General features: G+C 38.4%; 7 protein-coding genes and 1 pseudogene across 7 annotated transcripts in view; 3 read left to right on the forward strand and 5 right to left on the reverse strand.

The window, feature by feature from the left end:
* Positions 1–13,620: 13,620 nt before the first annotated feature.
* Positions 13,621–14,574, reverse strand: LOC103127591 (olfactory receptor 5V1-like). Its single transcript, XM_007538484.1, has one exon. The coding sequence runs from the start codon at positions 14,572–14,574 to the stop codon at positions 13,621–13,623; it is 954 nt and encodes a 317-aa protein (XP_007538546.1).
* Positions 14,575–33,599: 19,025 nt separating this feature from the next.
* LOC103127590 (olfactory receptor 8U9-like) lies at positions 33,600–52,130 on the reverse strand (annotated as a pseudogene).
* A 985-nt stretch (positions 52,131–53,115) lies between these two features.
* LOC103127588 (olfactory receptor 5V1-like) lies at positions 53,116–54,063 on the reverse strand. Its single transcript, XM_007538483.1, has one exon. It carries the CDS (start codon positions 54,061–54,063, stop codon positions 53,116–53,118), a length of 948 nt encoding a protein of 315 aa, XP_007538545.1.
* Positions 54,064–73,998: 19,935 nt separating this feature from the next.
* On the forward strand, positions 73,999–74,885 carry LOC103127587 (olfactory receptor 14I1-like). The gene is made up of 2 exons (XM_007538482.1): positions 73,999–74,074; positions 74,200–74,885. The coding sequence occupies exons 1-2, from the start codon at positions 73,999–74,001 to the stop codon at positions 74,883–74,885; spliced, it is 762 nt and encodes a 253-aa protein (XP_007538544.1).
* Positions 74,886–108,986: 34,101 nt separating this feature from the next.
* Positions 108,987–109,928, forward strand: LOC103127586 (olfactory receptor 14A16-like). The gene has a single exon (XM_007538481.2). The coding sequence runs from the start codon at positions 108,987–108,989 to the stop codon at positions 109,926–109,928; it is 942 nt and encodes a 313-aa protein (XP_007538543.1).
* A 6,898-nt stretch (positions 109,929–116,826) lies between these two features.
* Positions 116,827–117,750, reverse strand: LOC103127585 (olfactory receptor 5AP2-like). The gene has a single exon (XM_007538480.2). It carries the CDS (start codon positions 117,748–117,750, stop codon positions 116,827–116,829), a length of 924 nt encoding a protein of 307 aa, XP_007538542.1.
* A 10,124-nt stretch (positions 117,751–127,874) lies between these two features.
* On the forward strand, positions 127,875–128,816 carry LOC103127584 (olfactory receptor 2W3-like). Its single transcript, XM_007538479.1, has one exon. It carries the CDS (start codon positions 127,875–127,877, stop codon positions 128,814–128,816), a length of 942 nt encoding a protein of 313 aa, XP_007538541.1.
* A 2,375-nt stretch (positions 128,817–131,191) lies between these two features.
* Positions 131,192–144,179, reverse strand: part of LOC103127583 (olfactory receptor 14L1-like) — a 15,964-nt gene continuing 2,976 nt past the window's right edge. Inside the window, exons 2-3 of the mRNA XM_060197079.1 lie at positions 132,153–133,092; positions 131,192–131,303 (exon numbers count right to left, since the gene is read on the reverse strand). Of these exons, the coding sequence (XP_060053062.1) occupies positions 131,192–131,303; positions 132,153–133,092 (1,052 nt within the window). The remainder of the gene's footprint in view (positions 131,304–132,152; positions 133,093–144,179) is intronic.

The following is a 144,179-nucleotide window of genomic DNA, read 5'->3' on the forward strand; positions in this document are numbered from 1 at the left end:
TTATTTAAGAAAGGATTAGTGAACAAAAGCAAAAGGTAGGAGGGGTACAACTCCATACAATTCCCACCACCCAATCCCCATAACCCACTCCCTCCCATGGTAGCTTTCCCATTCTCTATCCCCCTGGGAGCATGGACCCAGGGTCGTTGAGGGTTGCAGAAGGTAGAAGGTCTGGCTTCTGTAGTTGCTTCCCCGCTGAACATGGGCATTGACTGGTCAGTCCATACCCCCAGTCTGCCTCTCTCTTTCCCTAGTAGGGTGTGTCTCTGGGGAAGCTGAGCTCCAGGACACATTGGTGGGGTCTTCAATCTAGGGAAGCCTAGCCAGCATCCTGGTGGCATCTGGAACCTGGTGATTGAAAACAGAGTTAACATATGAAGCCAAACAATTTGTTGAGCAATCATGGATCCCAAGCTTGGAATAGTGGAGAGGAAGTGTTAGGGAGGTACTCACTGCAAACTCTAGTGTAATCCTGCTTTCAGGTATATATTTTGCAGTAGTTTATGGATACGTGTGCACATACGCTCTCTCTCACAGAAACTGGTGTATATCTAGGTTATGGGACTTTGTTAGAAAGTGAACTACCTGAGATGAAATTAGAGTGTACGATTAAAGGAAAGGTCTCACCCGAGTAATGAAGCTGAAGGGTTGTCATACCACACGTGAAGTCTCTGGATACAGTCTGAGGTGAAGCATGTTGAGATGGCAATCGTTGCTTTGGTTAGGTTGTGATCGGCGGATGCAATATTATTTGGTTTGGATTGGGAGATGTATACGGGAAAGTGGGCCCTATCCAAGGGTTCCAGGACTGGGGGAAGTAGGGGCTCTATAGTGAAGATGTGAGGTTCCTGCTGTCTTAGGGTTCAAAAAGACAATCAATAGTTAATGTTATCATCACATTATTTGTTAATTGGGTTAACTTTGAAAAGTCCCTTTGTTATGGTTTGCTGGACAGTACCCAGTATCTTGTATATAGCTGTGCTATTGGAAGCTTCTAATCTACTTGGTCTAGGCTTTTGAAAGAGTCCGTATATCAAATACATAGCCTATATATTAAAAAGATTCAGTTTGTGTTTTGAGAAACTTTGAGACATACAATTGATTTCCCCTTCTCATATTAATTAACTACTGATTTATATGTCTACATTTTGCTAGGAGTGTACATAAACACCATTCCCACCACCAAAGGACTGTGACCCATCCCTCCCGCCCACTCCCACCCCCCACTGGCCCAGGAAGCTACATGTCTACCCCTCACCACTGGGTTTTTACTTTGGTGCCCTACTTACAATTTGATCAGGTTCTGCTTTTAGTTTCCCTTTCAGATCTTCTAAGTCAGCTTCTGTTGATGAGTGGGATCATCCCATACTCATCTTTATCTTTCTGACTTAGTTCACTTAACATAATTCCTTCTAGCTCTGTCCAAGATGGGTCAGAGAAGGTGGGTTCATTGTTCTTGATAGCTGCATAGTATTCCATTGTGTATATATACCACAGCTTTCTCAGCCACTCATCTGGTGTTGGGCACCTGGGTTGCTTCCAGGTTTTAGCTATTATGAATTGTGCTGCTATGAACATAGGAGTACACACCTCTTTTTGGTTGGGTGTTATGGAGTCCTTGGGGTATAACCCCAGGAGAGGAATTATTGGGTCATATGGAAGGTCCATGTCTAGCCTTCTGAGAGTTTTCCAGACTGCTCTCCACAGAGGCTGTACCAATTTACATTCCCACCAGCAATGTAAAAGGGTTCCTCTGTCCCCACATCCTCTCCAGCATTTGTTGCTGCTGTCCTTTTTGATGTATGCCATTCTTACAGGAGTGAGGTGGTATCTTAGTGTTGTCTTAATTTGCATTTCTCTGACAATCAGTGACCTAGAGCAGTTTTTCATATTTATTAGCCTTTTGCATCTCCTCTGTGGTGAATGTTTTGTTCATTTCCTCTGCCCATTTTTGGATGGGGTCATTTGCTTTTTTGCGGCTAAGTTTGCTGAGCTCTTTATATATTTTGGTGATTAGTTTCTTGTCTGATGTCTGGCATGTGAAGATCTTCTCCCATTCTGTGAGGGGTCTCTCTGTTTGTTTAATAGTTTCTTTGGATGTGCAGAAGCTTTTCAATTTGATGTAGTCCCATTGGTTTGTTTCTGCTTTGGTCTTCCTTGCAATTGGGTTTGATTCATCAAAGATGTCCTTGAGGTGTAGGTGGGAAAGTGTTTTACCAATGTTTTCCTCTAAGTATTTGATTGTTTCTGGTCTGACATCTAGGTCTTTGATCCATTTGGAGTTGATTTTTGTTTCTGGTGAGATAAAGTGGTTCAATTTCATTCTTCTGCATGTTTCAACCCAGTTTTCCCAGCACCATTTATTGAAGAGAGCCTCCTTTTTCCATTTAATCCTTTGGACCCCCTTATCAAAGATTAGATGCCCATAGGTGTTGGGATTTACTTCTGGGCTTTCAATTCTATTCCACTGGTCTGTATGCCTATTTTTGTTCCAGTACCATGCTGTTTTGATGATGATGGCTTTATAATATAGTTTAAGGTCTGGGAGTGTGATGCCTCCATTTCTGTTTCTTTTCCTTAAGATGGTTTTGGCAATTCTAGGTGTTTTCAGGTTCCAGATAAATGATTGTATTGTTTGTTCTATTCTCTTAAAGTAGCCTGGTGGAACTTTGATGGGTATTGCATTAAATTTGTATATGGCTCTGGGGAGAATATTCATTTTGATGATATTTATTCTTCCAATCCATGAGCATGGGATATCTTTCCATTTCTTGGTATCAGTTTCTATCTCCTTGAGTAGCAACTCATAGTTTTCAGCATACAAGTCTTTCACTTCTTTGGTCAACTTTATTCCTAGGTATTTGATTGATTTTGCTGAAACAGTAAATGGGAGTGATTCCTGGATGTCTTCTTCTTCAGATTTAGTGTTTGCATAAAGAAATGCCACTGATTTTTGTACATTGATTTTGTAGACTTATACCTTGCTATATTGCCTAACAACTTCCAGTAATTTTCTACTGGATTCTTTAGGTCTTTCTATGTATACTATCATATCATCTGCAAATAGTGAGAGCTTGACTTCTTCCCTTCCAATCTGTATCCCTTTGATTTCTTTCTCTTACCTGATTGCTATGGCAAGAACTTCCAATACTATGTTGAAGAGTAACGGAGACAGTGGACAGCCCTGTCTAGTCCCCGATCTGAGGGGGAATGCTTTCAGCTTCTGTCCATTGAGTATGATGTTGGCTGTAGGTTTGCTATATATAGACTCCACTATCTTGAGGAATTTCCCATCTATTCCCATTTTCTGTAGAGTTTTGAGCATGAATGGGTGTTGGATTTTGTCAAAGGCTTTCTCTGCATCTATTAAGATAATCATGTGGTTTTTGGCTTTTCTTTTATTGATGTGATGAATGACATTGATTGATTTACGGATGTTGAACCAGCCTTGCATTCCTGGGATGAATCCCACTTGGTCATGATGAACAATCTTTTTGATGTGTTGCTATATCCGGTTGGCCAAGATCTTGTTTAATATTTTGGCATCTATGTTCATCAGAGACAATTATCTTGAGACAATTAGAGAACTGAAAGCTGAAATAGCTGTAATGAAGAAAGAAGCTGAGGCAAGGGAAAGCAGACTAACAGAAGCAGAAAACAGAATTAGTCAGACAGAGGATGAGTTAGAGAAAACTAAGAAAGAGGTGAAAGAGCTTAAAAAGAGATTGAGAGACACTGAAAACAACAACAGAGACATATGGAATGATCTCAAAAGAAGTAACATTCGCATAATTGGCCTGCCAGAGGAAGAAAGAGAGGAAGGGGAAGCAAACATTCTAGAGGAAATAATACAAGAAAACTTCCCAGACCTGAATAACAGAAAGGATATCAAGGTGCAAGAGGCCCAGAGAGTACCAAACAGAATCAACCAAGACCTGAAAACACCAAGACACATCATAGTCACAATGAGAAGTAGTAAGGATAAAGAAAGGATCCTAAAGGCTGCAAGAGAGAAACAAAAAGTCACATACAGGGGAAAACCCATAAGACTTTCTGCAGATTTCTCAACTCAAACTCTAAAAGCCAGAAGGGAGTGGCAAGATATCTATCGAGCCCTGAATGAAAAAGGGTTTCAACCAAGGATAATATATCCTGCTAGACTTTCATTCAAGCTAGATGGAGGGATCAAAACCTTCTTAGACAAACAACAGTTAAAGGAGGCAACTATCACCAAGCCGGCCCTGAAAGAGGTACTAAAAGACCTCTTATAAACAAGAACATAACTATAATACTTGCAATATGTCAGAGTAAACAAATTGTTTTTTAGAACAATGGCACTACAATACATTAAATCCATAATATCAATAAATGTCAATGGCTTAAACTCACCCATCAAAAGGCACAGGGTTGGGGGATGGATCAGAAAACATAACCCAACCATTTGCTGCTTGCAAGAATCCCATCTGTCACAACAAGATAAACACAGACTCAAAGTGAAAGGATGGAAAACTATCATACAGGCTAACGGTCCACAAAAAAGGGCAGGAACAGCCATTCTCATCTCAGACGATAGATTTTAAATTAAATAAAGTAATAAAAGATAGGCAAGGACATTACATAATGATTAGAGGATCAATCAACCAAGAAGACTTAACAATTATTAACATCTATGCACCCAACGAGGGACCATCTAAATACATTAAGCATCTACTGAAAGAATTTCAAAAATACATCAATAGTAATACAATAATAGTGGGAGACTTCAATACCCCACTCTCACACTTAGACAGATCAACAAAGCAGTGAACCAATAAAGATACAAGAGAATTGAATGAAGAGATTGACAGACTAGACCTCTTGGACATTTTCAGACTCCTCCACCCCAAAAAACTGGAATACACCTTCTTTTCCATAGATATCTTGCCATTCTCTTCTGGCCTGTAGTGTAGCAGAATATGGAGAAGTCTGCTGCTAATCTTATGGGTTTTCCTCTGTAGGTGACTCTTTCTTTTTCTCTAGCAGCCTTCAGGATTCTTTCTTTATCCTTATTACTTTCCATTCTAAGTATGATATGTCTTGGTGTCTTTAGGTCTGGGTTAATTCTGTTTGGGACCGTCTGGGCTTCATGAATCTTATGTCTTTGATGTTGTCTAGACTAGAGAAGTTTTCAGCTATTATGGCCTGGAAAATGCTTTCTTCCTCTCCTTCTCTTTCTTCCTCTGGTATGCCAATAATACGTATATTGTTTCTTTTGAAGTCATCCCATAGGACTCTGTTGTTGTATTCAGCATCTCTTAATCTCTTTTTGAGATCTCTTACTTCTTTCTTAGTTGCCTCTAATTCATCCTCAATCTTGCTAATTCTGTCTTCAGCCGCATTGATTCTATTCTCTCTGCCCTCTACTGTTTTCTGGAGTTCTTCTATTTTGTTGCCCTGTTCTGATACTGTTGTAGCTTGTTCAGCTAGTTGCATCCTTAGTTCCGCGATTTAGCTTTCAGCTCTCTAATAACCATGAGATAATTAGTATTTTCTTCCATAGTCTCGTTTGTTGTTCCTGTATTTCTGATTACAATTTTTTCAAATTCTTTACTAACTCCTGTTATTATTTCCTTAGCTAATGTTTGGATGTTGAATTTGTTATTTTGTGCTTCACCCTCTGGAGGACTTTTAGCTGGACTCTTATCCTGGTTCGATTCTCCAATATTTCTTATTGTTGTTTTAACCATTTTATATATTATGTTATGAGTTCCCTTTATCAATACTTTTAAAATTACTGATCACTAGTGCCTGGATTGACTTGTGTCTAAGTAAGTTAATTAAAGGGTTCACAGTGGTAGAAGTTAACAGCAGTTGTTTCAATAGTATTTTAATCCCTGAGTTGCAGCTCAGTGGTTCTAAGCCTTTTTTTTTCTTCACTGTAGGCTATGGGAGTGACTAAATAATGAGATAGATAGATAGATGATAGATAGATAGATGGATAGCTGGATGGATGGATAGATAGATAGATGATAGAAAAATAGGTGTGTGGATTGTGAAGGGGGGAAATGTGTTGAAAAGGTGGAATTACAAGGAAGCAATGACAGGTGGGCAGTCCTCCCATCAGAGAGGAGAGGAAGAGAGGATTGTATGTTATATCCTGAAAGTTCTCCAAGATAGCTCTCTCCCTTATATCAGGATGATATTGCAGTACTTTGAAATAACTCAACTTAGTGCTTCCTATGATGTGTGTGTTTTTCATCAGCCTAACTAAATCTTTCACCAAATCTATTCTATTTTTGTCTTTTTTATATTTTGGAATATTATAGCCTTAGTTCATGATTTTGTGAATCAGTGCAAGCTGAGTGTAAGCTTTAGACAATAAGGGGCTGAGCTCTGGTGCACCAGGCAAAGCACATGTGTTATAATATGCAAGAAACTGGGTTCAAGCTCCTAGTTCCCAAGTGCAGGTGGGGGATTGGAGTGGGAAGCTTCATGAGCTGTGAAATAGTGCTTCAGGTCTTCCTCTTTCTCTTACACTCTCCATCTCCCTCTTGATTTATCTCTATCTCTATCAAATAATTAAAACTTTAGTTAACTAAGCATCTTCCTGTAACATAATAGAGATGAAAAGCATGTGTTTCTACACTCAATAAAATAGCTGCTCCAGTTTTATTTAAATATCTGCTCTTGTTTTATTGATAGTTCAATCTAAGATTTACTAGGAATGCAATTGCCACTTAAAATATTTAGATAAGAGTAGCTATGGGTCTAGAGTTGTTTTATAAAGATGCTGACATAAGTAGTAATGCAAAGGAAAGAGGGTGGATGTCCTTGAAGTGATAGATTTGTCCCAGTGACCATCATAGTGTGCAAAGAGCCCTCATGAAACAAGAGCATAGTTATTCCATGAGCACAGCCACCAGTGAGACCTCATTTATCTGTTCTTTGCTTCAGATTAATGAGAACCTTATTATTCTCATTCTCAATACACTTGTGAACAGACACAGAACCTATAATGACCAGAAAACAGTCAACACATTGTATATGAGAACTACGTCTGATCCCAGGAGAAACCAAAAACTTTTTCTCAAAGTTGCCCTTTGGTCTCACTGCAGCCAAATTTCCCTTAAGTGTGCATGAGACTTAATTATAGCCAGCCTTCTGAGAAATCTGAGTTTGAAACCCAAGGGATGTTTTACAAGTTCTTCTCCTGGAATCCAGCTAACAGATGCAAGTGCTGTCAATTGCCTCTATTCAATTATAACTTTTTAATTGTCCTAGTGTAGCTTTCTAACAAGTCCCCTGGCACATGCAGAATATAACATTAGCTGGAAGAACCTCCAGCTCCCATGATGGTGTCAAGGAAATAAAAGGGAGCTGCTCTCAATTATTCTTCTTGTTCTGTAAGAGATAATTTCTCACTGAGTCATCATCCTTTTAACCTGCCCTACTTAGTAGTGTCTGGACTCACAGAGAGGTCAGGTAATTATCAAGTCAGCAAACCAAACTACACAGGAAAACATCTCAATAATGTGTCCATCAGAAAAGTACTCACAGTTGGAATTCCAAACACTGGGACAAACTGATACTTTTCCTTTGCTCTCAAATAGTTATTTATTTATTTATTTATTTATTTATTTATAGATGACCTAATTATCTGTTAGAAAAATATGCAATATTTGGCGCAAAGCACAAGGACCGGCATAAGGATCCCGGTTCGAACCCCGGCTCCCCACCTGCAGGGGAATCGCTTCACAGGCGGTGAAGCAGGTCTGCAGGTGTCTATCTTTCTCTCCCCCTCTCTGTCTTCCCCTCCTCTCTCCATTTCTCTCTGTCCTATCCAACTACGACAACAACAATAATAACTACAACAATAAAACAACAAGGGCATCAAAAGGAAATAAATAAAATGAATATTTAAAAAATAAAAAAAAATTTAAAAAAAGAAAAATATGCAATATAAATATCACTGAGTCCTCCATTATCAGATAAGCTTCAGAAAAAAAAAGGTTCCTACACTTATTAACTCAACTATCTTCAGAAAACCAATTTGGATTTTTCAGTCTACTCATACTCCACCCCTTTCAAATCAGCTTTGTTTCTGCTTCTTCAAATCTAAAACAAACAACAACAACAAAAAGACTGCGTACTAGACATAGACCAAAATATGTAAATAGCTGATTTTTATTTGTATCTTAAGTAGAATTGAAATATAATAACTGGACACTCAATCCACATGAGCAGTGATAGAGATGACTTTGTAATAGTTGGACTCAAAATGTTCCTGGGGGATAATGAAAGCTTTATCTGAGGGTTTTAAGGTGACCACTTTCATATATGCCAATGTTCTGTAGTCCTTAAATGCTTGTTTTAAAGAATTTACATATATTCAAGAAAATTTTCAGAAAAATTTTATATATATTTCAAGATTATACATACACACAGATGGTTAGTTTATTTACAGGGTATAAAAAACACACTATTCAACTTCAATTATTTTTTTTGTACCAGAGCACTACCCAGTTGTGGCTTATGGTGGAATAGGGCATTGAACATGGGACTTGGATGCCTCAGGTATGAAAGTCTCTTTGCAAAAACATTATGCTATCTCTCCAAAATGAGCTGCATTTATTTAAAAATTTTAAGAGCAAAATTCAACAAATGGTGTCATGTGGCTGAGTGTATATATGCAAATAAAATCAGATGTGAACTTCTCATTATTTGGATAGTTTCCAGACATAGTGTAAAAATACTATATTGATCTTTTTTTAAAATTTTATTTTACTGAGAAAATGCTGTTTTGCAAACAATGTAGTCTCTAGGGTATAATTTCAGATCTTTGCTAATATGTGTTAATACACTTCATCCTTCACCAAAATGCCAAACCCTCTCCACTGAATAGCATTGTATTCCTCCTCCACTATACTCCCATTTCCCTTTCTCTTTAGCCTCTGGTCTTCAGGTATAGATCAAGGATCTATTAATATTTCACCCTTGGGTATTTCTGGAGGCTAAAATTCTGTACCTATTCTGAATGGCAGGTACCAGTCTGGCAGTTTGCAAGTTGATGCACTACCTCTGATTTGAGTTTTATCAAAGAAACACTGCTGAAGGGAGGAGAACTTAAGCCTCACCAACTTTCAACTGTGGGTCTCTATTTCCGTTGCCCCTGAGGGGCTGGAGCAGCATCAAGGAAGCCTTTTACTCACATTGGGGGCCAGAGAACTGGCCTGGTGTCTCAGGAGAAAATCTATACTTCTGGTGCTCAGGAGGTTTGGCTATATATTATGGGCCATTTCTGATCATTGTTGTGATAAATTAGGAAAATGAGTGAATAATCCCTTCAGAAATCAGGATATATTAAGAAACAGAAGGTTACAGAGTGCAGGTTGGCTTGGCTCTAGCTGGAGGTGGAGCTTGGATTAGGCCAGGACTTTGGATCTCAAGGCATGGGAGACTCTTTGCATAACCACTGCATTATCTTTCCCCCACACTGTTTTTTTTATTTATTTATTTATTTATTTATTTATCTATTTATTTACTTGTCTCCAGGCTTATTGCTAGAGCTTGGTGCCTGCACTACAAATCCACTGCTCCTGGAGGTTATTTTTTTTCCTTTTGTTGTCCTTGTTATTTATCATTGTCGTTATTATTATTGTTATTGCTGTCATTGTTGTTGGATAGGACAGAGAGAAATTGAGAGAAGAGGAGGAGATAAAAAGGGGGAGAGAAAGATAGACACCTGCAGACCTGCTTCACCCCTTATGAAGTGAGGCCCCCTGCAGGTGGGGAGCTGGAGGTTCAAGCTGGGCTATGTGTGTCAATCCTTGGGCTTCACAATATGTGCACTTAACTAGCTGCACTACTGCCCCCGCCACAGTTTTATCTCTTGGCCACAGGTGAGTGATTAAACTACATAATCTACTTATAGTTAAAAAGGCCCCATACTCCTGTAGTCTGCAGACAAGATAAAGAAGATAAAAGGATTTAACAGCCACTGTGCCTCACCTCAGGGATTGAGATAGCATGGAAACAATGGTTAATTTCCACAATGGGGAACTCTTTAAGTACCTTATTAGACACAAGTCAATGTAGGCAAGTGTGATTAGTGGATTGAAAATTGCCGAGAGAGGGACCTCATAACACACCATTTACAATGGTTAAACCAGTAAGAAACATAGAAGAAATTAACCAGTATGAAAGCCAAGGTAAAAGGCCCCAAAATGTAGAAGAAATGTAGAAGAATGAGGACAGCATACAAACACTAATTGAGACATTAGTTACAGGAGTGAGGAAAGCTTTTGATAATAATATTTCATCCCCTCTTTTGCCTTAGTTTGTTTCTTAAGTCCCACATACAGATGATATCACTGGCTGTTTGCTTATCACTGGCTCTTGGATTATTTCACTTTGGTTTCATACTTACTGTTGCAGAAGGCAAGGTCTCATCTTCTTTTATAGCTGAGAAACATTCTATCATGCACACATGCCACATCTTTATCTGCTCATCCTAACTACTCATCCTGAGTACTTAGATTTTTTGCAAATGAGAGGAGTCATAGATTAAGAGATCAGAAAAAGATGATGCTACAAAGTATTGTAGTGAAGATTCAGTGAGAAATCTCTAATGTAGGAAATACCTTGGGTCCATGCTTCCAGATGGGTGGGGAATGGGAGGGATATCGGGGGAGGGGGTAGGATGTGGAGATTGGGTGGTGGGAATTGTGTGGAGTTGTGCACCTCCTACCCTATGGTTTTGTTAATTTATCCTTTCTTAAATAAAAAATAAATAATAAAAAAATTTAGATAGGGGGGTCTATGAAAGTACAACATTTTCATGAGAGGTATTTTCCAGACAGAATATTTTTAGTGAGGAAAAAAGGGAAGTCTCTTTTTCTTTAGAAAAGTCCAAGTTCACATATCTTTTATATGCTTTTAATACAGTGTGTCACTTCCTGACTCCACGTTCAAATTTCTATGTTCACTAAGCTGGCCTTTGTAGACTTCACCCTGAAAACAAGGTAACCAGTACGTACACAGCTAAATAAAACTATTCAAAAGAGTTTTTCTTTGTCTCAGTGCTTCAGGACCCCATGAAGGGTTTCTACTGTTAACACTTGATGATAATACTTTTTGTATTAGCAGTTTTATGGATTAATCTGTACATTTAGACCCTTTATTTGACTGGAAATTATTTTGGAATGAACAATGAAATTGAGATCCTTATGTGCCCTTCCTCAGAGGTCAGAAGTCTGATAGCAAATATGCTAACCTCTCTGGAAATGCCAATATTTGATGACACCTTCTCAAGATTCCTTAAAACGTCTCTTGAACTTCAAAACTTGTGATTTTTTAAAGTATATTTATTGACATATGTGTTCATTGAAAAACACATTAGAGCACTATTCTAGCATATGCAATAGTTGTGGTCAAATCCAGGGTCCCACCAGTGCAAGCCCTGGGCTCTGCCTGGTTAGCTACCGTTCAGTTGCCATCATCTTTGATATAAATTTGTAAAAATTATAAGCCTTGACCGACCAGTCAACGCCCATGTTCAGCAGGGAAGTAATTACAGAAGCCAGACCTTCTATCTTCTGCAACTCACAATGACCCTGGGTCCATGCTCCCAGAGGGATGAAGAATGGGAAAGACATCAGGGGAGGGGTGGGATATGGAGATTGGGTGGAGGGAATTGTGTGGAGTTGTCGCCCTTCCTACCCTATGGTTTTGTTAATTAATCCTTTCTTAAATTAAAAAAAAGGAAAAAAAAGTTATAAGCCTTTTCATTTTTCTTCTTACTGATTTATTCTATGTTAGAAATGATGTTAGGCATATTATTGCAAAAAATAAGACTTCTCTTAGACTTTGTTATTGTTGTTCTTAGGTCTCATGTATGGAAAATGAAAAATGATATTTATTTTTTATTTCTGATTTACAAGTTTACAAAACTACAAGATTATAGTGTACAGTTCCACATCATAACCATCACCGAAGTTCTGTATCTCCACCCTCCCAACTCACAAAGATAACCACCATAGTTCTCAAAAGTCTTAGAAACATTTTTCTTTCTTCTTTTTTTTTTCTTTTCCAAAACATTGACAAATTTGTTATATTTTATTTCATTCCACATGACATTTAATTTAACAAATTTTATGACTTGTTCTTTTATACAGTGAGAATTAATTTTTATCACACAAACTCTAGAGTATAACATTGAGGAGGAAAAAGAAAATAATAGTAATATGAAGTCACTACTCTAGGTCTTTCTGTTTGGTCTGAATTTCTTGTAATATATATAACTAAATAAGATATACATGATGTGAACCACTAGTGTGATAATATACCACTCTTATAAACATAGCTTGAATGATAAATACATATGGGGATATTGCTTAGATTTAGAACATAAAATTAGACCAAAGGTACCACATCTTAAAACGCTAGAATCCAAGGAGTCAGGCAGTAGCACTGAGGGTGAAGTGCAGGTGGTGTAAAGTGTAAGGACTGGCATAAGGATCCCAGTTCAAGCCCCTGGCTCCTCACTTGTAGGGGTTTCGCGTCACAGGTGGTGAAGCAGGTCTGCAGGTGTCTGTCTTTCTCTCCCCCTGTCTGCCTTCCCTTCCTCTCTCCATTTCTCTCTGTCCTATCTAATGATGACATCAATAATAACAACAATAATAACTACAACAATGAAAACAACAGGGGCAACAAAAGGGAAAATAAAAAAAAGTGCTAGAGTCCTGCTCATACAGTACACATACATCATGTGGTTATTATTTGCTAAAATATTGATAATGATTGAGAGATCAATGTCAATTCCATGGAAAGAACACAGCATCCTTGAACTAGTAATGTGGTCTTTTTAATTAGTGACATAAAAGGAAAGAATGTACATGAGAGGTAAATAGGACATTGAATTCCATAGAAGGAAGAGAAAAATCTTTAGATATGCAGAGGAGTCAAAATTATCACTTGACTGGGTTCCAACATTAGAGGAAATCATTACTAAAGGTCTAGGTAGTTTCACATTAAAGTATTATAATGCAGCAATCAGGCAGGTGACTCAGCAGACAGAGTACAGGACTTGCATGTATGGGACTCTGGGTTCAATCCTCAACACAATATAGAGCACTGGGATTGTGCCTTTCCCTCTCTCATAAAATAGATAATGTGTTTAAATCATTACATTGCATAGACATATGAGAAAAATAAAAGAGTCCTAATTCTAAATGAATCAAGAAGAGGGAGTGGAGGAAAAAATTGTGTATCAATTCTTATCAAAAGCTACACCTCTAAATAGAAACTCTGGCACCAGGAAGGCAGTCTTGTTTCACCACCTTTAAACTGAGTATATGGCAAAATGCAAGGTATCTGAATATATGTGTGTGTGTTAGAAATGAGTTTTGTCCTAAATATTTGAGGCTAAGAACAGTATGAAGGTTAACTGATATCTCTAATTTAGAACTACAGAAAGGCAAGTGCTTCTCATGGAAGCATGGAAGAAATTGAGACCTGGCAAGATCCACAAGAAATTCGAAAGAAAAAGTCTATTTGGGGATGCTGACTTTTCTAGGGAATAACAATTCAATTTGCTCTATGAATTCTCCCCAGGAATACATCCAGGAGAATTGGACATTCTGCTTAATATCCGCCTTGCTGAGATAATGTTCTACCACAAAAGGCTCTTCTGAGAGCTCCCTTCACCTCCGTGTTCCTCAGGCTATAGATGATGGGGTTTAGCATTGGGGTAATAACTCCATACAGCATGGCGATGAGTCTGTCACTGGCTGGAGAGTGTTGGCTGGAGGAGGGACGAATATAAGTAAATATTGTTGTGCCATAGAACAAGCAGACCACCAGGAGGTGGGAGGCACAGGTGGAGAAAGCTTTGCGCTTCCCTTCCCCAGACTGGATCTTCAGGATGGTGGAGATGATATAGATGTAAGAGATGAAGGTGACCAGGTAGGCACCAACCCCCAAGACTCCTCCTATCACTAGAACCAGCATCTCTGCAACATACGTGGATGAACATGAGAGGGCCACAACTGGGGGGATGTCACAGTAGTATTGATTCACCTGATTGGACTTGCAGAAAGTCAGATTGAATGTAGCCACCGTGTGAATTAGAGAGTTGAGAAATCCTGCTGCCCAGATGCCCTCTGTCAGCTGGATACAGCGAACCCAGGTCATAATGAGGGTGTAATGGAGAGGAAAACAAATGGCCACATACCTATCATATGCCATGACAGCAAGAAGGAAGACTTCAGTTCCTGCCAGTGCCACAAGGAAATAGAGTTGCAAGGCACAGCCAACAAAGGAAATGTTGTTCTTCTCAGTCAAGAGGTTTTCCAGCATCTTTGGTACAGTGGCCGATGGACAGGATATGTCAAGGATAGACAGATTTGCCAAAAAGAAGTACATGGGTGTATGCAGTTTTTTTTCAATTCCAATGGCCAAGAGGATGGCCCCATTTCCCAGTAACGTGATTTGATAGATGAGGGCAAAGACCACAAAGAGAGGGTAACGCACTTCAGGAAGGTCAGAAAGACCTATGAGGGTAAACTGAGTCATGGTGGTGATATTGTAGGCCTCCATCTCCTCTCTCCACTGCCTTCTTTCTGAGGAGAATGGAGGCAAGACCAAGTTAAAGAAAAATGTCCAGGGCTTCCCAGAAGATGACGGACTGAGAAGCTGCTAGTGGCTGCGCTCTGACCACATCTGGAAACAGTAGGATTTTCTGCCTTTAGCAGGCCAGCCAATAAGGGGTCCTAGCGGCTACACCAAGGAGGTGACTATAACTTAATTTGGGTTAAGAATTAGAGTAGGGAAAAAAGGGGAAAAAAATTTTTTTCTTCCTTTTAATTTTCAAGCATACCTCCTTCCCGCCCCGCCCCCCATAACCAGTCCCTGGGGACCAGCTCCTAGCAGGAGCTCCTTTTCTTTACCAAATTCCTGCCCCACCAGGGAGTATCATTAATTCTAAGTCTATATCCTTCTGAAACCTCTGGCCTTTTTTCTTTCTAAGTAGCAAACCACCCCACCTCACCCCATATAGCTAATTAAATAATTAAGAATATATACAAAAAAAAAAAACCCTTTCCTTTCACTGCCCTTTTATGACTGTTATTTTTCTTATCTTTTTCTTTTTTCTCTCTCTATCTTTTTTTTTCTTTTCTTTTTCTCATTCTTGTCATCCCTTCTTCCTTAATCCTACAGCTTCCAAAGTCACAGCCCCCAGCCCGCACACAACAGTGTGCTTTTTGGAATTTACTGATACACATTTGGGAATTTCCTTTCACTGCTCTTTAATTACAGCTCTTTTTCTTATCTTTTCCCTTTCTCTCTCTCGTCTCTCTCTCTCTCTCTCTCTCTCTCTCTCTCTCTCTCTCTCTCTATTTTTTTAATCTTGTCATATACTTCTTCCTTCTTCTTTCCCTTTCTGAATTTGTGAATTATTTTGGGGAAGAAATCTGACTCAGAGTGGACTCTCTATGTGTGTATCTCTGCTCTAGTTCCCTTTCCCCTCTTGTTACACCTAGAATATACAGTGGATAATAGATTTGCATAACTGTCTATTCTTGCTATCCTTTCTTACTTTTCTCTTTCTTCACTGGGATTTGGTTACTATTTTTTCACGGATTGGAGAAATTGTTTGGCTAACTGGTAACGATTAAACTCCTTCAATACTTACTTCAGTTGCTACGGTTATTCCGGAGGTTGGTGAGTGCAATTGTCATAAAGGTATTTAGTACAGGGTTACTTGTACTCAAGACACAACAACTGAGAAACAACAGAGCATAAAAAAAGAAACACATAAATAAAAAAAAATGGGTAGATCAAAAACAAATAAAACTGCTAACCCAATGAATGAAGACAAGAGCCCAGAATAAACTAAAAATCAGCCAGAAGTAAACATAGATAAGAAAAGTATGCAAGCAATAATAAACTTATTAATCACAGAAATGAAAATGACATTTGAGGAAAGGAATGGCAGTATTAGGGAAACAATAGTTGAGACCCCCAAGGAAAATACTGATTATCTTGAGGCAATTAGAGAACTGAAAGCTGAAATAGCTGTAATGAAGAAAGAAGCTGAGGAAAGGGAAAACAGACTAACAGAAGCAGAAAACAGAATTAGTCAGACAGAGGATGATTTAGAGAAAACTAAGAAAGAGGTGAAAGAGCTAAAAAAGAGATTGAGAGACACTGAAAATAACAACATAGACATATGGGATGATCTCAAAAGAAGTAACATTCACATAATTGGCCTGCCAGAGGAAGAAAGAGAGTAAGGGGAAGCAAACATTCTACAGGAAATAATACAAGAAAAATTCCCAGACCTGAATAACAGAAAGGACATCAAGATTCAAGAGGCCCAGAGAGTACCAAACAGAATAAACTCAGACCTGAAGACAAAAAGACACATCATAGTCAAAATGAGAAGAAGTAAGGATAAACAAAGTATCCTAAAGGCTGCAAGAGAGAAACAAAAAGTCACATACAAGGGAAAACCCATAAGATTACCTGCAAACTTCTCCACTCAAACTCTAAAAGCCAGAAGGGAGTGGCAAGATATCTATCGAGCCCTGAGTGAAAAAGGGTTTCAACCAAGGATAATATATCCTGCTAGATTTTCATTCAAACTCGATGGAGGGATCAAAACCTTCTTAGATAAACAACAGTTAAAGGAGGCAACCATCACCAATCAGGCCCTGAAAGAGGTTCTAAAAGACATCTTATAAAGAAGAACATCACTATAATACTTGCAATATATCAGAACAAATTTTTTGAACAATGGCACTACAATACATTAAATCCATAATATCAATAAATGTCAGTGGCTGAAACTCACCCATCAAAAGGCACAGAGTGGGGCGATGGATCAGAAAACATAACCCAACCATATGCTGCTTGCAAGAATCCCATCTGTCACAACAAGATAAACACAGACTTAAAGTGAAAGGATGGAAAACTATCATACAGGTTAATGGACCACAAAAAAAGGGCAGGAACAGCCATTCTCATCTCAGACACGATAGATTTTAAATTAAATAAAGTAATAAAAGATAGGCAAGGACATTACATAATGATTAGGGAATCACTCAGCCAAGAAGACTTAACAATAATTAACATCTATGCACCCAATGAGGGACCATCTAAATACATTAAGCACCTACTGAAAGAATTTAAAAAATACATCAATAGTAATACAGTAATATGGGAGACTTCAATACCCCACTCTCACACTTAGTCAGATCAACAAAGCAGTGAACCAATAAAGATACAAGAGAATTGAATGAAGAGATTGACAGACTAGACCTCTTGGACATTTTCAGACTCCTCCGACCCACAAAACTTGAATAAACCTTCTTTTCAAATCCACATAACACATACTCAAGGATAGACCACATGTTAGGCCACAAAGATAGCATCAATAAATTCAAGAGCATTGAAATCATCCCAAGTATCTTCTCAGACCACAGTGGAGTAAAACTAACATTTAACAACAAACAGAAAATTATTAAAATACACAGAATTTGGAAACTAAACAACATGCTCCTTAAGAACCACTGGGTCAGAGACTCACTCAAGCAGGAAATTCAAATGTTCCTGGAAACTAATGAAAATGAAGACACAACCTATCAAAATATTTGGGACACAGCTAAGTCAGTATTGAGAGGGAAATTTATAACCATACCATCACATATTAAACACCAAGAAGAAGCTCAAATGAACGACCTTACTGCACACCTCAAGGACTTAGAGGAAGAGGAACAAAGGAACCCTAAAGCAACCAGAAGGACAGAAATCACTAAAGATAGAGCAGAAATAAACAACATCGAAAATAAAAGAACCATACAAAAGATCAATGAAGCCAAATGTTGGTTCTTTGAAAGATTAAACAAAATTGACAAACCATTAGCCAGACTCACCAAACAAAAAAGAGAAAAGACTCAAATTAATAGAATTGTAAACGATGGAGGAGATATCACAACTGACACCAAAGAATCCAGAGAATCCCGTGAAACTTCTATAAAGAACTATATGCCACCAAGCTAGAGAATCTGGAAGAAATGGAAAAATTCCTAGAAACCTATGCACTTCCAAAACTGAACCAAGAAGAACTACAAAATCTAAATGCACCAATCACAGACAAAGAAATTGAACCCCTTATTAAGAATCTCCCCAACAACAAAAGTCCTGGACCAGATGGCTTCACAAACGAATTCTACAAAACTTTCAGGAAACAGTTAATACCCATACTTCTTAAGCTATTCCATAAGATTGAAGAAACAGGAATACTCCCTTCCACCTTCTATGAAGCCAACATCACCCTGATACTAAAAGCTGACAGGGACAGAACAAAAAAGGAAAACCACAGACCAATATCTCTGATGAACATAGATGCCAAAATATTAAACAAGATCTTGGCCAACCAGATACAGCAACATATCAAAAAGATTGTTCATCATGACCAAGTGGGATTCATCCCAGGAATGCAAGGCTGGTACAACATCTGTAAGTCAATCAATGTCATTCACCACATCAATAAAAACAAAGCCAAAAACCAGATGATTATCTCAATAGATGCAGAGAAAGCCTTTGACAAAATCCAACATCTATTCATGCTCAAAACTCTACAAAAAATGGGAATAGATGGGAAATTCCTCAAGATAGTGGAGTCTATATACAGCAAACCTACAGCCAACATCATACTCAATGGACAGAAGCTGAAAGCATTACCCCTCAGATCAGGGACTAGACAGGGATGTCCACTGTCACCGTTACTCTTTAACATAGTATTGGAAGTTCTTGCCATAGCAATCAGGCAAGAGAAAGAAATCAAAAGAATACAGATTGGAAGGGAAGAAGGCAAGCTCTCACTATTTGCAGATGATATGATAGTATACATAGAAAGGCCTAAAGAATCCAGCAGAAAACTATTGGAAGGTATTAGGCAATATAACAAGGTATCAGGCTACAAAATCAATGTACAAAAATCATTGGCATTTCTTTATGCAAACACTAAAATTGAAGAAGAAGACATCCAGAAATCACTCCCATTTACTGTTTTAGCAAAATCAATCAAATACCTAGGAATAAAGTTGACCAAAGAAGTGAAAGACTTGTATGCTGAAAACTATGAGTTACTCAAGGAAATAGAAACTGATACCAAGAAATGGAAAGATATCCCATGCTCATGGATTGGAAGAATAAATATCATCAAAATGAGTATTCTCCCCAGAGCCATATACAAATGTCATGCAATACCCATCCAAGTTCCACCAAGCTTCTTTAAGAGAATAGAACAAACACTACAATCATTAATCTGGAACCTGAAAACACCTAGAATTGCCAAAACCATCTTGAGGAAAAGAAACAGAAATGGAGGCATCACACTCCCAAACCTTAAACTATATTATAAAGCCATCATCATCGAAAAACAGCATGGTACAGGAACAAAAATAGGCACACAACCAGTGGAACAGAATTGAAAGCCCAGAAATAAAACCCCACACCTATGGGCATCTAATCTTTGATAAGGGGACCCAAAGGATTAAATGGAAAAAGGAGGTTCTCTTCAATAAATGGTGTTGGGAAAACTGGGTTGTAACGTGCAGAAGAATGAAATTGAACCACTTTATCTCACCAGACACAAAAATCTACTCCAAATGGATCAGAGACCTAGATGTCAGACCAGAAACAATCAAATACTTAGAGGAAAACAATGGTAAAACACTTTCTCACCTAAACCTCAAGGACATCTTTGATGAATCAAACCCAACTGCAAGGAAGACTAAAGAAGAAACAAGCCAATGGGACTACATCAAATTGAAAAGCTTCTGCACATCCAAAGAAACTTTTAAACAAACAGAGAGACCCCTCACAGAATGGGAGAAGATCTTCACATGCCAGACATCAGACAAGAAACTAATCACCAAAATATATAAAGAGCTCAGCAAACTTAGCACCAAAAAAGCAAATGACCCCATCCACAAATGGGCAGAGGATATGAACAAAACATTCACTACAGAGGAGATCCAAAAGGCTAACAAACATATGAAAAACTGATCTAGGTCACTGATTGTCAGAGAAATGCATATTACGACAACACTAAGATACCACCTCACTCCTGTAAGAATGGCATAGATCAAAAAGGACAGCAGCAACAAATGCTGGAGAGGTTGTGGGGACAGAGGAACCATTTTACATTGCTGGTAGGAATGTCAATTGGTACAGCCTCTGTGGAGAGCAGTCTGGAAAACTCTCAGAAGGCTAGACATGGACCTTCCATATGATCCAGTAATTCCTCTCCTGGGGATATACACCAAGGACTCCATAACACCCAACCAAAAAGAGATGTGTACTCCTATGTTCATAGCAGCACAATTCATATTAGCTAAAACCTGGAAGCAACCCAGGTGCCCAACACCAGATGAGTGGCTGAGAAAGCTATGGTATATATACACAATGGAATACTATGCAGCTATCAAGAACAATGAACCCACCTTCCCTGACCCATCTTGGACAGAGCTAGAAGGAATTATGTTAAGTGAACTAAGAAATATAAAGATGAGTATGGGATGATTCCACTCATCAACAGAAGTTGAGTAAGAAGATCTGAATGGGAAACTAAAAGCAGGACCTGATCAAATTGTAAGTAGGGCAACAAAGTAAAAACCCTGTGGTGAGGGGTAGACATGCAGCTTCCTGGGCCAGTGGGGGGTGGGAGTGGGTGGGAGGGATGGGTCACAGTCTTTTGGTGGTGGGAATGGTGTTTATGTACACTCCTAGCAAAATGTAGACATATAAATCACTATTTAATTAATATGAGAGGGGGGAAATCAATTGTATGTCTCAAAGTTTTTCAAAACTCAAACTGAATCTTTTTAATAAATAGACTGTGTATTTGATATGCGGACTCTCTCAAAAGCCTAGACCAAGCAGATTAGAAGCATCCAATAGCACAGCTATATATAAGATACTGAATACCGTACAGCAAACCATAACAAAAGGACTTTTCAAAGTTAACCCAATTACCAATTAATGTGATGATAACATTAACTATCGATTGTCTTTTTGAACCCTAAGACAGCAGGAACCTCACATCTCCACTATAGAGCCCCTACTTCCCCCAGTCCTGGAACCCTTGAATAGGGCCCACTTTCCCGTATGCGTCTCCCAATCCATACCAAATAATATTGCATCCGCCGATCACAACCTATCCAATGCAACGATTGCCACCTCAACATGCTTCACCTCAGACTGTGTCCAGAGACTTCACGTGTGGAATGACAACGCTTCAGCTTCATTACTCGGGTGAGACCTTTCCTTTCATAGTATACTCTAATTCCATCGCAGGTGGTTCACTTTCTAACAAAGTCCCATAACCTAGATATACACTAGTTTCTGTGAGAGAGAGCTTATGTTCACATGTATCCATAAACTACTGCAAAATATATACCTGAAAGCAGAAGTACACTAGAGTTTGCAGTGAGTACCTCCCTAACACTTCCTCTCCACTATTCCAAGCTTTGGGTCCATGATTGCTCAACAATTTGTTTGGCTTCGTATGTTAGCTCTCTTTTCAATCACCAGGTTCCAGATGCCATCAGGATGCTGGCCAGGCTTCCCTGAATTGAAGACCCCACCAATGTGTCCTGGAGCTCAGCTTCCCCAGAGACCCACCCTACTAGGGAAAGAGAGAGGCAGACTGGGAGTATGGACCGACCAGTCAACGCCCATGTTCAGCGGGGAAGCAATTACAGAAGCCAGACCTTCTACCTTCTGCAACCCTCAGTGACCCTGGGTCCATACTCCCAGAGGGACAGAGAATGGGAAAGCTATCAGGGGAGTGGGTGGGTTGTGGAGATTGGGTGGTGGGAATTGTGTGGAGTTTTACCCCTCCTACCTTATGGCTTTGTTAATTAATCCTTTCTTAAATAAAAAAAAAGGATTAACCATCAAAAAAAAAAAAAAGAATTCTTAGTCTACAGTTAAATTAAATGTCAAGACACATTTGGGCCTGAAAAGATAAATAAAAGGTTATAAGTGTCATAAAAATATGTCCAAGAGCCTAGGGATGATAAATTTGGAAAATAGTTGATTCAGGCTGCTGCTGAATTTTTATGTTAATCTGATTATAATTAGAGATCTCACTTACTAGAATTTCTGTTAAAAGTTTCCTGTAATTGAGTAAATTGTTTTGGAAACATATCCTAAATGAGAACACTATACAAGCAATAAAAATAAGTGAAATTATTCCACCTGCGAGTGTGTGAAAAAGCTTGAGGATATTATGGTAAGTAAAATAAATCAAAAGGCAAAAGGCAGAAGAAATAAAGAAAATGAACTGATAAAAACTAAGCAGAAACAGAGTGTCAGGCTCTTGACCACTGAGTATTAAGTATCACATGGACTTGGTAGAAAGATTTGATTGGCTGATTGGTTGATAATGGATTGTGACTGGGCATTAGGCAGTAGTCATGGTGTGATATTGTGGTGCTGAGATAACTGTACAGCTGAGATGTAGTATTACACACCAAATATGGACCTCAGTTTAACTAATCTGTGGTCATGATATTCTGGTCAATAATCATTCCCAGCCTTCATGATCTAAATATCTTTTCCTGTACTATCTCAATTCCAAATGTTTTGAAAGCTGTATATTACTCCTTAGTATGTAAACTGATAAATGTGCACAATCCGAAGTCAGATAACACAAATATATTTATCCAAATAATCTTTGAATCATGAGAATCAGTTGAAGTAAAGCATTTCTATAGGTAAGGAAAGAATACTGAGATGAATTTTAAAATTTCCTTTTATTTCTAATTATTTTGACAGGAAGATGAGACTGGAGAGATAGATAGCATAATGGTTACATTAAAGCCTTTTATGCACCATTAGTCTCAAGTTTAATCCTCAGCACTACCATAAACCAGAACAGAGTACTGTTCTGGTAAAAAAATAGTAACAATAATAAAATAAAAATAAAAATAATAAATAAAAAATTTTCCACAAAAGGAGAGTTAACAAAATTAAATGAGTTGGAAAATCATAAATAAAATCTTGCCTGATAATGTCTTAATGTGGCCCAAACAATTTTTTTAAATCCTTATAAAAATGAATGATGAAAGTAATACCAACAAAACAAAATTTACATGCACAAATAGAAAAAAATCACTTTCTGTCATTTTCCCACCATTTATTCTTTTTCTTTTTTTCTGTGCAGTATTACAGTAGGCGTCTCGAGTCTCCTTGGGAAATACTCTTCTTCCCTTAGGTATCACCTGTCTATGACTGTTTCAGAAAAATATCTGCTATTATTGATGATACTTAGGTAATAAAACAGGAAATAAAACTTCCAGAAAAACCACAGTTTGGATATAATTATTTCATCATTCAGAGAGGTTTGGTGAATACAGTATAAAGATTGAAATAAACATCTTTTTTTTTCTAATCCTGTTATTATAAATTACCAGGGAGGGGAGAGATAGTGAGAGGAAGAGAGAGAGAGAGAGACAGAGAGAGAAATAGAGAGAGAAGAGAGAAAGAGTCTCTGCATCACTGTGGGACATAGGGTTCCAGGAATTAGGATCTCATACTGAGTATTTTTAAGGGCTGATGAGACATCATAATGATTATGCAAAAGGCTTTCATGTATGAGGCCCTGAGGTCCCAGGTTCAATCTGTTACCACCATAAACCATCACTGAGCAGTGCTCTTGTCTTTCTCTCTTTATCTTCCTATATATTGATCTCATTACAAATAAATAAATAAAATACTTAAAAAAAAAACCCTGCTCATCTATGCTTTTGAAGAAACTCAGGATTTTGAATCTGAGACCCAGTAGCTTCAGGCATGAAAATATTTCCTATAACCTCTACGCTATCTTCCCAGATCTGAACCTCATGTTTTTGTTGTTATTGTTGCTTTATTTTGTTTTTTGCTTTTTGCATTCTTTTTTCACTTTAATTTTTTTTATTCATAAAAAGGAAACATTGACAAAACCATAGGATAAGAAGGGTACAACTCCACACAGTTCCCACCGCCGGATCTCTATTGGGGAGGTTTACTGATTTACAGTAAAGTTACTGACAGTTGGGTAAAAATTTATTATTTTACCATAATAGGTGTCTGCAAAACACTCATCCCCTTCTTAGCTCCTTTACCACCATTATGTACCTGGACCTCAAAGCACACCCTCCCCAAAACCCTCCTACCCTCCTTCCCCATGGTTTTTTTTGCTGGAACTACTGAGGTCCACGTGTCTACATCTTTGTATAACAATATTCTGAGAATAAATCAGTAAATGTTAATTTGTAAATTTACTATTAAAAGCAAAATCAACATGTTGAGACAATAAATGTTAATTCACAATTAAAATATCATTGTCAGTGCTGGGTGGTGGTGTACCTGGTTGAGCGCACATATTACAGTGTACAAAGACCCAGGTTCGAGCTCCCAGTCCCCACTTGCAGAGGGAAAGCTTTGCAAGTTGTGAAGCAGTACTGCAGGTATCTCTGATCTCTCCCTCTCTATTACACCCTACCTTCTCTATTTCTGGCTTTTTCTATCCAATAAATAAAGATAATTTTAAAAATTTAAAGAAAAATCTCATTGCCCTTTACAGGGAAATATTAAATATTATTTCACTTAAATATTATTTCACTCATCTTTGTGAGCAAAAGTTACTAAAAAATAGGTAAAAAAAACATTTTGATAAACTCAGCAGCTGATTCTACAACAGATTATATAGCTAATATGCATCCTTGAAAAAATAATGTTTTCCCTTAATTTTGTACTTTCTTGCTCATATTTGTTAAGCCTGACATAAGATCTTCATTTATAGAAAATACAATTGTTAACTTGAATAGAAAAATGTTATTTATATTGCTCACCTTCTCTACCGAGCCAAACATAGTGATCTTAGATATTTTAGCATCTAATTTGAAAGAGGGGTCTTCTTTTGTTGGAGGTTGCTAAGCACATATACTACAACATTACTAGACTCCAATAGGGCAGTCTGCTACCTGATTTGTGGGATTGTTTGGTGCAGATACAAATTTTTGATGACACTGAGAACATACCCTGAACAGCTCTTTCTCATAAAATAATCAAGTATATTGCTAATCAAGCAAAGACTGTATGTCAAGAATTACATTTCTATGATACATTACTCAGAAATCAAGTTTCTTTATGAATTATAGGACTTACCTTTTTAGATATGGCCAAAAACAAGTGATATAAAATCTTTTCTTTTCAGCAAATTGTTATTTCAAGTGTACACTATATGGCCAAAAAAGGAAAAGTGTTAAATTAATCAAAAATAGTCACAGGTAATTTTTTAGATCTTAATATAATTCAAAGCTCATTAGTTAGTACACTTGTATCACAGAAGCTGATTTTCAATTTTTCTTTAAAGATGGATAATTTTCTTTTTAAAATTTTTTAATATTTATTCCCTTTTCTTGCCCTTTTTTGTAGTGATTGATGTCGTCGTTGTTGGATAGGACAGAGAGAAGTGGAGAGAGGAGGGGGAGACAGAGGGGGGAGAGAAAGACCCCTGCAGACCTGTTTCACCTCTTGTGAAGCGACTCCCCTGCAGGTGGGGAGCCCGGGGCTCGAACCGGGATCCTTATGCCAGTCGACCTTTGCGCCACCTGTGCTTAACCTGCTGAGCTACAGCCCGACTCCCAAGATGGATAATTTTCATGTAAACTGTAACATCCATAAAGATATTTCACCTGCATAAAGATCTCGGTTTGAGCCCCCTGGCTCCCCAACTGCAGAGGGTTCGCTTCACAGGTGGTGAAACAGGTCTGCAGGTGTCTATTTTTCTCTCCCCACTCTGTATTTGCCTCCTCTCTCCGTTTCTCTCTGTCCTATACAACAATGATGACACCAGTAACAACAACAATAATAATTACAACAACAATAAAAAGGATATTTTATAATGTTGCCTTTATTCTTTTATGTCCATTCCTTTATTTTTGCCTGTATAGATTTTCCAAAACTATACTCTTACTCAGTTTCATAATATGTTCTGATACCTTAATTCTTTCTTACTGAAGCTCTGCTGACTTGAAATAAAAACAGTCATTTTACTTTTCTTTCATCTACATTGAAGAAGTGTGGTGTAGTTAAAATCCAACTTTAATAACATCCTTGAATTTTGATCCATACTTCCAGTGGGATTAAGAATAGGGAAGTTTCCAGTGTAGCAGATGGGACACAGAACTCGGGTTGTGGGAACTATAAGGAATTATACCCTGTTATCTTACAATACTGTTAAAATTATTATATAACTAATAAAATTTTAATAACATTCTATAAATGAAAAAAAAACAAATAGAGATTTAGAACACATTAGTTATTACCAAGAGACAAGAGTAATCAAGAAAGGCCTCAAGTTGAATATCCCCAACTGCATTGTGACAAGTCTATTTCTTTTCAGACTTAGGAATTCATTTATAAGGACATGATTTCAGATCGGTGAGTCAGACTTTACATCAGATATAGCAGTGTTTCACATACAGATACAATTCTATTGGCACACACACAATTCATAACTGGAACTAATTTATGTTAGCAGTTATTCTGACTCCAATGCCCTAATATTTAAAATTTTACCCTTTGAAACTCATTTAGAACATAATTTTAACTTGGTTCTTAAAGTTGCACATTTTCACATTATATTAACATCTTTACAGACATAATTTAATTAGCTTAAAATTCTAAATTTAACATACAATTTCCTTGCTCTTTCAAATTCAGAGGTTTCATTGTTCATGGAAAGTTTCAGTAAAAACAGAAATAATATAAGCAATACCAGCATTAGTAAATAATAGCAAACATCTCACTCTTATATAGGCCACTATCATTCTATAGTTTGTAGAATGCTCACTTTTCCCTTAGGGGGGAAGCAATAATAAGGTCTCTAGAGTGAATATTCTTCTCTTCTACATAGCCCTAAATTGCTACCAGCTATAGTATGAACACTTATTTTTATAGGGAACTTCTGGGAATTTCTTAATATACTGCTACTATTACTTGGCATTTGTTTATTTTTTCTTTTCTTTTTTATTGACTTAATAATGATAAACAAGACTATAAAATAAGAGGGATACAATTCCACACAATCCTCACCACCAGAGTTCCACAGCTCACGCCCTCTATTCTTTTGCCCTCTGGGAGCATGGACCCAGGATCATTATGGCATAAAGAATGTGGAAAGTCTGACTTCTGTAATTGCTTCTCTGGTGGACATGGGCCTTGGAAGGTCGATCCACACTCCCAGCCTATTTCTGTTTTTCTCTAGTGGGGCAGGGCTCTGGAGAGGTGTATGGTCCAAGACAGACGTCTGCCCAGGGACGTCATGGTAGCATGTCATGGTAGCATCTGCAACTTGATGGCTGAAAAGCAGCAAGATGTAAAGCAGAAAAAATTGTTTAATAATCAGGAACCTAAAGGTAAGAATAGAGCAGATGAGACTGGGGGTCTCCATTTTGGAAAAAGCTAGGAAGTATATTTTTGTTATATTCCAAGAGCCCATTACTTTACTGTTTTTCCTGAGCCTGACAGCTAACATGCAGGTGGGTTAAAGGTACTGTATGGGGAGATGATGTCAGAGTTGGAAATGGGAATAGAAAGCTGGATCAGGGAAGAGTATAGCTCCCAAATACGGAAAAATTATATAAATATTAACTGTAAACCCCATAAAACTGATCTGGGACTCATATTCAGCATAGGATCCTGTGTAACCTCTGCATTTCAGTAGGTCTGAGCTCATATTCCCTGGTCATAACTGGGAACAATTCAGGCTGCCCTCATTTCAGGACCAGTCTTCTTGGAGTGGCAGACTATGTTGACCCAGCCTCCCTTCAGAGATTGGGGCAATCCCAACCATTGTTCTTCCACACTGAAGGAAAGGTCCTATAGAGGCCCACAAGGATGCCTACTATGCTGTTCCTGATGGAGATGACCAGTGATGATGGAGAGAGGGGTCTCTTAGAGGTCTAAGTCCATCATGTCTAATGGGAATTCCAGTGTTACCTGACTAGGGCCCCGGATGATGGAGAGGCCTAGTAATGACCAAAAGGGCCATCCTTAAAGTGTGAAGGTCTCTTGCCTTCATCCAGCTTTTGTAGTCCTTACTTTATCTAACAGGGTTAGTTCTGTAGTTGAGGGAAATTAAATAAGAAATAGGTGAGGAGGGTATCTAGGTCTAAGTGGAAACTATTTGATTAAGTACTTTATGGTCTCATTTTTAGGTCTATGTGCTTGCTGCAGTTATTGAGTCACTGCAAACTATTGTGCATGTTTACTTTAAGGTATATATTTCCCCCCAACTTATGAATACATGCACACATGCGTTCTATCTCATGGGCCCTATTCTATATGTAGATTCTATGGCTTGGTTAGGAAGTGGAATTAAGTCCTATGAGCGAATAAAGGTATCACTAAGAGTTATAGAGCTGAAAGGTTGGCATTTTAGGCCTGCTGTCCCTGGACACAATCTGAAGTGAAATGTGTTGCAGTGGCACTGGTTATGTTGATTTAGTGAGGTCAGTAGATGCACTACAAAATGGTCTGGATCAAGAGAAATATAAAGAAAAACAAGCCATGCTCCAGAGTCTGGGAGAAATATGGATTTTATAAAGAATGGGGAAGGTTCCTGCTGTCTTAGGGTTTAAGAAGGCAATAGATATTGTTATAACCAAGTTATTTGAGAATTTGGCTAACTTTGAAAATCCTATAGTTAGGATTTGCTGGTTCATACAAGACTTCACCATGATTTATGTCATTTAATGCTATTTACAAATAGTTGTATCATATACTGGCAAGATCATTTGCTTCTGGTCTCCCCAGTCTAAGATTATAGGTGATTTAATGTTTCAAAGATAATTTCATTATTAGGAATGTACTAATGATTTAAGCCCACTGTTAAAATTCAATCAGGTTACAAATGTGAAACCTTAAAGTGCCTAGATTGAAGGAATGTATACTCAGAACTGGGATCTAAGAATCAAAATAGTTGAGACATCCAATCTATTTATCCCCTCTCATATTGATTAAATAGTGATTTATAAAACAATATGTTAATAGGAGTGTATATTAACACTATTCTCACCACCAAAGGTCTGTGTCTTACCACATCCCCTAGAGTGAAGCTGATAATCTGCCTTCCCATATCATGAGCTTTTTTTTTACTTTGGTGCAATACTCCAAACTCAGTCAAATTATGCTTTGCATTTCCTTTTCTGTTCTTCTTATATGTCCCTAAACCTCTCCCCCCACACACACACATAAAGACACTCTATAGTCTGCCTTTGTCAGAGCCTGTTAGTTTGAAATAATGATAAAATTTGGGAGTCAGGTTGTAGTGCAACAGGTTAAGCACACGTGGCACAAAGCGCAATGACCAGAGTAAGGATCCAGATATGAGCCCTGTCTCCCCACTTGTAGGGGAGTCGCTTCACAAGCGGTGAAGCAGGTCTGTAGGTGTCTATCTTTCTCTCCCCCTCTTTCTTCACCTTGTCTCTCCATTTCTGTCTGTCCTATCCAACAACGATGACAACAACAGCAACAATAACTACAACAGCAATAAAAAACGATAAGGGCAACAAAAGGGAAAATAAACTAACTAATTAATTAAAAAACATTAAAAAAGAAATAATTTAGGTTCTACAGTGGAAATGTGAGGTTCCTGCTGTCCTAGGGTTTGAGAAGACAATGGATAGTAACTGTTATCATCACATTATTTGGTAATTGGGATTGCTTTCAAAAGTCCCTTTGTTAGACATACAGTCAATTTTTCCCTTTCTCACTATTAATAAATAAATATATAAATCACTAATATATATATATATATTATATAAATATAATAAGATAATATAAATAAATAAAAAATAAAATATAAATAAAATAAGATTATATATATATTGATATATATATAATATATATCACTAATATATAAATCACTATTAATTAAATAGTGATTTATATTACTACAATTTAATAGGTGTGTACATAAACACCATTCCCATCACCAAAAGATTGTGTCCCATCACACCCATCCACCCCCCGCCAGCCTGGAGCTCAGCTTACCGAGAGACTCACCCTTCTAGGGAAAGAGAGAGGAAGAATGGGAGTATGGATCGACCAGTCAAAGCCCATGTTCAGCGGGAAAGCAATTACAGAAGCCAAACCTCCCACTTTCTGCAACCCACAATGACCCTGGGTCCACGCTCCCAGAGGGATAGAGAATGGGAAAGTTTGGGGAGGGGATGGGATATGGAGATTATGTGGCAGGAATTGTGTGGAATTGTACCCCCCCATCCTATGATTTTGTTAATGTCTCCTTTCTTAAATAAATAAATTAAGTTAAAAAAAGAAATAATGATAAAATCAACCAATGGGAAAGTCACACACTTTCCTTAGCATCAAAAGTTCTTTATCCTAACCCTTAAGGAATAACCAAAATCATCCTTGATATTCTTCTGCCAATTTCCTGATGCTCCTTCCTAAGCATAGGGCTGCCTTGCTTGGATCAAGGCAGAAGAAACTTTGAAATCATGCTACCGTACTTGTCTCCAATCTAGAATTAGAATTGATCTGTTACTTGCTATAAAGCTTCTATTATTGAAGATACAGGGTAAAACATACCTCCTTTGATGTACCTGGTGGTAGGACTGTGCACCACATGGAGGCACATACATAAGTACAATGCACTATGATCTACGTAGGATTCCCTTTGTTTCTGCTACTCTGCCTTTCTCTGAAGTATATCTCAGAGTGTATTGACTGGCGGGTGAAGAACTTGATGGTTGGAACAGTTTTATTCTAAAACTGGGAAGTTCCTTTGCCCAAGGTGCTGTATAAAGAAGGTGCCCTTCTTTCCCAAGTGTAGCAAATACACTTGCCTCCTCTGCCATGACTTTTAACAATTAACCCTGGTTTCCACTGAAAGATTGTGGCTTGAGTGGTATTCCTAAATCCACAGCACCATTTCCCAACACTAACATGCCATTCATGGTAGAAGTTAAGAAATATACAGAAAATTAAATAAGAAACAGTAACAGGGAGAACTAAGGGCTCAATAATTGAGGCTGACTCCAGTGAAATTTTGGATTCTAATATTGGTAAATATCTCTGTGCACCTGAGGTGATGTTGATATGCCAAGAGAATGACATGATAAAACTCAGGGTGAACAGTGGAAACAAACAGATATGTATTTGCATAATATAGCTGTTACATTTTTTTCTGTGATATCCTCTCCATTTCATCTAGCATTTTGTATGTAATGTGTAGGTGATGATTCAAAGAAATTTTAAATTTCTTTTTCATAAATAATGTCATTAAAATAAGGAAAATGCAAAGAAAAACATGTTTAGTTTGTAGCTTTTGTATCTTCTATATAGCTGTTGTATGCCATTCCTCTATATGAATTACTAAAGTACATTAATCCATGCAATGTGGAAAAAATACTTGAGTTTTTTCTTCTTTTTCTTTTCCATTTCCTTACTTCTTAAAAATAATGATGGTTCTGGGGGTCAGGCAGTAGCGTAGCGGGTTAAGCTCACATGGCACAAAGCGCAAGGACCAGTGTAAGGATCCCAGTTCGAGCCCTGGCTCCCCACCTGCAGGGGAGTCAATTCACAGGTGGTGAAGCAGGTCTGCAGGTGTCTTTCTCTTCCCCTCTCTGGTTTCCCCTCCTCTTTCCATTTCGCTCTGTCCTATCCAACAACAGTGACATCATCAACAATAATAACTACAACAACAATAAAAACAAGGGCAACAAAAGGGAAAATAAATAATAAAACATTTTTTAAAAGAATGAATGATAGTTCTAAAGATTCTAGGAAATGTCTTTTGGGTGGCATACACATATGTTTCTGTTGGGTAAATATGTAGAGCATAGAATTATTTTTAGAGTAAACAATCTATCTACCAAGCAAGTTCTGACCTACATTTTTTCTCATATAAAACCTTAGTGTGTTTCACATACATGGTAACACTTAGCATTATCACTGATTTTGATCTTTCTGGTGGGGTTATGCTAGGTTCTCACTGTGGGTTTAAATACCATTCCTTCAGATCTAGAGAAGTCAGATTCAAAATTAATGATGTTAATACCGTGCCCACATATATCCATTACTTCCAGAATGACAGAATCTTACCATAATTCTTCATGAATCTCATAGATACTTGCATCTAGTCATAGGAACCTCCTGAGCTGGACAGAATTGGGGTTTAATTCCCTCAGGGGAAAAATAAACATGTACAACGTTTCTAGAAAAGCTTTATTTTCTTGCTGTGTTGTTGAAGCAATGTAAAAGTCTCCTTCAAGGGGGAAAGGTGGTGATGCACCTGACTCATTCCACATGTTACCATGAGCAAGGATCCTGGTTCAAGTCCACACACCCCACCTGCAGGGGGACTCTTCAGGAAAGATGAAGCAGATCTGCAGCTCTCTTCTCTTTCTCTCTCTCTCTCTCTCTCTCTCTCTCTCTCTCTCTTTCCCTACCTCCCACAGCCATCTAAATTCCTTTTTCCCCTGTCAAATGAAACAGAAAGAATAAAGAGAGAGAGAGAGGAAATAAAGAAATAAAGGAAGAAAGAAGAGAAAAAAGAAATGGAAGGAAGGAAACGGTGGGGGAAATGGTTGCTGGTAATAGTAGATATGTTGTGCCATAACAGAGTCCCAGTGATAATCCTGGTGGCAATTGAAAATAGTCTTCTGAAATCAATAGCTTATCACATATAACTCACTACATCCATTATCCTCTGAGATGGTTGTGAGAATAAAATAACATATATATGAACAAATGTTTTAAAACCACATAGCTTTTGAAATTCTATCACCTTGTACAGCACTAATGTTCTTGTGTACATTTAAAGTTGGTGAACATTAATTTTGTGTGTTTTCTTACAGTCCAAATTATTACCTTTATTTGTTGATATATTCAAAGTTTTATCACACATATACTGTTGTAAAGAGGTTCTCATAATCTCTGAGCTCTACTCCATTTCCTGAACTCTTGATCGCACTGTCTCTAGACTTGGTCCTATCATGAACAGCGGAGTTTGACTCCCATCTTCAGAGCAACTTGAACATCCTTATTTCTGAGACTATAGACCAGAGGATTCAGGAGGGGTGTGAGGGTCGTGTAGTGAAGTGAGAATAGCTTATTCAGACTCAGTGCTATTTCTGAGGGGGGCGTTATATATACCAAAATCAAGGTGCCATAAAACGCACAACAATCAGATGGGAAGAGCAGGTGGAGAAGGTGTGGTGCCTCCCTGCTGAAGAAGAAATTCTCAAGATGGCAGACAAAATGCAAACATATGATAACAAGGTCCAAAAGAAAGGAGACAGGGATAGGAATGACAAGACAAAAGCCACCTTCTCCACTACAGTGGTGTCTGTGCAGGAGAGCTTGACCACGGGGTAGAAGTCACAGAAGAAATGGTTGATAAGGTGGGGGCCACAGAAGGTTAAGGTGGCAAACAAAATCAGCAAGGCTCCCAGAAACAGACTCCCAGCCACCCAAGATCCCACAGTTAGCTTGGTACAAATTCTATTGTCCATTAGGACTGAGTATCTCAGTGGCTAACAGATGGCCACATAGCGGTCATAGGACATGAAAGCCAGAAGGAAACACTCCACAGTGAGTAGGACACCAACCACATACAACTGGACTATGCAGGCAGTAAAGGAGATGGTGACTCTACCACTTAGAACTTCCTGCAGCAACTGGGGGATGATGCAACTTGTGTAGCAAAAATCCACACAGGATAGGTGGCACAGGAGGAAGTACATGGGGGTCTGAAGCCGGTGACTAGTCTGCACAGCTAGGATCAGTAGCAGATTACTCAACAGTGTGACAATGTAGAGGCTGAGGAATAATGAGAAAAGTACAATGCCAACCTCCTCCAGGTCCCCAAATCCCAGCAAAATGACATAAGCGATAGTAGAGATGTTTCTGCTCTATTTGGCTTCCTTCTGTGAACAACAGATAATAATAGATACAGAAGTAGAGTGAGGTTATTCCAAAAGAATTATTTCCCAGTGGTGGGGGTGGTGGGGAGGAAGGGTTGTTATTACAGAGCCACCAGGGATACAGCACTGCCCAGCAAGCTCAATAATGCTATTATTCTACAAAGTGCCATTCAGGAGGGTAGTGTTAGTACCACATTATGAGATTGCATGTCCCCAATATCTAGAATCCAAGTTAGTTTGAAGGAAACACTGAGTTGATGAAGGAATATTTTGCAATCTGACTTTTATTAATCTTGATGATTCACACACTTTTGGGTATTTAACTTGTACTCTACTTCAACTTGAATGGGGGGGTACCCAAAACTTTCTCTTTCATAGGTCTCCTTAAAATGGCCAACACAAGCAGTGTGAGACTAAGATTCATTCATATCATTCATTATAGATCTTGTCCTGGGGATAATTACAGAGTGAGTTACATGGTTTCTCTCACATTCATCTCATCTCTGCTATTTTCTCCCACAACTCCTCAGAATGCCGCTTGTCTTAACAGGTTCCATCTTGAGGGGCAACCAAAGAAAGAATCTGGCCCAAATGAGAGGCAATCTCCAAAAGTACATCTGGAAATAGTTCAAGATGGCTCCCCAAGCCCAGGACTTTGGCTACCTAAGGTGTTTATATTTACTGTAAACCAGTATTAAATCATTAATTACTTGGGGAAAAAACCTCAGGCTTATACAGATTTCCAAATATAGCACTTTTAAAAATCTCTGGGAATGCATTTTATTTGTGTGGCTGAGTCCTTTGAGACTTGGCTGGCGGTGTCTTGTCTTTGATCATTGTAGTAGCCAGCCACCTAATACATTGTCTCTTTTTCATGCTCATTCTAACCACCCTTCAGTTTCTCTCTTTTAATTAGATTGGGAAATTCCACAAACCTAACTTCCATATGTATTTAGAATTGATACTGTATAATTATCAAATTTAAATTTTTAATGAGTTGTACATTGAAGATGCCAAAATATTCTAAAGGGGCAGGTGTGAAATAGAATGTCTGAAGAATACATAGTATGTGTTCTCAGGATAAATAATGTGATGTCACTACAAAACCTTCCACAAATGCATTGGAATATTGATGAGATGATATTCTTATTCAAGCAGTTTACTTTGGAACTTATTATTCTCCAAATTATAAAGGAAAACTAGTAATGACTAAAACAATTATTTTAAAAAATAATTAGAAATATATTATTATATTATGGGGGGTCAGGTGGTGGCATACCTGGTTGAGCACACAGGTTACAATGTGCAAGATTCTGGGTTCAAGCCCCCAGTCCCCACCTTTGAGGGAAAAACTTTCCGAGTGGTGAAGCAGGGCTGCAGGTGTCTCTTTATTTCTCTCTCACTCTCTATCTCCTCCTTTCTCTTGACTTATGACTGTTTATATCCAATAAATAAAGATAATTTTAATAAATAAATATGGTAGATACTAAAAATTTTTAATAGTAAAAAAATTCAAGCAATATACCATTTATCAGATATACTACTTATCTAGTATTTGGCATACAAAAAGATTCTGATAAGATATACCTATAATTAGTGAAGAAAGGAAAGATTTTTCAAGAAGTTTCTTCATCACTATTCTAGTACAAATGAAGATAAATATAGGTAGAGGAAAAAATTAAGATTTTAAATAGCAGCATAATGACATGTCAAAAGTATAGACGAATGTTATGACAACTGTAAGATAATTTAAACCTAAGTAGGATATCCATTAAGGAAATAACATATTAAATCAGAAAGTATATTTCTATTTTTCAGGATTATCAAGATATAATAGCTATGTATTGTTATGTATTTTTAAATATTCAAAGTAGCACTCTGATACATACTTATATTATAATATGATCACCGTCATAGTATTCGGTAGCACCTCTACCCATGTTATACAATTGCCACTGAAAGTCACCCTATTATTATTCAATAATCTGTTTATCCAGTACTCAGTCCTTTCATATGTATGTTCTAGCAGTCTTCTTTTTCTCTGTGTAATAAAATAAATAATTTAAAAAAAAATAATCAAGTGGAATTTTTAACCAAAGTATTTGATCTCATCTTTCCCTAGATGTGGTGTGTGTGTGTGTGTGTGTGTGTGTGTGTGTGTGGTGTGTTTCATTTGGTCTACGCCTTAAGTACTTTATCTAGAGATAAAGACAGCAGTCCATATCATAATTGAATGGTGAATTTCCAGTGAGGCACTCATAAATGATTAAACACTTTAATCTTGTTTATCTGCTTTTTACTAGTCTAATTTCCATTTCATTTTGTATTGAGGGGATTGTTGAGTTCTCAAAATTTTATTTGCTTGATACGGAATTTATGAAGCCTGTATTAAAAGAAAACTTCTTGCAAGTTTAATCTTCCACTCAACTTCTACCCACCCTCTGAACAAAAAAAAAAAGATCACCTGAAATCCATATTGGCTGATTTGTGTTTGGACAGCCATTACTGGTTCATGACATTGTGCTGAGCTAGAAATTTCCTGATTTATGCTTCTCTTAGAGTATATACTTGCTATTTATCAACAGTAAAGTAAGTGATACTATTAATCTTTTTCTGTTTAAGTTTTATAGTTACGATCTTTAACCCCCTAACTCTCAGGATGCATAGAAAATTATAAATATATTCTAACTGGGGAATTCCACAGAGTTTTAATTTACCAAGAGAATTCATGGTGAGAAAGGTCAGAGTTGTTTACCATGTATATATTTTTAAAGGAAAATAAGTAAATCTACCAACAAGACAATAGTTTTATCTTTAAAATAATTATTATTGACTACTTCCTAGACTGTATACTTGACAATTATCTTCCTCCCTTTCTTTTCTATATCTTCTTTTATCTTTCCCTCATAGTATTATTTTAACTCCTGTTACTTCCCTACATTCTTTTTTTAATTTCTCAACATATCTGATCTTATTTGGGCACGCAGTAAACCTGTAAGAGATAAAAGATTAACAACAACAAATTTTATTTTGAGAGGGAGAAAATATTTCTCAAGAACATTTTAAATTGTTGCATCAATTAACTGTAACTGTTTTTTTTATTCAAGGACCCAATAGACAAATAAAAAAGATATTGATTAAAATATGTGATCTAAAGAAATCTCCAAGAAGAGTCTTAGAAAAAAAAACTGTCTGCAGTAAAAACCAAATCTTAACCAATAAATAAATAATAAACCAAACAAATGAAAAAAAATTCTCTTATAAGCTACCAGAGAAAGCACATACAGGTTGAACATGCTGGTAAAAGTCAACACAGACACATATTCAGAATATAAACAAAACTTCATAATCTGCAAGGAAGGTACATCAGATAGGAGTCAAAGTACTGTATCAGAACATCTCATTCCATTACAGCAACCTTGTGTTTCATTGAAAAGGAGAGAAAAGAGAGCAAAAGAAAAAGAGAACTTATGCATAGAACCATCCAGTAAATTTATGAAGAATGTTATATTTCATGACAGTACTGTTTCTCCAGAAAAAAAAAAGTACAAAACCAAGGAAAATAAAACTACATAAAAGAACTCACATCCTTCTACAAGAATAAACTTCTATGACAAATTAATATAAATTAGAATAGAGTTTGTATTTTTTTCCTTAAAGTGATAGGAATCTTCCAGATTCTGGGCCAAAACATTTATTATTATTATTATTATTATTATCTTTATTTATTTATTGGATAGAGACAGCCAGAAATAGAGAGGAAAGGGTAGATAGAGAGGGAGATATACAGAGGGACAACTAAAGCCCCACTTCACCACTTGTGAAGCTTTCTCTCTGAAGGTGGGAATCAGGGCTTGAAACTTGGTCCCTGCACATTGTAAGGTGTGTGCTTAACTAAGAGTGCTACCACCCATCCCCCCTGGACCAAAAGTTTTCAAAAGAGATATTTTTAATTTAAAGCTCTTAATCTATCACAGGTCAAATATAAAGGTGTACAATATTTTTTATTTATGAAAACTCATGAAGTTTGTGTGTTCTTTTCTTTTTTTTTTATTGGGAGGGATTAATGGTTTACAGTCAACAGAAAAATGCAGTAACAAAAAAAAATACAGTAGTTTGTACATGTGTTACATTTCTCAGTTTTCCACATAACAATTCAGCCTCCACTGGATCCTCTGACATCATGTTCCAGGAACTGAACCTTCCTCCACCCCTAGATTCCTTCACTTTGGTGCAATACACCAAACCCAGTCCAAGTTCTACTTTGTGTATTTTTGGTTTTTAACTTCTTTTTCTCATTTATTATTGGTGATTTAATAATGGTTGACAAGACTGTGAGACAAGAGGGGATCAACTCATAGAATTCCCAACACCAGCATGTAATATCACATTCCCAGATTTGGAAGCCTCCCTATTCTGTATCCCTCTGGGAATATGGACTAAAGATCTCTGAGGGGCATTGTTGTATGCTTCACATAGATTTTGGTCTCACCCCCCCCCCGCCTCTGGGAGATTGTGGTATGGCCCCTACTAGTTTCGCGGGTGCCCTTCTCCCTGCCCCCAGAATCCCTACAGAGTTCGGGGGTTCTGGCCGGGCCGCCGGAAGAGAAGGATGCAGGACAGATCTGTGTGGTGATTGGTTTGGGTTACTTTATGAATCACTGTTCGTGAATAAAGAAAGATAGCTTCTCAGCTCAGCTATGTGTCTCTGGTTTTCTCTGTCTACCCCCACGAAGCTAGCCCGGCCTGCTGGAGCTCTGAACTTTAACAACATATGGCTCCCAATGTGGGGCTGACCTGCACATCTTTCAGATAAGTGAAGACAATTTGGCTACCTATGCAGTATGGCCTTTTCTTCTGCTTTTGAAGAGATCTCCAAAGGCCTCTGCCCTTTTTTGATGAGACTGTTTCGCTGTTTCTGGAACATTTATCTCTTGACCACTCTGTGGTTTCTGCCCAATGCCAGCCTGCAGGAGCCCAACGCCAGCCCACAGGAGCCGGCTTTCTGCCGCATGGCACAGGGCATTGGGCGTGGGCTCCTCCCATGCTGCTTGGCTGCCGACAGCAGGCCTCCAGACATGACAGGCAAAGCTGCAGCCTCTCATGGCCGCCACCCCGGGGCACCTCGGCCCATGCCTTCTGCATGGCTGGCCCCCCCACCCTCCTGGTATGAAGTCTGGACAGATCCCAGACTACCTGGAGACCCCGGGCTCCCTGCCAAAACTAGGCCCCCTGGCAGAGATCCCAAACTTGTGTCTGAAGGCAGACGAGCTAGAATATGCAGAGATTCGTCCAGAGATTGCAACCTACAATTCCTAGAAGTGGAGCTGCACGAGAGGCTACCTCTAGATGGTGTTCCCCCCCAACAACTAAGACAGTATAGATCTAAATTCATGTTTAAAATGACATGTCTTCATAACAAAGGTTTCTCTCCTTGTGTATTATAGACCATGTTTACGTGTGTGTTTAAAGTTTGGTAAACATCAACTTTAAGGTTAGAAATGTAACTTTAAGGCTATATTCTTACCAGACAGGGTTAAATGAAAAAGGGTTTCAACATAGCTCTCATAAAGGTAAAATTAACTTAGATTTAAAGTCTGAGTTAAAAGTTAGTTAAAAATCAATATATTTTAACTAAGTGAGTCTAAAAAAAAAACCTGCACACACCTAGGGTGTGTCTCCATCTTGAATGGGTGTCACAAAAGGTTAAATAGACTTATTGATATGTAAAATTCTCAAATTCCTTCTCAATTAAAAAGTTAGATTGTGCTATTGTTATGCTAATGATTGTAATAGAGTTATCAATTGTGATAAACTTCTAACCTGCTACAAGTTTTGTTTCATAGTAAGTAAATTGCAGCTGCCAAGTTCTCTACAGAAAAGCAGAATTCCAGCAGCTGACCTAAATAAAACATTCCAGCCCCTGGCATTCTTCCGTGGACATCTGCTTTGGACTCACATTTCTATCGGACTCACTGGTACACCTCTTGGACACTTTGTAGCTTCCCTTTATGCTGCTGGGTTTCTCAAAGACTGACTGCAGCCAGCTGCCTTGGGACTCTAGGCCGTTCCTCACCCCCATGCTAGAAAATGCCCATCGAGGTAAGTAACGCCCCCCCCCCCAGAGGCAAAAAAAAGGTCCCCCTCAGGCCTTCTTTTGGCAGCAAACTGGTTCTTGTTACTTTCTTGCATGTTCCTCCATGTTTGTGCCAGTTTCTTTTAAAAAAAAAAAATGCCTGTACGATATAGGTTTCTGTTTACCCCACACCCCTGATACTATGGTCATTTAGTTAAAAAGAAAAGGGGGAATTGTTGTATGCTTCACATTGGTTTTGGCCTCCCCCCCCCCCCCCCGCCTCTGGGAGATTGTGGTATGGTACCTGCTAGTTTTGTGGGCGCACTTCTCCCTGCCCCTGGAACCCCTACAGAGTTCGGGAGTTCTGGCCGCAGCCGCAGGAAGAGAAGGATGCAGGACAGATCTGTGTGGTGATTGGTTTGGGTTAGTTTATGAATCATTGTTCGTGAATAAAGAAAGATAGCTTCTCAGCTCAGCCGTGTGTCTCTGGTCATCTCTGTCTATCCCCGTGAAGCTAGCCCAGCCTGCTGGAGCTCTGAACTTTAACAACGGGGCATAGAAAGTCAGAGGTCTGGCTTCTGAAATTGCTTCCCCACTGGACATTGACATTGGCAGGTCCATCCATATGCCTAGCCTGTCTCTACCTTTCCTTAGTGAGGTAGGGCTCTGGGGAGATGGGTTTCCAGGCTTTGTCTAATTTTCTAATATTTACAACCATTATGTTTAGTGGGAAAGTTCTACATTGGCTGTTGTATACAAATTCCTACCTAAATTAATACAATAAGACTGACTATAGTAGAGGAATTTCATTAGACCAATTTTATGCTGCTTCAGACAGATTCTTATCAAGCTTACAAACAAGCAGACTAAAAGGGATGGAATGACCAAAGATTCCTAACAAAGCCTCAAATCCTAGATGTAGAGCACTGCCCATGAGATAGGGCTTATGTACACATGTATCCATAAGTTAGGGGGAAATATACACCTTAAAATTGAGTTAATAAATTCAGCAAGCAAGTAGGAAGACCTAAAAAAGACACTACAAAGCACCTAATCAAATAGATTCTACTTAGACCTAGATACCCTCCTCACCCACTTCCTATTTCACTTCCCTCACTCACTCCATAGCTAACCTTGTCAGACAAAGTAAACAATATGAACACTGAATAAGAGCAAGATACTGGTATAATTTGATGATGACTCTTTAGTCATTATCAGGCCACCCCATCACCTGGGGCTGTATTCAGGGAATCCTGGGATTCCCGCACAGACATGATGGGCCTAGACTTCTAAGAAATACCTCTTTCCACCATCACTAGTCATCTACATCACGAACAACATAATGGACCCCTTTGTGGACCCCTATAGTACCTTGCCCTCAATGTGGATCAACAATGGTAGGGAATGTCCCTTTCTCCAATGGAGAAAAAATTCTACCACCCAAGGAAGATGGGTCCTGAAACCAGTGTAGCCTGGAAAGTTCCTAGCCATGAACACAGAAAGCGAGCTCATACCTACAGGGATGCAGAGGTTACACTGGCTCCTGTGCTGAATATGGTCCCCAGATCCCATTGATGGGGTTTACAGTTAACAATATTTATATACTTTTTTCCCCATATTTGAGAGCTACTCTTTCCCCTGATCCAGCCTTCTAGTCCTTTTTTCAACTATGACACCACCTCCCCAGACAATGCCATGGGTCCACCTGCACGTTAGCTGTCAGACTCAGACAAAATCTAATAAAGTCATGGGCCCCTTGGAATATACCGAAAATTGACTTATTAGTTTTTTTCCAAAATGGACACCCCAAATCTTCATGTGTAATATTCTTGCCTTTGGGTTCATGATTAGTCAACAATTTGCTCTGCTTTATATCTTAACTCCTTTTCAGCCACCAGGTTCCAGATGCTATCATGAGGCCAACCTGACTTCCCTGGGCAGATGACCTCACCAATACGTCCTGTGGAATCCCACCTTCCCAGAGCCCTGCCCCAGTAGGGAATGAGAGAGACAGGCTGAGAGCGTGGATGGACCTGCCAAAGCCTGTGTTAAGCAGAAAATAAATTACAGAAGACAGACCTTCCACATTCTGCACCCCATAATATTCTGGGTCCACACTCCCAGAAGGATGAAGTATAGGAAAGCTATGGGACACAGAGTTCTGGTAGTGGGAATCGTGTGGAGCTTTACCCCTCTAATCCTATATTCTTGTCAATATTTTCATTTTACAAATATTTTTAAAAGATATCCATGCACTAGAAACTGAATTAAAGCAGCAGTGTTAGACTTTTGTCAAATAAAAAACAGGTCATAAGATAAAAAAAATTCACAAGACAAAAATACAGACTCATATAATTCTAAAGAGTAATATTTATCAAAACCCTATTGTTGTCAGGTGGTGGTGCACTTAGTTGAGCTCATCCATTACAATATACAAGGACCCAGAATCGAGCCCCCAGTCCCTGCCTGCAGAAGGAAAACTGCAAGTGGTGAAGCAGGGGTGCAGGTGTCTCTGTCTCTCTCCTTCTCTATCTCCTCTCTGCCTTTCTATTTCTGGCTGTCTCTATTCAACAAATAAATAAAGATAACAGAGAAACAATCTATAACAATAGTTAAGTATGAAGGAGTCAGGCTGTAGCACAGCAGGTTAAGCTCAGGTGGCTCGAAGTGCAAGGACCTGCCTAAGGATCCAATTCCAACCCCTGTCTCCCCACCTGCAGGGGAGTTGATTCACAGGGGGTGAAGCAGGTCTGCAGGTGTCTATGTTCCCCCCCCCCCGTTTTCCCTTCTTCTCTCCATTTCTCTCTGTCCTATCTAACAATGATGACATCAATAACAACAACAATAACTACAACAACAATAAAAAGTAAAGACAACAATAGGGAAAATAAATAAATAAATAAATATAAAAACAATAGTAAGTATGCATTTAGCATGAGAGTAGCTAAATGAGTAAATACACAATGCTAAATAACCTGAAAGGATAAATTATAGAAATATGTTAATTTTCAGGCACTAAATATCCTTTTCAATAATGAATCAAACTCCCAGACATAAAATCAGAAAGGAAAAAAATGTTTTTTAAGTATGCGATGGATACATTAAACCGAACAGAAATATCTAGAGAATTCTATGTAATAGAAGTATAACACCCAATTGTTACATCAGTAACATATATCATTTGTCAAACCATAAAATAATTTTAACAGATATAAGATTAAAATTATTCCCAGAATTATTTCAAACCACAATGGCATAAAACAAGAAAATAATGAGTTGAAATTACTCATATAGGTGAAAATTAAAACAGCACATTCTGTGGGGCTGGGTAGCACACCTGGTAGAGCGCATGTGTTACAGTGTGCAAGGACCTGAGTTCTATCCCCAGTCCCCACCAGGCTTGGGGAAAGCTTTGCAAGTGGTGAAACAGCACTGCAGGTGTCTGTGTCTCTCTTCCTATCCTCTCCTTCCCTCTCAGTTTCTGGCTGTCTCAATCCAATAAATAAAGATTAAAAAATTTAAAAGAAAATAGCACACTCTAGAATATTCAGTAATTTTAATAATTGGATAGAAGGAAAAAAACTTATAATCTTGCTATGTTCATACAGAATAATTTTTAGGTAACCCTTATTTAATTTATTTATTTATTTTTGTATTACAGAATCATATGTCAATGGAGGTTTGAATCTACACCATTGCCACCACCAGAGTTCTGATTCTTCAGTCTCCCCAGTGTAATCCACCACAGTTCCCCTAAGGTTGCAGACATGGCCATCCATCATCTCTACAACTATCTGTCCACATTTATACATAGTTGACCCCTTTTATCGGATTCAATCCTCTCTTCCCCTCCAAGTCACTTATAACAACATAACTACCTCCATATGTTCCTCTCCTTTTCCTTCTCTCTCTCTGGGTGTGATGGAGCTGGAGTTCAGAGTCCTCTTATCTTCATCAGAATATTTTGTAATAGCCAGAGCATCCCAGGTATCCAACAATAGATGAGTAGCTGAAAAAGTTGGGGTATATATACAAAGTGGAATACAACTCAGCTATTAAAAAACAATTAATTCACCTTCTTCACCTTATCTTAGATAGAGCTTGAAAGAATCATGTTAAGTGAGATAAGCCAGAAAATGAAAGATGAATATGGAATTATCTTACTTATATGAGCAGAAAGGGAAAAACAAAGCAGAACTTAGACTGGGTTTGGTGTGTTGCACCAAAGTAAAGGGCTCTGGGGTGGGGAGTTTGCAGGTCCCGGTGCACAATGATGGAGGTGAACCAAGCAGGAGTGTTAGAATGGTCTGGCAAATAAATAAATAAGAAATTTAACACATATAGCAATAAATATAATTACTGTTGAATGTAAAGCACTAATCCCTTCAATAAAAAATAAAGAAAAATATCTTGAAGTAAGTGAAAATGAAAATATAGTACAACAAAATTTAGAGGATGTAACAAAAACAATTCAATGGTAGAAATTTAAGGTGATAAGTGAATAAATTTTTAAAACTCCAACAATTTACATAAAAATTTACATCTCAAGCCATTAGAAAAGGTGATCAAACTATGGCTCAATTTATTAGATGGACGAGAGTAGCAAAGATCAGAAATGAAATAAGTTTTAAATAAGTAACAGAATGAAAGTAGAAAAAAATGAAGAAACTAAGCTGCTTTTCACATATATATAGAGTTCAAATATGTGTGTATATATATATATATATATATATATATATATATATATATATAGAGAGAGAGAGAGAGAGAGAGAGAGAGAGAGAGAGAGGAAGATAGAGAAAGAAATGGAAAGAGAAGGAGGGTGAGGAGGAGGAGATACATCAAAGAGAAAAACACCTGCAGCACTGCTCTGTTGCCTGTAATGCTTCCCTCACCCTCAGGACCTCATGCATGATAAAATGTGTTCTACAATATGAGCCACCACTGAATCCCCCAAACTAAGATTTTGTAAAAAAAAAAAAAAAAAAAAAAAAAAGTTTTATTTATTTATTATTGATTAGAGATATAGAGAACTTGAGAGGGAAGGGGAAGGAGAGAGAGAAAGAGACAGAGAACACCTGCAGCCCTGCTTCACCCCTTGCGAAGCTTTCCCCCTGCAGGTGGAAACCAGGGGCTTGAACCTGGGTCCTTGTTACTGTAATGTGTGTGATCAACCAGGTGCACCATCACCTGGCCCCCAAACTAAGAATTTTTAGTAAATGAAATTGTCATTTACATTCTATGTAGAAGTACATTTACATTCTATGTAGAAGTAGCACAAAAAATAGAAAATATTCTAATGAATTTTAAAAAATGAAGAGGAGACATTATAACGGATACAAATACAATGATAAGAAGAGCCTACTATAAACTAACACAGGATGGGAGAATTAGGTCACCAGTAGAGGAAAGGAGGCTGGGGAAACAGCCCATTTGGATAATGACTAGGTCTAAGCCCTTTCTTCAAAATGTTGAAGGAACCTTCAGTAATGTTTCCCAACCCCCACCCCCTTTCTCTCTGGTTCCTTGCATATGCAGCTTCCTGGGCCAGTGGAGGGTGGGCGTGGGTGGGAGGGATGGGTCACAGTATTTTGGTGGTGGGAATGGTGTGCATGTACACTCCTAGTAAAATGTAGTCATATAAATCACTAGTTAATTAATATGAGAGGGGGAAAATTAATTGTATGTCTCAAAGTTTTTTAAAATACAGACTGAATATTTTTAATATATAGGCTGTGTAACTGATATATAGACTCTCTCAAAAGCCTAGACCAAGTAGATCAGAAGCAACCAATAGCACAGTGATATACAAGACACTGGGTACTGTACAGCAAACCCTAACAAAAGGACTTTTCAAAGTTAACCCAATTACCAATTAATGTGATGATAACATTAACTATCGATTGTCTTTTTGAACCCTAAGACAGCAGGAACCTCACATCTCCACTATAGAGCCCCTACTTCCCCCAGTCCTGGAACCCTTGAATAGGGCCCACTTTCCCGTATGCCTCTCCCAATCCATATCAAATAATATTGCATCTGCAGATCACAACCTAACCAAAACAATGATTGCCACCTTAACATGCTTCACCTCAGACTGTGTCCAGAGACTTCACGTGTGGAATGACAACCCTTCAGCTTCATTACTCGGGTGAGACCTTTCCTTTCATAGTATACTCTAATTCCATCGCAGGTGGTTCACTTTCTAACAAAGTCCCAAAACCTAGATATACACCAGTTTCTGTGAAAGAGAGCATATGTTCACACCTATCCATAAACTACTGCAAAATATATACCTGAAAGCAGAAGTACACTAGAGTTTGCAGCGAGTATCCCCCTAACACTTCCTCTCCACTATTCCAAGTTTTGGGTCCATGATTGCTCAACAATTTGTTTGGCTTTGTATGTTAACTCCCTTTTCAGTCACCAGGTCCCAGATGTCATCAGGATGCCAGCCAGGCTTCCCTGGACTGAAGACCCCACCAATGTGTCCTGGAGCTCAGCTTCCCCAGAGACACACCCTAATAGGGAAAGAGAGAGACAGAGAGTATGGACCGACCAGTCAATGCCCATGTTCAGCGGGGAAGCAATTACAGAAGCCAAACCTTCCACCTTCTGCAACCCACAATGACCCTGGGCCTGGGTCCATGCTCCCAGAGGGATAGAGAGTGGGAAAGCTATCAGGGGAAGGGGTGGGATATAGAGATTGGGTGGTGGGAATTGTGTGGAGTTGTACCCCTCCTACCCTATGGTTTTGTTAGTTAATCCTTTCTTAAATAAAGGGGAAAAAAAAAAGAAAAAGTCATCCAGGAGCAGTAAAGTGTGAAAGATGACAAAAGAACATAGAACACAAGGCATGTAAGTCTGTGACCTAAAATTCAATATACAGCATTGCATTTTCCATAAATGAGTGCTATTAATATTATATCATTAATATCTCCCTCCCTCACCCCTCCCTCAACATTTTCTCTTTGAATTTTATAAAATTAAGGATGTGCATGAAACCTTCTCTCTGACTCTACTGTTTTACCTCTTTCTATATGTTATAATTGGGAACTGCTTGTAAAAAAATAATTATAAGAGAAAGGCTGGGAGTACGTATTAACCTTTCAATGCCCATGTTCAGTGGGGAAGCAATTATAGAAGCCAGACAGACCTTCAACCTTCTGCATCCCACAATGATCTTGGGTCCATACTCCCAGAGGGTTAAAGAATAGGGAATCTATCAGTGGAAGGGATGGTATACAGAGCTCTGGTGGTGGGAAGTGTGTGAAGCTGTACCCCTCTTATCCTATGGTTCTGTCAATGTTTCTTTTTTATAAATAAAAATAAATTTAAAAATTAAGATAATTAAATTAATAATAATTATTATTATAGGTTGTAAAGATAGCATAGTGCTTTGTAGAGAAAGACCTTAATTACTGGGCACCAAAGATTCCAGGTTCAAACTCCAGTCTCCCCAGAAGTCAGAGTTGCGCAGAGCTCTAGTCAGAAAAAAGAAATAATAGTTATAGGTCAACAAACTGTTCTTTCTCTCTCCTCCTATCTTTCTAATAAGTTTTTTTTAAAAAAAGAACAAAACATAAGCACATTAAATGCAACAGCCATTAAAATGACCATATACCATGACTAAATTGTATTTATCCCTGTATAAAGCAATTCAAATATAAAAGAAAATAATGTCCAGACAAATGACTGAGTTGTAAACTTAAGACTTGCATCTCTGATATTTCCAGAAGAGTTGCCAGTGACACATTGTCTTATGGTGATTTAGTTTCTCTCTCTCCCTCTCTCTCTCTCCTCTCTCTCTCTCTTTCTCATGTTCACATATGATTTGAATAATAAAGCTAATATTTAAAAATAGGCAAGTTGGACTGCAAGATTTTAGGAAAAGTGTCAGGCATGTCACCCAGTTTGAGCCCCATCACCACATGGGAAATGCTATGGTAATATAGGAAGCTATCATTCTGTTGTGTTTTCCTTTCCTTTTACTGTCTCTGTTTCTACAAGATTGCAAAAACTGTGTATATTGTGAACTGAATTAGATCTATAAATTAAAGATACAGAAATATAAGCATTCTCCATGAAAGGATGAGGAGAGCAGAAATTGGACCACAGAAAGGAGAGAGAAGCAGAGAAAACAATTAAAAGCTAAAACTGAAGAAAGGATGGTACAGTAATATGAGCAAGACTTCTCAGCATGAGAGATGAGTCAGATAAGGGAATGAAGTAATAGGAAAACACAGAGAGAGATGGTTTATGTCTGATATAAGAACATATACGTAGCATAAATACAAGGGTGGGTAGAGAGGGCAATAATCATGAAACTTAATATTCCCAGGTTATAGCCCCACTAATAGTGCAATTATTAATTGTCATTTGCTGGTACTGGAAAATTTCTATTTGATGAAAATATATTCTAAATATCCAGTGGATGGAAATAGACTGAACATCATTCATTTTGTGAATCCCCCCGCAAAAAAAATGCACTTCACAGTAGAGAATTTTTTATTTTATTTACAGTCTTTCTGAAATGATGCTCTATTACACACTACGCTTCTGAGAACCCCCTTCACCTCCTTGTCCCTCAGGCTGTAGATGATGGGGTTCAGCATTGGGGTAATAACTCCATACAGCATGGTGATGAGTCTGTCTCTGGCTTTGAAGTGTTGGCTGGAGGAAGGACAGATATAGGTAAATATTGTGCCATAGAACAAACAGACTACAAGAATGTGGGAGGCACAACATAAGTGTAGAAGGCTTTGCTCTTGCCTTCCACAGACTGGATCTTCAAGATGGTAGAGAAGATATAGATATAAGAGACAAAGGTAACCAGGTAAGCACCATTCCCTAGGACTCCTCCTGTCACTAGAACCAGCATCTCCACTACATAGGTAGATGAGCATGACAGGATACTAGAGGTGAAATTTCACAATAGTATTGATTAACTTGATTGGACTTACAGAATGTCAGATTGAAAGTAGCCACCCTGTGGATGAGGGAGTTGAGAAATCCTGTTGCCCAGTTCCCCACTGGCAAGTGGATATAGCAAATCCTGGTCATGATGAGGTTATAACAAAGGGGAAAACAGATGGCCACATGCCTGTCATATATCATGACAGCAAGAAGGAAAAATTCAGTTCCTGCCAGTGACATAAGGAAATAGATTTGCAAGGCACAGACAACAAAGGAAATGCTGTTTTTCTTCATCAAGAGGTTTTCCGGCATTTTTGGCACAGTAGTTGAGGGACAGAATATGCCAAGGAGAGACATATTTGCCAAAAAGAAATACATGGGTGTCTGTAGCTTCTTCTCAAGAGAATTGTCCTATTTCCCAGCAAGGTGACCTGATAGATGAAGACAAAGGCCATGAAGAGAGGGTAGCACGACTCAGGGAGGTCGGAGAGCCCGATGAGGATAAACTGAGTCACTAAGCCTAACCATGTCAGATAAAATAAGGACTACAGAAGCTGGTAAGTGCAAGAGATTGGCACATTTTTTAAATTTTATTTCTGTTTTTGTTTGCTTGTTTTGTTTTTTTGCTTCCAAGATTATTTCTGGGGCTCGGTGCCTGCACTAATGATCAACTGTTCCTGGACCCCTCCCCCCCATTTTGCTGCCCTTGTTGTTGTTGGGTAGGACAGAGAGAAATGGAGAAAGGAGGGGAAGACAGAGAGGGGGAAAGAAAAACACCTGCAGGCCTGCTTCACTGCCTGTGGGGGGAAGGGAACCCCCTGCAGGTGGGGGGGGAGCTGCGGGCTCCTACAGGGATCCTGATGCAGATCCATGTGCTTTCCACCATGTGCGCTTAACCTGCTGTGTCACTGCCCGGCTCCCAAGATTGGCACACTTTAATGATGGCCCTTCTGGTCATTACCAGGCAACCCCATCACCAGGGGCCTTAGTCAAGGAATCGTTGTATTCCCACAAAGATATGATGGGCCATTTAAGTTGCTTCCATTCTTTGGCTATTGTGGACAATGCAGCTATGAACATTGGGATGAATATGTCCCTTCAAATCAGTGTTTCACCGTCCTTTTGATAAATACCTCAGACTGGTATTGTTCAGTCATAATGTAATTCAATTTTATTTGCTTAAGGACTGTCTATACAGTCTTCCAAAGGGATTATTCCAGTTTGCATTCTCACTCTGTAGTAGAGTTCCTTTCTCCCCACAACCTCAACAATACCTATAATTTCCCAGTTCCACTATCATTTATTAAAAAATTCTAATTTTTCCATTTAAAGTTCTGGTTCCTCTGTTGTAAATTAACCCTCCATAAGTATAATGGATTATTTCTGGACTGACAATTCTATCCTATTGATCTGAGTGTCTACTTTTGCTTGACTACTATTCAGTTTTAATTATTATAACCGTCTATTATAGCTGCAAATCAGGAAGTATGATATCCCCATTCTTGTTATTTTTCTTACAATTGCTTTTGTGATTCTGGGACTTTTGTAGTTTCATATTAACTTCCAGATCATTTGTTCTATTCCTTTTAAAAAAGTTATTTTGGAATTATAATAAGGATTACTCTGAACGTATATGTTATACTGTCATTTTAATTACATTACTTTTCCCAATCCATTATTTTTCCTGTTATTTTTCCACACTTTATTTATTTTTTATTTCCTTTCATGGCAAATAAAAGTTTTTAAAGTATAAGACTTCTGCTTCCTTTAGGAAATTTATTCTTAGAGGCAGTTACACAGTGAACAAAGCCTTGGAATATTAAGCATTAAGTATAGAGTTCGATCATATGGTTCTCTCTCTTCCCTTTTCTTCCAGATAAATAAATAAATAAACAAAATTACTTTTGATACTATTTTAAATGGAACTGTTTTCATTTCTCCTTCTCTTTCTTCTCTGTCTCCTCTGCTATCTCCACTTCCTCTTCCTCCTAATTTGACAGCTTGCATAGAGGAAAGCCAATGATTTCTTTGTATTAATTTTGTAATCTTCCTCCTTACTATATTGTTTCGTGATTTCTAAGATTTTTATTCTGCATTCCTTTGGATATTATTTTCTATGTATACCATTATGTCATTTGCAAATAGTGATGGTTTTACTTCTCTGCCATCTTGAATTGAGTTCCCTACAGAGGAGGAGGATGGATTGATGGTGGGTGACATGCATTAACACCTATATTATGGAAATGTTCCCTATGACAACAAAAAGTCTTGTAAATCAGTACTTTCTTAATATAGTCATATTAAATTTTGGAAAATGGAAATACATTACAATCCCATGACAATACATCTAGATATGTAATCAACAGACATGAAATTACTATTTTGAAAGGCTAAATCACTCCTGTGTTGATAGCTGCACTGTTAATGATAGACAAAGTATAAATCAACCTAAATTTGCATTGAAAATGACTAGATACAGAAGATATATGAGATACAATCAATGGTATATTTCTATGCCATTAAAAGAGATAAAATTGTGACATTTGGGCAGGGGAAAATGGAAAGAGCTGAAGGTGATTGTGTGAAAGGAAACATGATAAATACAAAAAGAAGTGAAAACAACTACCAGATGGATTCACAGATGTGGAATATAAATAACTAGAACAAATAAACTTTCAATAATAATGATGATATGATAATAACAGTTGACTAACTTTAGTTTAAAAATGTATTTATTTATTTATTTTATACAAACAGAAACAGGAAGAAGGGATATAGAGGAAGAGGAAAGAGAGATATCTGAATCACTACTCCACAGATGAGGCTTCCTCCCACTCCCACAGGTGGGAGTCAGGGGCGTGACCCTTATTCATAGGAGAATGTGTACTCTACCTGGTGCAACTTGGTGAGATGCAAGTTTCCTTCCTTCAGCAGCCTTTTTGTTGATAAATTTCAGACCTGAGGTGGTGTTTCAACTGGCAGACTGTCGGACAGGTACCAGTCGTTCCCAAGTACTTCCAGTCCCAGGAATCTCTCTCCAAGTCCCTTTGTCCACAAGTCACATGTGTTTGCACTCACCTAATGCTTGGTTGGTTCCTGGAATGATCCCAGTCTTGTTGCATTCTCAAGTGATTCTCTTTGCTATTCATGTGCAAACTATTGTTTTGTACTGGGAACTGTATATAGTTAACCACCAATAAAGAAATTTTAAAAGAAGAAAATGATTCATTCTCTGAATTCACTATAAATAGGACATAAATCCAAAATTAGGTAACAGACAGTTGATCCAAATTAAATGGGCATTTTGATTATTACAGAGATATACAATTGGTCATTACTAACTTTTGGGAAATGTGATTGATCCCAAAACATGACATCACCACTTCTATATTCTAGCTCATGTGAGGATAAGCACAAATGGTGACCCTATCACTTGGTAAAGTAATGAAAATGACTACGTAATCAAGGACTTTTGAGAGGAAAGAACTTCAGGGTAGTCTTGAAGTTGAGATATACACGGAAAGGAAGGATGTAGAAAAGAGGAGGAGAGAATATTCCATCTCATATAAATAAGTGAAAATTAGGCATGAAGAGAGGGGAGATAGATTACATGTGGTTTCTTGAGTGTAGTCTATATTGGACATCCACAATTGTTGTAAATAATAGACAAACTATAGATGTTAAAAATTCAAGCAGTATATGTATAGGCATGTGACAAAAGAAAAAGGCTCATTGCTTTTTAATGTTGTTTTATCTTTATTTATTTACTGGATAAAGACAGCCAGAAATCAAGAAAGAAGAGGTGATAGAGAGGGAGAGAGAAAGAAAGACACCTGCAACACTGTTTCACAAAACTTTCCCCTTGTAAGTAGAGACTGGGAGCTCCAACCCAGATCCTTATTCATTGTAACATGAACACTTAACCAAATGTGCCACCACCCCACATCAAGGCTCTCATCTTTAGAGGCGACAATAAGATGAGCTGGATCAAAGCAATTTCACAGACTCAGGTTCTGTCTTTTCTAACAGTTTACTTATTAGCAAATATCCGCTAGATATTAGAAAATGTCTGTTAGGGGATTCTGTGAACCCTCCACAGAACACATCCCAGAGAGTTGGTCATTGTGTTTGATATCAGGTTTGCTGAGGTGATGTTCTGCCACACAAGGCCCTTCTCAGTGCTCCCTTCACCTCCGTGTTCCTCAGGCTATAGATGATGGGGTTTAGCATTGGGGTAATAACTCCATACAACATGGAGATGAGTCTGTCTCTGGCTGGGGAGTGTTTGCTGGAAGACGGGCGGACATAGGTAAATATTGCTGTGCCATAGAACAAGCAGACCACCAGGAGGTGGGAGGCACAGGTAGAGAAAGCTTTGCGCTTCCCTTCCGCAGACTGGATCTTCAGGATGGTGGAGATGATATAGATGTAAGAGATGAAGGTGAGCAGGTAGGCACCGATCCCCAGGACTCCTCCTATCACTAGAACCAGCATCTCTGCAACATAGGTGGATGAACATGAGAGGGCCACCACTGGGGGGATGTCACAGTAGTATTGATTCACCTGGTTGGATTTGCAGAAAGTCAGGCGGAATGTGAACACCGTATGGATGACAGAATTAAGAAACCCTGCTGCCCAGGTTCCCACTGTCAGTTGGATACAACGAACCCTGGTCATGATCAGGGTGTACTGAAGGGGAAAACAAATGGCCACATACCTGTCATATGCCATGACAGCAAGAAGAAAGACTTCAGTCCCCATTGTGGCTACCAGGAAATAAAGCTGCAAGGCACAGCCAATGAAGGAAATGTTACGCTTCTCAGTCAATAGGTTTTCCAGCATCTTGGGGACAGTGGCTGATGGACAAAATATGTCAAGGAGAGATAAATTTGCCAGAAAGAAGTACATGGGTGTGTGCAAAATTTTTTCTTTGCCAATGGCCAATAGGATGGACCCATTTCCCAGCAAGGTGACCATATAGATGAGGACAAAGACCACGAAGAGAGGATAGCGCACCTCAGGGAGGTCAGAGAGGCCTATGAGGATAAACTGAGTCACAGTGGTGAGATTGTAGACATCCATCTCTTCTCTGCGCTTCTGTTTTTCTGAGGGATATGAAAGGAACAAACCCATGTTAGAGCAAAAGTACAGGTGTCTAGAGTAACAACTTAGAAAATCATGAAATTTCATGATAAATAGTATTAGCTCATTAGCTCTATTTTAATAGAGGTTTTACTTACTGAAATTGTTATTAAATTCATATTCTGTAGTTTGGGACATGATGTAGTGTAAGAGCACAAAAGTATGATCAGGAGGCTACAAATTTGCTCACCAGCACTACTGCTGCATATGTTAGATTGATGCTGTAGCTCTCTCTAGTCTCCCCCTACTGAGTGTATGTATGTGTATATATACACACACCTTTTTAGGAAGGGGCCTTATGGTGGCTTATTCAATAGAGGACACATTTTCATGTATATGGACCAGGGTTGAGTTCCTGTCCTTCACCTGCAGGGGCAAAGCTTCAGGAATGATGGAATAGTGTTGCAGTTGTCTCTCCTACTCTCTCTCTCTCTCTCTCTTTCTCTGCCTCTTTCTTTCTCTCACCTTCTATAGAAAAAAGAAAATGATTGTCAGGAACGGTGGAGACATACAGACTTTAAAACATGGAGATAATCCTGGGAACAAATATAATTTAATAAATCTAATAATGTTACCACTATTTTTAAATACTGTATATATATATATATATATATATATATATATTCTGTAAGTATTACTATGAACTTGAACTTTATTGGGGTTTCTAGTTCAATGATAAATAGGTGGTTTTATTATGCCTGCTTAAGCACTTACCTTATGCAGCCTTACATGATCCTATGGCACTGTTTCATGTTTTATGTCAGTTCTGAGCTTTGTTAAGTTAGTAGTTGCTTATTAGCCCTTTGTGTATACATTTTACTAGCTGTTAATAAGTTGCTAGTATATGAATATCCATAAAATTGCTACTTCAGTAAAGAATGAGTAACATGCTATCTGTTTGGAAAATACATTTCATCGAAAAGAATGATGAGAATAGGGGGGTTCCCGGAAGATGGCTGACTGAGAAGCTGCTAGTGGCTTGAGCTCTGACCATATCAACAGGAAACGGTAGGATTTTCTGCCTTTAGTAGGCCAGACAATAAGGGGTCCTAGCGGTGACACCAAGGAAGTGACTATAACTTAACTTGGGTTAAAAAATAGAGCAAAATGAAAGGGGGAAAATTTTTTTCTCTTAAATTATCATTCCCAAAGCGCACCCCTCCCCCCAACCCCCCCCCCCAATAACCAGTCCCTAGAAGGCTTCCCTGCTGAGCTTCTTTCTTTACCAGGGAGTATCATTCATTCTAAGTCTATTCCCTTCTGAAACCTTTGGCTGTTTTTCTTTCTAAGTAGCCAACCAGCTGCCTCTGCTCAGGCAGCTCTCCTCCCTCCCGCCCCCGCATAGCTAATTAAATAATAATAAATAAATAAATAAATAACTCTCCCTCCCCCCTGCATAGCTAATTAAATAATAAAAATAAATAAATAAATATTTTCTTTCACTGCTCTTTTATTACTGTTCTTTTTTATCTTTTTGTTTTTTCTCTCTCTCTTTTTTTTTTTCTTTTTCTCATTGTCATCCCTGCTTCCTTAATCCTTCAGCTTTCCGAATTCACTGATACATGTTTGGGAATTATTTTGGGGAAGAAATCTAACTCAGAGTGGACTCTCTCTGCGTGTATCACTGCTCAACTTCCCTTCCTCCTCTAGCTACGCCTAGAATATACAGTAGATAGCAGATTTGCATAACTGTCTATTTCTGATATCCTTGTCTAGTCCTGAGGGTTTTTTTTTTTTTCTTCTCTTTCTTAACAATCAGTTGCCTCTGCTCAGGAGGCTTGAGGCAATCTGGGACAAGGTTTTTTAACCTGCTCTATTTTATTATTAATATTATATAAAGGCATATATCTCCCCCTCTTTAGGTTGATCAGAATTAACTCTTAGGGTATCTTTCGTTGCTAGGGTAGTGGTCATCTTATCTATTGTGAGAGGAACTTGTCTCATTACTCCTACCTCCTCTACAGACTCTCCCCTTCTTCCTTCTCCTAGCTAATTAAAAAAAAAGAAAAAGAAAAAATAAAGCAATCTAATAAAAAAACTTTCTTTTCATTTCTCTTTAATTACAGCTATTTTTCTTATCTTTTTTCTCTCTCTTGTTTCTCTTTTTTTTTTATCTTGTCATACACTTCTTCCTTCCTTCTTCTTTGCCTTTCTGAATTTGTGAATTATTTTGGGGCAGAAATCTGACTCAGAGTGGACTCTATGTGAGTATATCTGCTCTACTTCCCTTTCTCCTCTTGTTACCCCTAGAATATACAGTGGATAGTAGTTTTGCATAACTCTCTATTCTTGCTATCTCTCCTTTCTTTTCTCTTTTTCACTTGACCTTGGTTGAGATTTTTTCATGGACTGGAGACATTGTTTGGCTAACTGATAGTGATTAAACTGCTTCAATACTTGCTTCAGCTGCTATTGTAATTCCTGAGGTTGGTGAGTGCATTTGTCATAAAGATATTTAGTACAGTGTTGCTTGTACTCAAGACACAACAACTGAGGAACAACAGAGCATAAAAATAAGAAACACATAAATAGAAAAATGGGTAGATGAAAAACAAATAAAACTGCTACTCCAATGAATGAAGACAAGAGCCCAGAAGAAACTACAAATCAGCCAGATTTGGTCACCATAGACAAGAAAAGTATGTAATCAATGATAAACTTATTAATCATAGAAATGAAAACAACACTGGAGGAAAGGAATGGAAGTATTAGGGAAACAACAGTTGAGACCCCCAAGGAAAATACTGATTATCCTGAGGCAATTAGAGAACTGAAAGCTGAAATAGTTGTAATGAAGAAAGAAGCTGAGGCAAGGGAAAACAGACTAACAGAAGCAGAAAACAGAATTAGTCACACAGAGAATGAGTTAGAGAAAAAAGAAAGAGGTGAAAGAGCTTAAAAAGAAATTGAGAGACACTGAAAACAACAACAGAACATATGGGATGATCTCAAAAGAAGTAGCATTCGTATAATTGGTCTGCCAGAGGAAGAAAGAGAGTAAGGGGAAGCAAACATTCTAGAGGAAATAGTAGAAGAAAACTTCCCAGATCTAAATAACAGAAAGGACATCAAGATTCAAGAGGCCTAGAGAGTTCCAAACAGAATCAACCCAGACCTGAAGACACCAAGACACATCATAGTCACAATGAGAAGGACTAAGGATAAAGAAAGAATCCTAAAGGCTGCAAGAGAGAAACAAAAAGTCACATATAAGGAAAACCCATAAGATTATCTGCATACTTCTCCACTCAAACTCTAAAAGCCAGAAGAGAATGGCAAGATATCTATTGAGCCCTGAATGAAAAAGGGGTTTAAACCAAGGATAATATATCCTGCTAGACTTTCATTCAAACTAGATGGAGGGATCAAAACCTTCTTAGACAAACAACAGTTAAAGGAGCAACCATCACCAAACTGGCCCTGAAAGAGGTTCTAAAAGACCTCTTATAAACAAGAGCATCACTATAATACTTGCAATATATCAGAGCAAACAAAAATATTTTTTGAACAATGGCACTATAATACATTAAATCCATAATATCAATAAAAATTCAATGGCTTAATCTCACCCATCAAAATGCACAGAGTGGGGCAATGGATCAGAAAACATAACCCAACCATATGCTGCTTGCAAGAATCCCATCTGACACAACAAGATAAACACAGACTTAAAGTGAAAGGATGGAAAACTATCATACAGGCTAACAGACCACAAAAAAGGGCAGGTACAGCCTATCTCATCTCAGACACTATAGATTTTAAATTAAATAAAGTAATAAAAGATAGGCAAGGACATTACATAATTATTAGAGGATCAATCAGCCAAGAAGACTTAACAATTATTAACATCTATGCACCCAATGAGGGACCATCTAAATTCGTCAAGCACTTACTGAAAGAATTCCAAAAATACATCAATAGATATACAGTAATAGTGGGAGACTTCAATACCACACTCTCACACTTAGACAAATCAACAAAGCAGAGAATCAACAAAGATACAAGAGAACTGAATTAAGAGATTGACAGACTAGACCTCTTGGACATTTTCAGAGTCCTTCACCCCCAAAAACTGGAATGCAACTTCGTTTCAAATCCAAATAACACATACTCAAGGATAGGCCACATGTTAGGCCACAAAGACAGCATCAATAAATTCAAGAGCATCAAATCATCCCAAGTATCTTCTCAGACCACAGTGGAGTAAAACTAACATTTAACAACAAACAGAAAATTATTAAAATTCACAGAATTTGGAAACTAAACAACATACTCCATAAGAACCACTGGGTCAGAGAGTCACTCGAGCAGGAAATTCAAATGTTCCTGGAAACTAATGAAAATGAAGACACAACCTATCAAAATATTTGGGACACAGCTAAGTCAGTACTGAGAGGGAAATTTATAACCGTACAATCACATATTAAACACCAAGAAAAAGCACAAATGAATGACCTTACTGCACACATCAAGGACTTAGAGGAAGAGGAACAAAGGAACCCTAAAGCAACCAGGACAGAAATCATTAAAACTAGAGCAGAAATAAAGAACATCGAAAATAAAAGAATCATACAAAAGATCAATGAAGCCAAATGTTGGTTATTCGAAACCCATACTTCTTAAGCTTTTCCATAAGATTGAAGAAACAAGAATACTCCCTTCTACCTTCTATGAATCCAACATCACCCTGATACCAAAAGCTGATAGGGACACAACAAAAAAGGAAAACTACAGACCAATATCTCTGATGAACATAGATGACAAAATATTAAACAAGATCTTCGCCAACCGGATACAACAGCATATCAAAAAGATTGTTCATCACGACCATGTCGGATTCATCCCATGAATGCAAGGCTGGTTCAACATCCGTAAGTCAGTCAATATCATTCACCACATCAGTAAAAGGAAAGCCAAAAACCACATGATTATCTCAATAGATGCAGAGAAATCCTTTGACAAAATCCAACACCCATTCATGTTCAAAACTCTACAAAAAATGGGAATATATGGAAAATTCCTCAAGATAGTGGAATCTATATATAGCAAACCTAGAGCCAACAACATACTCAATGGACAGAAGCTGAAAGCATTCCCCCTCACATCAGGGACTAGACAGGGATGTCCAATGTCACCATTACTCTTCAACATAGTATTGGAAGTTCTTGCCCTAGAAATCAGGCAAGAGAAAGATATCAAATGAATACAGATTGGAAGGGAAGAAGTCAAGCTCTCACTATTTGCAGATGATATGATAGTATACATAGAAAAACCTAAATAATTCAGCAGAAAACTACTGGAAGGTATTAGGTAATATAGCAGGGTATCAGGCTACAAAATCAATGTACAAAAATCATTGGCATTTCTTTATGCAAACACTAAATCTGAAAAAGAAGACATCCATAAATCACTCCCATTTACTGTTTCAGCAAAATCAATCAAATACCTAGGAATAAAGTTGACCAAAGAAGTGAAAGACTTGTATACTGAAAACTATGAGTCGCTACTCAAGGAAATGGAAACTGATACCAAGAAATGGAAAGATATCCCATGTTCATGGATTGGAAGTATAAATATCATCAAAATGAATATTCTCCCCAGAGCCATATACAAATTAAATGCAATACCCATCAAAGTTCCACCAAGCTTCTTTAAGAGAATAGAACAAACACTACAATCATTTATCTGGAACCTGAAAACATCTAGAATTGCCAAAACTGTCTTAAGGAAAAGAAACAGAAATGGAGGCATCAAACTCCCAGACCTTAAACTATATTATAAAGCCATCATCATCAAAACAGCATGGTACTGGAACAAAAATAGGCACACAGACCAGTGGAACAGAATTGAAGGCCAGAAATAAATCCCCACACCTATGGACATCTAATCTTTGATAAGGGTCCCAAAGGATTAAATGGAAGAAGGAGGCTCTCTTCAATAAATGGTGCTGGGAAAACTGGGTTGTAACGTGCAGAAGAATGAAATTGAACCACTTTATCTCACCAGAAACAAAAATCAAGTCCAAATGGATCAAAGATGTGATGTCAGACCAGAGACAATCAAATACTTAGAGGAAAACATTGGTCAAACACTTTCCCACCTACACCTCAAGGACATCTTTGATGAATCATATGCAGAAACTAGTTCACTTTCTAAGAAAGTCCCAAAACCTAGATATTCACTAGTTTCGGTGAGAGAGATCATATGTTCACACGTATCCATAAACTACTGCAAAATATATACCTGAAAGCAGAAGTACACTAGAGTTTGCAGTGAGTACCCCCCCTAACACTTCCTCTCCATTATTCCAAGCTTTGGGTACATGATTGCTCAACAATTTGTTTGGATTTGTACGTTAACTCTGTTTTTAGTCACCAGGTTCCAGATGCCATCAGGATGCCAGCCAGGCTTCCCTGGACTGAAGACCCCACCAATGTGTCCTGGAGCTCAGCTTCCCCAGAGACCCACCCTAATAGGGAAAGAGAGAGGCAGACTGGGAGTATGGACCGACCAGTCAATGCCCATGTTCAGCGGGGAAGCAATTACAGAAGCCAGACCTTCCACCTTCTGCAACCCACAATGACCCTGGGTCCATGTTCCCAGAGTGATAGAGAATGAGAAAGCTATCAGGGGAGGGGGTGGGATATATGGAGACTGGGTGGTGGGAATTGTGTGGAGTTGTACCCTCTTACCCTATGGTTTTGTAAATGTATCCTTTCATAAATAAAAAAAATTAAAAATAAGAATGATGTGAGTACTCCTAATCTTCCTAGTCATAATCACTTATACATAAATATTAACATCTGATTCCACAAAGAATATACTTTAGCAAAACTAGTCTGTAAATATAAAGAGAACTTGGATGGTAATACTCAAATTTGTCCTAAATAAGTAGCAAATAATTTTAAATTCTATTTACTTCTCCTTAAAATTCATATGTACAGGCCTGGGGAAATAGCAGAATGGTTATGCTGAAGACTTTCATGCCTGAAGCTTCCAGGTCCCATGTTCCATCTACAGCAACATCATAAACCACAGCTGAACAATAATATGGTCTCTCACTCTGTATCTTATTTTAATTGAAACCCTACTGATAAATATCATATACAATTGAAATGTCAAATAAACAAAGACTATAAAAAAACTTCAAAAGTCACTTTCTATGGTCACCCTTCAACATTTATTTTGACAGCTAAAAAATTTTTACTCTTTGTTCAGCTAAAATGCATAGTATAAATGGCACAGATTATACATAGTCATCTGTATAAAGAAATTAAAATAATGAAACATAACCATTCATATTAACAGTTGAGAATAAATTTCTTTCTAATATATATATACATATATATATACATTTTAGTAAAAATCTTCAAGCCTATTTAGGAGAAGTTATTTCTCATTTCTCAAGAAGTTTCATGCCTATACTATTCATAAAAATTAACTTTTCTTAATAACATTAAAGTCATGAAATATAACACATGAAATCATGACAATAGTTACAAAGTATTTCAGTATCACTATTCAATAAAATATATTTAGTAAGTGAAGTTAAATGATTGATACAAAAACACAAAACAAGATAATTCTTAATTCTCAGTCTCTTCAGAGTCCTTTAATTGTCTGTCTCTTTACAAACTAATACTATGAGCATAAAAGTAGTAAATTTAAGAAATTTGGAATGATATTTTCTATTGAAATAACACTTAATGTCATGTTTCTAAAATATATACATACCTAAAAAATCCTTCCTAGCTTCTTTTCAAGCTATGGCCCCTATTTTCAACTGTTCTATATCTATTTTTTGCTTCCTGTTTATTAATTATTTTGTCCTGCTTTGTATCTTACTATCTTTCAGCCACCAAGATGTAGATGCTGCTGTGATGCTATCCTGCCTTCCCTGGGCAGACAATCTCACCAATGTACCCTAGAAACCACCCTCTCCAGAGCCCTTCCCTACTAGGGAAAAATAGAAACAAGTTGGGGGTGTGAATCAACCTGTCAATGCCCATGTCCAGACAAGAAACACTTACATAAGTCAGACCTTCCACCTTCCACTTAGAAAGGAAGTGAAAGCAAGACCATTAAAAAGTGAGTACAAATAGATAGGTATAGATATAGGTGACTAGATGATAGAGATTAATATAAATAATTATAAGTTCAGCCAGTATCTGTGACCTGGAGAGAACTTCTGCAGTTTCTGATGGAATGGATAGGGACACAGAATTTTAGTGATGGGAATGATGTGGAGTTATAACTCTATTATTTTATAATTTTGTAAATCAATATTAAACCACTAAGAAAAAAGAATAAACGAAAGAAGGAAGGAAGGAAGGAAAAAATGGAGGAAGGGAGGAAGGAAGGAAGGAAGGAAGGAAGGAAGGAAGGAAGGAAGGAGGATAGGAAGGAGGGAGAGAGGGAGGGAGGGAGGGAGGGAAAGAGGGAAGGAAGGAAGGAAGGAAGGAAGGAAGGAAGGAAGGAAGGAAGGAAGGAAAGGAAGGAAGGAAGGAAGGAAGGAAGGAAGGAAGGAAGGAAGGAAGGAAGGAAGGAAGGAAGGACCAGGGTCAGTAAGACTATTGCAAGACATCAAGAACAGTCTGAATATTCACATAAAACTACCTTTTCTAGGGAGTAGGGTGGTAATGCAGTGGGTTAAGCGCATGTGGTGCAAAGCGCAAGGGACCAGAGTAAGGATCCCAGTTCCAGCCCCAGCTCCCCACCTGCAGGGGAGTCACTTCACAGGCGGTGAAGCAGATCTGCAGGTGTCTTTCTCTCCCCCTCTTTGTCTTCCCCTCCTCTCTCCATTTCTCTCTGTCCTATACAACAATGACAACAACAATAATAACTACAACAATAAAACAAGGGCAACAAAAGGGAATAAATAAATATAAAAAAATCACCTTTTTCTAAAAATAATTATGTTGATGTTTGTTTGTTTTAAAGATTTATTTATTTATTTATTTATTTACTTACTTATTTATTATAAAGATAGGAGGAGAGAAGAAGAACCAGACATCACTCTGGAACATGTGCTACTGGGGATCGAATTCAGAACCTAATGCTTGAGAGTCCAAAGCTTTATCATTTCACTACCTCCCAGACTACTGTTGTGATTAAACCTAATAACACTTCAGTGAACACGAGAAACAGATAAAAGGAGAGTAGAATGTTTAGTTTTTGCAATTTGGATAAAAGAGAGATAAAATAAATACCTAATACCTTGAGATAATAACTTTAAGTTACATATTAAAATTGAATTCTCTTCTATACCCATAGTTGTTTATTTCACTCATTTTTGTTTTTATGCCAGAAGTAAGTCAAACACATCCTTATGAACCCAGCAGACAGTTTATTTGGTCTAATTGCATTCCATTCAAAAATAATACTTTCGAGCTGGGGAGATAGCATAAAATTTCTGCATAAGGCTTTCATGCCTGAGGTTCTGAGTTCCCATGTTCAGTCCCCAGTCCTACCATTAGCCAGAACTAAGGAGTGTTCTGGTGGATCTCTCTCCCTCTCTTTCTCTCTGTATCTCTCTCATGAAAACTAAAAAGTAAAAAAATAAAAAATAATACTTTCTCTAGATTTCTACTTTATTGCTTAATTTAGATAAATCTGATTTGTAGTCTATTGGCTTATAGATTGCAAAATATAACTTGGTGAATAAACTTTATATTAACAATTTTCCTCTTTAAAGTCAACAATAATTCATCTTTGGGGTTTGAAGTCTAGTGAGAAAATGAACTGTACATTTGTTGAGGAAGAAGTGACTATTCCAGGTACTAGAACATCATCAAAATGTTTTCAGATGTGTAATCACTCACCTGCTTGATGAGACCAGCTGGTGTGAATATAAACTTTGAAGTATATGAAGAATAAACCCTGAAACCAGAATTTGGTTAGAATCATGTGAATCAAGCAAGGGATGTAGGAATAGGCTTTGGTTGGAAATTCCACAGAAATTAAGCTTCCTTATTATTTATATGAACATGAACTATCCGTCCGCATATAGTCTAAATAATTATAATACATACAAAGCTTTTCTCTTCCACAAATAGTTGCTTCAAATTGCCACTATGAAAAAAAAAGTAACTAGATATTTAGGCAACAATTCATTACATTAAAATTATAAGATAATTTAAAATTTGTGTTGTACTTAGTACATCAGAAGTAAAGAAATTTATCTTTAAGTTCTTTAAAAGAGAGGAGGCTAAGTTTCATTCAAGTTATATTATCTGAAAAGAGAACTTATAGCCCTTTAAGCTCAGTTATAGATCAAAGAACTATGGTTAATATAATCTCCATACCTGTTTTGTTTCTTGTTTCAATTCAGGAGACCATTTGCCAGGGAAGTGCATTCAGGCCTGTAGGTCAAAAGCATTCATCAGGGGGCCTGGGGTATGCACAATATGCACAACATATCACAAAAAAATTTCCACACCTGAGGCTCTGGGGTCTAGGATTCAGTCCACAATGAAACCAAAAGCAAGAGCTGAGCAACTGTTCTGTTATAAAAAGAAGAGTGAAAAGGAGAGGAAGAGGAGGAGGAAGAGGAGGAGGAGGAGGAGGAGGAGGAGGAGAAGGAAGCGTTCATTAGATACACAGAGACATTAGTTAAACACACTTGTGTTGGCATATGCAAAATCTAGGGCTAAAACTTCTATGTTAGCATTTATTTATTTATTTATTTATTTATTATTTATTTAGCCAAAGCACTGATCTGTTCTGGTTTATGATGTTACAGGGGACTGAACCTAGGAGTTTTGAACCTCAGGCTTAAAAGTACTTTTTTGGGGGGAGTTGGGCTGTAGCTCAGCGGGTTAAGCGCAGGTGGAGCAAATCACAGGGACTGATGTAAGGATCCTGGTTTGAGCCCTGGCACCCCATCTGCAGGGGAGTCACTTCACAGGTGGTGAAGCAGGTCTGCAGGTGTCTATCTTTCTCTACCCCTCTCTATCTTCCTCCTCCTCTCTCCATTTCTCTCTGTCCTATCCAACAACGACGACAACAATAATAACTACAACAATAAAACAACAAGGACAACAAAAGGGAATAAATAAATACACTTTTTAAAAAGTATTTTTGTCACCACTATGCTATTTCCCCATGAACTATCTACATTAGACTTTACGTCTATAAATATTCTATAATATCTGAAATCTATCACTTTAACCCATTTAAAATTCAGTTTTAATCTGATATTTAAATAAGATATTAACTTTGCAAGTATATCATTATTTACTATGCTTAAAGTGCTGAAATTGACATACAATTATCTTGCCTTTCAGTTTCAGAGGAGTCTTTAACAAGGAAAAAATTTCAGTACAAAGAAAACAATGACCCAGGCAAAACCAACATCTACAAATAAAGACAAATTTCTCTCTCTTATAAGTATAAGGCACAAGTTACATTTTTTATAGTTTGTAGTATGCTCACTTTTCCTTAGGGAAAAAACAATAATAAGGATTCTAGAGGGAATATTTTCTTCTTATTCAAAAATCTAAATTACTATTTTTTTTTCACATTCAGAACTATAACCTGGAGTGAAGTTGGGACCTTGGAGTTTTAGGTCTAAGCGGCTTCTGCTTAATCATTATACTATCACCTGGGCCCCAGACTAATGATTTTGTGGTTGCTCAAAAAACAGCAGTATATACTCTATAGTTAATCAATCTGTAATGCAATTTGAAAAAGAAAGCTAAAACACACTAGAGTGATAAGTTTGTTACTTGTAATGATCCAATATAAGATTGAAAATGTTTTTTCCAGAAGTGCACTGCTGGACAAAAGCAATATATACATATATATATATATATTTATAATATATATGTTATCAGATATATTTTTATATATCTGATATTTTATATATATTTTATATTTATAAACCAGATGTATTTTTCTATCATAAGATTAAAAATTCTGGGACTGGGCAGTGGCACATTTGGTTTAGCGCACGTGTCAGCAATCATAAGAACCCAAGTGCGGGGGAGCCGGGAGTACAAGTGGTGCAAAGCACCAAGACCAGCATAAGGATCAGGCTTTGAGCCTCAGGCTCCTTACCTTCAGGGGGTTCACTTCACAAGTGGTGAAGCAGGTCTGCAGGTGTCTATCTTTCTCTCCCCCTCTCTGTCTTTCTCTCCTCTCTCCATTTCTCTCTGTCCTATCCAACAACAATGACATCAGTAACAACAATAATAACCACAACAAGGATAAAACAACAAGGGCAACAAAAGGGGAAAAAAAATTAGCCTCCAGGAGCAGTGGATTCATGGTGTAGGCACCGAGCCCCAGCAATAACCCTGGAGGCAAAAGAAAAAAAGAAATAATAGAGTTCACACAGGTAATGTCATTGCCCCCTATACTGATGAAAAAGCCAAATAGCATTGGCACTGCCATTACTCTGGCTTTTAATTAACGGTTACCATACACAAGTGTACCTGACAACTCTGAGTCCTATGGCTTTAGCCAAGTGATACTCTCAACCAACACCAGTTACCACAATATCAAAGGGCAGGCAATTTCAAAACAGCATTTATTTTATTTTATTTTATTTACCTTGTACCAGAGCTCTCTTAAAACTCCTTTTATTTTGGGGCCAGGTGGTGGAGTACCTGGTTGAGAGCACACATTACAATGCATAAGGACCCAGTTTTGAGCCCCCAGTCCCCTCCTGCAGGGGGGAAGCATCACAAACAGTGGAGCAGGCCTGCAGATGTCTCTCTGTATCTTCTTCTTCTCTTGATTTCTGGCTTTCTATATGAAATAAATAAAAATACATAAAAAATTGATAGTCTAACAAAGGGAATTTTCAAAGATAATCCAATTATCAAATAACGTGATGATAACAATAACTATCCATTTTCTTCTTGAACCCTAAGACAGCAGGAACCTCACATTTCCACTATAGAGCCTAAACTTCCACCAGTCCTGGGACCCTAGGGTAGTGCCCACTTTCCCGTATGCTTCTCCCAATTCTTATCAAATAATATTGCTCCGCTGATTGCAATCTAATCAACGCAACAAGTGCCACCCCAGCATGCTTCACTTCAGACTGTGTCCAGAGACTTCAGGTGTGGAACGATAACCCTTCAGCTTCATCACTCCGATGAGACCTTTCCTTTCATAGTATTCTCTAATTCCATCCCAGGTGGTTCACTTCCTAACAAAGTCCCAGAACCTAGATATAGACCAGGTTCCAGGAGATAGAGCATATGTTCACATGTATCCATAAACTAGGACAAATATATACCTGAAAGCAGTAGTAAACTAGAGTTTGCAGTGAGTATACCCCCCAACACTTCATCTCCACTATTCCAACCTTTGGGTCCATGATTGCTCAACAATTTTTATGGCTTTATATGTTAACTCTTTTCAGCCACCATGTTCCAGATGCCATCAGGATGCCGGCCAGGCTTTCCTGGACTGAAGACCCCACCAATGCGTCTAGCTCCGCTTCCCCAGAGACTCACCCTACTAGGGAAAGAGAGAGGCAGACTGGGAGTATGGACAGACTAGTCAATGCCCATGTTCAGCGGGGAAGCAATTACAGAAGCCAGACCTTCCACCTTCTGTAACCCACAACGACCCTGGGTCCATGCTCCCAGATGATAGAGAATGGGAAAGCTATCAGGGGAGAGGATGGGATATGGAGATTGGGTGGCGGGAACTGTGTGGAGTTGAACCTCCCCCCATCCTATGATTTTGTTAATGTTTCCTTTCTTAAATTAAAAAAAAATCATTTTCTTTCATAGGGAAAATAAATAAGAAAAACAGAAAAGCCATAATGTCAGGAAGTTCCAACTGAATTGGTATTCAGGGTCCCCTTCGACCTAATCTCCCCATTACAATATATAACATGGAACAAATGCAATATTATTCCTCACTGAAAAGTAGTGCACTTTCTTTTTTTTTAACTATTGTTTTTTTTTATTTTATTTATTTTTTATTTAATTTATTTATTCCCTTTTGTTGCCCTTGTTTTATTGTTGTAGTTATTATTATTGTTGTCGTTGTTGGATAGGACAGAGATAAATGGAGAGAGGAGGGGAAGACAGAGAGGAGGAGAGAAAGATAGACACCTGCAGACCTGCTTCACCGCCTGTGAAGCCACTCCCCTGCAGGTGGGGAGCCGGGGTTTGAACCGGGATCCTTATGCCGGTCCTTGTGCTTTGCGCCACCTGCGCTTAACCCGCTGCTCTACAGCCTGACTCCCAAGTAGTGCACTTTCAAGCCACAAAAGTACATGGAGGAAATTTTAAAAGCTTATTATGAGATAAAATAAGAATCTGACAAGGGTATTTATGATAATAATACAAACTGTGAGCATTTTGGGAAAGAACACAGATGATAGATACAAAAGTTTGCCAGGAGTTAAGGACTGTCTGGAAGGGATTCATTGGTGGAAGATCTGTGGGCCATTAAGTAATTCTGTATGATTCTATAATAGTGGAAACGTTTTACCACTCATCAAAACTCAGAGATTGTACACAAAAGGTGAAGCCATGTCAATTTGAACACTGATGATGAATCAATGTAGATTCACCTGTTCCCACAAACACATTACTGTGGTAGGCAATGTTGACAGAAGGACATGGTGTGTGTGGCGGGCAGGTGAGGGTGGCTGAGGGATGGAACAGATATTCTTTAAGAAACTGTTTGGGGAGGGAGAAGGGAGGTGGTGGCACACCCAGTTGAGCGCACTGTATTGTCCACAAGGATGCTGGTTCAATGTCCCAGTTCTCAGCTGCTGGGGGCTGGGCATAGGGGGACTTCAGAAGAGCTGAAGCAGTGCTGCAAATGTTTCTCTGTCTCTATTCCTGTCTATCCCCCCTTTCCTTCACTTTTTATAAAGATTTTTTTATCTTTATTTGTTTATTGGAAACAGCTAGAAATCTAGAGGGAAGGGGGTGATAGAAAGGGAGACACACACCTGCAACATTGCTTCACCACTTGAAAAACTTTCCCCCTGCAGGTGGGAACTGGGTTCCTTGCACTTTGTAACATGTGCATTCAACCAGGTGAGCCCCAGCCCCTCTTATTTTTCCTTCTCAATTTCTCTGTTCCTATTAAAAATTTAAAAAGAAGAAGAGGAAAAGAAATAAGAAGCAATTTAATGTTCTAAGACAAGACCTCCCTTCTCATAAAATTAGTGTTTACAGAAACAATGCATTTGCATAAAAATATTACTTCACTAACCCTTATTTGTAAGTGACATGAACATTTAAATGTCTGTTACTGTAGCTTTGACTATAGTACATATATATACATGAACATATACATATACATATATCCACAAAGAGGGAGAGTTCATTGCTGACATGTTGTAGTGGGGTGAAGAAATTTGAGTTTTGAACCTCCATTTCCTAGATTTCTCATGGAGCTTCCCCCTCTCTTCCTTACTGGAGATATGCAGCCACTAAGAACTCCCAGAATATTTACAAATTATATACCCCTTCTCTTCTCTACAAGAACTGCCTCTGAAGGCAGTAGATAACATCTGGGAAACATTCAACTCCCTTTGAGTATCAGAACCAAGCATTTATGGTGAATTAAAGGCCTACTCTGTACCATGATTCATTCTTCCTTTGCTTCCTTTCCTTGACATTTTAAAATGGGATCCCTTGACCAGGGAAATAGCATAGTGGTTTACACAACAGTCCCAGATTTAATTCCTATAACTACCCTAAGCCAGAACTGAGCAGTGCTCTAGTTAATAATAATAATAATAATAATAATAATAATAATAACCCTTTTTCTGTAGTTTAGTAGTGGTTGGTTTACAGTGAATTTTTAAACAATATTTATTTATTTATTTCCTTTTGTTGCCCTTTTTTACTGTTGTAGTTATTACTGTTGTTGATATTGATGTCATCATTGTTGGATACAACAGAGAGAAATGGAGAGAGGAGGGGAAGACAGAGGGGGGAGAGAAAGATAGACACCTGCAGACCTGCTTCACCGCCTTTGAAGTGACTCCTCTGCAGGTGAGGAGCAGGGGGCTCAAACCGGGATCCTTATGCAGGTCCTTGTGCTTCGCACCATGTGCACTTAACCCACTGAGCTACCATCTGACTCTTCTACAGTGAGTTTTTAAAGAAATGCTTTGACATGTTATCATAATTTGTTATCATAATTTTGACATATTATCATAATGACAGTTATCATAATTTGAATTCAAATTTTGAAAAACAATTGCATTGTGAACAATCTGAGTCACTCAATTTATTATAATGAAAGGACTACTTTGATAATCAGACAAGAATTTGAAAGTTTATTAACTCTTTAGTCATATGAGAATCACTCAAGAAACCTTATATAATTCTTTACAAGAGTTAAAAAAAAAGAAGTCTTTGTCATTTTTATTGCTAAGGATCATGATTAAAATGTATCTATCAAGGGGCCAGGTGGTGGCTCACCACACCTGACTAAGCATACACAAGGACCCAGGTTCAAGCCCCCCGTCCCCACCCGCAAGGGGAAAGCTTCATTAGTGGTGAAGCAGGGCTGCAGGTGTCTCTCTATCTCTCTCCTTCTCTACCGTCCTCTCCCCTCTAAGTTTCTCTCTATCTCCATCCAAAAATAAATAAAATAAAGTAAAAATGTGTTCATCAGTAAATCTCTACAGGGTAGCCTAGAACTGCAAGCAAACTACCTTCTGGAGGTTGGACTCACTACTTCTCTTGGGGCTTTCAGAAGTGGACCAGGTACATGGTTATAAGGGATCCAGAAGCAAACTGCTGCTGTGATCAATGGTAAGTGAATCTCTGGAAAAACTGACTCTTGGAATTTTACTCCCTTAAGAAAATAAAAAATTATCATTTATTTTCAAGTTATTTTAAATAGTACAAAGCAATATTTTTTTTTAAAGCAAAGGAAGAGATTCTTGAGTTGATTTAGATGGGATGTATTGAGAATCCAGAGAATAAGTAAGTAAGAAGTAAGACAATAGTAGTAAGAAGGAAGAAGGAAGAGAAGAGAACAGTGGACTTTGGTGACCAGACATGGGATTGATATCAATTCTTGCACTAGTGGTTTGGACAGGGCAATTAGAATTAAGATAAACATTCAGTAGAGGGACCTATTATTATTAGGGAAAGTAAACTTGCACCTAACTTCATTGGCATTTTGTTTGTTTATAGTGCTTAAAAATGACTACTGAATAATTAATTCATCAAACTAGCTGTGAAATGTCTAAAGATGACTGCTCCTTCCCCTATGACAGATGTACATTCATGGGATAAACTGAGAGCTTCTGATTTTGTTGTTCATTTAGGTGGTTTGTCTTCAAAAGCGATAACTGAATCAAATTGGCTTGCCTAAGTCAACATCTTGAATCTGGAATTAATGAAAAATCCCTAATAACTGAAATATTACACAGTGAACAAAATATTTGTGGATGGATTTTAACAGATAGTTCTGATACCTACAACCATTTCATGGAAATAATACTATGTAAGTAAAGATATTGTTTACAATATTGAAAGGAGTGTCAAACTGGCCATTAAAGTAATTATAAATAATTTCTCATAGCTTCTTCATGTGAGGAGCTGATGAAGCTGTGTGATGATCCTTTAATACGTTATATTTCATCTGTTTTTCATTCATCGAAAGATGAGCAATAAGCTTTTAGTCCACATTTAAAAATGATGAAGTAAACCATTTCTAACCATTGCTAAACACAATAACAAAGAAGGGAGATTGAAGAAGGACCTCTGAAGACCAAGAATAATCGTCTTTATTTCACCATGGTGACACACACCAGAGATGTTTAGCAAAGGAGAACTTGTGGGTGTTTACAAACCTAACAGACATAGCTTGCAATTTGAAAGTCTGAGTTTGTGAATCTTAATTCTAACAGCCAATAATTATTGCATGGTTTTCACAAAGCCAATTAAAAAGAGCTGTAAGACTACTTTGCTTTAGTGCCTTAGGCCACATGTCAGTTATAATCAGTCAATCTCAGAATAATCTTAACAAGATGTTTATAGGCTGATCTTTGATTAATAATGTGAGGATAACCAACTAGTTCACAACTAATTAAGAGGATTATATAGAAAAAACTTAAATTATTTATGCAAAATTCATCTAATAAATCAGTTCAAGCAACTCATTACTGTTGATGTCAATAATAGTGAAATGGTGAGTCCAAGCACATTTTTTAACAAAATAAATTCAGATAATAGAATATTCATTATCTTGAAGTTAAAACTTGACAATTCTAGGGCTTCATAGAAGATAACTAACTGTATTGAATTTAATTCTACAAAAAAAAAAAGCTTTGAATATTAAAGGAAAACTAAGGTTGTCCTGACAATTCAAAGCACCAAACAAAATGAATTTGCTGAAATTAAAATTGTATTCTCTGAATGAGATATCATCAAAATGTAAAAAATCAGAACCAAGAAGGTCTGGGTAAAAAACTATCTCTGCATTCAAAGGTGAAACACATTTGTGTCAGGAGATAAAACACATATAGGAAAATGGTGTCAGCTTTGTGGACACTGTGTGAATTTGAGACTGTTGGAGGGCAACAGAGACATGGCCTCCTGTTGCCCACAGGCACCTGGGATGAGTTAGAGATCAGTCAATCAGATGATTTTTGCACAGTGTTTCAAAGAAAGGAAGAAAGGAAGGAAGGAAGAAAGAGTTCCTACACTTTGGAAATAAAAATGAAAGAAGCTCGAGGCAAAACCTGATGGTCTCATTTGGACTAAAGCTGTTGGCAAAGTTCAGAGCCCCTTTTTAAATCTGAATATATATATATATATATATATATATATATATATATATATATATATCTCAGAATTATATATAATCAGAATTATATATAATCAGAAATATATATGTATATATACATAGTTTTTTATCTTTTTGGAACAGTTTACTAGGGAAGAGACAGAAGTCATCCTGGGGGCTCAATGCAGAACAGAATGTATAACAGTAAGACAAGTTAACTCAACACAAGCTGTCAGGGAAGCCCTCTCCAATATTCAGGATGACCACTCTGCACAAGGAAATGATCAAGACTTTAATGATCCAGGCAGTATCTGAAAAGATATGCTACAGAAATAAGGTCCAGCCCAAATCCAGTGTAGAAGCAATTACAGAAGCCAGACCTCCTACCTCATGCACCTCAAAAACTAATTTGATCTATATTCCCAGTGAGGGAGAGTAAGAGGGCTCTGAACTCCAGCTCCATAAGGTCCCAGAGAAAGAGGACAAAAAGGGGAGAGCTATTTGGATGCAGTAATAGAGTTATGTGTGGCCTGAAGAAGAAAGGATTGAACCTGGAAGAAAAAGGGGGCAATTATGTACAAATGTAGACAGGTAACTATCGAGATTACAGTTAACCCATGTCTGAAACCTTGGGAAATCCACAGTGAACTGCAATAGAGGGACTTGGGATTTAGAACTCTGGAGGTGGGAATAGTCTGAAATTATACCCATGTTGACATGTCATTTTGTGAATAAATATTGAATTGCTAATAAAAATTCAAAACAAGAGAAATAATGTCCATGTCCTCAATAACTATAAAATATAGGTTTATGTTAGAGTCTCTATGTGCCAAGTTCTGTGCTCCCAATGTTTGATGAAACTAATGGCACATCTCAACAAAAATCATAAAGGACCCCTGAAACAATCAGGTAATTTGTTGATTTCAGAAAATTTTCTTATTTTCTGTTTCCTGGATCCATCTCTCCAAGTAGAAGCCATGGGGTTAGTCCAATTGCTACTTTTACTTGGAAGGATATGAATTTCCCATTTTCCATTTCTCCTACCTCCTACTTATTTTATCTGCCCCCACCACACACCACCTATTTTTTTCAGCTTCCTGAAAATCTGAAAAAAAATCATATTTCTACAGGACATCAGCAGACATGGACAATCTCACCATCTTCACAGAATTCCTCCTCATGGATATCTCAAGTTCTCGGGAGCTCCAAATTTTGCAAGGTCTGCTGTTCCTGTTGATTTGTCTAGGGGCGCTGACGGGAAACCTTCTAACCATCACCGTCATTGTGACTGACCCCTGCCTCCACTTTCCTATGTATTTTTTTTCAGCAATTTATCCCTCATAGATCTGTACTGCATCTCAGTCAGTGTTCCCAAATTGATTGTGAATTCCTTGACTAGCAGTAAGTCAATTTCACTCCAAGAGTGTGCTGTCCAGATTTTCCTGTATCTTTTCTTTGCCTCCATCGAACTTGCTTTCCTGGTGGTGATGGCCTATGACCTCTATTTTGCCACTTGCTTCCCTCTGCGCTACAAGCTGACGGTCACCCCGCATGTGTGCACACATGCAGCAGGTGGCTCATGGGGCACTGGGGTGGTTTATTTTGCCATCCACACAGGTTACATGTTCAGGCTACCCTTCACCAAGTCCAACGTGATTAATCAGTATTTCTGTGATGTGCCTCAGGGGATGAGGATATCCTCCTCGGAGGTTCAGTTCACCGAATCTGTGATCCTTGCTGTAAGTGCTGGCATTGTCTTAGCCTGTTTCACATCTTTGGTTCTGTCCTACGTGAATATATTTTCAACCGTGCTTAAAATCTGTTCAGGGGAAGCCAGCAACAAAACCTTGTCCACCTGTACCCCACAGCTGATTGTTCTTCTTTTGTTTGTAATTTCCGGGTTGATTGCTGTCTTGGATCCTATTGCAAATGAAGCTTCCCTTAAAAACCTGCTGATAGCTGTGTTCTATGTCATGGTGCCACCATTTAATAAACCCCATTATCTACAGTCTGCGGAACCGGGATATTAACTCAGCTCTAGGCAAAATGCTCAGCAGATATGTTGAGTTACCAAGCATGCATTTGCTTGATTAAAGCTTGCTTAAGAAGACAGATTGGACCAAATTGGACTAGATTTCAATGTATCCTTGTAGATTTTCTAGTGTTAGACGTTTTTATAATTCTTGATCTCAACTATAATGATATTGAACTACAAACTTTACTAAACTTACTGTCCCAACCCAAAGCAATATTTCTGTAATGAATGTGTGCTTCTTGAGAGCTCTATAGCCTGGTCCCATATTGTTGAAGCATTTGCGGGAAAAAACATTCTGATTTTGAACTAAACACGACAAAGAATATCATCTGGACAGCCAGTGTTTATGTATTAGTACCTTGGTGCTCAAACACTGGGAAGATCTTCAGGGCACTGGACGCTGCCCACCTGGGGAAGAATATTAATTGACTTTGGCAAGAGATGCTTTGCATCTTAGGTATTCTCTTCTGTTTTGCCATTGCACCAAGACTGGACTAAGTAACACAGTGGTTAGAGACGGGAGATAGAGGAAGAACTGAACACACAATAAGGAAGGAGCACAGAGATCCCTCCCAGAATTTGAGACATCATCTCTTGTGTTCCTGAAAGCCTTCAAAAAGTGCTTTTCACTGAGAAAGATAGTGGACGATGAAAGCACTGGTCTTCATTGCTGCATATGGGCAGATACATGTGTTCCTTCCCTGACCTCTGGATGAAAAGTGTATTATGCTTGATTCATATAAAGTTTCTGAGAAAGGAAGAAAAATAAATCAACATTTATGATGGAGGATGATGTATCAACAAGTTCTATTGGGTTTTACCTGAAGAGAACCAACTATTTCTTGTACTAAATAAGACAGTCTCTACACAAAATGTGGCTTACAATTAATCCTCTCAAAATTTAGTATTTTACTTTTCTTACCCACAGAATGATAGATACCGCTCTTGCTAGAAAAGATATTAAGTCTTTTTTTTTTTCTAGATCTGGTGACTCGTACAAGCAAAATCTTAGCACTCTGGGCCAGGTTTCATTCAGAGAGAAAGAGAGAGAGAGAGAGAAAGGGAGAGAGATGGGAGAAATGTCACAGAAACAATGTTTCCTTTGGCACCATAGCATTTCCCAAGTGGTACAATGACTTGAATCTGGCCCTTACATATGGCTATGTCATGCACCTCATTTGGTGAACTATCTCTTTGGCTTAATATCAAGTTTCTTTTTTAACTATCTACTTTAAAATTCCAACCTAATAAAAGTTCAAAATTTAGGAACAATAATACTTAACTGTGTCTCTGAACTAATTCCACAGAAATATCAGGCTTATGACAATTCCAGACATTATTTAATATAGAAGTAAGGATGAACTTTATTTATAGATTTCGTGCTTACTAAAACATAAAAATCCTTGAGAGGCTTTGAACTCTGGTTCTATTATTCCACTTCCTACAATAATCTTCATGATTTCCACATTTGATAGTTGAGGACTTTGTGGTTTATTTATAACATATTTGTTTTGGCCTTTATTTCTATTTATGTCTCCTTAAGAAAAAAAAAAAACACCATTGCACACTTTTTGGCTCCCATTTTTTGTTTCTTTTAAAAATTCATTTATAAAATAAAAAATATCAACAAAAGCATAGAATAAGAGGGTTACAATTCCACACAATTTCCACCACCAGAGTTTCATATCCCATCCCATCCCTTGAAAGCATTCCTATTCTTTGTTTCTCTGGGAGCATGAACCCAGGATAATTATGGGGTATAGAAGGTGGAAGGTCTGTCTTCTGTAACTGCTTCTCTGATGAACATGAGCATTGGCAGGTCAGTCCATACTCCCAGTCTGTTTCTATGTTTCCCTGAGGGTCAACAAATTCTACTGCTTGGGGAAGATGGGTCCTGAAATGAGTGCAGCCTATAATGCTCCTAGTTATGACCACAGAATGTGAGTTCAGACTTACAGTGATGCAGATGTTACACATGCTCCTACAGAAAATATAGAACTCAGATCAAGCCTATGGGGTTTACAGTTAACAGTATTTTATACTTTTCTCATATTTGGGAGCTACTCTCTCCTATTGCACAATTTTATGTTTAAGTATGACTCAAAAATTGGGTATTATTTTTCTTGTTATTTCCATAGTCTATTATTTTGAATACTTATTTGTATATTTATTTTTGTAGTGCTCTAGAATGACTTTTTCAGACACACACACACACACACAGACAGAGAGAGAGAGGGAAAGAGAGAGAGAGAGAGAGAGAGAATGAATAATACTGAAGCTTCCTTCAAAGTGGTGATGGCCAGGCTTGAACATAGGTCTTGCACAAGGCAAAACAATGCCACTATTCAAGTTAGCTATTCTGCCAGACCATGAATATTTACTTGTGTTTAAGTATGTATTATTAGGGTAGAGTATACAGCACTTCAAAGAAATAACAGTAACTAAGAAAACTGTCCTCCAGGTGCGGTGGATGTGTAGTGAAGGCACCAAGCACTGGAGGCAAAAAGACAAACAAACAGACAAAACCTCTTCAAGGGTGAGGAGATTCTGTGGAAATTGGAGAGCACTGACTACCTGTGAAATACCTGTAATAAAGAAGTCAGTGTTTCCTGGCTCTTTGGAGATTAATGCACCATCACGTAAGTGCCATTTGGGGGGGGGGGGTAAAGATTATTTTCCTAGCATAGTATACAAATAAACTGTTAAATATGGATTTTTCAACAAATATTTGTTATAAAATGTGCTAGACTTCATGGATAATTACAGAACTAAAAAAAATACCTCGGGAGTCGGGCTGTAGTGCAGCGGGCTAAGCGCAGGTGGCGCAAAGCACAAGGACTGGCATAAGGATCCCGGTTCGAACCCCGGCTCCCCACCTGCAAGGGAGTCGCTTCACAGGCGGTGAAGCAGGTCTGCAGGTGTCTATCTTTCTCTCTTCCTCTCTGTCTTCCCCTCCCTCTCTCCATTTCTCTCTGTCCTATCCAACAACGACAACAACAATAATAACTACAACAATAAAAAACAACAACAAGGGCAACAAAAAGGAATAAATAAAATAAATATAAAAAAATACCTCAGCTTTGTGTTGTTAAGTGATTTTTGAACATACAAACATTCATTCACACAAGGAAGAAAGTAGAATTAGATGTATGTTCTAGAAAGTCATTTTGCTAAATTACAATCAGCTCCACTGAATTTAACCAAATGGAATTTTTTCCTGTCCTGGTGAATTCAACATGGGGAACCAAACCTGTGTTCTTCATTTTCACTTTGATTCCTAAAATAGATTATTCTGTGAGAATATTCTCCCTCTTCTAGTCTTCTCTTATGAAGGAAATGGTCTGCCAAATGTATTGACACCACAGAGCTTTGGAAATGTTTATTCTGAGTCTTTCTTCCTTCAGGGTGATACTTTATCCAAAGCTGTGTAAAAGAGTTATTTTAATTGTGGTAAACTGCACATAACATTAAATATACAATTAATTACTTTAAATGCATGGTTCAGTCACACCAAGTACATCCTCATTGCTCTGCCACCACCATCATCACTCATGTCTAGAACTGGTTCATTTTCACAGACTTAAGGTCAGTGTAAGCACTGGTATCTTCTGCTTTGTCTGCATTTTGTATTTGTATATCCACATTTCTACAGTCTTACACATCTCCTCCAAGTATGAAAGGTTCAAAGCCCTGTCCACCTGCCTCCCTCATCTGGCTGTTGTGACTTTGTTCATTTCTTCAGCAATGGTGGACTATGTGAATCTGGCTTCTAACCAGACATCTGCTGCAGATATCACATTGTCCATGTTTTACACTTTGCTGGCCCCATTCCATGAATTCCACCATCTATAGTTTCAGAACTAAAGACCTGAAAATGACTCAGAGGAAAGCTCTTAGCATCATAGTATTAAAGGCAACTTAAGGATCTTAGTGTAGTTAAGAGAGAGTGAGAGAGCCCTCTTCATTACTAAGTGATAGGTTATTTTAAGATTATTAATGTTTATACAATTGAAAACTGTCTTTGCGTTAAAATGGTGACTAGAAGTTTTGGACTTGGTGTGAGAGTTGTCTTTGCAGAATGGCCTAGTCAGTGAAGCATTGTATGTATCCTCTAGAAGTCTAATCCTGGTTAGTTTAGCAAAATAAAATTATTTAGCAGTGTAAAAAAATTGCAAATGGTCATATCTTACTTGTTTTCTTTTGTAAAACATGGGAGTCACCTGTGTGTTTCCTTAAGGCTTATTTTTTGAATAGTCAGAAACTGAGAGGGAAGGAGAAGATATAGAGGGAGAGAGAAAGGGAGACACCTGTAGCATTTCTTCCTGCTCATGAAGCTTCCCACCTGCAGTGGGGACTGAGGCTTGAATCAGGGTTTCTGAACCTTGTAACATCTATGTTCTAGCAGGGTCACCACTGCTCTACCCCAGTCATAACTTTCTAATTAAAATTTCAATTTGAGGATTAACATTGTTATGATTTTATTTTGTTTTTAATGGCTCCTACAAGGTATAGCACCTGTAATATTATTTATTAGAATAAAAATTCATTTATGAGAGCACAGAGTTCTCAGTACAGTCTGAACTCTTCTCCCAGAATGACTCTCCATGTAGAAAGTTTCAATGCTGCTGCACATCCTATAAGAGGATGAAACTACTCAGCTATGATTCACTTCACTTTTGTAACATGACATAGGTGTGTAGGTATCTTCTGTCTGAGGAAGTCAACCAGACATCAGATATTAAGTGGAATATATAAAGCCTGATTATTAGGATATGTCTTGTCCTCCTCTCTCCTTCATATACCTGGAAACTATGTTTTTCACAATGGGAATATTTTGTAGTTTTATTCTCCATATCTATCTACTATGCTTCAAAACTCCTTTAATTTCTTGGATGTAAAACCAGAAAATTGTCAGATACTTAGAGGAAAATATTGGCAGAACTCTTTTCCATGTAAATTGTGAAGACATCTTCAATGAATTGAATTGAAATACAAAGAAGACTAAGGCAAGCATAAACCTATGGGACTACATCAAATTCAAAAGCTTCTATACAGCAAAAGAAACCACTACCCAAACCAAGAGACCCCTCACAGAATGGGAGAAGATCTTTACATGCCATACATCATACAAGAGGCTAATAACCAAAATATATACAGAGCTTGTCAAACTCAACAACAAGAAAACAAATAACACCATCCAAAAATGGGGGGAGGACATGAACAGAATATTCACCACAGAAGAGATCCAAAAGGCCAAGAAACACATGAAAAAGTGCTCCAAGTCTTTCATTGTCAGAGAAATGCAAATCAAGACAACAATGAGATACCACTTCACTCCTGTGAGAATGTCATACATCAGAAAAGGTAGCAGCAGCAAATACTGGAGAGGTTGTGGGGTCAAAGGAACCCTCCTGCACTGCTGACAGGAATGTAAATTGGTCCAACCTCTATGGAGAACCGTCTGGAGAACTCTCAGAAGGCTAAAAATGAAACTACCCTATGATCCTGCAATTCCTCTCCTAGGGATATATCCTAAGGAATCCAACACACCTATCCAAAAAGATCTGTGTACACATATGTTCTTAGCAGCACAATTTGTAATAGCCAAAACCTGGAAGCAACCCTGGTATCTAACAACAGGTGAGTGGCTGAGCAAGTCGTGATATATATATATATTACTCAGCTATAAAAAATGGTGACTTCACTGTTTTCAGTCTATCTTGGATGACCTTGAAAAATTCATGTTAAGTGAAATAAGTCAGAAACAGAAGGATGAATATGGGATAATCTCCCTCTTAGGCAGAAGTTGAAAAAACAAGATCAGAAGAGAAAACACAATTAGAACCTGAACTGGACTTGGCATGTTGCACCAAAGTAAAAGACTCTGGGGTGGGTGCGGGGGAGAATACATGTCCAAAAAGGATGACAGAGGACCTAGTGGGGATTGTATCGTTATATGGAAAACTGGGGAATGTTATGCATGTACAAACTATTGTATTTACTGTTGAGCATAAATCATTAATTCCCCAATAAAGAAATTAAAAAAAACTATTTTAATTTCTTTAAATTTCACATTACTGAAGAAATACTTATTTATAAGACTCTTGGTCTTTTCCAAGTCTAAGCAGATCTTCATACAGGTAAGAATATAAACTACTCGGCGTAAGGATCCCAGTTTGAGCCCCTGGCTCCGCACCTGCAGGAGTGTTGCATCAAAGGCGGTGAAGCAGGTCTGCAGATGTCTTTCTCTCCCCCTCTCTGCCTTCCCCTCCCCTATCCACTTATCTCTTTCCTATCCAACAAAAACAACATCAATAACAACAATAATAACTACAACAATAATAAAAAACAAGGGCAACAAAAGGGAACATAAATATAAGAAAATAATATAAACAGCTTTAAAATACTTTTATCAGAGTGACTTAGTGATAGTTTACATTATGAGATTCTAGGATAGCATGGGTGATTCTATACTTCACCCACCTATCATCAACGTTCTGTGTCACCATATTTGTCACAAAATGTTTAAGTCTTTATCACACAGGTCAATTTTTTGTAAGCTCATTTTTTTATTCTGCATATTTCATATATGAGAGAAACCATTTATCTTTAACTTCCTTACTAGATTCCTAAGCATAAATACCCCCAACTCCATTTATCTGATCCCAGGGTATACAATGTCTTCTTTTTTATTTGCAGAGAAGTATTCCATTGGATATATATTCCATAATTTCTTTACACATGTGCTGTCTATGGACAAGTAGGTTACTTCCCCACCTTGGGCCTTATAATTAAAACAACTATGAACATAAAGGTTCATTTGTCCCTTCACATAGAGCTTTCATGTAATTGGAACATCTGCATGGGAGTCTTATTGTTGAATCATATAGTAGTTCCAGTTATTCTTTGACAGCTCTCCATAATCTTTTTTATAGACAGTGTACCAGTTTACATTCCTACCAACAGTGTGTAAATTGTCCTCTATTTTTTTCAAATAAAATCTATTTATGGACACCTTTGTTAATAACTATATATTTGGGTGATTAGAGTAGTTTTATAGATGTAGATTTCTAAACTGGTTGACATAATTAACATTGGCAGGAATAACCAGAAAAAAATCTAGTACTTTCTTAAAGACAAATAGCTGTTTTCCTTTCCTTTCTTTGTTTTATTTATTTATTTATTTATTTATTTATTTTTGTAGTTGGGATGATTGCTGGGGCTAGGTGCCTGTATGAAAAATCAACTGTTCCCTGTGGCCATCTTTCTTTCTTCCTCCCTTGCCTTATTTCTTTCTTTCTCTTTCTCTATCCCTTTCTCCCTCCCTTGCTGTCTTCCTTTCTATTTTATTTGATAGAACAGAGAGAGACTGGACGGGGAGGAGTATATAGGGAGAAAGAAAGGCGTCCTCAAACCTGTTTCACCACCATTCATGAATTGCCCCCCGCCCCCCGAGGTGGGGAATGGAGGCTCAATCCACGTCCTTGTACATGGTAATGTATGCTCTCAACTGATATGCCACCACTGGGCCCCAATAACTACTTATTCATGGTACTTCTGTTAGAAGTATTATATTATAGATTTCCACATAAGAAGCAGAGTCAACATCTTCTATAACATGTCAATGAATCACATCAAAAAGATAACTGAAGAGAAAAAATAGTCACTATTAGTTTCATTATGCTAAAACAAAATATATATATATAAATGTATATATATATATATGTTTAGCACAGTTCAGTAAAACTTACTATCCCTCTTCTAAATCCCATTCATTTATTTAATTCCTTATTCTATAGAGTTTAAGGTATGTATAATGGATACATAAATAGCACTTCAGTTTAATAAATGGTATAAAAAACAAATATTTTTTTATTTTTATTAACTTTTTAATTTTTTATAAAAAAAAACATTGATTAAACTATAGGATAAAAGGGGTACAAAACCACACAGTTCCCACCACCAGCACTCCGTATCCCATCCCCTCCCCTGATAGCTTTCTTATTATTTTTATTATTATTATTTAAGAAAGGAGACATTAACAAAACTGTAGGCTAGGAGGGGTACAACTCCACACAATTCCCATCACCCGATATCCATATCCCATCCCCTCCCCTGATAGCTTTACCATTCTCTATCCCTCTGGGAGTACGGACCCAGTGTCCTTGTGAGATGCAGAAGGTAGAAGGTCTGGCTTCTGTAATTGCTTCCCCGCTGAACATGGGTGTTGACTGCTCGATCCATACTCCCAGTCTGCCTCTCTCTTTCCCTAGTAGGGTGGGTCTCTGGGGAAGCAGAGCTCTAGGACACATTGGTGGGATTGTCAGTCCAGGGAATTCTGGTCGGCATCATGCTGGCATCCGGGACCTGGTGGCTGAAAAGAGAGTTAACATACAAATCCAGACAAATTGTTTAACATTCATGGACCTAAAGGCTGGAATAGTGCAGATGAAGTGTGTGTGTGTGTGTGTGTGTGTGTGTGTGTGTGTGTGTGTGTGTGTGTGTGTGTCGGGGGGTACTCTCTGCAGACTCTTGTGTACTTCTGTTCTCAGGTATATATTTTTCCCTGGTTTATGGAAATGTGTGAACATATACTCTATCTCAGGGGACCTGGTCTATATCTAGGTTTGGGGGCTTTATTGAGGAGTGGACAATCTGGAATGGAATTAGAGAATACTATAAAAGGAAAGGTCTCACTGGAGTGATGAAGCTGAAGGGTTGTCATTCCACACCTGAAGTCTCTGGACACAGTCTGAAGTGAAGCATGCTGGGGTGGCACTTATTGCATTGATTAGGTTGTGTTCAGCGGATGCAATATTATTTGATATGAATTGAGAGAAGCATGCAGGAAAGTGGGCCCCACCCTAAGGTTCCAGGACTGGGGGGAATATAGGCAAGTATTTTGAAGCAGAAACTACTGGTGATTTTGAGATTATAATTATTCCAACTTATTACCACTCAGTGATTCAATTTCCTTTTCCACTCATGAATTTTTTCATTATGATATACACAGCATATTTATTTTTCTCTCATGATGGTGTTTCCTCAAATTTCTTGTACACAGGAGCTCCAGGTAACATTTTAAGTAAAAAAGGTACACACACACACACACATTGAGAGAGAGAGACCAGTGCTTTTCCAAAAGTAGGAAGGAAGAGTATAATTTATATCTAGTCATAAGCATGGCCAATCAGACAACTTCCGAGATTAGTTGTTACATCAACCTGCTCTTACTATGCCTTTTAAACAACAGAAACTCTCAGCTATAATAGAGGCAAAGTTATCGGTCTTTTTTGTTCTGAGTTTGTTTCTTTAATGTGTACTTTTTAGCTGATATACTATATTATTTGCCATTGTTCATATCTAAAAGTATTGTATTTTTGACATGGATACTTAATTTTTATTACTTAATTAATTACTTTTAATTACTGGAACACTGCTCAGCTTTGGCAGATAGTGGTGTAAGGGATTGAACCTGGGGCCTTAGATCCCTCAGTCATGCACATCTTTTTTCATAACCACTATCCTATCTCCTCCACTCAAGATACTTGGCTCTTAAACTTACATCCGTGTGTTTTGTGAGTTGGGACAAATCTTATTTGAGTACATATTATTGTACAATTGCCCAAGGACCATTTACATTGTCAATCTATTGCACGCTAACTCTGCCATATTTTAATGTTCGTTTTTGGAATTGTTCTGTAAATATGCCTTCATTTCATGTGCTATGGTCTCTATTTCCACACTCCCACACAACTATTTACTTAAAATAGATTATAACAATTGTGACATATTGTGTAAAAATTATATTTCTCCAGTTGTCCCCATTCTTCTCCCCTCAATGAAAGCAATGGTGACATCAATGAAATAACTAAACAATAGACAATGCTTCTAAGAGAGAAGACACAGGCAGATATGACATAGTTAGGACTGGAGATTGTCGAAGTAGAAAGATTAAATGAACTCCTTAACACATCTCACATATTAAAAATATTTGACTGAATTTATTTGTCTATATCAGAACAAAGTAGAGTTCTAGTAAAGATGAATCAGTATTTAATTTTACTGATAATAAATAATTTCTCCTTGACAGATATTGTATTGTGATTATTAGGCAATTTTTCACACTTTTTAAAAAATATTTATTTTATTTATTTATTCCCTTTTGTTGCCCTTGTTGTTTTATTGTTGTAGTTATTATAATTGTTGTCGTTGTTGGATAGGACAGAGAGAAATGGAGAGAGGAGGGGAAGACAGAGAGGAGGAGAGAAAGATAGACACCTGCAGACCTCTTCACCACCTATGAAGCGATTCCCCTGCAGGTGGGGAGCCGGGGTTTGAAACGGGATCCTTATGCCGGTCCTTGTGCTTTGCACCACCTGCGCTTAACCTGCTGCGCTACAGCCTGACTCCCAATTTTTCACACTTTTATGTGCTGAAATGAATACTTTAGAAATCCTATACCTCCATCAGGTGCTTACTTAAACAGAAATGACTAATCTATCAGCTAAGCATCAGAAATTTAAATTCACTTAGATATTTCCAATTTTAGCATTGATCTCAGTGGTTGGGTCTGTCTGTCTGCTTCCCCTATGCATCTGAACCAAATGAAAATTGCCACGGAGTATACCTCTGGGCTTATTCTCCAACTCTTATTCCCCAGGCTCCTGGACTACAGACACTTCTCCTGATATCTTTGCTCAATTAGTCCTCTCCATGGGGTTCTTAGGTGGGCAGATATCACAGCTGTGATATCTAGACTATTGACATTATTCTTAGTGCCTTGAGGTGGTTCATTATCTTAGTGAAGATAAAAGGTTTTCCCCAAATCTGTTGGGATAAAGCATGGTGCTCCTTTCTGTCACACTGAATGAAAGCAAATCTTTATGGATGAAGAGATTCTGTGGACATTGGAGAGCTCTGAACTTGTGAAATACCTGTTGGAAAGTGTCCCGGCCAGGAACAGGGCCTAGGAACCCACGAACCTGGAATGAATGGAACAAGAGACACGAGAAATGACAGCAAGACAGGATTCTGATCAAGCTGCAAAATTTTATTGTGTTCATGGGCATTATAATGCTTTGGGGAAGGAGAAAGTGCTGGAGGAGGAGTAGGAGGAGGAGGATCAATCATCAGGGTGGAATGTTCCTTGCAACATACAATGGCCAAAATCATGTTTGTTACTATAACTATGTGGTGTGTCACCTGATTCCTGATAAATGGCCTACCTGCAGGGAAATAGAAACTTGTCTCAAGGGCTTCCATTGTTTCAAAGTTTATCTTCTATCAAGCAGAGAAATGGCTCTTGGCATCTCCTCCCTTCATTACAATTTAACTGAGGGAGGAAATTGAGGGTGAGGGGTAAAGACCTTAACAGCAGATTTGGTGGGCATTAACCAGAGGGGAGAAGTATTGACCCAATTCCTCCCGCGGGGTGAATGCAAAACCAATCTTCCCGCATCTTATAAGACTCTTGGTGTCTTTTAGGGAGGGGAGGCAGAGCCACAGTTTCCAGGCAAACAATGTTGCTGACACCAACCTCCATGCAAATCAGGTTTGCTTCACGGGGGACTCAGAGGCGGACTATAGGGTCCTCCCCCTGCAGTTCTTTGCCTTGCACCCCTTACTTGTGTCCTTGCCCTGTCAAGGATGGATGTCTCAATGCATAATTCTGAGTTTATGCCATCCGAAAGGGACGTCTGTCAACCTCAGGTTCAGCCAAGCCTTTTTCAGCCAAATCAAGTGTATGATAATGTATTTGTAAGGGTTTTGATGCCAAGGAGTCAATTTGCCATTTTATAAAATCAGTAATCTTATTAAAAATAAAGGGTCCTAAGGTAATCATTAACAAATGATTATCAGGGGTCCCACGACTGATGGCAGCCAAGTAAAAAAGGTGGGATTCATCCATGATTGTGCAGAGGAAGGGTCATATCTATTTCTCAAATCTCGACTAAGTGTTTGTAGGTTTTTAACATTTTCTTATATAATTCCTGATTCATTAATATAGAAACAATGGCAAAAAAGGGAGGAACCTGCTTAGCTTTACAAGAAGAATGACTCGTCTGTTCTGTAAAGTAACCTTTGCCAGAGACGTGATCTGTCTCTGTAGTGACTCTAGACTGTTTGTGGTGGAATCTATGACTTGTTGTAATTTGTCAGAAAAGTCATGGGAGAAGTAAATAGAATGTCCTAGTGCCCCACCAGCTATGCCAGTAGAGGTAGCTAAACCTATGCCAACTATCAATGGGAGAAAAACAGCTCTTTTATGAGTGGTGTGTAGGAGCCATGCAAACTCATCAGGTTCATATAAAGTGAGTTGGGGGACTATAGCTACCATGAGGCAGGGCCCAGGGGTAGTGGTATTTATGCTAGTCAGAAGTGTCCCACAGCACCAGAAGTAAGCTAATGGTGGTGCTGCATGGACTGCACTTACAGAAACATTACGGGTGCAAGTGAAATTAACAGGGCCCGAGTTGCTGGTATAAAGGCACACCAGTATGAATGAATTGCCTATGTGTTCTAGAAAAAACAGGACTGAGGGGACGGAGGGATGGGGCCCCATAGGGAGGTCCTTTTTGGTGGCATCTAGGAAAGTTGGAGGTGTGTTGTTTAAAGGTGCTGCTGCAAGAATTGGTCATGAAAGGGATGCACACAGCAAGCAACGGGAAGTGTTGAGAACAATCTGAGGATAATTTAAAAGGTTAATTGCATATTGGAGATATAGGGGCCAGGTAGCCCTTTTTTTAGTGACTTCCATGGCTGAATTTGTTTGGAAAGCCGAATGGAGCTTATTTTCTGTTTCTATAATGACTTGATTTACTTGTTCTCTATGCTCGACCAACGCCAATTGTCGGGAGATATGTATAGTTCCTATAGGATATGTGGAGTATCCATCATTATATAATTTCCCTGTAACTCCCTCTTGCCAATGGGTATCCCAAGGATCAGAAATCTGAATAGTAAACTGGGACCCTTGTAATCTGAGAATACTGGGCTTTCCTGTTTTGGTTTTTGGCGAGTGGGCATCATGAAGAATGCAGGATCAATAGCGGCAGCCCCCATAAGTGGAAACATCAGTAAGGCATCCGATCCTGTCTTTATTATCAAAGGAAAAGCAGGCATAAGGCTGATTGGTGCTAGATATAGTCTTGGGAGAAATATTAATAACAACAGTCTCCCAGCAACCTTTAGGAGGACAGCGTGCCATGCCAATGTTTTGTACTGTAGTGTGTGAGTCTTTGGTTTGTGTCTCTCTAACCTGGAATTCCCACTGATTAACAAGCGCTGTGAAGGTGGGAATAGCCAATATTAGGGGCATGTAGAGAAGACAAGGAAGCATCACATGGTTGGACTTCTTTGGAGCCATCTTCAGAGTTTAGTGTTGTTTTTCTGAAAAACAAAAGAAGAAAAAAGGGCCTCAGGAACTTACATTCTTGGGCACGGAATACATTAGTAACTCTTGGGGCTTTAGGGAAGTATATCAACACTGTTTTTAGGAAGAGCAGGGCAATCTCCCCTTGAGGGTGAGATTCCATTGACTTGTCTAACAAGCCTTTCAGGAAGCCACCTAGGAGCTCCTTCATTTTGATCATATATGCAGGCTGAGCCACATCCCCAGATGAGGACAGGGTTGGGACCTTTCCATTGTGAGGTCAGGGGGTCACGCCACCTGACCATGGCTTGTCTATTATGGGTCTCTGGATGCCAGATAGGGTCAGCAGCGGATCTTTCTTGTGCATCGAGGTTGAGAAAATTAAGAACAAAAAGATCATGGTTGAGGATATTACATGGCATTCCACAGGTTTCATAGAGGGAAGTCTTTTTGAGTTTATGCAGTGTTTCCTTGAGCGTTTGGTGAGCTCGTTCTACAATGCCTTGGCCCTGAGGGTTATAAGGAATGCCAGTCATATGTTTAATACAGAGGCTCTGGCAAAAGGCCTGAAAGTTTTTTTCCAGTATATCCCGGGCCATTGTCTGTTTTGATTATTTTAAGTTTGCCTATAACTGAAAGGCATTGAAGGACATGAGCAATAACATTTTTGAGGCCTCTCCTGTATGAAGGGAGGCAAAGATAAAGCCACTAAAGGTTTCAACAGTAACATTAATGTATTTAAGTTTTCCAAATTTATTAAAGTGAGTAATATCCATTTGCCAAATTTCACTTGGGACCAGTCCACATGGGTTAACTCCAACGTGAGGGACTGGGAGTGAGATAGAACAGTCAGGGCAATTCTTAACAATTTCACGAGCTTGGTCATGGGTAACCTTGTATGCAAGGTGAAGGATCTGAGTTAAGGTGGTGGAGAGAATGGGCCTGTTGTGCTAGGGAAACGGGGTCAGTAAGTACAGGGAAGGTTAACTGAGTGGCAGCATCTGCCAGTGTATTTCCTTCAGAGAGGGGACCAGGTAACAGTGTGTGTGCACGCAGATGGCCTATGAAAAAAGGGCAGGTTTGAGCAACAATTAGGGAGTGCAATGTTAGAAATAAGGGAGAAGCATTGGTGGAGGATTTGATAAAAGGAACAGTCTCTAACAAGGGCACTGAATGAGCATCATAGGCACTGTCTGTATATAGGCTGAAGGGTTGGGAATGCAGTTTTTGAAACCTTTATAATAGCTTAAAGCTCAATAAGCTGAGCTTAAGTATAAGGGGAGGGGCAGGAGGTAGGATTCCCATCAATCACGTAGGCTGCAATTCCACTAGCAGAGCCATCAGTAAATACCAAGGAGGCCTTATCAAGAGGCTGGGTAGCTGTTACCCTGGGGAACACAAAAGGATGCACAGCAGCAAATTGTAGCATGGGATTGTTGGGATAATGATTATCAATGGTGCCTGAGAAGGAGTCACATACAATAGGCCAGTCATCAGAGGCTTGGAGCAACCAGTCAAGCTGGTCTTTAGTGTAGGATAAGATAAGAGAGTCAGGATCTTTCCCAATATATTGATGGCTCAATTTTCGTGCTTTTATAATCAGCTGTGCAACCAGGAATGGATATGTGGCAAGCACTTTTTGAGGGGAAGTGGGCAGATGAACCCATAGTAGGGGGTGTCCTTTATCTTTGGTTTTAAATGAGTTTTGCCAGAAAACACCAGTGGGTGTATGAGAAGTGGAACAGATAACAAACAGCAGGGGTATATTATAGTCAATTTGAAAAACAGCCTGCTCTTGTATAGAGCGGTTTATAAGGGTTAAGGAAGATTGGGCTTCAGGGGAGAGCTTTCTGGGGGACAATGGGTTGGGATCACCGTTAAGGATTTCATTTAGGGGGAGCAAGGCGTGAGTGGGTAATTTTAAATATGGTCTAAGCCATTGAATATCACCTAGCAGTTTCTGGAAGTAATTTAAGGTCTGTAAATGGGAGGTGCTTAATTGAATTTGAGGGGTTAGCATGCGATGGTGAAGCTATTCATATCCTAAATAAGTATAAGGGAAGGGTCAGCTATTTGTACTTTATCGGGGGCAACTTGAAGTCCTCTATTTGAAAGGCTGGCTGTCAGGTCTTCTAGGCATTGAAACAGGCTGTCCTTTTGGGCAGCAGCCAAAAGTATATCATCCATATAATGAAGAATATATATGGAAGGCCATCTCTGTCTAATTGGAGCAACAGCTTGATCAACAAATTTTTGACAAAGGGTAGGGCTATTTGCCATGCCTTGTGGTAATACTTTCCACTGATAATGGGGCATACGGCCCTGAAAATTTATTTGGGGTATGCTGAAGGCAAAATAGGGCCTGTCATCAGGGTGTAAGGGAATAGTGAAGAAACAATTTTTGAGATCAATAACTATTTTAAAATAGCCAGAGGGAATTGCTACAGGGGAGGGTAGACCTGGTTGAAGGGCCCTGATAGGGAACATCACTTTGTTGATGGCTCTTAAATCTTGTAATAATCGCCATTTTCCTGATTTCTTTTTTATGACAAAAATTGGGGTATTGCATGGGGAGGTAGTTGGCTCTATGTGACCTGCAGCAAGCTGCTCCTGCACTAGCGTCAGTGCTTCTTTAGCTTTTTCTTGTGTTAAAGGCCATTGATCAACCCATACGGGGACACTTGTTTTCCAGGCAATTTTTTCTGCATGGGGTACAGGCATGTCAACAGCAATTAGGAAAAAGGCAGAGGGGGAGGGATACCCAGACCCTCCCAATCTGTTCTTTGGATGACTGTAAGGGGGTCTCTAATTCCTTGAGAGTTTTTTCCTAGTCCTCTTCCCGGGATAAAACCTTGATTTAACATCTGCTGGGTCACCTTTTCATTGGGGTTGCACATAATGACATTCATGAGAGAGAGAATATCACGGCCCCAGAGATAAACTGGCAGCCCAGGGATAACAAATGGAGTAACAGAGCCAGTATTGCCCTCTTCATCTGACCAAGTAAGAGCCTGGGAGCTGACTTTGGGGTCAGTGGACTGGCCTATGCCTTTTAAATGGGTGTGAGAGGCCGTTAAGGGCCAAGTGTGTGGCCAGTCTTTTTCAGAAATGACTGTGTCTATAATACCAGTAAAAAGTTTGCCATTCAAAAATAATTTTAAGGAGGGGAGGTCGAGAGAAACCTGTTGAACCCAATATGTGTCTGAAGACTCAGGGGGGTGATGAAGAAGGGACTGCTTATGGAAATTATTATTAAGGTGTTGTAAGGGAAGTAATATTAGCTGCGCTAAATGCTCACCAGGTGGAATGGCCTGCGTGCCTTCTTGAGAGGAGGCGATAACTTTAATTTCTCCAGTGAAATCATTGTCAACCACTCCGGGGACCACATGTAGACCTCAGAGGGTGGAACTAGTTCTTCCTAGTATGAGGCCAAACAAATTTGGGAGGGAGGGGGCCAAAGACTCCAGTATTTATGGTCTGAGTGCCTATATCGGGGGTTAATACTATGGGAGGTGGCACAGAGGCCCAGTCCTGCGCTGCAAGCGGTGGCCCTCCAGAGACTAGAGACCGATCTGCAGAGGCATTGGTAGTTGGCTGGGGAGGGGGAAGCAGCTGGGCTGGAGCCCGAGGGACAAACCTGATAGCCCCAGGGGTTGTCCTTTGTGTGGGGGCCAGGGGCCGGCCCTGCAGGAAGTTTCCCGGTGGTGGGGGGGGTTAAGAATTGGCCCTGGATATTAGTCTTAGATTTGCATTCAGAGGCCCAGTGCTTGCCTTTTTGGCAGCGCAGACAAACTGTTGCCGGAGGAGGGTGCTCCAATACTGGAGATTGGGCTTGGGTGGCGGCTGTACACTCTCTTATGAAATGACCGGGCTGTTTGCAATTAAAGCAAGTCTTATTTTGTTGGCCAGCGCCTGCAGCAAAATTGTTGTTACGGAGGGCGACCCCAATGGCGAGCCCAAGAGCATGTGTAGTGCTGATGCCAGAGCAAAGCTTAACATAATCAGCAAGAGTGCCACGCTTGTGAGGACAGATGGCATCTTGACAAGCGGGGTTAGCATTTTCAAAAGCCAAATGTTTAACAAAAGGATTATCAGTTTCATCGCCTCTGAAAAGCCTTTCTGCTGCCTCATTTAAACGGCTAATAAAATCACTATAGGGCTCTTCTGGGCCTTGTCTAATTTTTGCCAAAGAAGTAGTGGTAGATCCCTTAGGAGGCAAGCGCTTCCATGCTTTTAAGCCAGCCTGTTGTATCTGGGTGAGCAAGCCAGGTGGGAATCAAGCTTGAACCTCATTGGAATTATAGGGGCTCTCACCTACAAGTTTTTTAATAGTCCAAGTCTTTGAGTAATCTTTTTTCTCATTAAGCTGAGCCAAGTCCCTACAGTTTTCTATGAACTCAATTCTCCAGGATACATAGTCCCCTCCATTAAGAGCAGCATGAGCCAGCCGATTCCAGTCATTGGGAGTGAGCCATTTATCACTAAATCCTCTAACAATGCTACAGTAAAGGGCAACTGCCGCTTTTAATTTTTCTAAGTATTTAAGATTTAGATTTTTATATTTTTGAGAGCAATTATCATCATTATCATCATCTGAGTTTGATTGGGTTTTGTCATTTTTAGTTTTAGAGGGGGCTGAAGATTGTGGGAGATTATCATCACTATCAACATCTGAATCTGGAGGGTCCTCAGGGTCTTCTATTTGTATAAAAACCTCATGTGCAGGGTCAGTTTGAGTCTGCCTCCAGGTAACAGGGAAAGCCAAAACCGGTTTTGATTTGGATGGTTTAGATTTAGGGATTGGGCTTAGGGTTTTGGGGGATGCTAAAAATGTAAGTTCTTCTGTAACTGCAGCTATTTCTTTCATTAATTGAAGCTTCTCTCTCCAGTCAGCAAGGACCTTGCGGAGGGTGGAAATTCCTGTAAGGGCTCCTGAGCATGCCTGCCTGATGGAAGAATCATCAAGGAGGGGGTCAGGCTGGAGAGCGGGGGCATGAATGTGAGGAGGGGGATTAAAGGGAGGAGGACACCAATCAGGATTGTGGTATTTGGCAGCCTCTCTTTCTAGCAAAGCCTCATCCTCCGCGGGAAGTGCTGCAGGAGAGGGGGGGGGTTCGTAAAACTGGATAGAGGTGGGGGAAAGAATGCGGGGTTTTATTCTCATATGAATTAGCAATAGGAGGGTCAATGAGGGGAACTTTAGTGAGTGAGGTGAAACCTGTAGGAAGGGGGGCAGAATCATTATTTTGGCCAGATAGTGGGGGATCAAGGTCAACAATTACAGAAGGGCACAGGGCTGGGGTCTTTGTCCTGGAGGATGGGTGAGAAAGTTGCCGGAGGACTTTTTCACCCTCTGTAATAAGGCTTTTAATATCAGGGTGATTATTATAAATTTTTAAGATATCATTAATTAAATTCCAATAGGAAAAGGCAGAAACAGGGACACGTTCAGGACCAAAAGATTGATAGTAGTAATTAATACAATCACCAATTCTCCTCCAACACCTTTCATCAATAGTGCCTTCCTGGGGGAAACCAGGGGCAAATATCTCCAATATAGTCTAAAAACTTCTTTAAATCTTTCTTTTTAACCCTTGTTCCTCATGTCTTGAGGGACTCCTTGAATCCTTTATTTTTTATTTTATTTTATTTTCTTAAAAGATTTTATTTATTTATTAATGAGAAACATAGGAGAGAGAAAGGCCAGACATCACTCTGGTATATGTGCTGTCGGGGATTGAACTCAAGACCTCATGCTTGAGAGTCCTGTGCTTTATCCACTGCGCCACCTGCTGGACCACTCCTTGAGTCCTTTAATAAACAAGTCTTGTTTACTAAATGCCTGTCCCATGGTAGTGCTTACCTTGCCTCTGTGACACTCCTCCAGATGCGACTCACTGCCTGGCAGTTCCATGGCGATCTATGCGAGCCGGTGCGTTACTCCCTCGGCCACTGTGGATCACTGAATTCAGATAGGCCTATCCTCTCGATCAGCGGTGTTCCTAGGTCCAGAAGGCTTCTTCGCCCCACGTTGGGTGCCAGATGCCCCGACCAGCGGAGCGTGAACAGGGGCTAGGAACCCACGAACCTGGAATGAATGGAACAGGAGACATGAGAAATGACAGCAAGACAGGATTCTGATCAAGCTGCAAAATTTTATTGTGTTCACAGGCATTATAAGGCTTTGGAGAAGGGAGGAAGTGCTGGAGGAGGAGTAGGAGGAGGGGGAGCAATCACCAGGGTGGAATGTTCCTTGCAATATACAATGGCCAAAATCATGTTTGTTACTATAACTATGTGGTGTGTCACCTGATTTCTGATAAATGGCTTACCTGCGGGGAAATAGAAACTTGTCTCGAGGGCTTCCATTGTTTCAAAGCTTATCTTCTATCAAGCAGAGAAATGGATCTTGGCAGGAAAGAAGTCACAGGATATGGAGGAAACCTGCCTGCAGCATCTGTCTCCCCACTAATCACCAGGTTTGACTTGGATCATCTGGCTGGCTAAGGGACTGTCTCCTTCCTCCCTCACCACTCCATGTGTGTCCTTCCTGAAGCAACATGCTTGGTCAAGTAAGACAAACTACCCCAAACAAAGAAGGATCTGTCTGAGTAACTGTAACAACTGTTAGAACGTCAAAACAAGCTCTCAAGAACTCATAGTCTTCTGGGAGATGGGAGGTAGCACAGTGGTTTAAGCACATGTGGTGCAAGCACAAGGACTAGCATTAAGGATCCCGATTCAAGCCCCCAGCTCCCCACCTGCAAGGGAGTCACTTTACAGGCAGTAAAGCAGGTCTGCAGGTGTCTGTCTTTATCTCACCCTCTCTGTCTTTATCTCCTCTCTCCATTTCTCTCTGTCCTAGCCAACAACAATGACATCAATAACTACAAGAATAATAACTACAACAAGGGCAACAAAAGGAAATAAATAAATAAAATAAAAATAAAAATAAATTAAAAAATAAAAATAAATAAATAAATAAAAATAAAAAAAGAAATCATAGTCTTCTTTGTTTGCTGAATCACTGGAGATTAATAAACCATCATTATGTTAGTGGGGTAATCTTAGCCATTTTGCGGAAGACAATGTAACTTTTGTCTATGAAAGAGAGAAATTATGGGGTTGGGCAATGGAGCACTTGGCGTAGTACATATGTTACTGTGGCATAGGGCCCTGGATTAAGCCCCTGGTCCCCAACTGCAAAGGGGGAAGCTTCATTAGGTATAGAACTACTAGGAAGCTTTGGCCCTATGGAAGCTTCATTAGGTATTTGGCCCTATGGAAGCTTCATTAGGTATAGAACTACTAGGAGCTTTGGCCCTGCTGGCAGGGAGCTGAGGGCTTGAACCTAGATCCTGTGTGGGTCCTTAAACTTAGTACTATGCTTAATTGGGTACACCACCACACAGTCCCTTGTCTTTTTGTTTGTTTTATTTTTTCCATAGCTATATAGTCTCAGCTATTGTCTCAATTTGCTGACTTTTAGATGTGTGCAAAGATTGTATTCTCTATTCAAGATAATCTAATACAACTACTATATATTTTACTGGGGGAGAGGGGTGGGAATACATTATAATAATATAGAAATTTTATATAATTGTAAATATAAAAGACAATTATGAATGACTAACTTCAGAGACATGGTTCATAATCCTGGGAGATAGTGCAGCCACAATGCTTAGGACTGCCTCTATGCAAATGGCCCATAACCCACCCACAACAATAATAGACAGAGATGTGTTGTGCCATGGTCAAAATAGCCAAATTAACAAGCAGAGCCAATACAAGAGAAGTAGCATCTGGAGCCTGAAGCTTCCTTTGTGACATCAGTTCATCATAAAAGGAAAACTGCTTCTCCAGTTCAAACCTCTAGTGGTCAGTGTCAAAATCTGAAATAGACTACATAGGCAGACACTACAGTCTTGGTGACTGAAGTATCTAAGACAGTCTTCTTAAAGGTTTTATATTTACACAGATACACAGGTGAGTTAGTTGTTAGTTATTAGAACATGGTCTCTTGGCATAGTTAGCTTTTTACCCTCTCCTAGTTAGAGGAAATTTCCAAATTAACCCCTAAGTATGTTGAAAGTATAAGCATGTGTTTATAATATGATGGCATATGAGTGTGATGCATTTATACGAAGGCCTCTACACAGGAACGATACAGTGAAAATATATTAAAAAGGATAAGAATGTGTAGAAAGACTGAGTGTGTGCCAAGGTTTGAGATGGTTCAGGTGGTTAGTACAGTAGTGCAGGCTGGCCTTCACTGGGTGAGTAAGTGATAACAAAGCAGAGACAATGAAGATCAGGTTGAACTTTCTTGAATGGACAGTAGATAAGTAACGATGAAATCCGAAGAAATGTTTTATGGAATGTGCCTAATTATGTCTATGCCTAATTGCCATATCTTGCTTTGCATTTCTTGGATGCTTGCTTACAATAACTGCTGGCCACATCTGCTTCTGTAACCCTGCTCGCTTTTGCATTGGCAAAAAATATATATAAACTGAAACTCAACTGAATTTGGGTCCTGGAGATTCTCAAAGATGATCTGAACTCCTGGACCACACATAATAAATCTCCTTTTCTCACTCACACTGGCTCCAGTCTTCTTGATTATTAATAGATTCCCTTTACACTGTTTAACAATGTCCTCATAACCAACGACTCTCTTTTTCATTCTAAATAGTTCACAAAAGTCCCTTTGTTTCAATTATTTTCCTCATCATTCAGAATCAGCATAATATAAATACACATGGGAAGCTGAGAATGATACATTCTTTGATTTAGCATTGTAATTAGTTTGAGATGTAGAATTGGAATGTGTTCCTTGAAATAAGTGCCTTCAAGTAGGAATGCTTTCAAGATAGGGAGAATTCAAGGTCCACAAACATGGCAATAGAGTGGTGAGAGCATAACACCAATGTCTCTAGATGCATTGTTATTATTGTTGTTATTATTATTATTATTATTATTATTACATCCAGGGTTATCACTGGAACTCAGAGTCTGCAGTACAAACCTCCTGGAGGTCTTTCCCCCCCACATTGTTACCCTTATTGTTGTTATTGCTATTGTTGTTATTCTTATTGTTGTGGGATACTACAGAGAGAAATTTAGAGGGGAGGGGAAGATAGAGAAAGTGACAGAAAGATACACACCTGAGACCTACTTCACTCTCTGTGAAGTGACCCCCCTGCAGGTGGGGAGCCAAGGGCTCAAGCTGGAGTCCTTAAACCTGTCCTTGTGCTTCAAGCCATATGTGCTTATCCCGCTATGCTACCACCCAGCCTCCATCTGGACACACTTGTAGAGTGCTCCAGGGATACAGGTTGTGGGCACAGGGGCCCGCGTTCAAACCCACCCCCCATCCCAATGCAGGAGGAAGCTACACAAGTGGTGAAATAGTGCTACAGGTGTCTCTTGTCTCTTTCCATCTTAATATCCCCTTTCCTCTCAATTTCTTTCCATCCAAAATAAAATATAAGTAAACAGTTTTTTGAAAGGAGTGTCCCAGCAGAAGCCTTAACAAATGCTATGCCATTGCTACAGTACTTGGAAGGTAACTTACCACCACATGACAGACTAAGAAAATCCAGTCTAAGATTTGGAAAACAACCCAAGGACCCAATGTCAGGTGGATGGATAAAGAACATGTGGTTTATATTCACTAATGAAATATTACTCAGCAATAAGAAAAGATTTTTTTATAAAGAAACTTTCATTTTGCTGCTCTGTAAATGGAATTGGAGGGGTGCATGCTAAATGAAAGAAGTCAGATGATCTCACTCGTGATTTACAAGAAACAGTGAAAGGGGACTGATAGGGTGAAACTTGGATAAATCCTAGGTGTATATTTTTATGTCTGGGGCCACTAATGATATAGGGGGGCACAACAAGGCAGGGAGGACAGATAATGTCCTGCACTCAAGGGAAATATTCTTTAAAAAAAGGTATTGGGGGATTAATGGTTTACAGTCAACAGTAAAATACAATAGTTTGTACATGTATAACGATGTTGTGTAGTATGCCAGCTCCCCCTGGCTTCTGCTTAACCAAGCACCGGTATGCCTATATGGGATTGGTTTGATCCCACTCAAAGCTGCGGTCTATTTACATAAATCACTTTTAAATTTACATAAAGCACCACCCTCCCTCCAGGGCACTGGTGGTTCAGTGGTAGAATTCTTACCTTGCTTCGCCCCCTCTCTTTGTCACACCCTGATTTTCCACCACTCCCTTTTCGCTCCACCCTCTCTATGTCATATCCTGTTTCCACGGTACTTGGAGAGTATAAATACAGCTGCTCTTCTGATTAAACACACTTGGAAATTGCTTTCAAGCTCTGAGAGTTCCAGAGCATCTCCTGCGAAGTTAGTGCAGCACGAGTTCCTGATCCCTCTCCCACGCAGCAGCCTAGATCGGCTTCAGTTGAGTTCTCTCCAACCCAGAGAGCACTAGCTCAGGAAGAAGCACCCTCAGGCTATCCTGGCGTAACATCTCCCAGTTTTCCACATAACAGTTCAGCTGCCTCTAGTTCCTCCCCTAACCAGGCTCCAGAACCAGAACTCCATCCCCCCCAACCCCAATGCACAGTGCTTTACTTTGATGCAATACACCAACTCCAGTCCATGTTCTGCTTAGTTTTGTCTCCTCTGATCTTGTGTTTCAACTTCTTTCTATGAATGAGATCATCCCATATTCATTCTTCTGTTTCTGATTTATTTCACTTAATATGATTTCTTCAAGTTCTATCCAAGATGGAGTGAAAAAGGAGAATTCACCATTTATAATAGCTGAGTAGTATTCCATTATGCATATAGACAACTTATTCAGCCACTCATCTGTTGTTGAGCATCTAGGTTTGCTTCCAGGTCTGGGCTATTATAAATTGTGCTGCTATGAACATAGGTAAACTCAAATCTTTTTGTATGGGTGTATTTGGTTCCTTAGGATATATTCCCAGGAGAGGAATTGCAAGGTTTTAGGGTAGGTCCATTTTTAGCCTTCTGAGAGTTCTCCAAACAGTGCTCCACAGGGGTTGGACAAATTTACAGGGAAATGTTTTTGGTGCTGGCTTATGTAGGTAGCACATTTGGGGTGAGACTTGGAATTGTATCACTAAAAAAAATAATAATAAGTGCTATAAAACATTTTCTTTATTTAAAAAGAATAAAACTAGTCTATATTTAAATTTTTGAATTTACCCCTCTCCTATGTTACAATGACTTTAAACTATTCTTATAAACCCTTAGAAATTTATTCCATTTATTCATGTTCTCCAAAAAAGGACAATTCTTAATTTTCTTAAATTTATTTTCATATTTTATGCTCAAATCATAAATGTTTAAAATGCCTGGAATATTAAGATATAGCCCAGATTTTAATTATGTCACTTATAGAGGATTATTTATAAATTTGATTCTATAAATTAATTGCCCCCAGAGTTATTGCCAGAACTTGGTACCTACAAGATGAATCTACCACTCCATGTGGTCATTTCATTCTTTTTGAAAAGGAAGATAGAAAAATAGAGAGACACTTGCTGCACTGCTCAACCACTTGTAAATTTCTCCATCAGGTAACCAGTTTCAACACATGTTCTTTCATATAGAAGTGTCAGCACTCTACTAGATGTCCTTGTCACCATCCTAAAGATTTATACAACATTGATAGGAAGAGAAGCAGACCATCATTCTAGTATTTGTGATGTCACAGGTTGAAATTAACCTTATGCATTAAACTCTTAATATTGTATCTACTATTCCACTTCCTAAGCTACTTGACTAAAATTTTAAAATATGAGTCACCATTTACTTTTAGTCAAACATACATTTCAAAGAAGATACTAAGGTGTGAAAACTTTTCCTAATATTTTAAAATTATTTCAAATTGCAGTACAATTCACATAATGTGGACTATCCATTTAACCACTCTAGGTGGGCAATTGAAATGGCATTGTATACATTCACAGTGGCTTACTATCAACCATTCCTGAACTGTCTCATTTGCTATGCTTCTTAAGACCAAATTCCATTCACTCCCTACTTCATTGAAACCATTATTTAGCTCATCTCTGTAAGAATTTGGTTAGTTTGTATTAACTCATATAAGCAGAAATACACTATTTTAATCAAGTAATGACTACAGAATATGAGTTATGTAGCAGAATGTGCTCAAGATACAGTCATCTTTAAAGGTATTAAGTGAAGAAGTAAACATCAATTGTAGCTATTAACATACAACACATAAGTTGGATTCTAGGAATGCTAATGGCCACCTCCCAGACCACTTTCACCTCAATTTTCCAAAGCCATTTGTTGAAGAGACATTATTTTCCCTATTTAATATTATGAACACAATTGTCAGAATACAGATGTCTATAGTTGTGGTGACTTAAACTGACATAGAATAAAGAGAATGAGGGCAGGTGTAGATAGCATAATGGTTATGCAAATAGACTCTCATGCCTGAGGCTTTAAAGTCACAGGTTCAATTCCCTGCACCACCATAAGCTAGAGCTGAGCAGTGCTCTGGTAAAAAAAAAAGATTGAGAATAAAGAGAATAAAAGGATCTTCAAAGAAGCAAGAGAAAAACAAAGAGTTACACACAAAGAAATCCTATTATATTATTGGCATATTTATCAACATAAATTCATAAAGCCAGAAGAGAGTGATTGTATATGTGTATGTGTATGTAAATGTATATGTGCTGGGCTGGCTAGCTTTGCTGGTGGGAGACAGACGACCAGGGACTCATGGCTGAGCTGGGAATGCAGTTCAATCTTTACTGACAAGTGGGGATGCAGTTCAACAATCTAATCTCTTCTAATCACAATCCTGTCCTATATATCTTCTGAGGCAGAAGTGTTAGGAAGAAGAAGTACGTAGGATAGGGGGTGGGGAGAAGGAAAAACACACGAACCAGTGGGGATTAAACCAGTGCCCTGCAGGCAGGGCAGTTCCCAGGTAACTGGTTATGTAAATAGATTGCAGTGTTTAAGCAGGAGGAAGCTGGAGTACTGCCCAACATCTCCCCCTTTCTTTCTAACTAATGTCCATAATATCAGGAGTGTGGGGTGAACAGAAACCTATATCGTACAGGAATTTTCAAAAGGACTGGCACAAGACAGGGAGGAACAAGTAGGAGAGCAGCAAGAACCAGTGTGATGCCAAGAGGAGGCCTGAAGGGGTGTTTCCTGCCTCAAAGGGCAGTGTCTAACAGGCGAAAGGGTGTTTCTTGCCTCTGGGGACATGTCTTGTCTCTGGGGGCATTTCATGCCTCAAAGGGCGTTCCCTGCCTCTATGGGCATCTATTGCCTCTGGGGGTGTTTCATACTTCAAAGGGCTTTTCCTGCCTCTGTGGGCAGGACCTAGTAAAGGGGGAGGGTTCCTGACTCTGGGGACAGTGCCTGTAGAAGAGGGGGTGTGGCTTATAGAGTCCCAAGGCAGATGACTGCAGTCATTCTTTGAGAAACCCATCAGCATAAAGGGAAGATGCTGTAAAGTTGTGTAAAGTGTCCAAGAGGTGTACCAGTAAGTCCTACAGAAGTGCCAGTTCAAAGCAGATGACCACAGAAGAAATGCCAGGGGATGAAACGCTGCACGTCTGTCTCGATGGGGAAGGTAAGCCACCAGAATTCCGCTTTTCTGTAGAGAGTGAGCTTTGGAGTCTGTGAATCTGTTTCTTCAGGTCATACCAGGTCACATCACTGGTTTCGGGGATGCGTTGTAGTCATGCCATTTTGTGGGTGATGTCAGTGAACAGGGGTCCAAATGAATTTCTGGGGATACCATTTGAGCAGCTGCTTTTTCATGTGAAGACTTGACAGCTGTAATTCACTTACTTGTGAAGCAAAACTTGTAGAAGATTAGAAGTTTACTATAATTGGTAACTCCATTATAATTCGTTTAAGTATCTTTATAATTTTGGAAGTCCTTTCTAGTATGATTTCAAGGTTTTTTAAAGAGTATAAGCTAAATAGAAGAACCATGGTTAGAAGCCTCAGCCATGAGAATCATTAACATAACCATTGCTTTTTCTACCCACCCATACTCATACAGTTTTCAGGATTAAATATTTCCAAGATGTAAAAAATCAAAAGAGAAAAAAATAATTTTTGACTGTTTCTGGATGTCTCTAGAAATCATGGCTGCATCCAGCTTTTTTTTTTAAGTCAATGTCATACAAAAATTCAGTCATTCAAATCACTCTCTTGTGAAATGCAACTGAAAGCAGACAGCAAACTTAAGATATTTAGAGAGAATAACGAGGGGGGAATCGAGAGAAAAGCCATAGGCAGCTTTTGCTTCATTTACCTTGAACCAGATTATCCAGATCTCACTGTGTAGCATCATGAGTCCCCGGAGGGCGTCCTAGTCCAAAAAGGTCCTTGAAATTCCATTTAGGTTGCTTCTGATGGTTCCTGCTGGATTGCTGCAGGCACCAATTTTTAAAAATGTCTTCCCATCAAAGAAAGAATCAAATTAGGAGGGTAGAACCAACCATGTGTCTCCATTCTTGGACACTGCCAGGGTACTGGAGAATTCTCTTCAAGTTAGAGTAGTCCTTCTCAGTGGGAAACATGTGAGAGGAAGTCCAGAAAGTCCTAAGGGAAATCTCTGTGCATATCCCAACTCTACGATCACAGTCATAAAGAACCAAAGTGTGGCTGGGAGAAAAATGTTCCAGAGATAGAGAAACTGTCTCATGAAGAAAGAGTAGAGGCTTTGAGAAACCTCTTCATAAGTAGAAAAGCAACCCATGGCAGATGGGTAGCCAAGTTTACTTATCTGGGGGATGGGCGGGTTAGGTCCCACCCCACGCTGGTTGGGCGCCATATGCTAGCTTTTGTCCCTGTTCAGGCACCATTTGCTGGGCTGGGCTTGCTTCACAGGTGGTAGAGAGAGGACCAGGTACTTATGGCTGAGCTGGGAACGCAGTTCAATCTTTATTGATGTGCAGGGACACAGTTCAACAATCTAATCTCTTCTATTCTCTCTTCATTAGAAAGCCCTGTCTTTTATATCTCCTGAGGCAGAAGTGTCAGGAAGAGGAAGTACATAGGATAGGGGATGGGGAGAAGTAAAATAGCATGTGAACCAATGGGGATTAAACCAATGAAAACAATGATTATATAAATAGACTACAATGTCAAGCAATGCAACAGAAGGGGTCTTAGAAGCAGAATTTAGAAGCATACCAACAAATATGTATATGTACATGTATATAAGAGAGAGAACTCAATGAGAAAAAGTTTAAGTAAAGAATAGTATACCCCACCACCCCACCAGAATGTAGTCCATACTAGATGGGAGAATTAAAACCCTCCTCAGACGAATTCTGGGGACATATCCAAGGAGTAACAAAACAAGAAATGACTGTGCTGGTGTGAAGCCAGTTAAAAAAGACATAAAAGAACATCAAAAACACGAAAAACAACATGCAGAGTTTGAGGAAGATCTCTGAATAGCAGGTGCATGAAAAAGTCTGAATGGAAAAACAGCAAGGAACAACGTGGGACAAAGGTAACTGGAACTGAGAGTAGTGTGTCAGTTGGAGGAAGACACCATTGTAATGTGCACACTCAGCACTGAACAATGGCCACAAAAGTGAAGTGAAGGCAAAGACTGTGAAGTGGGGCAACTGAAAAAGGCTAACACAGCTGGCCCTAATCCCTTTACAACACATGGTACCCATCTGTTATCTGGGATCCAAAACTGGGCATAGATGTTGGCTGATAGATAAAGTCTCTTTTTATCTTTTTCTAGTAGGGTAAGGCTCTGGAAACTTGAGTTTTGAAATATATTGGTTGGTCATCTAGGAGGTCAAGATGGAATTGCAGTAACATTTGGAACTTGGTGACTAAGAAGCAATAAGGTATAAATGCATAATAAACAGGAGCCAAAGAGTAGAAATAGAGCAAAAGAAAATAAAGACCTTAGGGGAAAGCAGATTGGTTATCTATTTTAGGTTTGTTCTCAGGTGTCTGGGATTTCACTAATCTTTGCATGAACTTGATAGCTAACTTAGAGGTGGACTAGATATTTTTCTAGTAGCTTCAGAGTGGAAATTAGAATCTGAATGCCAGGTTAGGGCAGAGAGTGGCCTCAAATTGAAATAATATATGAATACAGTTATCACATTGGTCTGACACAGGGCCCATGTATGAATGTATATATCACAAGAATCTATGTAAATGATATAACCTGCAAGTCCACATTAGTCTGAGCTCACAGTCCATGGGAATATGCTAGGTTGGATGCATTATAGGACCAGTCTTCTTCATGTGATAGAGTGGTACGACCAAGTCTCCCTTCAGAGAGTGGGGTTGTCCTTATCATTGCTGGTTTGTAGTGAGGATAATGCCATGTAGAAGTCCACAAAATGTCTAATTATCTTAAATTTATGTTTATGTGAGTTTAGTTAAATTTTATTATTTATATTTAATTAAATTTAATTAAGTTTCAATATTGATACAGATAAATACTTGACTAGATATTGTTATTCAACTGTCCACACACCATTTACTGAAAATTATATACATTCTCACTATCCCATGGCAAGATAACTTTCTCATTGTAAGTGCTCCCTGAACCAGTCAGTACCTATGCCTTCATTTCTTATACTATGGTCTATATCTCTACACCCTCAGCCAAATGATTACTAAAAACAATTTATAATAAAAGTGGCATGTTCTGTAAGAAATCTTCATTTCTTCAGTTCCTTTGCACCTTCTTCTTTTCAATGTCAGCAGTGATGGCATCAATTAAATCACAATAGGTAAACTAAAAGAGGCAACAGAAATCACTTCCAAGAGAGAAGACACCTTGTACAATGGTTAGGAATTATGACTGTGAAAGGTGAAATAATAAATTAAATCTGTAGAGCACCCAACATATTAGAACTCTTTGATTGTGTTTATATATCTGTAGGCTTACAATGAAGACTATTTAATTATTTTTATATTTATTTTTTAATATTTATTCATTCCCTTTTGTTGCCCTTGTTTTATTGTTGTAGTTATCATTGCTGTTGTTGTTGTTGGAAAAGAACTGCCTGTGAAGCGATCCACCCTACTAGGGAAAGAGAGAGGCAGGTCAGGAGTATAGATCAGCCAGTTAATGCCCATTGTTCAGCGGGGAAGCAATTACAGAAGCTAGACCTTCCACCTTCTGCACTCCATAATGACCTTGGGCCCATACTCCCAGAGGGATAAAGAATAGGGAAGCTATCAGGGGAAGGGATGGGTTATGGAGTTCTGGTGATGGGAATTGTGTGGAGTTGTACCCCTCTTATCCTATGGTTTTTGTCAGTGTTTCCTTTTTATAAATATTTTTTTAATCACACTTTTGAAATAAAGCTAAGTAAAGTCGAAAAAATTACTGTTCAATTCGCTAGGTTTTGTATTATGTTTTTTAACAATATCTGACACATCTACATCCTGAAATAGCTAATTTGGAAGTTCTTCACTCTCCTAGTTAAACTACTTTCCTGAACAGACAGGATTAATTGAGAAACTGAGCATCAGGGATTTTAATCCTCTTGGAACTTTCCAAGTCTAGTATTGGACTGAATGGTTGAGTCTGTTTCTGTCTCTCTCCCTAAGCAGCAGCAACAAGGAAAATTCGGTCACACAGTTAAACATCTATGCTAATTCTCTGTTCCTGTTCCTCAGGCTCTTGGAGTTCTGCCATCTCTCCTGGTCTCCCTGCTCACTTAGTCCTCCCCTGGGGGTTATTACAAAGGATGACATTATTGCCATAGAACAAATACCAGTGATTTGCTCTTCATATATTAGAAAAAAGATGATTTGTTGGATAAAGCCTGCTGCTTATTTCTGTTACACTGTATGAAATCAGATCTTCATGGATTAGAAGATTCGGTGGCATTTCAAGAGGTCTTATCACCTGTGAAATACCTGTGATAAGGAAGTCACAGTCTTCATTGTTTCCCAGATCCTTGGACATTAATACACCATCATCATGTAAGTGCACTAATTTGGCACATTTAACGGAATAATACACTACTTTTACTTTGGGGGAAAAAAGATTATGGGCTTTGGTGGTGGAACACCTGATAGAGCACACCTTTTACCATAAGCAAGGATTCAGCTTTAAATCTATTATCCACATCTGTGGTAGGGTGTCTTCAAAATTAGTGGAATCATTCTACAGGTGTTTCTTTTTATCTCTTTCCTTCTCACTCTCTCCAGTTTTATCAAAAACAAAAGGGAAAAAAATGGCTGCCCATATCAGTGGAGTTATTGTCCTAGCAAAAGTACTGGTTCTAGCAAAAATTCTGGTTGCAAATGAATAAAAATATAAGAAAAGCAAAGGAGGGAGTTGGGCTGTAGCGCAGTGGGTTAAGCGCAGGTGGCGCAAAGCACAAGGACCGGCATAAGGATCCTGGTTCGAACCCCGGCTCCCCACCTGCAGGGGAGTCGCTTCACAGGCGGTGAAGCAGGTCTGCAGGTGTCTATCTTTCTCTCCTCCTCTCTGTCTTCCCCTCCTCTCTCCATTTCTCTCTGTCCTGTCCAACAACGACGACGACAACAACAATAATAACTACAACAATAAAACAACAAGGGTAACAAAAGGGAATAAATAAATAAAATAAATATTTAAAAAAAAAAAGAAAGAAAAGCAAAGGAGTATTCCCCTAACATCTTACCCAGTTAAACTGATAAATATGGGTCTTTCAAAGCATCTTTATTGTAAATGTATGCTTGAATTTTATTGAGGGTTACAGAGTCAATTTAAGTAGAAACATCCTACAGGTTTAAAACAAGACTGTCGTGAACATAAAAGTACATCAGGAGAAAAAATAAGAAAATAGGATTAGATATGTTGTTGTTAAAAATTCGGAGGCTCCAGCTGGGTGGGCTAGCTTCACAGGCAGGTAACAGAGATGACCAGAGACATACGGCTGGGCAAGGAGGCTGTATTTCTTTATTCAGGAACAACGATTACAGAACTCTGCTGTCTCTTTGTGGTGGCGCAAGCACTCTCTCTAACTCAGTCCCTCTCCAACTCCCGAACTCTCGAACTCTGGAGGGGTTCCTAGGGGCGGGTGGGCCCGCGAAACTAACTGGACTGATCCAATTCTCTTGGTGGGGGAGAACTAGAACAACTCAATGTAAAGCATACAACAGTATGTTTTATTGTCATTTTGCTAAATTATATTAAATTTGCTAAAATTTAACAAGTAGAATATTCCTGCCCAAATTAACCCAATATAAGAAAAAAATCAGTTTCTATTTTTGTCAAGCATTTCCCTGAAACAGATGACTAGATTATCATCTAGTCATCATGTTCTCCTCTTCAAGTCAACTCTCATGAAGGAAGGAAATTATTATTATTTCTAAAGTTCTTTTTAATTAGCTTTATTTATTGAATAGAAACAGCTAGAAATAGTGAGGCAAGGAGTAGATAGAGAGGGAGAAACAGAGAGACACCTGCAGCACAGCTTCACCACTCCCAAAGTTTTCTCCCTGCAGATGGGGACTAGGGGATCAAACCCGGGTCCTTGTGCACTGTAATGTGCATGCTGAACCAGGTGCACCACCACCCAGCCCCAGGAAGGAAATTATTTACCATGTGTATTCTCACATTTGGCTCTTGGACTATATTTTCAACTCTTTTTTACTTTGTGATCAGACTCTCTTCCTTTTACTCTTTCTCACCTTCCTTTCTTTTGTTCTTTCCCTCCCTTCCTTCCTTCCTTCCTTCCTCCCTTCCTTTCTTCCTTCCTTCATCCCTTCCTTTCTTCCTTCTTTCCTTCCTCTCTTCTGCCTGACTTCCTTCCTTCTTCCCTTTCTGATTTTCTTCCTACCTTTCCCTTCCTTCCTCCCTTCCTCCCTCCCTCCCTCCCCCCTCCCTTCCTTCCTTCCTTCCTTCCTTCCTTCCTTCCTTCCTTCCTTCCTTCCTTTCTTTTTCCAGCAGGGTTATTGCTGGAGCTTTGTGCCTGCATTACAAAATCACTAATCCTGGCAGCCATTGTTTTTCCATGTTACTGGATAGGACAGAGAGAACATGAGAGAGGAACTGGAGAAGTAGAGGAAACTTGGAAGACACTGCCGACCTGCTTTGTCACTTTTAAAGTGCTGCCCCTGCTGGTGGGGAGTTTGTAGCTCCAACAACAACACAGGACTAGGATTACTTCAGAAACCCTCCAAAACAGCAGGGAGTGAAAACATGGATTTATGGACTGACAGGGGCTTAAAGAGAGACTCCTGTGGTGAAAAGCCCATATGTACTCAGAAGTGGCTCCTACCAGTGCAGCTGTTTGCCAGTTAACACATCACCTCTGGTTGACTTTTATCAACAAAAAGAAATATGAACACACTCAATTATCAGATCATCCTCCCATCCCAGGGAATTTTCAACATTTATGGGTACATCACGATAATATAACAACCAATGAATTCTGTAATGGGAATTTAGAAGTGTCAATTTAACTGCTTATATACAAAGCTTTACAGTCTTAATCTGTTTTGAGATTTTGTCTTCCCTTTCATATTTACATTATTTTATGTACAATTAACATGGGAAAGATTGACAGATGAAAGGTAGGTAGAGTTAGATGTACAATCACATCACAAGATGATGACTTCATACAAGATGATCAGCCTTGCCACCAGAATACAAAAGTATCTTTGCCTTTATTTCTGTGTGCTCTACTACATTCCACAGCTCAAACTAGGACACATACCGATGGCAAAAATGATCAACCACACAAAAGTGACTGAGTTTCTTCTTCTGGGGTTGTCTGATGACCCAAGTGTGCAGACCCTGGTAGCTGTCTTCTTCCTCCTGGCTTACTTGGCAGCACTGTTAGGAAATGGACTCATCAGCTTCCTTATTACATGTGACCCTCACCTCCACGCACCCATGTACTTCTTACTCAAGAATCTCTCCTTCATAGATCTCTGCTTCATTTCTACAACTGTTCCAAACTTTGTTCTCAACTCTCTTACAGGAAGAGATATCATATCCTTTATGGGCTGCATTTTCCAAGTCTTTCTTTTCATAAGCTTTGCTTCTGCTGAAATGGCCATCCTCACAGTGATGTCCTATGACCGCTATGTGGCTATCTGCCACCCCCTACACTATGAGGTCATCATGCACAGAGCTGTCTGCGTCAAGATGGCAGTGGCTGTATACCTAAGTGCGGGACTTTCTGGGACAATGCACACCATAGCCACCTTCTCCACAGGCTTCAGCTCCAATGAAATTCACTGCTTCTTCTGTGACATCCCTCAACTTCTCTTGATCTCAGAACCCAAAGTCAACATCACTGAGATGTCAGTGACAGTGCTCACTGCGAGTACCTCTCTCATCTGCTTTGTCTGCATTTTGTATTCCTATGTACACATCTTCTCTGCAGTATTAAGGGTCTCCTCCAAGGATGGAAGGTCCAAAGCCCTGTCCACCTGCCTCCCTCATCTTGCTGTTGTGACTTTGTTCATCTCCACAGGGGCTGTGGCCTACCTAAAACCAACCTCTGACCAGTTATCCACTGCAGATATCATTTTGTCTGTTTTTTACAATGTGGTGCCCCCCTCCATGAACCCCATCATCTATAGTTTAAGAAACAAGGACCTAAAAATGAGTCTTGGAAAAATGCTTGGTATCATAGCATTTAAGTCTACTTAAATGCTTTTGTTGATTTAGGAAGAGAGAGAGGGGTTTTCTTAAGTCACATATGATTTTTGAATTTTAACATTTACTTAATGAATGTGTCTTTAAATTATTGAGCCACTTTGTTACTTTGGGGTTAGTGGGAGAACATTTGTTGTAGAATGATTCAAGCAATGGAACCTGTGAAATATATAAGTGTATGTACATGTTTTAGCATGTCTGTGGATGTGTGTGTCTTCTTTAAGGCAAATCCTTGTTATCTTTATAGTAGTAAACTATATTTATTTAAAATATTAATAAAAAGAGTTGCAAAAATTTAAACATTCTATTGAGATGACAGCTTAATGGCATTGATGTCACTATCATTTTTATTTATTTTTCATCATTTTATTGTGGAGGGTTAGTAGATTACAGTACAGTTGTTAATACATGTGGATATTTAGTCATCCGAACATGATATATGTCTCACCTACAAACCAAGTCCTTTTCCACTATCACATAACAGGACCCTTGAGCCCTCCCCAGCCCACTTCCTGCCCTCTTTCTTCATAATCCTTTGCTTTGATGCAATACACCATATCCAGTTAAAGTCTGACTTTGTGTTTTCCTTTTCTATTCTTGCTTCTTAAATTTCGCATATGAGTGAGATTATCTGGTATTAGTTCTTTCACTTTTTTACTTCTTTCACTTAACACAGTTACTTCAAGCTCCACTCAAGATGAGTCTAGGGAGATAAATTCATCTTAACACAGAGTAGTATTCCAAAACTTTCATAGCCAAAACTTTCATAGCCACTCATCTGTTGTTGGACAGAGTTGCTTCCAGATTTGAGCTAAAACATAGTGTTCTACTATGAATGCAGGTATACATAGATCTTTTTGGATAGGTGTTTTTTCCCTTTGGATAAGTTCCCAAGAGAAGCATTTCTGGATCATAGGGAAGGGCCACTTCTAGGTTTCTGAGTATTCTCCAGATTGTCTCCAAAGGGACAGGCAAAACTGAATTCCCACCAGCAGTTGGGGGGGTTCTTTTAACCCACAGTCTCACTAACATTTTATGTCACTGCCATTACTAATGTATGACATTCTCACAAAAGTAAAGTAGTACGTCAACATTGTGTTTGCGTTTCTCTGATAATCAATTACTGAGCATTTTTTCATTTCATTTGGCCTTTTAGATCCCTTTTTTGGTAAATGTTCTGTTCACACACTTTTCTTTCTTTTCGATGAGAGGTTTTTTTTTTTTTTCTGAGGTTTTGTAAACTTTTTATATATTTCTGTGATAAACTTTTTGTCTGGTGTGTGGTATGTAAAGATCTCCCATTCTGTAAGGAGTCTTTGTTTTTGTTCTGTTTTCTTTGCTATGCAGAAGTTTTTCAATTTGGTGTAGTCTCAATAACTTAATTTTGTTTTTGATTTCCTTGCACTTGGACTTTAGTCATTGAAGGTGTTTCTAAAACTTATATTAAAAAGAATTCTGTCAATGTTTTCCTCTAAATAATTTATGAGATTTGGTCCAGCATCCAAAACTTTCATCCACTTGGAGTTATTTGTCTATGGAGAAGTGTAATGGTCAAATTCTATTCTTCTATTCATTTCAACTTAATTTCCCCAAATAATCTTTGAAGATATTCTCCTATCTCTATTCTATATTTTGAATTCAATTGTCAAAAACTATATGTCTGTGTGGTGACTTAAACTACCAAAGACTAAAGGTAAGAAAACCATCCTCAAGGATGCAAGAGAACAAAGTTATATACAAAGAACTCCTATTATATTATCAGCATGTTTATCAATATAAACTCGAAGTCAGAAGAGAGTTACCAGATGTATATTGAGAACTAAATGAGAAAGGCTTTCAGCCAGAATACTCTACCCCACCGATGGTCATCCAGACTAAATGGGAGGATTAAAAACTTTCTCTGGTGGTGCTGGGAATGTGTCCAAACAGTAACAAGAAATGAAAGACTTTACAGAGAGGAAACCAGTTAAAACAGAAATAAAAGAACACCAGAAACCCCCCCCCCCCCCACACACATATACACACACAAAAATCCAGCATGAAAAGCTTAAGGAAGATCTCTGAATAGGAGGTACATTAAAACAGTGTGCATGAGAAAACAGCATGGGACAATATGGACAAAGGCTGATGGAATCCAGAGCAGTGCCTCAGTTGGGGGAAGGTGCCATTGTGATGTGCAGCCTCAGCACTGAGCAACAATCAGAAAAGTGAGCTGAAAGCAAAGACCTTGAGTAGGGTGACTGAAAAAAGGCTAGTACAGCTGGTCCTGATCCCTTGACAAGACACAGTGCCCAACTCTTATCTGGAGTAGAATTCAAACCAGGCATAGATGTTATTTGATTAATCTATTAGTTATTTATATCTTTAGCATATTTAGTAGGGTAAGGCTTTGGAGACTTGAGTTTCTGGGATATATTGGCTGGTCATATGAATTAGGGACATCAAGATTAATTGTAGTAACATCTGGACCTTGGTGGCTGAAAGGCAATGATATAAAGCAGGACAGAAGGATTAATAAACAGGAACCAAAGAGTAGAAGTAGAGAAAATGGGAATAAAGTCCTTAGGTTGGAAAAAAAAAGATAGGTTTTCTATGTTATATATGTTCTAAGGAGGCTGGCATTTCAGTAATCTTTGCATAAGCTTGATAGGTACCATGGAGGTGGACTAGAAATATTATCTGGGAGGGTGGTATCAGAGTGGATAATAGAGCTTAAACATCAGGTTAGGGCAAAAAGTGGCTCTATAACTTGAAATAATATTTAAACACAGGTATCAAATTTATCTAAGAGCCCATATGTGACCATATTTAGCAAAGGAATCTGTATAACCTATATAACCACCATGTGAATGGTGAGTCAGAGCTCACAGTCAATGGCTACTGCTGGCTAAATGCTAGGCTGGACACAGTACCAGTTTTATTCAGGTGACAGAGTAGGACAACCTAGCCACCCTTCAGAGACTGGGGTAGTCCTTTCCATTGCCAGTTTATAGTGAGGATAATGCCATGTAGATGTCCACAAAAGGGCTAATGTTCTTATAATGTTCTACATTTATGAAGAGTGTGAGTTTAGTTAAATTTTAATATTTTACTTATATTAATAAAAATAAACACTTGACTAGCTATTATTATTAAACTTTCTAAGGACCAATTACTGATAATATATCCTCACTATCCTACAGCAGGCTAATTCTCTCATTTTAAGTGTTATCTGAACTGGTCAATACCTATGCCTTAATATCTTGCCCAATGGTATCTCTAAACCTCCAGCCAAATGATTACTTAAAATAATGTATAGTAAAAGTGACATGTTCTGTAAGAATCCTTATTTCTTCAGTTATTTTGCACCTTATCCTTTGCAATGTCATCAGTGATGGAATCACAGTAGGTAAACTAATTGAGGCAATAGAAATCACTTCCAAGAGAGAAGACACATTATACTATGGTTAGGAATTATGATTGTGACAGTATAAAGAATAAATTGAATCTAGAGAAGATCTCCCATCTTAGAACTCTTTGATTGCATCTATATATCTGTATAGGCACAACGGTATATTATAATAAAATCTAAGTATTTAATATTATAATAAAATTACTGTTCAAATAACTAGGTTTTGTAATATATTTTTAACAATGTCTGGTGTATCTACATACTGAAATAGCTAATTTGGAAGCCCTTCACCCTCCTAGTTAAACTACTTTCTTGAAAAGACATGATTAATTGAGACACTGAGCATCGGGGATTTTTTAATATTTATTTCTTTATTTATTCCCTTTTGTTGGCCTTGTTTTATTGTTGTAGTTATTGTTGTTACTGATGTCGTAATTGTTGTTGAATAGGATAGAGAGAAATGGAGAGAGGAGGGTTAGACAAAGAAGGGGAGAGAAAGATAGACACCAACAGACCTTCTTCACCACCTGTGAAGTGACTCTGCTGCAGGTGGGGATCCTTATGCTAGTTCTTGCACTTGGCACCACATGCACTTAACCGAGCATCAGGGCATTTAATTCTCTTGGAAATTTCCAAGTTTAGTATTGGACTGAATGGTTGAATCTATCTCTGCCTGTCACCCTAAGAGGCAGCAGGACCAAAGCAAAACTCTGTCACAAAGTAGACCTCAATGCTAATTCTCTGCTTCCTGTTCCTCAGGCTTTTAGAGTTCTTCCATTTCTTCTGGTCTCTCTGATCACTTAGTCCTCCCCTGGGGGTAATTGCAAAGGATGACATTATTGCCATAGAACCCATACCAGTGATTTGCTCTTCATATATTAGAAAAGGTGAATTTGTTGGATAAAGCCTGTTGCTTCTTCCTGTTAGACTGTATGAAATCAGATCTTCATGGATTAGAAGATTCTGTGGAGTAGGGCACCAAAGTAAAAACCCTGGGATGAGGGTGAGGGTGAGGGTGGGTGTTTGGCTTTCGGGGGTGGCAGAAGTTGGGGGAATGGGATCAGACACAGTCTTTTGGTGATGGGAATCCTGTTTATGTACACTGCTATTAATTTGTAGTCGTATAAATAACTGCTTAAGTAATATGAGAGGGGAAAAATTGTATGTATCAAACTTTTTAAAGCACAGAATGAGTTTTTTTAAATCATACACTGATTTTTTTTTATATACTGACTCTCTAAAAAGCAACAAATGTTTACTTCCCCTTCCTCTCTTTCTTCCTCTGGCAGGCCAGTTATATGAACATTACTCCTTTTGAGATCATTCCATATGTCTCTGTTGTTGTTTTCAGTGTCTTTCAATGTCTTTTTGAGCTGTTCACCTCTTTCTTAGTTTTCTCTAGCTCATCCTCTGTATGGATAATTCTGTTTTCTGCTTCTATTAGTATGCTTTCCCTTCCCTCAGCTTCTTTCTTCAGTTCAGCTACTTCAGATTTAATTTTTCTAATTACCTCCAGGTAGGTAATATTTTCCTTGAGGGTCTCATCTGTTTTTTTCCCTAATACTGCTAGCCCTTTCCTCCAAAGTTGTTTTCATTTATGGATTAGTAAGTTTATTATTGCTGCATCCTTTTCTTATCTATGGTTACTCTGGATGATTTTTAGTTTCTTCTGGGCTCCTGTCTTCATTCATTGTAGTAGCAGTTTTATTTGCTCTTGATCTACCCATTTTTTAAATTAATTTGTTTTTTATTTTTATGTTCTGTTGTTCCTCAGTTGTTGTGTTTTGAGTACAAGCCATGCTATACAAAATACCTTCATGTCAAATGCAATCACCACCCTCAGAAATCACAATAGTAACTGAAGCAAGGATTGAAGCAGTTTAACCAATACCAGTTAGCCTAACAATGTCTCCAGTCCATGAAAAAGTAGCAACCAAATCCAAATGAAAAATAAAGAAAGGAAAAAAGGGATAGCAAGAGTAGATAATTATGCAAATCTATTGCCCACTGTAAATTCTAGGGGTAGCAAGAGGAGAAAGGGAAGTAGAGCAGAGATATACACACAGAGTCCATTTTGTGATATCATTGGTTCTAGCACTATTACCATTCAACAGTTTTTTACTATAAGCTAATTTTTTTTCTTTTATCTTGCTTAATGTTGCTAGGTAGAATGCTCGGTAATATGTTGCATAGACAAAATGAAACTGAGCACCCTTGCCTTGTTTCTGTCCTTCGAGAAAAAAATTGCTGTTTGAGAGTTTTCATCTGTTTCTTGCATTTGTCAAATGACTTCACAGCATACAGACATATATGGTTTTTATCTTCTACTATTCATAAGTTGCAATGCATTTTCTGATTAGTCTGTTGAACTATTGTTATATCCTTATAATAAAACAATCTTGATTATCATGAATGATGTCTTTAAAAATGCTTTATTGAGAGATTAATGGTTTACAGTAAATAATAGTAAATACAATTGTTGGTACATGTGTAAATTTCTTTTTTTCTGCAAAACACTCTACTCCTCTGCCTAGGTTTTCTTCCACCACTGTGCACCAGGACTTGAGCCCCATCCCCCAAAGTCCTTTACTTTGGTTCAATACACCAAACCCAGTCCATGTTCTCCTTTGTGTTTCCCCCTCTGTTATTAATTCTCATTTTCAGTCTATGAATGACATCATCCCATATCAATCCACAAATGATGCTTTTGTTAAGTACAGATGAAAGTATTTTGTTGAAGAATTTTACATCTGTGTTTATCATGGGTATTAGTCAGTAGTTTCATCTTTTCTAATGTATTTCCTTTTTTAAGTTCAGATTTAGTTTTACTGAGTCAATGCTATATGAGGTACCTGTTGTCTCAGTACAATTTAATATTTCCCCAAAATATGTGACAACATACTTCACTCACTGCCAATGTACCATCTCCCTCCACCATAGAGTACTGGGACTCCAACCTCCTTTTTAGCCCATGTCAATCTCCCCCTTTAATAGCCTCGGCTCTGCTGAAATAGAACACCAATTTGTTAATGTATTTCACTATTTTGCTTCCCATTATCATTGTGATTATCTAGAATTTGTCTTTCTCCTTTTTACTTATTTCACTTAGCATGATTTTCTCTTGAGGTTATCAAAAGACAAGTGGTTTTCTTTCTCTTCCTTTTTATAGGCAAGAAAGAGGGAGAAGGGGATTCTGTGGGCAGTTTCTTGTAATGTATCTGTTTGGCTCTGGTATCAGGGAAACATTGACCTCAACAAATCAGTGTGAAAACATTCCCTCTTAAAGACAGGAGAGTTTTAGAAGGATTGACTTTTTTGTCAGTTCTTCTGCTACTACCTCAATCTCCATAATCACAGTAAAATTTTTACTTTTTTTTAATTTGTTCATCTTGAATTTTGCCAGGTCATATGTTTCTAGAGACTTAGCCATTTTATCTAGATTGATGTTCAGGGAAATATGCTTAGTATGACAAAAACAAGCAAATAAACAAAGAAAAATACCTACTTGGATGATACATATAGTTTTTTCAGAGCCAACTTCATGTCTGCATTTCTAAGACAGTAGACCACAGGGTTAAGGCTGGGAGTCAGAATGGAGTAAAACACTGATACCAGTCGACCTTGAGTGGGTGAGTAATGAGAAGTAGGTCTCAGGTATGCAAAACTCCCAGTGACATAAAACAGAATGACAGTGTTCAAGTGAGAGGAGCAGGTGGATAAGGCTTTCCCACGGCCACCTGCCGAGGGCATCTGAGCAATGGTGGAGATGATGAGAATGTAGGAGATGATGGTGAGGGCAAAGGCCCCAAGAATGATGCACCCACCCACTACAAATCCAACTTCCTCGTTGGTGTGGGGGTCAGTACATGACAGCTTCATGATGGGAGAACTATCACAGAAAAAATGATCAATGACATTAGGCCCACAGAACAGGAGAGAGAATGTGTTGGTGGTGTGAAAAATGGCATAGAGAGCTCCGCTTAGCCAGGCCACCATGACAAGCTCTATGCACAGCTTCTTACTCATCAGGATGCCATACAGGAGAGGCTTTTGAATGGCTAGATAACGATCATAGGCCATGGATGTGAGCAGGAAGCACTCAGTTGCACACAATGTTACGAATAAAAAGAGCTGGGCCACACATTCCCGAAAGGAAATGACTTCAGAACCCAGGAGTGAGTTGACCAGAGCCTTGGGGATGGTGACTGAGGTATAGCACATGTCCAAGAAGGACAGATTTTTCAGGAAGAAGTACATGGGTGTGTGGAGACGGTGATCTTTGGTCACAGCTGCGATGATGGAGGCGTTCCCCAGTAGGGCGAAGAAGTAGATGAAAAGGAAAAATGCAGAGCTAATGAGCCTCAGCTCAGGCGTGTCTGAGAAGCCCTTGAGAATAAACTCAGTCACCATGGTCCCATTTGTCATTTCCTTTCCAAGGCATTGAAAGAGAGAGCCAAAGAATAATCAAAATGACTAAGGTCTTAGTGGCATTTCTTTCAAAATTCACAGCTACAAAGGGGCCCACAAGTGGTCAGAAGTAAATCATATTTCATAAGGTTGTCTCACATTTCTTTCTGTCTTGTTGCTTCCCTATTAAATCTGAGTAATAGCAGACTCTGAATAAATGAAAGAGAGTGAACAAGTATTTATTAAGGTACTGGTTGTATACATGCAATGCAAATAATCAGTTCTGAAATGAATTATAGTACTTGAAAGTTGAAGTCATCTAATTCATTCAGCAATTGACCACTGAAGAGTTGCTATCTTCCTTGCACTGGGTGGAAGTTTTGGGGTCAGAAAAAGGAAGTGACTATGGGGGAAACTCCACAGATAGAAGAAATGATATTATCCCCTTTTTTTTTTCTACACATGTGCGCGTGCGCACACACACACACACACACACACACACACACACACAATTATATATGGCTAAGATTGTTAGTTTCTATGTAGCTTAACTTCTGACATTGCGCCCCAGATTTTCAAGGCTAATATATAGACCTCTTTTCTGAGCTTATATTGTGTTACCCACACTTGTTCTTTTTTTTTTTTTTTTTTTTTTTGTGTGTGTGTGTGTGTGCAGCTTCTAATTTAGTCTTGCTTGCCTTCTGTGTCTTGGAGAACCATCATAACTGTATTTACTTCTGGAAAAAGAAGATCATCATGTCTGCCTGTAGTTTTACCTCATGACCATAGGTTTAGTTTAATATTTGCTTAATCGTCTCCCTCCACCCTTTCAAACACAATAGACATTAGTAAAATCACTATGGTTCATGAATTTATAAGATATATATTTTTTAAAAATCATAAAATGTATGTCTGCTAAAGACATATTATCCTATGAATAGTACATGAATGAATATATTAACTCATGCAGTCTCACAACCTGTACATTAAAATGCCTCAGTTTGAATTTATGAATGAGTTTAAAGTGCCTTCTATCTCCCTAGAGATTAACAACCAGATCTTAAATATACAAGTATAAACTTTAAAATAAAATATAAGGGTGTACTACATCAATGATTAATCATTGCACAGGCTGGTTGGGGGTTCACCTGGTTGAACGCACACATTACAATGTTCAAAGACTCTGATTCAAACCTTGAACCCCACCTGTAGGGCAGAAGCTTTGGAAGTGATGAAGCATTGCTACAGGCATATCTTTATCTCCCCTACCCTCTCCATTTCTGGCTTTGTCTATCTAATAAATAAAGATAAATTTTAAAAAATTAAATGGTTAGTCATTGTATTATTTACATAGATACAGCCATAGAAATAAATAATGAAACCAAAATAGAGAGGATACAAAAAATAAACATAATTCTGTACAGAAGCAAAGGTAAGGTTGTATGCAAATGTATAAATGATATTTCAGAGGTGACTTAATTATGAACAAAAGTTGGAATTAGAAGTCAGAATGAGGAGAAAATAATTACCTATGAAATCTGGAGGTCAGTCGTGAAACCCACTCAATATGCCTCCTCTGCATTGGGTGAACCATTACTTTGAAGGAGAAACAATCTTCTTCCCAATCTGTAAGTAGATGCCTTAAGAAGAGTCCTAAGACTCCTTTACCCATCTAATAGCAGTGTGAAAAGTGACACTATCCACATATTTTTCTCTGCTGGTGGATTTTTTTAATTTAAATCCTTTTCTTAGAATAAGTTGAGAACCAAAAAAGAATCTGCAGCCCCAAGAGATAGGCTATAGAGTAATCCCTAGATCTTAGACCAGCCGGCATGATTAGGGTAACCTTCCCTGGGGCTGACTTACTGAGCACATTCCACTCATCAAATTGGGTAGCTCAACTTATCTAGCAACAAGTTACTCAGGCTATAATCAGAGATATCCATGCCCGACATTAAAGAATCTATTAATTTAGGGGCCTGACAGTAGTGCACTGAGTTCTGTGCACATGGCCAAAGTGCAAGGACCAGCTCAAGAATCCTGGTTCAAGTCCCCTGCTACCCACCTGCAGGGGCGTCGCCTCACAAGCTGTGAAGCAGGTCTGCAGGTGTCTGTCTTCTCTCTCCCTCTCTGTCTTCTCTCAATTTCTCTCTGCCCTAGCCAACAATAATGATAGCAATAATTACAACAATAAACATCAAGGGCAACAAAATGGGAAAAATGGCCTCCAGGAATAGTGGATTAGTGGTGCAGGCACCGAGACTCAGCATTAACCCTAGAGGAAGAAAAAAATGAATTTATTAACTTAAAAATAGTAGTAATTTAATATTACAAGGTTTTAAGATAATAGGGCAAAAGTTCCATACCATTCCCATTATTAAAGTTTCATGCCCATCCCCCTTCCCCAAACAGTAAACTTCAGGTTCTCCCAGAGTCTTAGAGACAGGTTGACTACCTTTTTCATTCAAGTTCATATGTTTCAGTTGTCTATATTCCACACATGAGTGAAACCATCTGTTAGCTTTCCTTTACTTTCTTAAGTTCACTAAGCACAACCACTTCCAGTTTCATTCCTTTTGTTCTGAAGGGTACATGTCTCTTCTTTTTCTTACATTTGACAACAAAGAAATAGAGAAGATAGTGAAAGAGAGAGGAAGAGACACATCTGCAGCACTGCCGCACTGCTCATGAAGCTTCCACCCAGTACCAGGGATGTGGGGGCTTGATATCGGGGTCCCTCGGCTTGGTAATGTGAGCTTTCAACCAAGTGTATCGTGTATCACCACCCAAACCCCAATATCAGACTTTATTTTTCATTGCTGAGTAGTATTCATTAAGTATATGTCCCATAACTTTTTTATCCAATCATCTGTCAATGAGCATTTATGTTTTGGCTATTGTGAATAAGAATAAGAGCTGTTAACATTTGTGTGTGCATGTCTCTTTGAAATAGTGTTTTCATGTCTTTGGGGTAAAAATCTGGAAGTGGAATTGCTAGAGTATAAGGTATTTTCATTTTTTATTTGTTTAAGGAAGAATTTGTTTACATTAGAAAAGGAGTCAAGTTTGTCATAGACAGTTTGAAAGCAAGTTGCCTATCTGATCGATTTAAGCTTATTTAACTAGTCAAATACTATTTGTGATGTAATAGTTAAGGAAGTTATATTTTATATGCCCTGGGTTTGCCTACACTGTCGTTAGTAATGAATTGATATAGCTCATAATTGAATCACACTTAAAGAACACTTTGAATGTAGAATTTATTGATTTCTATGACAAACTTAAGTATGGTAGTTTGACTCCCATTCTCTGTATCACTTAGTACAAAGCAAAATGTATTTATTTAAAATTAAAGTAATGGAAGAAAATTACTGTTACAACTCTTATACTGTTGAGAAATTTACCTTGTGATATCACATGGTTTCTAAATCAGCATCAGCCTACAGTGACTCTAAATTAATATGTCATCTCTTTTTAACTGCATTAATTCAGCTATGTTTTTTCTCTACACCATTTGCCAGAACAGTTTCATTACTGTACACATGTGATTGTTTCTCACCATCAAAAACTAAGTTCTGTGAAAGGAGAACTACTGTATAGGTTAACAAGAGAATGGCTAATGTCTAAGCAGGGCTAGAGAGTTCAGGGCATGTGCATGTTGAAAGAAAAAAAAAAGATCCTAATAATTCAAAGTGTATCTTCTAAAAGGACTCACATTTCAATTTTAGTTTCTAAAGATACAAATCATTTTACTTCTGTCTTCATAAATAGTTACTTCACTTGACAATTATTAGTGTTTTACCAAATTACTGGCCCATATTTGCTCTATTATAGTTTGGTGGGAAAAAAGCAATAATGGAGCTGGGGCCCTAGTCAGGGAGTCCTGAGAATCCCGAACAGACATGATGGGCATAGACCTCGAATAAATTCCTCTCCCCAATGTCACCAGTCATCTCTGTCAGGAACAACACAATAGACCCCTTTGTGGGCCACAATAGGATCTTGCCTTCAACTTGATGAAAGACAGTAGAGAATGTTCCATCCTCTGAAGGGAGGCTGGACAACATATTCTATGCTCCCCCTAAAGAAGATGAGTCCTGAAATTGGGGCAGCTTGGAATGTTCCTACTCATGACCACAGAATGAGACCTCAGGTCTGCAGAGATGCAGAGGTCACATAGGCTCCTAAGCTGAATATGGACCAGCACCAGATCAGATAAAATAGATGCGGTTTATAGTCAATAATATCTATACACCTTTCCCATATTTGGGAGCTACTCTTTTCCCTGATCCAGCTTTCTGGTCCTTTTTCCAGCTATGACATCATCTCCCCAGACAATAACTAGGATCCACCTACATATCAAGTTTCAGGATCAGGGAATATATATATATATATATATATATATATATATATATATATATATATATATATATATATATATAACTAAAATAAGCCTACTAGCTATCTACAAAACAAAGAACCCCCCCCCTTTTCATCTGCTCCATTCCACCATTTAGGTTCATGATTAGTCAACATTTTATTTGGCTTTATATGTTAACTCTCTTTTCAGCCACCAGATCCGGATGCTACCATGATGCCAACCAGACTTCCCAGGACAGACAATCCCACCAGTGTGTCCTGGAGCCCCCAGTTCCCCAGAGCCCCACCCCACTAGGGAAAGAAAGAGACAGGAATATGGATCAACCTGTCAATGCCCATGTTCAGTGTGGAAGCAATTACAGAAGCCAGACCTTCCATCTTCTACACCCCATAATGACCCTGGGTCCATACTCCCAGAGGGATAAAGAATAGGAAAGCTATCAGGGGAGGGGATGGTATATAGTGTTCTGGTGATGGGAATTATGTAGAGTTGTACCCCTCTTATCCTGTGGTTTTGTCAGTGTTTCCTTTTTATAAATTAAAAAAAAATCTTATTCTTCTAATAGTCTTGTTATAATTGTCATGATCAAAATTCTGTGAAAATTTTGTGAATTAATTGAGTTTTTGTTATATAGTTTATTTTTCAATTTAAAAATGCTTTAGAATACGGTACTGGGACATATAGACAAATAAAATAAAATAAGAATGAAAGGTCACTAAATCATTGGTAACCCCAGACACCTTGCTACTCCTGTTACCAATATCTTTTTAAATTTTTTTATATTTATTTATTTTCCCTTTTGTTGCCCTTATTGTTTTTTATTATTGTTGTAATTGATGTCATCATTGTTGGATAGGACAGACAGAAATGGAGAGAGGAGGAGAAGAGAAAGATAGACACCTGCAGACCTGCTTCACCACCTGTGAAGCGACTCCCCTGCAGGTGGGGAGCCGGGGACTTGAACCTGAATTCTTAGTTGGTCCTTTGCACTTAGCGCCACCTGCACTTAACCCGCTATGCTATCGTCTGACTTCCTGTTACCAATGTTTGTTGTCTAGAATCTTTTCTATTAACATAGAGAATTTATTTTTAAATTGATGCTATATTTTTGTAATTTTATTTTTCTGAATAAATGATTATCTCCAAAAAAATCAGTAATGAAATAAAACCTAAGTTTTACTGGAAATAATTAATCTTTGATCCTCTGTTGGAAAAAAAAGTGTAGACAGATGATAGATGAGGGATAGATAGATGGTAGGTAGATAGAGAAAGAGATATAGACAGATGACTGATGCATGATAGATTGATTTATCAACTGATAGATATACATAAAAATATCCCACTGCTCTCTCTAGACTCAAACACATGTTCTTACAAGCACACATCTTATGTTCTACCCACAAAGAAACCTTTGATGTCACTACATTCATGTCTCTGCTCAAATCCCACCACAAATGAGCAGTTCTACACATGTTGTCTGAAGTTGCATCCAATGCCTTCCATGTAGCCCTTACCTTTTTCTATTTTCTTAAAACACAATAGTTTCTAATTAAAAAAATATATATGGGTTGTTTTTCACTGTTTGTCAATAATTTTTCAATGGAAGGAATGTATTTATCTCCACTATAAGAATACTTCAAACTCTAGATTCAATTACTTTTGGAAGAATGAGTAAATTCATTTAGCCTGGTGCCTAAATTTACAAAGAAAAAACCCCCACAAAATATAAATGGATAAATTCAGACTAAAGAAAGCAAATGTTTACAAAGTAAACATAGGATATATATATATATATATATATATATATGTATATATATATATATATATATTTTTTACTAAGGCAATTATGTCATTTAAAGATCATTCCAAAGGGATTTGAGAGATTGTCTTCTAGTGTCAAAGGCTTTGACTAGGACACAATCACTTCATTTTATTTCACTAGGTAAATATAAATAATTTTAACAATTTTCATTATAGTTCACTAGGACAAAATGAGATCCATCCATATATAAGAATTAATAATTCTATAATAAATGAGATGAAATATTATAGAGGTCTGGTAGGACCACAATTCACTCAAATATATCTTCATTCTACTAACATCTTTTGGATTTTCAGAGAATGTATACACACTCACACAGACACATGTATGCACAGATAAACATGCAGAGAGAGAGAGAGAATCTCACACATTACGTCCCTTGTCCTCTGGAAACTCCACTAAAGATATTGATTAATCACTGGAGAGATATATTCCCAACAGAGGAGCAGAAATATGTCATGATGGTAAATGACCCAACCCCTGGAGGATAGGGTGCATCCCTAATATATCCTGGTGACCATATATATTCTTCGTAATCCCCTGGTTAGTCCTGCAGGGTGATGTCGACATTTGACAACCACAATGCTTGACATCTCCTTTGATCCCAAACATCATCTCCATGGCTCCTGTCATTTCAATAATATTAAGTTGGAACTACACTTAGACAAAATAAGCAGAATGCAATATCAGGTAAGTACAGAAGACAAAGCACAAAGGAGATAGCATTCTCCAAATCTGCACAGTGTGTAGTTTCAGGCTCCCGGGGCTGGAAGAAGCAATCATCATTTCTCAGAACTTGTAGTTCACTGTGATACTACATAACTTGCAAACTTGCAGATAAGGTTGTCCCAAAACAACCAGAAATTCTTTGATTCATGCTCATAATAAATATAGCTCTGGCAAACTTCCATCTCAGAGTGTTTTTTAAATGTAAACATCCTGTACAAGATCTCTACTGTACCCAATTACCTTTACCCTCTTTATTGTTAGAATGATTAAGGATTAAACTTTTTAAATCTAAGCAAACTTTTAAGTTTTCTAGTTTATCAGAAAATATTAACAGCTATCAGAAGTTTAGTAGGAGGAACTGGGTTAATTTTGGGGCATAGAATTGCTCTAAGAATATGATACTCCATTTAAAATGACAGTTTACAACAGAAAAGAAAATTGACTTAGAATTTAGAGAGCTCACCTGGATAGTATGGCCAAGATGTGTAGACTACCTAGTTTGGAGCCCAGGCCCCACTTCACTGAATGAAGTTTCAGTGTTTTGGTATGTTTCCTTCTCTCCCTTGGTCTCACTACGTTTCTTCTTCTATCTAAGAAACATTGACTAGAAGTGGTGAAGTGCCGGTGACAACTACAACAAAAAGAAGTTAGACAGGGGTTAGACAGGGGCCCAGCAGTAGCAAAAATTGTTAAGTGAACATGTGTAAGGACCTGTTTAGAGCCCCTACTCCCCACCTGCAGAAGTAAAGCCTCACAAGTGATGAAGAAGGTCTGCAGATGTCTCTCTGTGTCTCCCCTTTCCTATCTCCCCTCTCAATTTCGCTCTGTCCCATATAATCAAAAATAATAATTTAGAAGAATTAAATATCAAAGGTATAATTACCTGCATATACTAATATTCTAATGTTTTTTATTTTTAAATAAGTTGTATTATCGGTTTATTTGTGGATAAAGACAAATAGAAATTGAGAGGAAAGGGAGATAGGAAGGGAGAGAGAGAGAGAGAGAGAGAGAGAGAGAGAGACCTTTAATACTGTTTCACGACCTGCAAGCTTTCCCCCTGCAGGTGGGGACCCTGGGCTCAAATTCAGGTCATTGCACATTGCAACATATGCACTCCTCCAGGTATACCACCACCTCCTCTCCCAATGAGTTTTTACTAGTATGGCATAGTAATGGCTGAAGAAGTGGGCATGGAACATCCATTTATTTGCAAATCTTGGTTCTACTAGTATCGCCAGGCATTGTTATTGGCAATATTGAAAAGTGCATTCCCTTGAGCTGCTGTCGTTTCCAGTGGAGGGAATGGGGATACAGAACTCTGGTGGTGGGAATGGTGTGGGGTTTTACCTGTTATCTTGTAATTTTGAATAAATATTAAATCACTAATAGACTCTTTAAAAATGCATTCCCTTGCCAGCTGTCATTAGAACACAGTTCTCTACAGTGAGTCTTGGTATCTGATTGTGTTCAAGTAGAATTTCCCCCCATTTTTTTGTATAAGGAAACACCAGGCATGCAATCCCTAGAGAAACACACTGTTTTTCTTGAGTTCACAAACAGATCAAGGGTGGAAGTACAGCAAGTACCCTTATTTACTCATTCATCCTTCTCTTTTTCTCTTAATTCCCTAGACTACCTGACCACCTCAGCACACATAACTGTAAGGTGGCTAGCTGCTTTCACCTTCTGTTGTCACTAAGTGCCAACAAAGTGAAATGAATCCAGGTCCACTGAGAATAAGTCCTTACAGGAGAAATCTGGAAGAAAACATGCAAATGTTGAAGTCTATACCAAATGATGACGAAGACACCTATGGAGACGAGTACAGACTTTAAAGAAAATGACTGTGTGTTTTTATTTTGTTCAGTAGTCTTCAGACAGGCAAGGCCAGCTGGACTGATTCAGTGAACAAAAATCTTCCCTGACTTCATTCGCATCTCCACTCTTCAGAGATAACCCATGGGTGGTGACGAATGTCTCCTGTGACCCAGTGAGAAAATACAGGGCTAGGAGCTCTCTCGTCCCCTTCTAGGTCTTAGTGGGATTTTTAAAGAAGATAAAACAAAATCAGCTTCTTGGTTCTGCCATCTCCTGAGAGTCATAAGTAATGTGGTAAGGCACCTGTTACAGTTTTTTAAAAGGAATTCATTTTAGGAAAAGAGAGAAGGGAAATGGAAATACTGATACTTATGCACACCTGTTGCTGGAAGAGTAAAAGTCTATGAATCTGACACTTATTCTTTACTTATTCTTAAGTGTTGCCTCGTGTTGCTGAACCGCAAATCAGAGTAACCAATATATCTCATCATTTACTTTTCTCTGAGTGCTGCTAACCCTAAAGTTGCACTTCCTATGACTTCATAAAGTGTTACCTTTGCAAAGGAAACCTTTTCATGGGGCATGAGCCATTGGACATTTGCATATGAACAGAAGTATGGACTCAGGCCTAGGCCAGGAAATTGACTTTAAGAAAGAGGGAAAGATAATGCATGCACATGTGTGTGGTTCTCAAATTATTATTTAGTTTTTCTTTCACAGATTCTATATAAAAGTGTGTATAAAATGCTTCATTTAAATAACTAAGTGATTAGAATGAAATTGTAAGGTCACAATGATTTCAAAATGACAATGTTTCTCATGGAAGTTAAAACTTAGACAACCTTTACTTCATATTACTCATTTTAAAGAATAAATTAATAATAACACTATTTCTGTAGATTATAATGATTAATAAATAATGATTAAATAATTTAATATCACTGTTGAATACAATTTTGGAAAAATATGATACAAGTAGGAATATTTTTTATGATTTATGAGTATAGAGTGTTTGAGTGGTAAAACAAACACATCATCATACACATGGTATATAATCTGAAAGGTTAACACTTTACTTTTAGGCCATACTGTTGTTCCTTAAATTTCTTTAATTCAAGAAATATTAAATATGAGGTCTAATACTTAATAGTATAAAAATGTATTACAATATTGCATGCTTCTTATCAAGAAATTTAGTCTGGTAACATAAAGGCATAGAAGACAATATCATTAATATTTTGTAAATGTTCCTATTGTAAACTACTAGCATTCTACAGTTAAGTGTTGAGTCACTGACAACTTTGGCTCCAGTGAAAAGACTGCCTTCCCATTTCTGAGACCTGAACTGGAACTACTACTTCCTATCAGTTATCTTTATTGCATGAAGAAATGGAACTGAGAAATGCCAGTGTAGGCACACATTTCATCTTGGTGGGCTTCTCAGACCAGCCCTGGCTAGAAGAAGTCCTTTTAGTCCTGGTCTCAGTCTTCTACATACTCACCCTGGTGGGCAATGGGACCATCATCCTGGTGTCTTGCCTGGATGCTCACCTCCACACTCCCATGTATTTCTTCCTCACCCACCTCTCCATGGTTGACCTTTGCCACATGACAACTATCGCACCACAGATGATATTCAACCTTCAAGGTCATGACAAATCCATTAGCTTTGTGGGCTGTGTGGTACAGTTCTTCAACACCTTAGGGCTGGGGGGCACTGAGTGTGTCCTCCTGGCCTTCATGGCATATGATCGCTATGCCGCCATCTGCCAGCCCCTGCATTATGTGAATTTGATGCCACCCCACCTTTGCTGTTCCCTTGCAGGAGCTTCATGGGCAATTGGCTTTGGGAACTCTGTTGTGCACACAGCATACGGTATGTCATTGCCTCGCTGTGGACACATCAAGATCCACCATTTCTACTGTGAGTCAGTCCCAACGCTGCAGCTGGTCTGTGGGAACATCACTGCTTACAAAAAGGTGATTTTTGTTGAGTGTGTTATGCTTATAATTTTTCCATTGTTGTTCATAGTAGTGTCATATGGATGCATTGCCTGGACAGTGATAGGTATTAAGTCATCTGAAGGCAGAAAAAAGGCATTTGGGACTTGTGGGTCCCACCTCACAGTGGTTTCTATCTTCTATACCACCCTTATCTATATGTATATAAAGCCCAAACAGGCTGTCTCTAAGCATGTTGACAAATTTGTGGCCCTCTTTTATAACCTTGTCCCCCCTGTTATAAACCCTCTCATCTATACCTTGAGAAACAAAGATGCAAAAGGTGCAGTAAGAAGGCTATTTCTGGGGAGGAAGTGGAGAAAAATGTAGTCTCTTGCTGGAAGTATTAGAAATGAAGGCAAACCCAATAAGAAAAAAAACTGAAATTTAATGGAGAAAATAGATGTTTGTTCTTCTAAAATTCAATATAAGTTATTATTCAGTGAGGTAAATAATGCCAGAATGGAAGGAATGTTGTTACTGCAGAGTAAGCACAGACATGTTGCTGCTTGTTTTTTCTCCACCCGTATAATGATGACTTCCAGGTAGTACAAGTAAATAAAAGTCAATAAAGTGTAAGTTGAGTGTGTTTGCATCTCATCTTCCTTCCAGACCTCATGCTCTTGGATATCAAACTTGTTTCTTTACTTTCCTTTAGACTCTGAAGATACACACTATTAAAACTCATGAAATAACTAGCTGACACTTATTGCATAATAGTTGTTACAACAGATCCATGAAGTCAATTACCAGAGGAACTTAAGGACACTGTATTTTACTAAAGTAAATAAATAAATACATAAACACATAAATAAAAGCAATGAAAAGGCCAATTTTGACTATATGTAGCTTGTCAGGGAAAATCTTATAAAGTCCTACCTTTCAAAATTAAACTTTTTGTGTTGAAGAAATCATACACTCACATTCATTTTTACCAATAAAATAAGAGAACATATGAAACCTTTACCTATTTTCCCAAACAGTTACATTTTCAAAAAAAGAATATTAACCAGCCAAACTTTCCCTAAGATTTAATGAATTCATGGTGGATATTGTGGAGGGGGGTTGCAGTGGTAGAACTATGACCCTGTAATCTTACAGTGTTGTATACAATATACCCACTAGTAAAAATGTTAACAAAAAAGGGATTTAACAAATGATACAGTCTAAGTCAATTACCAGTGGTCCTTAGGTCACTTTCACAGACCAGTCACTTGGCTCCTGCCTAACCCTGTTCTGTCCTTAACCCAGACTCCAGTAATCCACTCTTCATTTCCATAAATTGGTAATTTGTATAATACTATACAAACGGAACCATATAGTAGATAAACTAATGCAACTGACTTTATTAAAATTCAGCATAATTCTCTAAAACTACTCCAAGTTTTCTTAAACTCTGTTCTTCAATGTTTATGAATGTTCCCACTTGCTTTAAAATATACACAACAGAGAATTTACCATTTCTTCTGATTTATTTTTATGAGAGGGAGAATGAGAGGGAGAGATTAGAACAACATCTCTCTGACATATGGTGGTGCTGTAGTTTGAATCTAAGGTTTCTGGGGTCTCAGTGTACACAATTTCAGTGTACAGCAACTGCTCCTATCCCCAGCCAAGTTTTTACTATTTTAATCAACTTTAACTTCATAGAAATATAGTATTGAGTACACTAACACTGTGCAAAACCATTACTTTCATCTATTCCATCTGGTCCTTCTTTGCCCAAACTAGAATTTTATGGGCCCAGCACGCTTCCACTGTGCTACTCTGTTATCTCCAAACTAGAATTTTAAAGCCACTAAATAAATCCATTTCTTCTTCCAACCATTTAGAACCAACATTATACTTCATTCCTATTGATTTAATACTCTAGATGCCTCAGATAACTGGAGTCATACAGTATAGTTCTTGTGATTGAGTTATTTTACTTCGCAAAATGTTTTCAAGGTCCATCTGTGCTGTAACCTGTGTCAGAATTTCATTGTTTCAAGTCTGAGTAATACTGACACATGTATTATAAAATCAGAATATATACATTTGGTGTATATACATAACACATATACACCATATTGTGTACATGTGGACATGCCATAGACTTTTTATTTGCCTCCAGGGTTATTGCCATGACAAATCCATTGCTCCTGGAGGTCTTTTTTTCCCATTTTATTGGATAGGACAGACAGAAATTGAAAAAAGAGGTGGAGACAGAGAGGGAGAGAGAAAGATAGTCACCTGCAGACCTGCTTCCCCAATTGTGAAGCGACTCCCCTGCAAGTAGGGAGTTGGGGGCTCTAACCGGGATCCTTGTGCAGGTCCTTGTACCTAACACTGTGTGCTTAGCCAGATGCACCACTGCCCGGCCCTACCATAGACCATTTTTAGTCACCCATCTGTTCATAAGCACTGGACTCATGAGCTGATCTTACATTTTAACTGTGATAAACTCTTGGATAGTTAATTCTTTCCTTTTATTTATCTTGGCTTTCTGGTTTCTCTCATTAGAAAGAGTAAATATGTTTAATCTCACTAGTGACTACTGCAAATCCTAGAAAAACCAAAAATAGGGAAAGATCATAATAGATAGCATAATGGTTATGAAACAGACTCTCATGCCTGAGGCTCTCAAGTCCTGATTAAATGCCCTGCACCACCAGAAGCCAGAACTGAGCAGTAAATGAAAAAAAAAAAATCGAAAAAAAATGCACTCACTGGCAATATTCCCTGGCTACCTGCATGGCCTTCATGAAGTGAAGGTTGGGCACATTCTTGTCTGAGAGCTCAGGGTGTTTGGGCATATGGACTTTCTTCTTAGACAGGCTGGAAGTATGGAACAAGCTGCCAACATCCATGTTCAATGGGGAAGCAATTACAGAAACCATACCTTCAACCTGCACCCCACAAGGACCTTAGGTCCATACTCCCAGATGGTTAAAGAATTGGAAAGCTATCAGGGGAGGGGATGGGATACATAGTTCTGGTGGTGGGAATTGTGTGAAGTTGAACCCCTTTTAACCTATGGTTTAGTCTATGTTTCCTTTTTTATAAATAAAAAATTAAAAATAATAATCAATTAATTAAAATTTAAAAAAGAAAAATATGCATCACAACTTTAAGATGAAAATGTTTTCTGGGGAGTAAATTTAGGCTATTGAGATTTCACACCACAATATTTCATTTATTAAAAATAAGATCAAAAGATATTTTTCTTAAATGATATTTCCTATACCCAGTGCCATAAAGCCATGTGTATGCTTTTTTTTGTCAAATCCTTAAGCATATTTTATTTTCTTTAAACACTACAACTGGTCTCAGCCTACTTGATCACACTTTCTAATGTTAGAAGTCTTTTGAGTGTATTTTATTTAGTTTATTTTAACACATATTAATGTAAAAATTGCATATGATTTTATCTTATTGATTTTTGTAATAGTGATGAGAATATTATAATGCATAAAATTAAAAGAGTAATTATATAAAAATGTATAAAGCATCTTCTGCTACTCTCTGGGCTTGTACAAACAGAAATATGGAAGCTGTCACTAGTAAATCATGAAATATCACTAAAGGTCTAAAGAGCCCCACAAGTAACCAATGATCTAAGATCATGAAGTTAACGGATTACTGTTTGAGGTAAAGCTCTATAGTAATGGTATCCATCCAACTTACAGTCTTGCAATCTGCCTACTCAAGGCGGCTTTCATGTCTTTGTTTCTCAGACTGTAGATGATGGGGTTCAAGGTGGGGGGGACAACTGCATAGAACACAGAAAGGAAAAGATCCAAAATGGAGGGAGAACTAGAGATTGGCTTCACATAGGCAATACTACCTGACAGCATAAACAGTGTGACAACCACAAGATGTGGAATGCAAGTGGAAAAAGGTTTTGATCTCCCTTCCTTTGATGGAATTTTCAGTATGGTGCAAAAAATATACACATAGGAGAGAGTAATGGAAAAGAAGCAGATATTCACAAGACTTGTAATAAAAATCATGACGCCACTCTCAATGATGATATCTTCGGCATCTAAGAGATTTATGAGCTGTGGAACATTGCAGTAAAACTGGTTCACTCTGTTAGACCCACAGAATGGCAATGAGAAAGTAGCAATTACATGCATGAGTCCACAGATTGCTCCACTCAGCCATGACATGGCCATCATCCTCACACAGGTACCTTGGTTCATGATGACCTCATAGTGTAAGGGCTGGCAGATGGCCACATAGCGGTCATAGGACATGACAGTAAGAATGACTGTCTCAGTGCATGCCAAGTCAAGGAAGAAGAAGACTTGCAGAGCACATCCCATAAAAGAAATAGCGGTATCATGGGTCAAGGAACTGACTATAGATTTGGGGACAGTGACTGAGATATAACAAAAATCTAAGAAAGACAAGTTTCTCAAAAAGAAATACATTGGTGTTTGTAAGTGAACATCCAGAGAGGTGAGTATGACAATGAGGACATTGCCCATGAAAGCCAACAGATAGATTAGTAGAAATAGAACAGCATGCACTATCTGAATCTCCCAGATGTCTGAAAATCCCATGAGGAGAAAGTTGGCAACTTCAGTTCTGTTCAGATCATTTGTGCTTGTTCCATTTCTTCCTAGGGAGAGAGAACAGTGGGTTAAATAGATATGTAATGTACATGGTTACTCAAAATGGCATCTTTAAGGTTAATCAGTTTGAGATATTCAAAGAAACATCCTGCTTATTTTAAGTGTGAATGCTATCTTTCTAAATCTGATTTTCAGGAGCACAGTACAGCAGACACAGAAAATCTCCTCAATAAACACACAGTGACAGGTGAGTTGTTTGGCTTCTGTAGACAGCCAAAATGCAAAATTAAAAAGCAAAGATTATAACAATGAAGAAAAAACATAGTGCTAAAAATAGTGAACATCATACATATCTGGATATCAAAACAGTAATGGTATGATTTCCATTTTTACTAAAATCTCTTCCTTCAAGTCTTACTATTTTCTCCTTATGGTGAGTGTCTTAAATTATAGAATTTTACATAATTTTTCATAATTCTTTTAGTTTGGGTAAAAGGTAGAGTGTCAGTTGTAATCTGTACAAGACTATTTATGGATTATTTATTGAAATTCTAGTTGCAATTCTCCTAATAATGCCAAACTTCTTAAACACTTCACATAATGATAAATTCCTAGGAAACTGTTTCTGAAGAAATGTTTATCCTCAAGCAGCTTGCTAGAGAAAAAGCAAAGTAAAACCTTAGCTGGAGTCCAACATATAAACTGTAAGAGACAGTACCAGGCCATAATATTGGGGAGTTATTGTTAAGTGAGATAGCCAGAAAGAGAAGGATGAATATGGGACAATCTCTCTCACAAGCAGAAGTCGAAAAATGGGGCTGGGTGGTGGCGCACCTGGTTAAGTGCACGTATTACAATGAGCAAGGACCCAGGTTTGAGCCCCCGGCCCCCACCTGCAGGGGGAAAGCTTTACAAGTGGTGAAGCAGGGCTACAGGTGTATCTCTGTCTCTCTCCCTCTTTATCACCCCCTTCCCTCTTGATTTCTGGCTGTCTCTATCCAATAAATAAAGATAATAAAAAAAAGAAGTTGAAAAATAAGAACAGAAGGGAAAACACAAAGGAGAACTTGGACTGGAGTTGTTATATTGCATCAAAGTAGAGGACTCTGGGGCAATGGAGAGTATTCAGGTACTGGAACATGATGGCAGAGGAGGACCTAGGTGGGGAGCTGCTGTGCTAAGTGGAAAACTGACAAATGTTATACAGATACCAACTTCTGTAGTTTTCTGTCAAATGAAAACTACTAACTGTCCCAATAAAGGAAAAAGAAAAATTCCATTTTAAGATAAAAAAAAAACATTCCCAATCCAAAAAAAATTCTCATTTTCTTTGTATACCATCTCTCCTTTTGCCAATGCCTACCCTCGACAAATGATGATTAGCCTGATTTTCTACTGCTGGTGCAATAACATAGGAAGGAAGAGCTTGAAGGAATGAATCAGTGGAGTGTCACGCTACTGGGAAATCATGCATTTCCACTATTCCTGGCTTACTTACTGCATGGTGTGGGCTGACTCCCACTGAACTGGGTCATTGAGAAATTTCAGTAGTTCACAATGTTGAACTTCTTTTACTGGATCAGGAACTTCAATTTATCTGAATATACCTGTCAGATAAAGTTGGAAAACGCTGTTATCTCTCACTGTGGCTGTTTCTTTAAGTCAGGACTGAAAACTTCTGTGTGTTCTCTCTGATCTAGAAAAATAAACCTGTTGTGTTCTGAGTCTTGATAACAATGACTGGCTAACATATAAGATATAATGCAAAAATTTCTCATATTCTAAAGACTGTGGACATAACATTTCCTGTATTTTAAATACTGTAAGTCCTTTGGGGGGCAAGAAACAACACAATAATTTGATTAATCCCAGTGGAAGGCAACAGAATGAACATTGTTTTTTTTAACATGAGAGATAAAACAAGGAAAATAAATTGAACAAGACACCACAGGCTCAAAGAGGAAGAGATCTGAGCTAACAGAAAATAAAATGATCAATAACAGCATGTGAACAACAGGCATGAAGCAATCAGAGATCCTGGTTCTAGATCTCTATTCCAGATATTTTCTCTATTTTAATTTTTAATAAGGGCTACATTCTAGTCTTTTTAAAATTTATTTTATTTTTATATTATAGAATTACATGTCTACAAGGGTTTTGAATCTACACCATTCCCACCACCAAAGTTCTGAATCTTCAGTCTCTCCCCACTGCAATCTACCACAGTTCCCCTAAAATTGTAGACATGGTCCAACCATCTTCTCTACAGTTATTTGTCCACATTTATACATAGTAGCTCCTTCTTATTTAAATCCACTCTTCCCGCCTAAGCCACTCATAACACTGTAACCACCTCCATATGCCCCTCTCCTTTTCCTTCTGTCTCTCTGGGTGCTGATGCAGCTGAAGTTCAGAGCCCTCTTATCTTCATCCTATCACTTCTTCCCCACTGGGAGTATGGTTAAAGGTTGTTTATGGGGAGCAGAAGGTAAGAGTTCTGGTTTCTGTAGCTGCTTCTCCTCTGAGCATGGACATTGACAGGTTGGTCCATAACCCCAGCCTGTTTCTATCTTTCCATAGCTATGGAGATGTGAGAGTCCAAGAAACATTGGTGAGGTCGTCTGCCCAGAGAAGTTGGGATGGAGTCATGGTAGAATCTGTAACATGGTATCTGGTAGGTGGTATGACCTGAGTTGAGACAAGATGGTTAATGAACAGGAGCCCAAAGTAAGATTAGAGCAGATGAGATTAGGGATTTTAGGGTAAAAGAAAGCTAGGAGATCCATTTTAAGCATGTTCGTAGGGGTATACAATTATAGTATTAAAGTAGTTTTGCCTGAGTTTGGTACCCAGCCTGAGGTTGGATAAGAATATTGTTCTCAAAGAATGGTGTCAGAGTAGACAAAAGGGCTAGAAAGTTGGATTAGGGCAGGTAGTAGCTCCCATTTTTATTTTTTTAAAAATGTGTGGCTAAAATTAACTATTTACCTCCATCTACCTGCTCCAGGGCCCATACATAAATACATATTTATATTTAGTGCAAGAGCCTGTATAACTTATTTTTCTTTTTTTTCCAGATTTATTATTTTTTAATTTTTTTTTTAATTTGTAAAAAGGAAACATTGACTAAACCATAAGATAAGAGGGGTACACCTACACACAATTCTCACCACTAGAACTCTGTATCCCATATCCTTCCCTGATAGCTTTCCAATTATTTAATCCTCTGGGAGCATGGACCCAAGGTCATTGTAGAATGCAGAAGGTGGAAGGTCTGGCTTCCATAATTGCTTCCCTGCAGAACATGGGGGTAGACAGGTCGCTACATATCCCAAGCCTGTCTCTCTCTTTTCCTAGTGGGGAAGGGCTCTGGAGAAGCAGAGCTCCAGGACACATTGGTGTGGTTGTATGTCCTGGGAAGTCTGGTTGATATAGTGCTAGCATCTGGCACCTGGTGGTTGAAAAGATAGTTAACATACAAAGCCAAACAAATTGTTGACCAATCATAGACCTACAGGATGGAATAGTGCAGATGAAGAGTTGGGGGGTCCTCCATTTTGTAGATAGCTAGTAGGCATATTTTAGTTATATTCCAAAGGGCCTGTGAACCTGTATAACTTCTACAACCCTATTGATATGAGCTTATAGCTCATGTTTACATCAGAAGAACATTTCCAGTTACACTAATTTCAGAACTAGTCTTTTTCAAATGGCAAAGCAGGATACCCCCAGCTTCCCTCCAGAGACTGGGGCTAATCCTACTGCCATTGTTTTATGGTAGAGCCAAGGTCATGAGATGGCCCACAAAATGCTGTTTCTTATGGAAACAACCAGTGGTAGTGGAGAGAGGAACCCTTTAGAAGTCAAGGCCCATCATATGTGTATGGGAATCCAAGGATTCCCTAACTAGGGCCCCAGATGATCAAGTGGTGTGATAGTGACCAAACAGGCCACTATTATTAAGTGAGCTAGTCTCTTGCCCTTATCCAGCTTTTGTAGTCCTTTCTTTATCTGATTATCTTAGATTTTTCTCTCAGTTGTTTAGGCATTGAATATCATTTGTTGAGCCCTACCAGAGTTAGGTTTTGGGGATCTGTCTTCTTTGGGCCTTTCTGCTAGTCTGTCCTGCTAATTTGGTCTAAATCTAATCAGTTACAGAATGTATGATGCCTTCTTTAGGCACTTCAACCATTATTAAGCACTTTGACTTTGAGTTATATGATTGTCCTTTGTTTATGGATATGTGTAGACGTATATCCAGTACCCTAAACCCTAGCCTAATCTGATATCTGTTGCTTAGTTAAATGATGTGCCATCTAACTTGAATATAGGTAGTCCCATCTGTTAGGAAAGATCTCACCAGATTTGAATAGTTGTGAGGTTGACTTCTCAGGCTGGTATCTCTAGTTGCAGTCCACAGTAGGATTTAAATAGCAATTAATATATGCATATATATATATATATATATATATATATTTCACTATGCTTTGAACCCTTTTAGTGGTATCTGAACCTCTTTGTATTTTACATACTTACAATATCAATTGGTCTTGACCTGTCTGGCCTAAAGCTATAGTTGATTTAGATGTTTGCAGAGCTATATTTTCGGATATATTTTTAGAGATCCATGAACAATTAATCCCCTTATCAGAGTTTGATCATTTTGCAAATCTAAGGTAAATATTAGCAAAGGCTAATATTTGTGCTTAGGGCTATAGTCTAGGCAGTCAGGAAACTTGAGATATTAAATCTATCCACCACCCCCACATGTTTTATTAATATTGATATAACTAAATAGTAATAAGACTAGAATTCACATCTTCACCACTACCAAAAGTCTATGTCCTCCCCCCTCTCCCATAGCTGAATCAAATTTATACACAAAAATAAAAATTTTCAATGAAAAATTAAAATTGAGTCTGCATGGAGCTTTGGTTGACTCTTTGATATTTAATCTACTTTTGGGTGTGCCTATTACTGTTTAGTCATGTAAATTATCCACAAATTAAGCCATGACAATTGAAGTAGATTTCTGTTATTTATAAAAAAGTTTGTCATGTTTTAAAAACCATGTCACAAGAATATATTTTAACAAATCTAAAAGTCTAATTTATTCAGTTCTACATTTAATTCAGTGTCTTGAATTTCACCTCACAGTCTAAAAGATGTCATCCTTCATCTTCACAAACCGTGACCATTGTGGTGTTTCAATTCTCTTCCTCATTTATAATTGGTTTTGTTGACATTGTTATTCACATAAATTAGTTATGTATTATAAATATTAGTTCTTTGATGTTGAAATGGGTCATGGATCATTTTCTCTGACTTGCGATTCTTTTCTGCTTGGAGTATACTGATCAATGAGAATTCTTTATAATTTTTCAGTGAAATCTCCACTTTTCAGATTTGTCTTTTTTTTTTTTTTCATAACTACTGCTGGGAAGGCTATACCTCTGTCAAGCCTGACAATCACCTGAAGCTTTTCTCAAATATTCTGTGACTGTACTCACTCTGCAATTTTACTCTCACTTAGAGTCAAATTCTTAAGCCTGGATGTTTTCTTTGATTCGTCAGTTCTCTTGATTGGTGCCTATAGCTTTATTGCTCTCCCCAGGTAATGCTAACCCTCACATTTGTGGTCTCTTCCTGGCCATGGGCCTTTGCTTTCTGTACAGGTTAACCAATAGGGCCAAAGCTGTCACTTATCCAAATGGTGTGCCGGAGGATGGGGAAGATATAATGTGGAGGGCCTTTGATGTGGTGCCCATGAGGTAGACAGTAGGATTTGATTTTTTCCATGGTTTTCTTTTTTTTTTTTTAATTTTTTATTTAAGAAAGGATTAGTGAACAAAAGCATAAGGTAGGAGGGGTACAACTCCACACAATTCCCAACACCCAATCCCCATAACCCACCCCCTCCCCTGATAGCTTTCCCATTCTCTATCCCTCTGGGAGCATGGACCCAGGGTCGTTGAGGGATGCAGAAGGTAGAAGGTCTGGCTTCTGTAATTGCTTCCCCGCTGAACATGGGCGTTGACTGGTCGGTCCATACCCCCAGTCTGCCTCTCTCTTTGCCTAGTAGGGTGTGACTCTGGGGAAGCTGAGCTCCAGGACACATTGGTGGGGTCTTCAATCCAGGGAAGCCTAGCCAGCATCCTGGTGGCATCTGGAACCTGGTGATTGAAAACAGAGTTAACATATGAAGCCAAACAATTTGTTGAGCAATCATAGATCCCAAGCTTGGAATAGTGGAGAGGAAGTGTTAGGGAGGTACTCACTGCAAACTCTAGTGTAGTCCTGCTTTCAGGTATATATTTTGCAGTAGTTTATGGATACGTGTGCACATAAGCTCTCTCTCACAGAAACTGGTGTATATCTAGGTTATGGGACTTTGTTAGAAAGTGAACTACCTGAGATGAAATTAGAGTGTACTATTAAAGGAAAGGTCTCACCCGAGTAATGAAGCTGAAGGGTTGTCATTCCACACGTGAAGTCTCTGGATACATTCTGAGGTGAAGCATGTTGAGGTAGCAATCGTTGCTTTGGTTAGGTTGTGATCGGCAGATGCAATGTTATTTGGTTTGGATTGGGAGATGCATACGGGAAAGTGGGCCCTATCCAAGGGTTCCAGGACTGGGGGAAGTAGGGGCTCTATAGTGAAGATGTGAGGTTCCTGCTATCTTAGGGTTCAAAAAGACACTCAATAGTTAATATTATCATCACATTATTTGTTAATTGGGTTAACTTTGAAAAGTCCCTTTGTTATGGTTTGCTGGACAGTACCCAGTATCTTGTATATAGCTGTGCTATTGGAAGCTTCTAATCTACTTGGTCTAGGCTTTTGAGAGAGTCCGCATATCAAATACATAGCCTATATATTAAAAAGATTCAGTTTGTCTTTTGAGAAACTTTGAGACATACAATTGATTTACCCCTCTCATATTAATTAGCAACTGATTTATATGTCTACATTTTACTAGGAGTGTACATAAACACCATTCCCACCACCAAAGGACTGTGACCCATCCCTCCCGCCCACTCCCACCCCCCACTGGCCCAGGAAGCTACATGCCTACCCCTCACCACTGGGTTTTTACTTTGGTGCCCTACTTACAATTTGATCAGGTCCTGCTTTTAGTTTCCCTTTCAGATCTTCTTAGTCAGCTTCTGTTGATGAGTGGGATCATCCCATACTCATCTTTATCTTTCTGACTTAGTTCACTTAACATAATTCCTTCTAGCTCTGTCCAAGATGGGTCAGAGAATGTGGGCTCACTGTTCTTGATAGCTGCATAGTATTCCATTGTGTATATATACCACAGCTTTCTCAGCCACTCATCTGTTGTTGGGCACCTGGGTTGCTTCCAGGTTTTAGCTATCATGAATTGTGCTGCTATGAACATAGGAGTACACACCTCTTTTTGGTTGGGTGTTATGGAGTCCTTGGGGTATAACCCCAGGAGAGGAATTATTGGGTCGTATGGAAGGTCCATGTCTAGCCTTCTGAGAGTTTTCCAGACTGCTCTCCACAGAGGCTGTACCAATTTACATTCCCACCAGCAATGTAAAAGGGTTCCTCTGTCCCCACATCCTCTCCAGCATTTGTTGCTGCTGTCCTTTTTGATGTATGCCATTCTTACAGGAGTGAGGTGGTATCTTAGTGTTGTCTTGATTTGCATTTCTCTGATAATCAGTGACCTAGAGCAGTTTTTCATATGTTTGTTAGCCTTTTGGATCTCCTCTGTAGTGAATGTTTTGTTCATTTCCTCTGCCCATTTTTGGATGGGGTCATTTGCTTTTTTGCGGCTAAGTTTGCTGAGCTCTTTATTTATTTTGGTGATTAGTTTCTTGTCTGATGTCTGGCATGTGAAGATCTTCTCCCATTCTGTGAGGGGTCTCCCTGTTTGTTTAATAGTTTCTTTGGATGTGCAGAAGCTTTTCAATTTGATGTAGTCCCATTGGTTTGTTTCTGCTTTGGTCTTCCTTGCAATTGGGTTTGATTCATCAAAGATGTCCTTGAGGTGTATGTGGGAAAGTGTTTTACCAATGTTTTCCTCTAAGTATTTGATTGTTTCTGGTCTGACATCTAGGTCTTTGATCCCTTTGGGGTTGATTTTTGTTTCTGATGAGATAAAGTGGTTCAATTTCATTCTTCTGCATGTTTCAACCCAGTTTTTCCAGCACCATTTATTGAAGAGAGCCTCCTTCTTCCATTTAATCCTTTGGGCCCCCTTATCAAAGATTAGATGCCCATAGGTGTTGGGATTTACTTCTGGGCTTTCAATTCTGTTCCACTGGTCTGTATGCCTATTTTTGTTCCAGTACCATGCTGTTTTGATGATGATGGCTTTATAATATAGTTTAAGGTCTGGGAGTGTGATGCCTCCATTTCTGTTTCTTTTCCTTAAGATGGTTTGGGCAATTCTAGGTGTTTTCAGGTTCCAGATAAATGATTGTAGCGTTTGTTCTATTCTCTTAAAGAAGCCTGGTGGAACTTTGATGGGTATTGCATTAAATTTGTATATGGCTCTGGGGAGAATATTCATTTTGATGATATTTATTCTTCCAATCCATGAGCATGGGATATCTTTCCATTTCTTGGTATCAGTTTCTATCTCCTTGAGTAGCGACTCATAGTTTTCAGTATACAAGTCTTTCACTTCTTTGGTCAACTTTATTCCTAGGTATTTGATTGATTTTGCTGAAACAGTAAATGGGAGTGATTTCTGGATGTCTTCTTCTTCAGATTTAGTGCTTGCATAAAGAAATGCCACTGATTTTTGTACATTGATTTTGTAGCCTGATACCTTGCTATATTGCCTAACAACTTCCAGTAATTTTCTACTGGATTCTTTAGGTCTTTCTATGTATACTATCATATCATCTGCAAATAGTGAGAGCTTGACTTCTTCCCTTCCAATCTGTATCCCTTTGATTTCTTTCTCTAGCCTGATTGCTATGGCAAGAACTTCCAATACTATGTTGAAGAGTAACGGTGACAGTGGACAGCCCTGTCTAGTCCCCGATCTGAGGGGGAATGCTTTCAGCTTCTCTCCATTGAGTATGATGTTGGCTGTAGGTTTGCTATATATAGACTCCACTATATTGAGGAATTTCCCATCTATTCCCATTTTTTGTAGAGTTTTGAGCATGAATGGGTGTTGGATTTTGTCAAAGGCTTTCTCTGCATCTATTGAGATAATCATGTGGTTTTTGGCTTTGCTTTTATTGATGTGATGAATGACATTGATTGATTTACGGATGTTGAACCAGCCTTGCATTCCTGGGATGAATCCCACTTGGTCATGATGAACAATCTTTTTGATGTGTTGCTGTATCCGGTTGGCCAAGATCTTGTTTAATATTTTGGCATCTATGTTCATCAGAGATATTGGTCTGTAGTTTTCCTTTTTTGTTCTGTCCCTATCAGCTTTTGGTATCAGGGTGATGTTGGCTTCATAAAAGGTGGAAGAGAGTATTCCTGTTTCTTCAATCTTATGGAATAGCTTAAGAAGTATGGGTATTAACTGTTTCCTGAAAGTTTTGTAGAATTCATTTGTGAAGCCATCTGGTCCAGGACTTTTGTTGTTGGGGAGATTCTTAATAACGGTTTCAATTTCTTTGTCTGTGATTGGTGCATTTAGATTTTGTAGTTCTTCTTGGTTCAGTTTTGGAAGTGCATAGGTTTCTAGGAATTGTTCCATTTCTTCCAGATTCTCTAGCTTGGTGGCATATAGTTCTTTATAGAAGTTTCGCAGAATTCTCTGGATTTCTGTGGTGTCAGTTGTGATATCTCCTGCATCGTTTACAATTCTATTAATTTGAGTCTTCTCTCTTTTTTGTTTGGTGAGTCTGGCTAGGGGTTTGTCAATTTTGTTTAATCTTTCAAAGAACCAACATTTGGCTTCATTGATCTTTTGTATGGTTCTTTTATTTTCGATGTTGTTTATTTCTGCTCTAACTTTAGTGATTTCTGTCCTTCTGGTTGCTTTAGGGTTCCTTTGTTCCTCTTCCTCTAAGTCCTTGAGGTGTGTAGTAAGGTCGTTCATTTGGGCTTCTTCTTGGTGTTTAATATGTGATTGTATGGCTATAAGTTTCCCTCTCAGTACTGCTTTTGCTGTGTCCCAAATATTTTGATAGGTTGTGTCTTCATTTTCATTAGTTTCCAGGAACATTTGAATTTCCTGTTTGAGTGAGTCTCTGACCCAGTGGTTCTTAAGGAGCATGTTGTTTAGTTTCCAAATTCTATGTCTTTTAATAATTTTCCGTTTGTTGTTAAAAGTTAGTTTTACTCCACTGTGGTCTGAGAAGATACTTGGGATGATTTCAATGCTCTTGAATTTATTGATGCTGTCTTTGTGGCCTAACATGTGGTCTATCCTTGAGTATGTGTTATGTGGATTTGAAAAGAAGGTGTATTCCAGTTTTTTGGGGTGGAGGAGTCTGAAAATGTCCAAGAGGTCTAGTCTGTCAATCTCTTCATTCAATTCTCTTGTATCTTTATTGGTTCTCTGCTTTGTTGATCTGTCTAAGTGTGAGAGTGGGGTATTGAAGTCTCCCACTATTATTGTATTACTATTGATGTATTTTTGAAATTCTTTCAGTAGGTGTTTAATGTATTTAGATGGTCCCTCATTGGGTGCATAGATGTTAATAATTGTTAAGTCTTCTTGGCTGATTGATCCTCTAATCATTATGTAATGTCCTTGCCTATCTTTTATTACTTTATTTAATTTAAAATCTATCGTGTCTGAGATGAGAATGGCTGTTCCTGCCCTTTTTTGTGGACCGTTAGCCTGTATGATAGTTTTCCATCCTTTCACTTTAAGTCTGTGTTTATCTTGTTGTGACAGATGGGATTCTTGCAAGCAGCATATGGTTGGGTTATGTTTTCTGATCCATCCCCCCACCCTGTGCCTTTTGATGGGTGAGTTTAAGCCATTGACATTTATTGATATTATGGATTTAATGTATTGTAGTGCCATTGTTCTAAAAAACGATTTGTTTACTCTGATATATTACAAGTATTATAGTGATGTTCTTGTTTATAAGAGGTCTTTTAGTACCTCTTTCAGGGCCGGCTTGGTGATAGTTGCCTCCTTTAACTGTTGTTTGTCTAAGAAGGTTTTGATCC

The sequence above is a fragment of the Erinaceus europaeus genome, chromosome 9, assembly GCF_950295315.1.
Source record: "Erinaceus europaeus chromosome 9, mEriEur2.1, whole genome shotgun sequence".
Taxonomy (NCBI): domain Eukaryota; kingdom Metazoa; phylum Chordata; class Mammalia; order Eulipotyphla; family Erinaceidae; genus Erinaceus; species Erinaceus europaeus.

What these genes read in the sequence shown, in the direction of transcription:
- LOC103127591 (XM_007538484.1), bottom strand. Translation starts at nt 14,574, where the DNA reads ATGGAGGCCTACAATATCACCACCATGACTCAGTTTACCCTCATAGGT.
- LOC103127588 (XM_007538483.1), bottom strand. Translation starts at nt 54,063, where the DNA reads ATGGATGTCTACAATCTCACCACTGTGACTCAGTTTATCCTCATAGGC.
- LOC103127587 (XM_007538482.1), top strand. Translation starts at nt 73,999, where the DNA reads ATGGACAATCTCACCATCTTCACAGAATTCCTCCTCATGGATATCTCA. An exon ending in GGAGCTCCAAATTTTGCAAG is followed by an intron (nt 74,075 to 74,199) that starts GTCTGCTGTTCC and finishes TATCCCTCATAG; the next exon opens with ATCTGTACTGCATCTCAGTC.
- LOC103127586 (XM_007538481.2), top strand. Translation starts at nt 108,987, where the DNA reads ATGGCAAAAATGATCAACCACACAAAAGTGACTGAGTTTCTTCTTCTG.
- LOC103127585 (XM_007538480.2), bottom strand. Translation starts at nt 117,750, where the DNA reads ATGACAAATGGGACCATGGTGACTGAGTTTATTCTCAAGGGCTTCTCA.
- LOC103127584 (XM_007538479.1), top strand. Translation starts at nt 127,875, where the DNA reads ATGGAACTGAGAAATGCCAGTGTAGGCACACATTTCATCTTGGTGGGC.